The sequence below is a fragment of the Ctenopharyngodon idella genome, chromosome 5, assembly GCF_019924925.1.
Source record: "Ctenopharyngodon idella isolate HZGC_01 chromosome 5, HZGC01, whole genome shotgun sequence".
Classification (NCBI taxonomy): Eukaryota; Metazoa; Chordata; class Actinopteri; order Cypriniformes; family Xenocyprididae; genus Ctenopharyngodon; species Ctenopharyngodon idella.
The window spans coordinates 24,189,923-24,334,101 of NC_067224.1; the positions used below are offsets into that span (position 1 = coordinate 24,189,923).

General features: G+C 36.5%; 4 protein-coding genes across 5 annotated transcripts in view; 2 read left to right on the plus strand and 2 right to left on the minus strand.

Moving 5' to 3' along the window:
- The first annotated feature begins 5,300 nt into the window (after positions 1-5,300).
- On the plus strand, positions 5,301-12,488 carry LOC127512517 (chemerin-like receptor 1). Its single transcript, XM_051893491.1, has 2 exons — positions 5,301-10,096; positions 10,975-12,488. Exon 2 carries the CDS (start codon positions 11,009-11,011, stop codon positions 12,038-12,040), a length of 1,032 nt encoding a protein of 343 aa, XP_051749451.1. The 5' UTR covers positions 5,301-10,096; positions 10,975-11,008; the 3' UTR covers positions 12,041-12,488.
- Positions 12,489-15,265: 2,777 nt separating this feature from the next.
- On the minus strand, positions 15,266-69,977 carry wscd2 (WSC domain containing 2). 2 transcript variants are annotated; one of them, XM_051893480.1, is made up of 10 exons: positions 69,431-69,977; positions 44,840-44,954; positions 41,813-42,681; positions 33,328-33,442; positions 28,782-28,966; positions 26,477-26,598; positions 26,208-26,382; positions 20,231-20,395; positions 19,937-20,137; positions 15,266-18,600 (listed from the first exon to the last, which is right to left on the minus strand). In XM_051893480.1, exons 3-10 carry the CDS (start codon positions 42,237-42,239, stop codon positions 18,248-18,250), a joined length of 1,743 nt encoding a protein of 580 aa, XP_051749440.1. In that variant the 5' UTR covers positions 42,240-42,681; positions 44,840-44,954; positions 69,431-69,977; the 3' UTR covers positions 15,266-18,247. The 2 variants fall into 2 exon arrangements, with proteins under 2 accessions (XP_051749440.1, XP_051749441.1); XM_051893481.1 differs by lacking the exon at positions 69,431-69,977 and adding an exon at positions 61,161-61,179.
- Positions 69,978-92,315: 22,338 nt separating this feature from the next.
- Positions 92,316-117,497, minus strand: si:ch211-225b11.1 (uncharacterized protein LOC561694 homolog). Its single transcript, XM_051894923.1, has 13 exons — positions 116,806-117,497; positions 114,848-114,982; positions 105,088-105,298; positions 104,823-104,955; positions 104,369-104,503; positions 103,606-103,709; positions 103,186-103,310; positions 100,272-100,384; positions 98,781-98,921; positions 96,500-96,599; positions 96,234-96,334; positions 94,008-94,178; positions 92,316-93,914 (listed from the first exon to the last, which is right to left on the minus strand). The coding sequence occupies exons 1-13, from the start codon at positions 117,074-117,076 to the stop codon at positions 93,822-93,824; spliced, it is 1,833 nt and encodes a 610-aa protein (XP_051750883.1). The 5' UTR covers positions 117,077-117,497; the 3' UTR covers positions 92,316-93,821.
- An 8,455-nt stretch (positions 117,498-125,952) lies between these two features.
- The window catches only part of limk2 (LIM domain kinase 2), a 30,449-nt gene continuing 12,222 nt past the window's right edge, over positions 125,953-144,179 (plus strand). Inside the window, exons 1-5 of the mRNA XM_051894894.1 lie at positions 125,953-126,250; positions 126,932-127,028; positions 134,779-134,914; positions 142,531-142,640; positions 143,827-144,018. Coding sequence (XP_051750854.1) covers positions 126,235-126,250; positions 126,932-127,028; positions 134,779-134,914; positions 142,531-142,640; positions 143,827-144,018 — 551 coding nt within the window. The 5' untranslated portion in view covers positions 125,953-126,234. The remainder of the gene's footprint in view (positions 126,251-126,931; positions 127,029-134,778; positions 134,915-142,530; positions 142,641-143,826; positions 144,019-144,179) is intronic.

Genomic DNA, 144,179 nt, shown 5'->3' on the forward strand with positions numbered 1-144,179 from the left:
AGTCCAGGAACTGACAGGAACAGACAGTGATCGTGACATAACGCCCCCCTTCCGGAAGGCGCGTCCTTGCGGCGTAAATGGCACAGATAGGGAGGGGGGGTGGGTACATTGGAGACTGGTTGGCAGACGGGAACGGGGTCTCCAATGCAGGTCCAGGAACTCGGGCAGCCATGGTGGGTTAGGTTCCAAGGGCGCCCACGGTAGGTCAGGTGGCTTGGGCAACCACGGCAGGTCAGGTGGCTTGGGCAACCACGGCCGGTCAGGGTCCGTAGCCGGCCACAGCAGTTCACAGGCGGTTGAAGGCCGTGGGCGTGTAAGGTCCCCACCCGCAAGCTCAAGCAGTTCGGAGGCCGCTGATGATCACGGCCGTGCAGGGTCCCCACCCACAAGCTCCCCACCCTCAGGTATATGGCCCCCCCCCCAAAAAGTTCTTGGGGAATTCAACGGAGGCCGTGGCGGTTTCGTGGGTAAGGAGCTCGGGTGGCGGCGGCAGGGCGAGGAGCTCGGGTGGCGGCGGCAGGGCGAGGAGCTCGGGTGGCGGCGGCAGGGCGAGGAGCTCGGGTGGCGGCGGCAGGGCGAGGAGCTCGGGTGGCGCCGGCAGGGCGAGGAGCTCGGGTGGCGCCGGCAGGGCGAGGAGCTCGGGTGGCGCCGGCAGGGCGAGGAGCTCGGGTGGCGGCGGCAGGGCGAGGAGCTCGGCGCCGGCCTCCGTGGCCGTATCAGGAAGAGCGGATTGCTCTGGGACGGCAGTGGGCTGCTCTGGGACGGCAGCGGGCTGCTCTGGGACAACCTCCGGGCCTACAGCGGGCTCTGGGAAGGCCTTCGGGCCTTGAGGGATGGAGGAAGCCTTCTTCCTCTTCCTCCTCCTCCTCCGTTTGCATGGTTGAGGCGGTGGCTCTGTGCCTACCTCCTCGGTGGGCGCTGCAGCGGGCTCACGGGGTGGAGCGGACTCACTGGCTGGGACGACCCCTATGTTCCCAGACACTGGCGGGGCGGCCATCTTGCCCGTGGGCACTGGCAAAGCGGCCATCTTGTCCATAGCATCCAGAGAGCTTGAGGGCGTCGCAACCGGCGAGCTTGAGGGCGTCGCAACCGGCGAGCTTGAGGGCGTCGCAACCGGCGAGCTTGAGGGCGTCGCAACCGGCGAGCTTGAGGGCGTCGCAACCGGCGAGCTTGAGGGCGTAGCGGCCGGCGGGCTTGAGTGCGAAGCGGCCGGCGGAGGCTTAGGAATGCCAGCCGCTCGTGCTGAAGTCAGCGGTGGATCAGCCACACTGGAACGCAACCCACTCCGCTCCCAAACGGATCCAGAGACGTGATGTAGATCTAGAAGATCAGCGGAGATGGGACGTGACTCGGGAAGTTTAACTTGGACTTGACTTGGCATTGTAGTAGTGGTGGCCGCCATTTTGTGAGTGTCATCTGGCGCGGCAGCCATTACACGACCAGACGAGGTGTCGCATTCCTCCGCGACACCCACAGTAAAGGGAGAGCCAACATTCAATAAAGCATAATCCAGAAACTGACTTAGGGATGAACGGGGTCCCTCACGAATGAGTTGTTTTTTAAGTGGCTGATTGATGCCCTCACAGAAAAAGTCTATGAGCACGCAGTCCGGCAGATCTGACCAATAAGCAATGTTCAAATATTCAGTGATATAATCCTCTATCGATCGTGTGCCCTGCGTGAGTCCTAATAACAATTGTGCGATGTTCCTACCGGGCCATTGTTCTTCAGGAAAGCCGCTGGATCCATGTGTTGGCGAAGTCTTCTGTAATGATGGGTCGGCAGAGCGGGGATCCATTTGCAAGCTTTATTAAGAACAGTATTTACACAGGTAGACAGGGGCAAAGGCAGGAACATAAACAAGGACAGGCAATGGTCGAGGCAGGCGGCAGACAAACAGTATCGGGTCACAGGCAGAGATCAGGGCAGGCGGCAAACAAACACAGTCCAGTACACAGGCAAGGTTCAGGGCAGGCAGCAGAGAATCACAAAGAATAAACAATCCAAACGGAAACCAGGAAACAGTCCACAAGAAAACGCTTAGTAATGATCACCACGGCAAATCAAGACTTCGCAAAGGGTGTGTGTGTGTGTGTGTGTGTGTGTGTGTGTGTGTGTGTGTCTTAAATAGTCCAGGTAATGATCTGCAGGTGTGTGTGGCAATTGGTGATTGGTGCATGTGATTGGAAGGGAGGATTATGGGAAGTGGAGTCCAGGAACTGACAGGAACAGACAGTGATCGTGACACAGAGTAGGTTTAGAGTTGACAAATACAGATAAATCAAATTTGGTTTAGATCAGGTTCAGCGGTCTCACAGTGCTCTGTATAAACATTCTCTGTCAACTCAGGTTTGATCTAAAGTTGCGATTAACTGAAGGGTGTGCACTTGGAAGTGTAACACATGTGGCAAACAGCCAATTACAAGGAACATGCAGATCGTCCGTTTGATACATTTCTTGATAGAGAGACTACGCAATTCACTTCCCCTTTGAAGATTAAGAAATCATTATGAAAAATATCATGAAGTTAAACGCATTTACAAGGCAGGAAAAAACACTGCTGCTTCTCAGTTTGAGAAGGCAGTGGAAAGAAAATATCTGACTATATCAATGCATGTGAATCAAAGAAATTGGCCTAATAATTTATATAGGTTCACAAAGATCTCAAATGAATGTACAGGTGCTGGTCATATAATTAGAATATCATCAAAAAGTTGATTTATTTCACTAATTCCATTCACAAAGTGAAACTTGTATATTATATTCATTCATTACACACAGACTGATATATTTCAAATGTTTATTTCTTTTAATTTTGATGATTATAACTGACAACTAAGGAAAATCCCAAATTCAGTATCTCTGAAAATTAGAATATTACTTAAGACCAATACAAAGAAAGGATTTTTAGAAATCTTGGCCAACTGAAAAGTATGAACATGAAAAGTATGAGCATGTACAGCACTCAATACTTAGTTGGGGCTCCTTTTGCCTGAATTACTGCAGCAATGCGGCGTGGCATGGAGTCGATCAGTCTGTGGCACTGCTCAGGTGTTATAAGAGCCCAGGTTGCTCTGATAGTGGCCTTCAGCTCTTCTGCATTGTTGGGTCTGGCATATCGCATCTTCCTCTTCACAATACCCCATAGATTTTCTATGGGATTAAGGTCAGGCGAGTTTGCTGGCCAATTAAGAACAGGGATACCATGGTCCTTAAACCAGGTACTGGTAGCTTTGGCACTGTGTGCAAGTCTAAAACTTCCTGGTATACGGCTGCGTTGACCTTGGACCTCAGAAAACACAGTGGACCAACACCAGCAGATGACATGGCACCCCAAACCATCACTGACTGTGGAAACTTTACACTGGACCTCAAGCAACGTGGATTGTGTGCCTCTCCTCTCTTCCTCCAGACTCTGGGACCCTGATTTCCAAAGGAAATGCAAAATTTACTTTCATCAGAGAACATAACTTTGGACCACTCAGCAGCAGTCCAGTCCTTTTTGTCTTTAGCCCAGGCGAGACGCTTCTGACGCTGTCTGTTGTTCAAGAGTGGCTTGACACAAGGAATGCGACAGCTGAAACCCATGTCTTGCATACGTCTGTGCGTAGTGGTTCTTGAAGCACTGACTCCAGCTGCAGTCCACTCTTTGTGAATCTCCCCCACATTTTTGAATGGGTTTTGTTTCACAATCCTCTCCAGGGTGCGGTTATCCCTATTGCTTGTACACTTTTTTCTACCACATCTTTTCTTTCCCTTCGCCTCTCTATTAATGTGCTTGGACACAGAGCTCTGTGAACAGCCAGCCTCTTTTGCAATGACCTTTTGTGTCTTGCCCTCCTTGTGCAAGGTGTCAATGGTCGTCTTTTGGACAACTGTCAAGTCAACAGTCTTCCCCATGATTGTGTAGCCTACAGAACTAGACTGAGAGACCATTTAAAGGCCTTTGCAGGTGTTTTGAGTAAATTAGCTGATTAGAGTGTGGCACCAGGTGTCTTCAATATTGAACCTTTTCACAATATTCTAATTTTCTGAGATACTGAATTTGGGATTTTCCTTAGTTGTCAGTTATAATCATCAAAATTAAAAGAAATAAACATTTGAAATATATCAGTCTGTGTGTAATGAATGAATATAATATACAAGTTTCACTTTGTGAATGGAATTAGTGAAATAAATCAACTTTTTGATGATATTCTAATTATATGACCAGCACCTGTATACGTAAGCTTAATTTGTTTAAAAGCTTTATATATTAATGCATGTATTTTATTTATAAAGCAAAGTTTAATATTAATTGTCAACTAATATAATAATAATATGAATATATTATATGAATTCAACATAATTATAATTCATATAATATAAATATAATAAATAATTGGCAGCAAAAAAATTATTTCCTTTCCTTTAAATGCTGGTAAGTGCAGGCCAATAAATAATTCAATCCATACACAATACATTCAGAAAGACGCTTCAGCTTTATTCCATTTTTATATGGTAAGCATGATGTGATACTTCCTTATAAACTTTACAAAAATGTATTTGCATGAATCTGGTAAGATGTTTTTCTTGTAAACTCTTTAACATGTTGCTACATGTCATGTTGATACATTATTGTTACATTTTGTATTTATAGAGGTGATTTGCATGCAAGCTCTTCCTAACACCAAATTAGTCAGGGATGCAGGGCTGCACCCGGCAACTCAAATGGTTGCAATCTATACAATGTGACAAAATATAACAATCTAGGACAGTCATTTAAATTCAAGACATATCCATATGCTGTTTCATCATTATCATTAGTCAAAATAACCTGTCAAAAAGATTCATGCTTTGTTTCAGATCGCTCAATCGTTTAGTTGCAGTCTGCAGCCATGCACTTCTGACCATTTAGTATAGTAGTGGTTCATACAAACTGCTGAGCAAAACGACTGACTAGTGTCTAGTCCTACCACATATGAAAAATTAAATGAGAAAATGAGAAAAATGAGTGCATGTATGTTAGTGAGTCATATGCTGTGGAGCCAGATCTTATCATACAGTAACCTTTTCACAAAGAAACCTTGTTTTTTGAGTTGTCCATGCATTTATCTAATAAACCTGGTATAGTTTGAGGATTTATGTTGGTTTTAAGAAGCATCATAAGATCTGAAGACACTTCAGGTTCCTCCAAATTGTACTTCACTTTTCACAAGTACACTAGGGTGCACATACAGTGCGTGTGAAGCAGATCAGCACAGGAGTTGTGAGACATTCAATCACTCTTTGTGAAATTTGCCATAAAATGAATCCTAACTTGTCTGACATCTTTTATAAAACAGCATTTTTTCCCAGCATAAACTCTAAAAACAGATCAATCCGAAACAAAAGTTTCCTACTTCCCATTTCTGAAGTGGTAATTACGAGCTTGCCTATTTATTGGGAAATTTTTTATTAAAAACCAAAATGATATTTAATGTTCCATTTATTAACAACCATCTAAACGTTCACCGTTCTTGATCATCAGTCTGCTGACAATTCTGGAATTTCTCTCCAATATAGGCTATTTTCGCTGTGTATAAAACATACAATATGCTTCATATGGTTATTCATATATGTAAATATGCACTACTTTCACAAAAAGACAAGGCGACATAGCTGTTGTGGAAAAAACTAATAAAGAGTACCAGTCACAGTTGCAATCAGCAAGTTTATGGCCCGCCCAACTCAGGAAATTTCCAGTTTTATGGCAGGGTCCCTCTCTGACTGCAGCAGTGGAGAAAAGTTTGCTACATTTTGATTGTATCTTGGTGGACTAGCACAAACAAATATCCAAAAACACCATCAGATACGGATGTTAGGACAACTGACAGGCACCTCAAGCAAGGGAAGGACAGGACTTCTCATGGGCCCACAGGCAGTTTGTGCCCTGCACCCATCTTGAGACAAATCCAAAATGTTTATGCCCAAACCACCATAAACATTCCTGAAGGACCATTTGGATGCTGCAGCAGTGGCTGAAACAAAGAGACACTAACAGATACAAGTTCTGAGTCTCAGTCCTGTAAGGGGAGAGACAGAAACAGATCAACAAAGGTTTGAGCCTCCCATCTAGAGATATTGTAGATATGCTGTTCTGAGTCTCCAGCTTGCAAAGGTGAGACAGAAACAGGTTCCATGCTCTAATTCAACAACTTGTTAGGTAGCAACAGATACAACCATGTTCTGAGCCTCCAGTCTATGAGGAAAGAAACATTAATAAAACATAAGTTCAGAGTCTTTGTCTAGTGAGACAAATTACACATCCCTAGTCTCCATGCCAGAGAGATAAAAACGGATTGACCAAGTTCTGAGTGTCTGGCCCAGAGGCAGAAGACACACAAGCTAGTATTGCCTTGATACCCCAATTTTGGCTTCAGTACGGTACCACAATCTAATACTGTAGAATCAATATTAAATCGATACCATACGCAGTGGTTCTCAACCGGTGGGGCGCGCCCCCCCGGGGGGGGCAAATTTTTTTTATCACTAAACTACTGTCATAAAAAGTTACAGTTTTGTATATACATAACTCCTGAATAAAATTAAAATGTGTTTGGACTGATTTAAAAAAAAAAAGTTTTTAACAAATTTGATTGTTTTGTCGATAGTGAGCGCAAATGCAGGTGATAAGCGGTTTTATTAAGCGAGTCATTGAGTCGTTCATTCACGATTCGTTCAAACGGCCGATTCATCAAAAATGAGACAGATGTTTGTGAATGGGTCATTGAATCTTTGACTCAAACGATTTGTTCAAAACACTGAATCATTCAAAACACGATTGAGTGTTGCTGTGAGATTCGCTATGTTGTGATCTTTGTTTGGATTCATCGGATCTATTTTCGCTGCTAAAATAGACCAAAACAGTCATTATTTCGTCTAAAATGTAAGTGACTTAATATTTTTAACTTGTTTGTTGAACTGTCATATCAGTGTCACATTTTCAATCGCGAGGTGATGGTAAATTAAGTGATGGTCAATTGTCAGCTCTCTTGGTCGTCAGGTCGTGTGATGTATGTTGCTGAACTGTATTCAAATGTTATAAATATAAAAACACCACATTTTAAAATTTAACTGCAGTATGTCAATTTAGTTTATTTGTGTGTGCTGCGCTCATAGACTTTAGAAAACGGCGCTCATTTGTTTGATTTCTCCTCGAGAAGCTGCGCAAGTCTCAAAAGTTTAAGGTCCTTGCACCCTGACTGAGTCCGAAACTGTCGTATTCGTTTTTTCATATTCGTCATTTGGTGGCTCTCAATTGTCAAAAACACCCCTCAAAATATTTGCTACGGATGCGAAAAATGCAGAAAATCAAACCATCTGAATTAATTTTTATGACGGACGTAAGTTTTAGAGGCTGCAAATGTATAAAACGTGAGGTCGTATTTAGTTTTATATATATATGAATGAATAAACTAGTCAGAATATAGGCTACAGTTAAAGCTTTCCTTTACCTGCAAGCTTCTGTAAAAAATGCAGATGATGCCTACTATTAGGCCTAGTAATAATAACAATAATAAAGCATAAATTAATATCAGAGGTCTGGTGCCAATTCCCAATTATAGCAATAGCCTAGTAATGATAATAGGCCTACTGATGATGATAATAATAATAATAATAATAATAATGCCTGCAAGCTCACATTAGAAGTCTGGTGCTACTGCCAATTATAACAATAGCCTAGTAATGATAATAGGCCTACCTACCTCTACTGATGATAATAATAATAATAATAATAATAATAATAATGTGGGCCTAAAAATAATAGCCTAGGGCTATCTATCTATCTATCTATCTATCTATCTATCTATCTAGCCAGCCAGCACTGCCTTAACCCTCTTGGACATGGAGTTCACCAGAGCTTCACAGGTTGCCACTGGAGTCCTCTTCCACTCCATCACGGAGCTGGTGGATGTTAGAGACCTTGTGCTCCTCCACCCTCCGTTTGAGGATGCCCCACAGATGCTCAATAGGGTTTAGGTACCCTCAGCTTCTTTAGCAAGGCAGTGGTCGTCTTGGAGGTGTGTTTGGGGTCGTTATCATGTTGGAATACTCCGAAGGGAGGGGATCATGCTCTGCTTCAGTATGTCACAGTACATGTTGGAATTCATGGTTCCCTCAATGAACTGTAGCTCCCCAGTGCCGACAGCACTCATGCAGCCCCAGACCATGACACTCCCACCACCATGCTTGACTGTAGGCAAGACACACTTGTCTTTGTACTCCTCACCTGGTTGCCGCCACACACGTCTGACACCATCTGAACCAAATAAGTTTATCTTGGTCTCATCAGACCACAGGACATGGTTCCAGTAATCCATGTCCTTAGTCTGCTTGTCTTCAGCAAACTGTTTGCGGGCTTTCTTGTGCATCATCTTTAGAAGAGGCTTCCTTCTGGGACGACGGCCATGCAGACCAATTTGATGCAGTGTGCGGTGTGTGGTCTGAGCACTGACAGGCTGACCCCCCACCCCTTCAACCTCTGCAGCAATGCTGGCAGCACTCATACATCTATTTCCTAAACACAACCTCTGGATATGATGCTGAGCACGTGCACTCAACTTCTTTGGTCGATCATGGCGAGGCCTGCTCATATCACTCCAATTTTGAGGACCCTTCATTGGCTGCCTATTAAATTCAGAGTTGATTTTAAAATCATTTTATTTGTTTATAAATCCCTACGTGATTTAGCCCCCATTTATTTATCTGAACTGCTGCAACCTTATACTCCTTCCAGAAGTTTAAGATCCAGTGACCAGAACCTTCTTTTAGTCCCACATTCCAGACTCAAACGCAGAGGGGATAGAGCGTTTTCTGTGGTTGGGCCACGGTTGTGGAATAATCTGCCTCTAGAAATTAGGTTAGCCCCTTCCCTAACCACTTTTAAGTCTCTACTAAAAACACACTTGTTTTCCATGGCTTATAATTAATTTTCTTGTTTACCTTGTTTTCTTTGGTTTTATTTAACATATTTATTTAGTTTTGTATAAATTGGGGTCTGACTTTGTTTTATTGTGTTTTAGTTGTGTTTATCGTATATTTTTTTCCTTTATATCTTTTGTCTGATCCTTTGTACAGCACTTTGGTCAGTCGTGTGGCTGTTTTAAAAGTGCTATATAAATAAACAGAACTTGAACTCGGAACTTGAACTTGTTTTATTTACTGCAGTTTCTCATTCATTACCTACACTGTGGGCCCGCTAGTCTTAACTTCTCATAATAACATAAAATTATTTAATGTCGTGTTTTGCGCCATTGCTGTCAAAAGAACTAAAATTGAAAGCGCGATAATGCTTTAGTCTCTTTAGTCCAAAAGACTGCGATTTAATTATGTATATAGTCTGTTTGCTCTGACCGTATCAAAATGAAGTGCTCACTTTGCTCTCACGATCAGGTGTATTCTCGGTTCACAGTGAGTGGACTCCAGCAATCTCTGCATGTGCTGTGGGGACATAGCAGGCACTAGTTGCACATTATTTTCACATTTGCATAGTTTCCAATATTTTTGTGTGAAAATTACAGCATTTCATTCGATTTGTAATAAGAAGCGTTTGTAGACCTTTCACAGAAACGTTAGTTTACTGTCTAAATAAAAGCTCAAGGGTTTATTTCTTCCAAGTGTAAAAATTAGGACATTTTTCCCCCAATTTGCACACTGAACATGGAAAGTGCACCAGATTGATGAATTTAACTTTAAAATGTACAAAATTTTCTTACAGGTGGCATGCCCCCAGACCCCTCTAGAGGGACCAAAGTCCACCCAACACAGCCTCACAAAACGTGTGCCACCCTAAAATTTTTACTGACCCCATTTGCCCACCCCATAAAAAAATCCTGGAGGCGTCACTGTGACGTACCATCCTCTCACATAAAAGTACACGACCGTTTTCATTCGGTAGGTAGTCCATCGCACAATCCACCTCTCACAGTTAGCTAAGCAATGACACAAAATACACCTCATAGGCGCCCACGCCCCAAAATTTCAGAACTGCAGCTTAAAAGGCTATGCAGCTGTGTGTACACATAAAAAAAAGGAAGTATACTTTGGGCAACGGCATTGTGAGGCACTTTGTGAGGTAAGTTATTCTTTAGATGTCACTCAAAAGCCAGTACTAACTAGTACTATTTCAGTGTACTAATTTAAATAGTACATTGGTTTAATTTATCAACACAAGTCATGTTTAACGTGAGAGTTTCATCCTTACATCTACTATAATTCAATATATTGTTAGTCCTTGAGATTCTTCATGTATGTGAATTAGATTAGCATGGAATGTTCATGTGCCTTAATGTTCTGGTGGTAGAACTCTTGTTCATCGTGTCAGAGAGGTTCTGGGTTCTAATCCTCCCTCATATAGTTTTTTTTTTATTATTATTAAAAACAAAGGTGTTCATCAGTGATTGTGTATCAAGAGCATGGACATGTTTGTGTGCTTTTTGTTTTGTGATTTCACCGGAACGAATAGATTGTCTCCGCAACTGTGTTAAGCGATAGATTGAAGCGCTCGTCTGAGTGAAGTCTGTGCTCGAGCGCCAAGAGAACAGTTGCGCCACTGACAGTGGCAACGAGCACTCAGTGAGATTTCAAAAACGACACATTCCAGCGCCAGATTGCCTCTTATTTAACACAAACAAATGAATTGCTAATCATTGCTAGTCAAATGGAGATGTAAATTTTGTATTAGGTATATCCGTGCAGCGAGATGTTTCAAAAAGTGGCAGAGACAATTTTGACTCATTTCAGTAGGCCTATACCTAAAGTAACCTGATGAAATGATGGGAAAGGCAGTTGTAATTATTTGCAAATTATTATGTTTTTAATAGGAGACTTTTGCATCCCTTGTGTGGTACTAGTGTCATGATGTTTTTGCTCAGCCAATGCATTAATTTTTAGAAATATGCAAAATTACTACTTTAAATATATTTGGATATATTTTTGTTGTTTTCATTACAGAACTCTACTTCCTGTTTAGTTCTAACAAGACATAATGGATCCAGCTCTAGAAACAGATCACGACTACAGTGATATTGAAAATGAGCTTAAAAATCACGCAAAAAACATTCCTGTGGATTTACCTGTTGGATACTGCAAGGAAGCAGCATGTGTAATCACAGTTATTCTTAATGTGATCATATTCCTTCTTGGCATCGTTGGAAATGGTGCGGTGATCTGGATTACTGGTTTTAAGATGAAGAAGTCAGTGAACACCACCTGGTACCTGAGCCTGGCTTTGTCTGACTTCATTTTCTGCGCTACTCTCCCTTTCATCATTAGCAGAATAGTTACGGATGACTGGATCTTTGGGCTCTTCATGTGCAAGTTCACCTCTTTTGTTATGACCATCAATATGTACAGCAGCATTTTCATCCTGGTCATCATTAGTGTGGATCGCTGCATCATAGTCAAGTTTCCTGTCTGGGCCCAAAATCGACGCACTATAAAGAAAGCTTCTTTAGTTGTTATGATGGTTTGGTTTGTGTCTGCTTTGCTTAGCATTCCACCTGCCAAATTTAGAGATATTACAGATATTACACATGACTCACGTACGGTCAAATGTTATAACAACTATAAAGATCACCACAGTACCATTGTGTACACACGCTTTACTTTTGGGTTTTTAATTCCGTTCCTGACCATTTCCACCTGTTACTCCGTCCTGATCTGTAAACTTAGAGAAAACCAAGTTTCCAAACTCACCAAGCCGTACAAGATCATGACATTACTGATTACTACTTTTTTTGTCTGTTGGTTGCCATTTCACATTACTTCTATTCTAGAGGTGGGCAAAACTAAGCATGATCCTGTCTTTCACACGGCCCAACAAATATCTGCAGCCCTTGCCACTGCAAACAGCTTTATAAACCCATTCCTCTATGCATTCATGGCCAAGGATTTGAAGAAGAAATGCTATTCCTTCCTGTCAAAGATTGAGAGCGCCTTTGATGAGGAGACCCGGAGCGCTTTCCAAAGAACTACCAATACCAATTCTGTGGATAACAGACTTTCCACTGCTGTCTGAAATTTTAAAACAATTATTGGACAAAAGATATTTTTCTTCATTCTCTTCCACGTCGGACTGGAGAGTGCTGGCCTATAGAAAAGATGGAACATTAACAAGTTGTACAATTGTTTGTCTGTTGCATGAAATGTCTAGAATAAATCAATGTAAATAGGTTCAATAAAAGCTACTTTCTACAAAAGTTTTGTATATTAAAATGCCATTTTGCTCAATGATTTTGCAGAATTTACTGATTTTATCTTATCATTTTTGCATGTTACTGATCAACGCATCGCATATACATAAATATTTGGAGTGGGGCATCAAATAATTTGGGGTTTTGAATTTATTGACGATTGAATGCATTGAGCATCATTTGACCAAGATCAACAAATCTTGTTATGCTCCACATGTCTCTCACTCTGTTTTGCTAAAATATACATTAAAAATATACAAAATCTTGTTCTAACAGTTTCTCTTAAGTGTTGGTAATTTTCTTAATTATATGATAGGCCGATAAGTAATTCAATCCATACACAATATATTCAGAAAGACGCTTCAGCTTTATTCCATTTTTATATGGCAAGCATGATGTGATACTTCCTGTCTTTTAATACTTCCTGCTTATAAGCTTTACAAAAATGTATTTGCATGTATCTGGTAAGATGTTTTTTCATGGAATCTTTTTAACATGTTTTAACACGCATTTACCTTTATTATTTGCAGTTTTCATTCAAAAATGCTAATTAACACTCAATTAGTCAGGGATGCAGACGGCAATTCAGATGGCCATAATGTAACAAAATATACAAATCTATGACAATTAAAAATCAAGCCATCATGGTGTCATCATTAGTCAAAATGACCAGTCAAAAAGATTCACAAATTTACTTTTGAGTTAGAAGTTTGGTTTAGACCATTTAGTTGCAGTCTGCAGCACTGTACTTCTGATCATTTAGTATAGCAGTGGTTAATACAACTGCTGAGTAAAACGGACTGGCTATGCGTGTAGTCAGATCTCAGTTGTTATGCATGCAGTAACTTTATCAGACACTTCGTTTACCACTAAATGAGCTTTGAGCACTGGCCAATCAAGTGCGGTTCATATCAAACTTCCCCTGTGAAAAGAGTAGAAAACGTGAGACATTGTGGTACCTTGGCTGCCCTGAAACTGTTGAATATATTGTTTTTGAATATCTAAGATAAGATGCAATTTTTCAGAAAGTAAGTTTGTCCTTAGAAAGACATTGCAGCCTGTAAACGTTTTTTTGTCAATTTCCTGAAAGAATGATAAAACCTATGAATACTAACTTTAGGAAGTTGCATAACAACCAGCATTTAAAAATAAACAGAGCTGTAAAGAGAGATTTAAAGGTGAAGCGCACCATTTTTGAAGCATTAGCAATCAACAGAATTGCAGAAATAATGTTTTGAGGTTTGTTTTCCAGACACTTCACCCATCTGCCATTGGTTGGACAAACAGGTAGTCCTACCCAAAACTTAACTCATTTTCCATGAAAACAGCTTCATCAGAATTTTCACTAAATGCACACAGAAAATGATACAAACCCGATTCCAAAAAAGTTGGGACACTGTACAAATTGTGAATAAAAAAACGAATGCAATTATGTGGAAGTTTCAAATTTCAATATTTTATTCAGAATACAACATAGATGACATATCAAATGTTTAAACTGAGAAAATGTATAATTTTAAGGGAAAAATAAGTTGATTTTAAATTTCATGGCATCAACACATCTCAAAAAAGTTGGGACAAGGCCATGTTTACCACTGTGTAGCATCCCCTCTTCTTTTTATAACAGTCTGTAAACGTCTGGGGACTGAGGAGACAAGTTGCTCAAGTTTAGGAATAGGAATGTTGTCCCATTCTTGTCTAATACAGGCTTCTAGTTGCTCAACTGTCTTTGGTCTTTGTCGCATCTTCCTCTTTATGATGCGCCAAATGTTTTCTATGGGCGAAAGATCTGGACTGCAGGCTGGCCATTTCAGTACCCGGATCCTTCTTCTACGCAGCCATGATGTTGTAATTGATGCAGTATGTGGTCTGGCATTGTCATGTTGGAAAATGCAAGGTCTTCCCTGAAAGAGACGACGTCTGGATGGGAGCATATGTTGTTCTAGAACTTGGATATACCTTTCAGCATTGATGGTGCCTTTCCAGATGTGTAAGCTGCCCATGCCACACGCACTCATGCAACCCCATACAATCAGAGATGCAGGCTTCTGAACTGAGCGCTGATAACAACTTGGGTTGTCCTTGTCCTCTTTAGTCCGGATGACATCCGGACTAGTTTTCCAAAAAGAACTTCAAATTTTGATTCGTCTGACCACAGAACAGTTTTCCACTTTGCCACAGTCCATTTTAAATGAGCCTTGGCCCAGAGAAAACGCCTGCGCTTCTGGATCATGTTTAGATATGGCTTCTTTTTTGACCTATAGAGTTTTAGCCGGCAACGGCGAATGGCACGGTGGATTGTGTTCACCGACAATGTTTTCTGGAAGTATTCCTGAGCCCATGTTGTGATTTCCATTACAGTAGCATTCCTATATGTGATGCCGTCTAAGGGCCCGAAGATCACGGGCATCCAGTATGGTTTTCCGGCCTTGACCCTTACGCACAGAGATTGTTCCAAATTCTCTGAATCTTTGGATGATATTATGCACTGTAGATGATGATAACTTCAAATTCTTTGCAATTTTTCTCTGAGAAACTCCTTTCTGATATTGCTCCACTATTTTTCGCAGCAGCATTGGGGGAATTGGTGATCCTCTGCCCATCTTGACTTCTGAGAGACACTGCCACTCTGAGAGGCTCTTTTTATACCCAATCATGTTGCCAATTGACCTAATAAGTTGCAAATTGCTCCTCCAGCTGTTCCTTATATGTACATTTAACTTTTCCGGCCTCTTATTGCTACCTGTCCCAACTTTTTTGGAATGTGTAGCTCTCATGAAATCCAAAATGAGCCAATATTTGGCATGACATTTCAAAATGTCTCACTTTCAACATTTGATATGTTATCTATATTCTATTGTGAATAAAACATAAGTTTATGAGATTTGTAAATTATTGCATTCCTTTTTTATTCACAATTTCTACAGGGTCCCAACTTTTTTGGAATCGGGTTTGTAAATACTTAAAACCATACTTTAAATCCTGATAAGCCTTAAATAAATATATACAAAACTAACTAAATACATAAAAGAATGTTGGGCCTCTGAGAATTTGGGGCTTTACAATTTATTGACCAGGACATCCTATGCATCAAGCACCAAACAAGAGCAAAAGCTTTCCTCATTCACACAGTTCTCTCAGCTTACAATTTTAATAGAAATCATTAATTTCCTTTACACTGCTGGCAATCACTCTGATTTTCCTATTTGGTAGAAATTCCTTACATTCATTCCATACAAAATACATTCAGAAAGACACTTCAGGTTTGTTCCTTTTTGAAATGAAAAGCATGTAATGCTCAAATTTAAAAGCCTTTTCAAAAATAGAGGTGATACTTTTCCGTCTTTGAAAGTAATTCTCCATGTGAGCATTACAAAAATATATATGTGTATTTATTTACATATATTGAATTTTATTTGTTAGGTCTCTAGCTGAAAAGCAGAAATTTACCCGTGAGGTGCTCTTTTTTTTGTCTCTTTTTAGCACATTGCTTAATACTTGCTTTCACCCCTTAATTCTAGATTATTTTATAGATTATAATGTTGATTTTCTGTTTTGAATAAAAAAAAAGACTTCTGCAATTAAAACACTGAAAACAAAAAGAACAATTCTGAACATTTCTACAGGGAACAAGTTTATAATTGCATCCAAAACCTGACATAATTTGGGAGGAATTATTTGATTTTTGAATCTTTTCAGGTATGTCAATGGAAAAAGGGAAGTTATTCAATACTGTGCTGCAACTATACTAATAGTCTAAACCGAAACATAAATTGGTGAGGAAGGGTTTTTTTTTGCTTAAAGGGATAGGTAATCAAAAAATAAATGAAAATGTGTCATCTTTATGTCGTTCCAAATGTTTTAAGAATCAATACACAACTCTTCTCACATACAGTAGGAGCTGTGTCTATAGTGACCATGTCTATCAAAAACAAACAAAAAAATAACAGAATTTTCATCTTGTATCCCTTTAATAGATTACTATAAATATGATGGAGAAAAGGAGTAAAGTGTCAGTCAATGTGTTATTTTTAGCAATTTACAAGAAGCCCCAATTTCTTTTACTTTGTGAACACAAGATGAATTGTTTTTTTTTTTTTTTTGATTGCCCACTGCAAATATATCTTAAAACCTCAGTGAAAATAGAAAGGTAAATCATTTAACTTGAAGAAATGATCTTAAAGGGGGAGTATAATGCTATTTCATGAATTCTGACTTATTTACACTGTTAAAGAGTTGGATTCTCATGCTAAACATGACCAAAGTTTCAAAACACGAGTTGGACGTATTACGGAGTATTTCTGTGCCAAAAATACTCTTCCAAATCCTCATAAACTTTGCTGTCTTTTTTTCGAGTATGGCCCTGTGTGACGTCAACGGGGACGGAATTCCTTGTACGGGCACTTCTCCCGGAAGAGCGCGTGCGCACACGTCGACCAGAGTGAGAGAGCAAGAGCACGCCCATCAACGCGCGTTTGGCTTTACAGAAGTCGTCGGCAGTGCTGCACAGGTCACAGGACTTCACGAAATCAACAATGTCACCAAAGAAGGGTGTTTTGGGTTGTGAGGCAAAGATAACCTTGCTTCCCAAAGAACCCAGTGTTCAGTGGAGCTGAGAGTTTTGTGCTCACGCATTACATTGATGCGCTCTCGATATTTGTTATTAAAATAACCATAGAAACTGATAGTTGCAATCACTTTTTTATTGGTTAAAATGAATGGAGAATATCTCGTGTTTTTCTGTGGGTGCTCCAGCCCTCAGCATCGGCGCTTATGGTTTCATAAACAAGGCCCAGTTCAACGCTGGATTTACAGATCGTTTGAAACTGAAAGATGGAGCGGTCACAGCAGTAATGATCCCGGTCATGAGTCGGAACCGCAGGTGGTGAGTAAAACTGCTTCAAAAGTCTGTTTTGTTGGCAATAGGCGCCTAAGTGCATATAATGTAAACAACACAAACGTAGTGAATTCATAAATTCATCATTCATACGCTATATTCATTATAGTGATTCAAAAGTTATCCAGGGATAATGCGATGGTGTATTGTGTGTGTTTAAATACATTTGTTTAGCAGACCATTGACAGCTTGCAGACGATCGCTACGCAAAAGCTGCGCGTGCTCGTGACTCTTTAGCTCTGCTCACACGGCACGCCTCCAGGCGCTCGGCTGTTTTCGGAAAGACTCGGGACAGCGTATGTATCTTTTGTAAATATGATAAAACTAAAGACTTTTTGGAGATGAAGGATGCACTACTACTCTATATGTACCCGAGATTAACATGAGATTGGCAGAAACTGTGTGTGATACCCCCCCTTTAACATAGAAGTGCTCTAAACTAACTTGGTTATAATTCAACAGCCCTATAAAGGACTATATCTGCAATTTGCCTGCAAATCACTGAAGGCAGGTACCAGACAACATGTTTTTTGAGTTGTCCATGCATTTATCTAATACATGTGGTACAGCTTGAGGATTTTTGTTGTCCATATACCTATTTTACTGATCGGTTTTAAGAAGCATCATAATCGGAAGGCAATGTTCACATATTTTTCAGAAACAGGGAGCTGGGGTTCCAATGTTAAACATGAAATCATTATCCATATATTCCCAATTAGACTGAAGTGCCTAATGGATCATAGTCCAGTAGTGGCAGGAAAAGCAAACTCAATGAAACACAGATGTGATGTGTCCATCTAAATAGCTGACCCGGATGTCTTGGCGGCAACAGGCACTTTCATAAAAAAGCATCATTGCCCGTGATGACAAACCACTTAAATTGGCCTAATGAAGATGGATCCATGGTAGTTAAACTTAAAGCCAAATTAACAGGGGACAAATTGTTGCACAAGCCCATGTCTTACTATGTAGTGTATCTTTAGATTATTCGTGATAGGACAACCAGTTTTTCAGGAGTACTTTTGTGCAAACTGAAAGCAAACAAGGAGGATGACAATAAACAATTTTATATTCTAGGGAAAAAAGTTCAAGGAAAAAATGTGTGTGAAAAAAAGCAAAAGTCAAGAGATGAGTATCATCTGGGCCTGTACTCCCCAGGTACACCGGACATGTTTCTCTTTCTGAGTGCCGTGTCCACAGTCTTAATAAGCCCGTCAATGGTGGCACGCATTTCAGGCGTGTAAGGGTCATATTCCAGCTTTCTGAGCCCAGAGCGTTTAAAGTTCCCATCTTTCTGTCCTTCCACACACAGCAGGCGGTCCTCTGACACTTCCAGGCCCAGAAAGATGACCATGTCTTTTAACTGAGAGAAAAGGTCCCGTTTTAAATCCTCAAAGTGCACTACTTGAACTTTCTTCCCATATTTCAGCCAGTCTAGTGTGTGGGATGCCCACCATGGAGCGTAGTTCTTCACAAACTCTGGCCACTCTGATTGAGAGAGAGAGAGAGAGTTTAACTTTTTTTTTAAAAATAACATTTTACAGCAGGGGTGTTTAAACTCGGTCCTGGAGGGCCGCTGTCCTGCAGAGTTTAGCTCCAACTTGCCTGTATGTTTGTAGTATGCCTAGTAAGACCTTGATTAACTGTTCAGGTGTGTTTAATTGGGATTGGAGCTGAACTCTGCAGGACAGTGGCCCTCCAGGAGCAGGATTGGACACCCATGTCTTACAATATGTCCCAAAAATGTCCCATGGTGCCTAAGATTTAGTGCATTAGAACCTCTGTAGAAGCAAAAAATGCTGATTTTTTTAAATGCTTCTGTATTTTGGTTAGTGTGACGCATTAGAAAGAACCAATAAGCTTGTTGGCATGTCAACAAAAACATTGAAACAACAACTGAGGAACACATTTTAAGAAAAGAGTTAAAAAAAACACGTCATTAAAATTACAGAAACCTAATCAAAAATGAAACAAAAACAGAATGACAAAGTGCTCATTTCGAAGACACCAAAATGTCACAAGCATCTGCTTCTCTGTGGGAAAAAATGTATATAAAAAAAAGAAGAACAAGAAGCAAATGTTGCTTAAAAATGGTTTTGTTGGGGTTAAGACAACTTTGCACAATCTTTTTACTGACCACTGTTCACAAATTTGTCTTGGTTTAATAGTTATAACCATTAACCATTAAAGAAGTAAACACCAGTAACATGTATTTGGTGCCTATAAGAGACTTGTGTGCCTAAAAATAAGCACCAGCTTCTCTGCATATTAGTTTTCTGGAGGTTTCAGAGTTAAAAAGGGAAAAGATTCTCAACAAAACCACATTAAAGACAGTCATGGCTTCTTGTGTTTGATGAGTGCATGCTTCCTGACCACAGTACAGCAGATTTACCCTCAAACTGATGTCAACGTCAAGAAAAAAACAGAAGTTCTTTTGATCATGATTTGATCTATGCTAAACGTCCGAACTGGACTGAGATACAGATAATGCCAGCATATATAGCGATGAGCTCAGTGAAAATGAGTTGAGAAAAATTTTGACTAAAATATATTTGCATTTCAGTCAGTGCTGAAAAATATCTATGAAACAATTAAGATGATTAAAATATTCTATTTACCTCAATGGATGTATTTTGTATGCTTTTCACAGTATTGCACCATTAGCTCAGCATTATGTTTATGTCAAACCAGAGTTTTATTATGGAAGAGGACATGGACAGATCAATATGGCAGCAGTAGGAAAGAAAGTTAATAGAGCCAGTTAACATGGTTATGTGCTTCATGTGAGTAGCACTAGGTTTTAGATCAAGCTTTCATCTCTCACCTTTCCCCTTCCAGTGAGCTTGAGAGGCAAATCCAATATGGCCGCCATACTTTCGGTTAAATTCAGCCATGAGTGCTTTATAAGGGTTCCGGATCATAAGGATGCTAGCGTCAAAGGCATCAATCTCCTTCCTGCCACTCTCATGGGTCTTGATACATATGGTTCTACCGCTGCGCCAGTGATCTCTCTCCCCTTTGAATCCTGCACATTCAAAGAGTTCAACAAGAGAGGAAGACCATGAGCAAGCAAGAGAGAATACGATGGCTTAATGAAGAACTAAAAGTTAAAGTTAACCTTTGTTGTACAGTGAGCCGTCAAAGTAGTAGCTCCCTGTGTAGTAACCTGTGGCCAGTTCAATAAGGTGACGGGCCCAGGTATTCCCCGCTCCTGGGAAACTAGCAAGTGCCATTAGGTGCTTGGAACGAGTGGGTAAAAAGCGCCGGTCCATACAGCGATTATCTGTAGAGATAAAGAAGGACACACATCGGACCAAACATGAGATATCGAAGTGAAAAGAATCCTTACGCTCGTTTCACACCGCAAGCTTGAGCGGCACATGAGCAGCGTGTGAGCGTATCTACATCTTCGCTGCAGCTGCAGACACGCGCGAGTATTCACACTGGAAGCGTTTGTACAGTGTCACAGCAGCGGCTCCAAGCTATATATAAAGCGAGCATTTCTTTACAAAGACAGCTATAAATTTGTTTTTATAAGTTGGTCATTTATAAACTTGATAGTTTTGAAAGTTTGTTAACATGAAGAGGTGTACAACATTCGCATATAAATGTAAATAAATAAAAGCCTCGTGTCATCCATTGCTGCACACGAATGAGGTAAGCTTTGTGTTTTACATCATCTGCCGCGTGCACGTTTAGCAGCAAACTCAGCGAAAAAAAGAGCAAACTCGGGTTTGATTTGGGTAGTGCTAGAGCCTATATATCTGTCTGTGTAATAACTAAAAGAATGTTTATATATCATACAAACCTGATTCCAAAAAAGTCGGGACACTGTACAAATTGTGAATAAAAAAGGAATGCAATAATTTACAAATCTCATAAACTTATAAGAAGTCAAGATGGGCAGAGGATCACCAATTGCCCCAATGCTGCGGCAAAAAATAGTGGAGCAATATCAGAAAGGAGTTTGAAGTTATCATCATCTACAGTGCATAATATCATCCAAAGATTCAGAGAATTTGGAACAATCTCTGTGCGTAAGGGTCAAGGCCGGAAAACCATACTGGATGCCCGTGATATTCGGGCCTTTGGACAGCACTGCATCACATACAGGAATGCTACTGTAATGGAAATCTCAACATGGGCTCAGGGATACTTCCAGAAAACATTGTCGGTGAACACAATCCACCGTGCCATTCGCCGTTGCCGGCTAAAACTCTATAGGTCAAAAAAGAAGCCATATCTAAACATGATCTAGAAGCACAGGCGTTTTCTCTGGGCCAAGGCTCATTTAAAATAGACTGTGGCAAAGTGGAAAACTGTTCTGTTGTCAGACAAATCAAAATTTGAAGTTCTTTTTGGAAAACTGGGACGCCATGTCATCCGGACTAAAGAGGGTAAGGACAACCCAAGTTGTTATCAGCGCTCAGTTCAGAAGCCTGCATCTCTGATGGTATGGGGTTGCATGAGTGCGTGTTGCATGGGCAGCTTACACATCTGGAAAGGCACCATCAATGCTGAAAGGTATATCCAATAAGGTATATCTTCTTTCAGGGAAGACCTTGCATTTTCCAACATGACAATGCCAGACCACATATTGCATCAATTACAACATCATGGCTGCGTAGAAGAAGGATCCGGGTACTGAAATGGCCAGCCTGCAGTCCAGATCTTTCACCCATAGAAAACATTTGGTGCATCATAAAGAGGAAGATGTGACAAAGAAGACCAAAGACAGTTGAGCAACTAGAAGCCTGTATTAGACAAGAATGGGACAACATTCCTATTCTTAAACTTGAGCAACTTGTCTCCTCAGGCCCCAGACGTTTGCAGACTGTTATAAAAAGAAGAGGGGATGCTACACAGTGGTAAACATGGCCTTGTCCCAACTTTTTTGAGATGTGTTGATGCCATGAAATTTAAAATCAACTTATTTTTCCCTTAAAATGATACATTTTCTCAGTTTAAACATTTGATATGTCATCTATGTTGTATTCTGAATAAAATATTTAAATTCGAAACTTCCACATCATTGCATTCCTTTTTTATTCACAATTTGTAAAGTGTCCCAACTTTTTTGGAATCGGGTTTGTATTTTCTGGCTAGTTTACTTTAGTTTTTATAATACATCATACTTTAACCCAAACTAAATAATTAAAAACATGTTTAAATGGGTAAATCTTCTATAATATTTTTGATTCTTAATTTTCTTTTCTGACATAAATTCTTGTTAAAACACACAAGAAATGCTCATTCTGTGCATTTTCAACACTTTTTGTGTGAAATGATATTTATTTTGTCTATCAAAAGTGTGCTTTTACTTTAAGTGAGCGCCAGCAGCGCAGCAAAAACAGACTCGGCATCGAAACCCCCGCTTCACTGCTGCTCATGTCTCTATCAAATTTGAGCAGTTTGATAAACAGTGGGAAGGCTAATAATGCACACATCACATGTTTTCTTGCTTAGATTTCAAGTTTGGTTTGGACCAGTTCATGATGACCATTAAGAATTTGAACCACAGAGCTGATGACTATCAGACCGAGAATGAAATGAGATGAGTTTGTACTTTTATTGGGAAGCAGGGCCAGAGACAATGGGGTGAAAGGTGGGAATGATTCTAGGGGCCCACAATGATTGCAGTACAGTTCATTTAATGTAATTTAAGCCAAATTCCTCATTTAAAAATATTGTGCTTGTGTTGTTTAACATTATAAATAATTTTATATAATACTTAAAATTTAGTTTAATATTTCATATATTTTGTTTTAATTATAGAAAAGAAAAAATAAATAGTAATTTATAGTAAATATTTCAAGAAATTTCCTGTGGAAGTGAAAGGGGCCAGTCTATAAATGTCAAAATACACATGGTTTCAAAAGTATAGCTACAAAATGCAAATATTATGTGTGGTAACATAATTTTAGTGTGATAAAATAGCTTACTAACCTTATCTGTGTAAGTTATTATCTAATATTATAGTATACAGGTGCTGGTCATATAATTAGAATATCATCAAAAAGTTCATTTTTTTATTATAAATTATTTTTAAAAATGAAACTTTCATATATTCTAGATTCCCTACATGTAAAGTAAAACATTTCAAAAGTTTTTTTTTTTTAAATTTTGATGATTAGAGCGTACAGCTCATGAAAGTCCAAAATCCAGTATTTCAAAATATTAGAATATTTCCTAAGATCAATCAAAAAATGGATTTGCAAAACAGAAAAGTTCAAGTTATTTAAAGTATGTTCTTTTGTGCACTCAATACTTGATCGGCAGGACATACTACAGCAAATGACTTGCTCCTAGCACAAATTACTTCATCAGTGAAGTGTGGCATGGAAGTGATCAGCCTGTGGCACTGCTGAGGCACTATTGAGCCTTCAGATCATCTGTATATTGTTGGATCGACTGTTTCTCATCTTTCTCTTGAAAATATCCCATAGATTCAGGTCAGGCATATTGGCTGGCCAATAAAGCACAGTAATATCATGCTCAGCAAACCACTTGGAAGTGGTTTTTGCACTGTGTGCAGGTGCTAAAGTCCTGCTGGAAAAGGAAATCAGCATCTCCATAAAGCTTGTCAGCAGATGGAAACATAAAGTGCTCCAAAATCTCCTGGAAGATGGCTGCATTGACTTTGCACTTGATAAAACACAATGGACCAACACCAGCAGACGTCACGGCCCCCCCAAATCATTATTGACTTCAGAAACTTCACACTAGACTTCAAGCAGCTTGGATTCTGTGCCTCTCCAGTCTTCCTTCAGACTCTGGGACCATGATTTCAACATGAAATGCAAAATTTACTTTTATCTGAAAAGAGGACTTTTGACCACTGTTCACTGTCCAGTTCTTTTTCTCCTTAGCCCAGGTAAGATGCTTCTGACGTTGTCTCTGGTTCAGAAGTGGCTTGGTAGTCCTTTTCCTGAAGATGTCTGAGTGTGGTGACTCTTGATGCGCTGACTCCTGCTTCATTCTACTCATTGTGAAGCTCTCCCAAGTGTTTGAATTGGCTTTACTTGACAGTATTCTCAAGCTTGCGGTCATCCCTGTTGCTTGTGCACCTTTGCCTACCCAATTTCTTCCTTCCAGTCAACTTTGCATTTAATATGCTTTGATATACACTCTGTAAACAGCCACCCCATTCAGTAATGACCTTCTGTGACTTACTCTCTTTGTGGAGGGTGTCAATGATTGTCTCCTGGACCATTGCCAAGTCAGCAGTCTTCCCCATTAGTGTGGTTTCAAAGAACAAAAGATACCCGGAATTTATACTGTAGGGATGGTCATTTAATGAAACTCAAATGTAAATATTCTAATATTTTGAGATACTGGATTTTGGACTTTCATGAGCTGTACGCTCTAATCAACAAATTAAAAAAAAAAAAAAAACTTTTGAAATGTTTTACTTTACATGTAGGGAATCTAGAATATATGAAAGTTTCATTTTTTAAAATAATTTACAATAAAAAAATGAACTTTTTCACGATATTCTAATTATATGACCAGCACCTGTATAGTACTAATATAAAAGTATATTTGGTCTATACTTGTACTCAATCTTTTGATCGAGATATACTTAAAAGTATAATTAAGTGTTAAAAGTATACTTGACTTGTAGTTTTGTTTAATCTTTTGATTGAGTAGGCTAAATATACTTCTTTTTTTTTTAACAGTTTTACATACAGTCTTACAAACTTACATTGTTTGAATATATTGATTTATAAGGAAAACAGATATGTTTCTAATTCTGAGTACCTAATGTTACTGAAAGAAATTGTGAACTTTGGGGGTGTTGGACGTGATCTACTCCATCTGTGTTTCAATCATCATTCTGAATCTGATCCAGACATAGTCTTTGACAAAAAAATACATTTTCCCAAATTTTTGTTTGAAATGTTGCCTTTCTTCATGAAACTTACCCACATTCAAGTGTTGATTAAAAAAAGGATGCATGAAGCTATAATAAAATGTTAAAGTACAGTTAAAGGTATATTTCAAGTATAAAAATTAACAGCTTGCAGTATAAAACTACTAAACTAGTAGTTTACTTAGAGTACACTTCAAAGTGTACTTTCATAAACTAAAAATGTACTACTAGTATTAAAATAGTAAACTACTAATATAAGTTCACTTGTAGTACAGATGCAGTACAAATAAGAAACTTAGTTGTGAACTAGTTGTGCACTTAAAGTTTACTACTGTTACACTTGTAGTACACTTAAACATATACTTCAATTGGGCTAATAAATCCCAAGCAGCACAGAAATGGTACACTTACAAGTTTACTACTAGTACACATTGGTATTAGCATAATTACTACATAAAGTATACTTAAAAATATACTTGAACATTACATAAGTATACTTCAAAAAATTAACTTCAAGTACTTATTTTTCATAAGGGATTACAAGGACAGTATTTATTGTCACTGCGCCTTTGTGGTTACACAGATCAAGTTTTTCAACATTATGCTGCCCTCCCTCATAGTCAACAGAGCGTGTGTGTGAGTGTGTGTGGTTTTTTTTTTTTTTTTTGGTCAAATGCATGTTTATGTGTTTCAGAAGAAGGCTCTGCTCGCACAGCAGAACAGTTGCGTTATTTAAGTGTTGCAAGTGTGCATTTATTGAAATTATATCATGCAAATATATATGTGCATGAATATATATCATATATATCATGCATTCAGATATATCTACAATCGATTTAGTGTCAAATTTACATTTGGTAGAATGATCACCTTTGACCACTCTTGAAACCAAAACAAGGAGTCCGTTTTTTGCTAACTTTGACAGCGAACTTGGAGCAAGTGAAGAGGAAGTGTGAATTTTGCAAACATGAGGGTGGACATCTTTAGAAGTGATAAGCAGCCACAAAAGTTCATTTAGAGCTCATCACATATTTGAAACAACATGAAGAGAGAATGTGTTTAAGCAGTACAGACGGAGCTATCGTTGTGCTTCTGTGACCTGATGTGTTTGTTCTAGTCCCAAACATGCAAACCCATATGGCAATAAAATCTGTGTGTGCTGCAGCTGCTGCCTGTGAGTTGGCCTGAGCACACTGTTTTAAACCAAACAAGGTCATGTTACCTTGCACTTGGGTCTGGTACACTACAAAGAAGTCATTGTTTCCACAGCTCTCAAAGTCTTCCCCTACGCATCGCTGGAGACACAGTTCCTCATCCTCATGCTCATGCAGAGTGAAGAGAGGAGTGGGAAACCCACAGTGACATTTTTCACCAGCCAAGGCGGCCAGAGAGAATTCCTATGCCAGACAAAGGAAGAGATCATATAATACAGACTCGTATAAACACAGCAGTATGAGAGACACCAGATTCACGTCATGCATACATACTTACTTTCTCTGTGCACATGTCAACACACTTGTCCACAGACATGTTCTGAATAACAGCACTAGCAGGAAGCGCCAGCGTCACGTTGTCTGGCCTCTTGAAACAACCTTTGAAGATGGCACTCCCATCTTAAGAGCAAAATAAACAAGTACATGATTTTTTAAATGTAAAAACAACAACATTTTAGTATTTTCTCAAGGTAATATTTGTGTCGCTTGCTCGATAAAATCTCACCCGTATGATGCTAGAGTGTTCTGGGTGGTTTCTAGAGCGATGCTATGTGGTTGCTGATGAGGTTTTGAAACAACTTTAAACAGAGTCTAATTCAAAGCACGAATGAGCAAGCTCAAAAGTATTTTGTAAATATTTTTGATTGATTCAAAAAGAATCAAAAGAGTTCAAAAGAGTAATTAGTTCACAAATTGGACATCATGATTTGCATTGTGTTCAATCGACACACAAACGTATACATTTTCCCAAACGATCACCAATGATGACTAACTTTAATGAATGGAGTGTCTATTTAGACTAAGTGCAAATAGCCTATCTTGTTGGCAAAGGTTATTTACACTAACTTTGCCCACCTTTGCCTCGTTGACCCAATCAAAATTAAAAAAGAAACCAAAACGACAGTGGCATGGAGAGTAAAGGCCCTGATAAACTTCAAGCGAAATCGCAGAATGAACTGGTGTGATGTAATTTAAAACAAAATCAGGCCAAAATGAAGTTTGTTTTGTGTTTGTTTTGGGAGTTCGAAACAGCTGCAGAGCAAGTATGGAACGTGCTACTGCCAATACATACACAGCACACTGCTGTAAGAAAATAAGACATGCTGCTGCTGTACAATATAGCATACATTAATTACCTGTAGCAGATCTATACAGGTGGAGCTGGGGAAGGTGGAGGGTTTATGAAAGAGCGCTGCAAATGCTACAGCAAATGCTGACAAAGTTTTTGAAGGTTGCAGTCAGTGAGCTCAGTGGCTACTGATACAGCAGGAACCGATTAGCTGTGCCCTATAGAGAATGATGTGATTGCAGGCAGATTGAGTCAAAGACCTATCAGACTGCACCATCAAGAGTTTCATGACAGAACTTTGTATTTTTAATTCTAATTGAAAGAGACACTGACACTGTTTTTCATGTTTAATACTGTAAAGCTGCTTGCTTTCAAACAATCCAAGTGGTATAAATAATCGTGATGTGCCAAATTGATTTGATCAGCAATATGGTTATGGTTAGAGGTGGGATTTATAAGCAAGGTCCCAATAATGCATCATCCATTTAAGATTTTAAATAATGTAAGAAATACATTGAATATGTTGTTTTTATTGCATATGACTTTATAATGTACTTCAATACATTGAGGAACAAATACTTTCTGCCATTATAAATAGTATAAATAGCATCTAACACTATTTATACTTAGTAGAAATAGTTTTTGCCTTGATTTGGCAAAAACAAATTTGATTTGGCCCCAAGGACTTCTTAACTTATTAAATCAAAGTTGTTCCTGCTCAGCTATTGTATTCATGCTTTTTACTTAAACTCTCCCATGCACGCACATCCTGTCACATGGGGAAAGTGCTTAATCAGGACACACGGGATGTAATGTCACAAGTTTCTGCCAGCGCTATTTTTTGATCAAATATGACGCATAAGGAAAAGGGTGAGGATTATGCCTTATTATAAAAATGAATACTAGGTGAATTTAAAATAAATATGTTTTAAAACATTTACAAATAAGCATCAGAGAGATAGAATCTTAACTAAACCATGGAAGGAAATCATTTAAGATAATCACTCCCCCAAGAAATCAATGGTGGGGAGTCATTGTCCCTGTGCTACACTTTCTCTACCCTTCCAGGAACAGTAAGGTTTTATTTGCTAACATCAGATCAATATTTTTTAATTGAACCATTGTCATTATTAGTTATTACAAATATAATTGTTCATTGTTTGTTCATATAATTCATAGTGCAATAACCAATGTTAACAACTTGATTTTAAAAATGCATTAGTAAGTTTTGAAATTAACATTAAGATTAATGAATACTTTAGAAGTGTCGTTCATTGTTACTACATGTCAACTAATGTAGTAAATTAATGTTAACAAATAAAACCTTATTGTAAATTTTAGTCAAATTTCCTTTAAGAAATCAGTTGGTCTTATCGATAAAAGCAGTTATGTGTGCATTTCCGCTTTCCTAAGAGTGACCTCAAAGTGTTGAGTCATATCTGTGTGCCTGTCCAAATGTGTGAGTGTAAGTTTGCTGATGCACGTGTAAGTGTATCTGTGTCAGGGAGCTCACATCGGCGGGCCGACTCCTGGCTCAGCTCTAATCTGTATATGGACAGTCGATTAGGTCCTCCACAGAGGTTACTCTTCTCCCCTTTACACTCCATATTACATTCACTCTCTGAAACGTTGGGTGCCTGGATCTTATGGCCACAGTAGCACTCAGCTCCAAACTCCAGACCCGCGTAGAGATAACCCCTAATAACAGGATAAAGAAAAAAAACATCTTTATTATGCATTCAGTTCACTTCAGCCTCAGGACATTGGACTACCAGGTAATGATCCGACATGCTGAGTTGTGATGCTTGTGAAGCAATGTAATATCAAGTTCTGCTCGTGATCCCGTTTCCAGCACTGATTCTTATTTAAAATTGTGCAAAAAAATATGCAAAAAATGTTTTAAAAAATGCACGAATAGAAAATAGTTAATAGAAAATGTACAATAGGTTTTTCTGGGAGTGTACAACATAGAACACATACAGTTGCAAGAAAAAGTATGTGAACCACTTGCAGAATCTGTGAAAATGTGAATAATTTTAACAAAATAAGAGAGATATTACAAAATGTTATTTTTTATTTCGTACTGTCCTGAGTAAGATATTTTACATAAAAATGTTTATATATAGTCGACAAGAAAAAAATAAATAGCTGAATTGATTAAAATGGCCCTGTTCAAAAGTTTGTGAACCATTGATTTTTAATACTGTGTGTGGTTACCTGGATGACCCACGACTGTTTTTTGTTTTGTTTTGTGATGGTTGTTTTTGAGTTCCTTGTTTGTCCTGAGCAGTTAAACTGAGCTCTGTTCTTCAGAAAAATCCTCCAGGTCCTGCAGATTCTTCAGTTTTCCAGCAATCGATCTCAAAATCATACTGTCACTGCTGGAAAGGGTTCAAATATGCAAAAAATGCTGGAAAACTGAAGAATCTGCAGGACCTGGAGAATTTTTCTGAAGAATATTGGGCAGTTTAACTGCTCAGAACAAACAAGTGACTCATAAACAACCATCACAAAAAAAAAAAATAGTCGTAGATCATCCAGGTAACCACACATAGTATTAAAGGGTTAGTTCACCCAAAAATGAATGTAATTTATTACTCACCCTCATGTTGTTCTACACCCGTAAGGCCTTCATTCATCTTCGGAACACAAATTAAGATATTTTTGATTAAATCTGATGGCTCAGTGAGGCCATTCAAAGCAATGACATTTCCTCTCTCAAGATCCATAAAGGCACTAAAAACATCGGCCCATCACTATATTGTTGAAAAGTCATTATTTTGTTTTTTTGGCACACAAAAATATTCTCGTCACTTTATAATATTAAGGTAGAACTACTGAACTCACATGAACTGTTTTAAATATGTTTTTAGTACCTTTATGGATCTTGAAAGAGGAAATGTTATTGCTGTGAATGCAGGCCTCACTGAGTCATCGGATTTAATCAAAAATATCTTAATTTGTGTTCTGAAGATTAACGAAGGTCTTACGGGTGTGGAACAACATGAGGGTGAGAAATAAATGACATTATTTTCATTTTTGGGTGAACTAACCCTTTAAGAACCAGTGGTTCACAAACTTTTGAAAGGGGCCATTTTAATAAATTTAGCTATTTTTTTTTTCTTGTCGACTATATATAAACATCTTTTATGTAAAATAGCTTACTCAGCACAGTACTAAATAAAAAATAACATAAGAGGCAAATAAAATTGCACATTCAAGTTAACTGTCATCAATATCAACATCAAAAGCAACTTACTGTACAGACATGTGATTAAAGTCACGATGAAATTGAAGTCGCAACAGATCTTTTCTTCTGTATTGTGACGTACATCCAATTGAAATGGATTATCATAAAAAGAAAAAAAAAAATTTAGGGCGGGGACTTTATGATGTGGCCATTGCACTCAAAAGTGGAGGCAGATGAACGTGAGCATGAGTGCACGAAATGACTGAGAAGTCCTGCATATGTCACCAGAGAAAAGTCTGTTGTTTTCACCGGAAGATCCAGTTATGATATTGTGACTAAATATTACAAGTTCAAAAAAATAAATAAAATGAAACTTATGCTCAGATGAATTGTTAACAATAAGATCTATAACAAGCATTTAGAAAATGGATAGGGTGAATATTAATTTCATGCTGTCTGCAAGATTGCAAGATTTTTTAAAATAAATACTTATTGCAAGGACGCATTGACTTGAATGAAAAGGCAATATTTTATAATGTTACAAAAGATTTCTATTTCAAATAAATGCTGTTCTTTTGAATTTTCTAATCATCAAAGAATCCTGAAAAAAATGTAACATGGTTTCCGCAAAATAATTGAGCAGCAACACTGTTTTCAACTGTGATAATAATAAGAAATGTTTCTTGAGCACCAAATTGGCATATTAGAATGATTTTTGAAGGATCATGTGACACTGAAGACTGGAGTAATGGATGCTGAAAATATCCATTGCCATGCCATCAGAGGAATAAATTACATTTTTATATATTTATATATTATACATTTGTATTTTTTATATAAATTATTTAATATTTTATATATATATATATATATATATATTATAAATGAATAAACACTTAAAACACAGAGAGAAATGAAATTATTCTGAAATGAACAATCTGAATTGTTGCTATATTCACTGCTTCATGATTCAATAAGGCATGCTTCATGAACTATCACATTTTGTGCCTTTAAGCAGGTCACTTAATAACAGACTTTTCAAGGGGGAGTGTAATACGTGCACCACAATTTCCTTTGTACTGAGGCATTCAATTGTAAACATGGGTGTGTATGTTGAGGCAGCAGTTACAATCAGCAGAAAGAATGTGGTTATCGTTCTGACACTTGGACCAACTCTAAGCAATGTCCGTTTTTCATTAGAAATTGGTTTTGATAAAGCTGATGTAGAAAGTATAGCCTAATTTCAAAGCACTCTTGGAAAAACAGTTTTTGCCAGGCTGTTGGCAAGCAAAATGGTGTATAGTGGTTCTAGACCTGACTAATGCATCAGATGTACAAGGTTGAAAGATAAGTTAGCTGAACAGAGGCATTGATTGTGAATATGACTTATGTCTTATAAATACAAAGGAGATGCATGTTTTCCCCTGCAAATCTGACAGAGTGACAGACTCTCGTCAATGATTTGTGTGTAGTATTTTTCTAACATTTATGGGCAATTGGCTTCATCTCTCCTTACTCTCTTACTTCACATAAGTGAAATCTGACTTCTGCTGCAACTCTGGTTCTTTCTATAAAAAAAGCAAAATGACAGTGGGGGTGGGAAAGTAATGTAAACAGTGTATGGCTGAATACTGTTTAACCCCAGCTGCAGCAGCAAGCCTTAACATGCCCCTTTAGAGGCTCTGTAAAATGTGTTATTCATTTTCTGTGTCTTTACAATGTATTTGGCTTTAGGCCCATAGAGAGTTAATGTGCTCTCCACCCCTTATCATCTTCCTCTACGCAGCTGTTTTCAGACTTTTAAAAAAATGTGAGAACTGCCACAAGCTGAACCCCAGTTTAAAAGCTTTAAAGGATCAGTCCATGATACATAGCCAGTCCTTTTAAACGATGCATGATGTCAGTTTAATAGGCCCTATTTTGTTCAGAGGGGGTGTGAAAATAAAGGATTGTTTTTCTTCAGTATCTGGCCCATGCTAAAACAAGGAAGCATTGAGCACTGAAAACAGACTGATGTCCTGTTTAAAGTATGTTGACTCTCACTCCTTTTCTTTTGAAGCAGTCCTGGTGCCAAAATCCCTTAGACTTTTTCTCTCTTTCTCTGTTTTTGTGGCTTTTCCAAAGTGATTCAGTATATTGGTGTTAATGAATATGCAGTGTTAAGAAACATTGGAAAGCAGGCAGGGTAGAGGAACTACGGAAAGAGGAAGGAAGCAAGAGTGCTAACAGGATGTAAAATAAAAAGCAACATTAACAGTTCAACGAAAAATGAAAATTCATTTAATTTAATCATCATTAAATTGATGATTACTGAACAGTTCTGGGGCACCATTGACTTCCATAGTATTTTTTTCCCTACTATGGAAGTCAATGGTGCCCCAAAGTGGCCTGGTTACAAACTTTCTTCAAAATATCTTCCTTTGTGTTCAGCAGAACAAAGAAATTTATACAGATTTGTAACAACTTGAGGGTGAGTAAATGATGACAGAATTTTCATGTTTATGATGTTTATGAACTCATAATGTGTATGTATGTGTATTTATACATGATAACATGAGCATTTGTTTGGGTTTTGTTTGGGTATGTAAGAGAAGTTTTACCAACATTGTGGGAAGGAAATGTTATTAAAGAATGGTAAAGCTTGAAATTAGCTGCATTATGGGGGACAGATATCTGCTAATGGCCATCAAGAAAACTGCTTAATAAACATACTAAATAATGTCTTACTGAAAGGTTTCTCTCATTTATTTTGAGGTTAGTGTACTGAAAATCTGAGAATATAAACAATAGAAGTCCAAAATTTGTCATTGAGATGCAAATGTGTGTGCGTATTCTTGTATATGGAGATAAAAAGTTTCAGTCAACATACCTCTCAGCACAGTTGTCCTGGCAACGGAACACAGTCATTTTTTTGTAGTCAAAAAAGGACACACCTCTAAGAGCCCGTTTCTGTGTGTCATCAACATAGCAGCCAATGTACTTTGCTAAAAAGAGAAAGATATTGAAAAAAATCACTGTTAATTCCAGTACGACGAATTAGAAAAATAAATTAGTGCTGATTTGAATCCTCTTGATGAGTAAATCCTGTTGATTCATGAAATGAATTCAAGAAAAATTCAAGGTTGCAAAGCACGTTTCGTAATAACTAATGTTGAAACCTAACACCATCTAGTGGCCAAACAGTGAAATCACAGCCACATCTGCATGACTGCTCTGGATTAGGGAATTTCTAGTATTAATTTGTATTAATTCATATATTTAAAAAAAAAAATAAAAAAAAATGCATCAGATTAATTAAGGCATGTTTAAATTACATCATTTTTGTAAATGAGAATAATATTGGATAAGTTCCTTAATATAAACTTAAATATTATATATATATATATATATATATAAAATATTAAACATAGTGATTAAATATTATTATTCACACTAGTTAATACACGTATAATATTTAAGACTGTAATAATTAAATAGCAATAATTTGTATGTATTTTACTGCAACTAAATATTGCTTGTTTTTAAAAACTAAGGGACCAGTCAAAATGGGATAACATTCTTAACATTCCTTTATAAAGAGCTTAATTTGATTAGAAGATCCAATTATGGATCCTCTGAAGATCAAATGAAAAAATAAATTTTAACAAGTGCTAACAGTCTGGCTTCACATATTGTGATTAGCTACTATAGAGAATGCCATTCCAAATATTAACAGCTTGTGACACAAAACATTAAAAAACATCTACAGTTTGGATATGACCACATTGTTCTGGACATTTTGTTCTGAAAACATTTACAGTCCGATGCACTGATGCATCATCTGCTCCATCAATCTCATCATTTGTGACACACACACACACACACACACACACACACACACACACATACATACAAATGACCCAAAATGCCCTGCTGCATGACATCCGTTCTTTCTCTGTAATCTCATCTCTACCCATTAGGATTGAATGTATTTTCTAATAGCGGAGATGAGCTGGCGAAGAGGGGTTCTGTCATATACACATACTAACCAGTACAACATTAAAGTAATTGCAATTGTCTAAAATGCAGCGAGCAGGATGGCGGTCTGTGAGTTAATCGTATTGGCAGGCACAGAGGGCAAGCTCGGTAATCTGCTTTATCTACAAGTCAAGCTCCATTCACTCAACATTGTATTGCCATTCTGTGGAGCAGCTAAGTGCATAGATGAAACTCTCACTAGCAGCACAACTACAGAGTTAATGATGCTCTGCTGTTCTCACATGATGAGCTCTCTGCATGAACCGTTTGCTCTGGATATAAGAAAAATAATGAAGAGGGGAACAGGGATGAGTTATAATAGTTTCACATAATACATCTGAATAAATCTCAGAATCATGGCCTATAAAATTAAAACTGTTTTATGTTTTTACGCTTCTTTAAACTTGTACTTGCTTCTATATTTTATTTTCTTCACCATTTAATGTAAAAAGGACATGCCTTTTCTTTGCTTTTGCGTCTCTGGTATTTGTCTATTATAATAATATTTCATTTATTAGACATTATTATTGTATACATTTAACTTTTTATTTGTAAAGCTTTGAGCTACAAATAAAAGTGTTCTATGATTTAGATTATTATTATTAATAATAATAATAATACAGATACATTGTATAGGGAAGACTAGAGCTAGCTGTCACAAAATATTTACTGGATTAAAAGCATGACAGCTAGCTTCAGTCTCCCCCATATAACTATTATGAAAGCTTCTTTTAGTCACGAACAGTGTAAATAAAAGTGTCCTGAAGGAGGCAGACTTGAGACAGGGACAACATGGAAGAATAAAAAGAAACATGACATCAAAATTGACCCCCTCTGCTTAATAACACGTCCCTGGTCTTGATGATTCAACAGTGTATGTGATTAAAAAATATATATAATGACTATATTACATAAATATAAAATATAAATATATTATATTATAAAGCATAATCACTTCCTCTGAAATTTTTAAATCACTAGTTCCTTTAAATCAAGTTCTGTTTCACCCAAAAATACATTTGATTAAGAAAGTAAAGTGGGTTGTAAAAGTTAACTTCCACATGTCTTACATGTTAAACACTATTGGGTAAAAAATCTCACGCTTCCTTTTTCTTTCTTTTTCTCTCATTGTGGAAAAGTGTCTCTGTGAGACTCTGAAGAGGAAATCAATTGTTGATTTACTTTTTACAATGATGTAAGTGTTTTTATGTAGTTCAGACCGCAAGGCTGATGTACTAACTGAGCTAATATAAGACAGTGAGAGTCGTGTATTTCCACCTCTGTTTCGTACTGTCACCCCATCTGGTGCTGTTGATATCAAAGATATCGTAGACTACAGTGAAGGATGTTGGGGGGCTGAACTTCTGTTTCTGTCCTTGACATCCTTTGAGATTAAATGTGTGCCTTTACAACCACGAAGATACAATCTCCACAATTATAATACAGTGGCTTCCTTTTTATAAGAGGTTGATTGCTAAAGTCATGCCACAAATGACTGTCAAAAGTGAAACATGCAGTGTTTTACTAGAGGCCTTGAGTGTTACACTTGAGAACCATCTGCTCAAACCTCACTATAGATAAAGGTAATGACCCGAGACTTACACAATCCACTAATTGGCTTTCTTTTGCCTTTTTGTGGGTTTCTGTTTGAATAATAGTGAGTTACCACAGGGGGCTGTAGTGAGGCTTTTCTGGATGTAGTCCATCTTTTACAGAGAAGTATGGTTCAATTTTGAAGGGGCTCACATTGGCAATTCAATCAAGCTGTTTCTTGTATTGTAATGTTCACTATGATATAAGTAACTTGCAAAGGGCATCCTGTAAACTAAACCAATTATGAAGTCTTTCAGATTTTACTTTGGACTCAAGGAGGAAATGCAAAGTCTGTGCACACCATAAACTGTAACTATAACCATAAAATTTTACCTTTCAAGATAATAGCCGTTTCCATGCAACAACAATAAGGACACAAATGCACAATATTGTTGGAATCATTTTCAAAGTAATTTTTCCAGCTGATGAACAATAAACACATAGACAGCCAATCAAAATCCTCCCTACTTTAAAACACACGGAGCAATTATGATCACAGAACATAACCCAACATTTAAAATAAATGGATTAATTGTGCACTGATTAAGATTTTTTTTTTTTTTTTAAAGAAATTAATACTTATATTCAGCAAGGATACATTAAGTTGTTTCTAATAATTGCTGTTCTTTTGAACTTTCTATTCATCAAAGAATACTGAAATAAATGTATCATGACTTCCAAAAAAATATTAAGCACTGAGTCCAGCAGCAAATCAGCATATTAGAATGTTTTCTGAAGATCATGTGACACTGAAGACTGGATTAATGATGCTGATAAATCAGCTTTGCCATTGCAGGAATAAATTACATTTTAAAATATACTAACATAGAAAACAATTAATTATTTATTTATTGTAATAATATTTCCCAATACTTCTGTTTTTACTGTATTTGTATTGCATTTTAATGCAGCCTTAGTAAGGCTTCTTTCAAAAACATAAAAAAAATGTTACCAACCCCAAACTCTTGAACAGTAGTGTAGTTGTCGTACTAGAAATTGTTATAATTCACATAATGTTCATGTGAACGGACCTTTAGGGATGATAATATCGAATATTGATTCAAAAGTGATATTTGGTGTCTGTTGGTCAGCTGTTTGACAAGCAGTCAAAAAAAAAAAAAAATATATATATATATATATATATATATATATTTATTTATATAAAAAATAAATATACACTGAACAAAATTATAAATGCAACACTTTTGCTTTTGCCCCCATTTTTCATGAGCTGATGTACACAAAAGGCCTATTTCTCTCAAATATTGTTCACAAATCTGTCTAAATCTGTGTTAGTGAGCACTTCTCCTTTGCCGAGATAATCCATCCACCTCACAGGTGTGGCATATCAAGATGCTGATTAGACAGCATGATTATTGTACAGGTGTGCCTTAGGTTGGCCACAATAAAAGGCCACTCTAAAATATGCAGTTTTATCACACAGCACAATGCCACAGATGTCGCAAGTTTTGAGGGAGCGTGCAATTGGCATGCTGACTGCAGGAATGTCCACCAGAGCTGTTGCCCGTGAGTAGAATGTTCATTTCTACCATAAGCCGTCTCCAAAGGTGTTTCAGAGAATTTGGCAGTACATCCAACCGGCCTCACAACCGCAAACCACGTGTAACCACACCAGCCCAGGACCTCCACATCCAGCATCTTCACCTCCAAGATCGTTTGAGACCAGCCACCTGGACAGCTGCTGCAACAATCGGTTCTCACATTCGATGGTGTATGGCACTTTGGAGAGGTGTTCTCTTCACGGATGAATCCCTGTTTTCACTGTACAGGGCAGATGGCAGACAGCGTGTATGGCGTTGTGTGGGTGAGCGGATTGCTGATGTCAAAGTTGTGGATCGAGTGGCCCATGGTGGCGGTGGGGTTATGGTATGGGCAAGCGTATGTTATGGACAACGAACACAGGTGCATTTTATTGATGATGCATTTTGAATGCACTGAGATACTGTGACGAGATCCTGAGGCCCATTGTTGTGCCATTCATCCATGACCATCAGCACGATAATGCACGGCCCCATGTTGTAAGGATCTGTACACAATTCCTGAAAGCTGAAAACATCCCATTTCTTGTATGGCCAGCATACTCACCAGACATGTCACCCATTGAGCATGTTTGGGATGCTCTGGATCGGCGTATACAACAGCGTGTTCCGGTTCCTGCCAATATCCAGCAACTTCACGCAGCCATCGAAGAGGAGTGGACCAACATTCCACAGGCCACAATCAACAACCTGATCAACTCTATGCAAAGGAGATGTGTTGAACTGCGTGAGGCAAATGGTGGTCACACCAGATACTGACTGGTTTTCGGACCCCCCCGGACCCCCCCAATACAGTAAAACTGCACATTTTAGAGTGGCCTTTTATTGTGGCCAGTCTAAGGCACACCTGTGCAATAATCATGCTGTCTAATCAGCATCTTGATATGCCACACCTGTGAGGTGGATGGATTATCTCGGCAAAGGAGAAGTGCTCACTAACACAGATTTAGACAGATTTGTGAACAATATTTAATAGAAATAGGCCTTTTGTGTACACAGAGAAAGTCTTAGATCTTTGAGTTCAGCTCATGAAAAATGGGGGCAAAAACAAAAGTGTTGCGTTTATTTTTGTTCAGTGTATATAGAGAGAGAGCGATGTATAAATACCTGGCATGTTTCAGCTTTTTACATCTAAGTAAGACCTTCAGCAAACACCCTCAAACACACTTTGAGATTATCAGAACAAACAGTGCTTTAATAAATAAATCTAAATGGCACAGGAAAACTCAGGGGATGGGTATCACAACCAACCACGTAACAAAGAATACAGAAAAAAACAACTAAGGAAAACTCAGCATAAATAGACAGGTGTTGATTAACGTAACTTAGGAATATGTGCGAACTCAATGAATTACCATGGAAACAAACTAGGCAACTAAGCAAAACAGGAACAGAACACGGAGAAAACAAAACCAAAACAGAACTACACGTCACAACTGTTAGCAATACGATTTTTAGGAGAGATCAAGCATCTGTAATAGGCTATGAACTAACAACAGCTCTCAAATGTGCTAGCGTTAGAAAAAATATACACACATTCATTATTTACTTCAACAGTCACTAAAAGGGCACCTCAGTCCTCCAGCTTAACATTAAGACACAAGCGGTTTGCCATACTCCACTGAGCTTCAACTATGGCCTTCATACCATGACTGTCGTTGACAACTGACCACTGACACGCTAAATCACTCTCTTCTGATCTTGAAGGGCCAATCAGCTCGTTCTAATCAATAGCTGCGTTCTGCTTCACAGGGCACACAGTGTTCACTACACCCCGAGCACTTCATCTGACAAAAATAAGCTAATTTGGAATGCCCTGCAGCACTTGAGTCACACAGATTAAATTTGAATATGATGAAATATCATGTAAATAATTATAAATATATCATAATTAATATTTTATATAAGAGTGTATATATATATAAATACATATATATATATCAGTGGAGTGCAGTGGTGTTCTGAAATGAGGAGGCACATTTTTTATTTATGACTCAAATGTAAATTCATGTGCATTACTCTTAACGTTGACACATCTTCCTTGTTAAATGAACATTACTTTACATTACAGCAAAAAATAAAAAAGAAACCAAATACAATTCTATTTTGTAATTTTACATTAACAATGTATTGTAATAAATGTTCTATTTATCAAAACCAAGTCAATCTCATCAAGTTAGTGTTTTAAGCATTTCTACATTCATTCCAAAATAATAACTAAAGGCTGTAACAATTTAAACAATATATTTTATTTGTGTATTAATGTTTTTCTTTTTAATAGTCAACTTAGGCTATTTTGGATCATCAGTCATGCTCCGTAAACACTGTCTGTCACAGACACGAAGATGTATTTTTAATTTCACCAAGCTGATTGCACTAAAAACCCCCCACAGTCATCATGTTTTCAGTCCATTTCAAGTTTGACTTTGACGTGACATAAAGCGGTGATATCAAACTGGGTGATCTGTTTACTTACTTTTCAATTAGTCTTCCCATTGACGGCATCATTTATTCATTCAAACTGACGCGCGGAACGTGCACGTAAACAAGAGGCGGGATTTATCGCACAAACCAATCATGACCAATTACATCCAATCATAGCGCGATGGAGACATTGCCTCCTCTCAAGTGACTTTCCCCCATTTATTCTCAATTACCCCCCACAAAACCCACCGCACGCTATAGGGTGTCTAATGGTTTTCTATGAGTTGAAAGGGAGGCATGACTCCTGCTGTAACTGCCTCCCTTGCCTCCTCGGAGGAAACACCCCGATATATATATATACACACACACGCACTACTGTGCAAAAGTCTTAGGCATGTCAGTATTTTCACTCCCGCAAAATGGTTTTAAGCCAGTTATTTATATCTTTTGCTGTAGTTTGCAGTAGGAAATATCGGTTTACATTTCCAAACATTCATTTTGCCATTAATTATAATAATCCCAGTGAGATTTTTGTATGCACAAGGAGTCTGACAACAGCCAGTGCTCCACACGGAGATCTGATCTCACCATCATCGAATCTGTCTGTGATTACATGAAGAAACAGATGAAACTGAGACAAACTAAATCCAGAAGGACTGTGGCCGTGTCTCCAAGATGCTTGAAGAAACCGACCTGCAAAGATACAGTACTGTGAAGAGTTTTAGGCACTCTGTAAAGTGAGGATGCTTTCAAAAATACTGTCATAAATAAATTTTATTTATCAATTAACTTCTATTAACTAAATCAAATCAATATTTGGTGTGACCACCCTTTGTATTTAAAACAGCTTTTGTCCAGGTATACTTGCGCATTGTTTTTCAGGTAGCTTTGCAGGTCAGTTTCTTCAAGTGTCTTGGAGACACGGCCACAGTCCTTCTGGATTTAGTCTGTCTCAGTTTCATCAGTTTCTTCAAGTAATCACAGACAGACTTGATGATGGTGAGATCAGATCTCCGTGTGGAGCACCGGCTGTTGTCAGACTCCTTGTGTATTCAAAAATCTCACGGGATTATTAAAATTAATGGCAAAATGAATGTTTGGAAACTGATATTTCCTACTGACACACTACAACAAAATATATAAATAACTGGCTTAAAAACCTTTTTTGAGGGGTGAAAATACTGACGTGCCTAAGACTTTTGCGTCATTTTGCAGGGCAATCAATGCATACTCAGTGTTATTATATTACAAAGTTCCTCCCTTAAGATGCTCCTTTACTTCTCCACTGAGAGTGTCTGAGGTTGCTATCATCACAAGGAGAACTGTGCTTTGTGGTTTGCATCATTACAGAAGTGCAACATTAATCATTTCTTTTTTTAACACATAACCACATGTGTCATATGTGTGAGAATGTGGAAGGTATTCTGTTAAATAAAGAAAACTCTGTCTATAATGAGATGAAAAGACCAACATTGACAGCAGTGTGTTAAATGCTAAAGCAGAAAGTCATCCTTGGTCAGTCAGAGAGACTATGCTTGTCAACTAGCTTTACCAGCTACATTGTCTGGACAATTATTTTTTTGCAGTGTAGTATTAACCAGGTTGGACTAGTATGGAAATACATTGCTACTGGTTTGTCCAATAGCTTTGCTAAACATTCTTCTCTAAGTTTTGAATAACATCAGGTCAAGATGATTTGTCTATGACAGAAGTTAAAACAGATGTTAAATTTTGGTGCCATGGTGAGGGAAATGTTCCTACCTCTCCCGTCATCCATCTCTTTGGTGGTTCTTCCTTTGGCTCCATGGCTCCAACTGCTGGCATGATCGACTCCTCTTCCGGCCCACTCTGGTGCATCCTGTGCTCCATTTTCCTTCATCCATGGTGGTCCAAATCTCCGGGGGGATCTCCGTGTCTCCTTAAACACCCTCCCTAGGAGCCCCAGACCATCAGAGGTAGAGCTCCCACCACCTGTGCCGCCCCCACCTTCGGATATAAGTGGGTCACGACCGCTTCCAGAGGTGCCAGTGGTGGAAGTATCACTAGAGAAGCCAGAATGAAGGAAAACAAGGCTGCCAGCAGTGAGGTAGAGGAGGATGAAGGTGAAGAAGCGTACCGGTTTGCGCCGGAAATAGCGGTGGATCTTCAGCAGCGTTCTGGCCATGATGGGCTCTCGAGCCACACGCATTGGCCTTTGATGTTGCACAGAAACATATAAAATCAGAGACAGCACCTTCCTAAAACGTTCATTGTACTGAGAGTCCCAGGAAACAGTAGCTTAGCTGTAAAGGTGACGGTACTGATGTTTAACACAGTTTGTTCATCTGTTATGAACCTTTAAGTCTGAAGACACTTCCCAAGATTCCCTCTGTGGCAGTGTGCAGGAATGTGTCCGTGTGTCCGGTGCCTTTCTATGTCCTCAAAAAGGCAGCGACAGAAGAGAACGGTGCTACCGCAGGGGCCATGTTGTGAAAGACGAGTGGCAGCGAAGACTGAAAGATGATATTGCCGTGGCGACGCTTTCACTCCTGTTATCGGACTCTCGCTCTCCAGAGGCCTTGTTTCCCACCAAGCTGTCCGTCAATCAAAAGCAGCGCTGATTCATTCCTGACTCAGTCCTCACTCACAGACTGAAAAACATAAAATGACAGATACTGAACAAGAAGTAAATACTGATGAGGTCTCTGAGCAAAGAAAAGCACTATATCTGAAAGCGATTAAGGGCATAGAGCTAAAATTCAATAACATAATGCAGCAGTATTATTCATGAACACCCAAACCATCAAACACAGAGGCGAGACACTTTTAAGGGCCCGGCTCTGCAGAGAGCAGAAATGTGCCAATACGAGGCTATACAAGCGTTTGTCAAAAAGACAGAGGCTGGTCATGTCTTAGTTACATCCAAAAGTTGTTTGGCTTGAGGATGTTTGTCTTTTTACAGATATTTCCAAACAACAAGGCTGATTAATTAAAATGTTCATCTTGTGATTTAAAGAACAACTTTAGGACATTAAAAGAGTCTAACCCTAACCCTAACCCTAAGTCTTACTTCTCAGCATAGTATTAAGTAATAAGTAGCTTTCCTAACACTGCAGTTTTCCTAAATAATGTTTTTGTCTCATTTTCCAGTAAAATATCTGAACATCCTTAAAGGGTTAGTTCACCCAAAAATGAAAATTATGTCATTTATTACTCACCCTCATGCCGTTCCACACCCGTAAGACCTTCGTTAATCTTCGGAACGCAAATTGAGATATTTTTGTTGAAAAAAGGCCTACATAGGGAGCAATGACATTTCCTCTCTCAAGATCCATAAAGGTATTAAAAACATATTTAAATCAGTTCATGTGAGTACAGTGGTTCAATATTAATATTATAAAGCGACGAGAATATTTTTGGTGCGCCAAAAAAAACAAAATAACGACTTATATAGTGATGGCTGATTTCAAAACACTGCTTCAGGAAGCTTCGGAGCATAATGAATCAGCGTGTCGAATCAGCGGTTCGGAGCACAAAAATCACGTGATTTCAGCAGTTTGGCGGTTTGAAACACAATCCGAATCATGATTCAACACGCTGATTCATAATGCTCCGAAGCTTCCTGAAGCAGTGTTTTGAAATCGGCCATCACTATAATAAGTCGTTATTTTGTTTTTTTTGGCGCACCAAAAATATTCTTGTCGCTTTATAATATTAATATTGAACCACTGTACTCACATGATCTGATTTAAATATGTTTTTAGTACATTAATGGATCTTGAGAGAGGAAATGTCATTGCTGGCTATGGAGGCCTCACGGAGCCATCGGATTTCAACAAAAATATCTCAATTTGTGTTCCGAAGATTAACGAAGGTCTTACGGGTCTGGAACGGCATGAGGGTGAGTAATAAATGACATTATTTTCATTTTTGGGTGAACTAACCCTTTAAACCAAGATCATTCAAAAGACTTGTATTCAGTGAATATATCTTAATAAGTCAAGTCTATTTTTCATAACCAACTGGAAACCTGGAAACATCCCAACGTCTTTAAAACAATGGAAGGCAAATGACAACATGCGAGATTTTTAATGTTTATGCTAAAAAATAAGCAAAGGGAAAACAAATTGGTATTTTGTTTTAACCATAAACCTCACAAAAACTGTTAGATTTAAAAACAAGACTTAATGTGTACATTTGTGAATTTTGTAAAATATCTATCTTGTTTAAAGGATGTTTAGATATTTATACTTGAAAATTTACTTGAGAAACCAAACTGAACAAGTGTTTATGATTTAGATAATTTTGAATACATACAAGTTTATATTTCAAATCCATTTGGAAAATTTTTGGACCATAAATCTGAATGTAATCAAAACATAGTGAAGAAAGTGCTTAAAAATATAATAGAAATATCCAACTTAATTTAAGATATATTGTCAGAAAACAAGTCTTATTAACTGACACAATTTTGCTTCATTAGTAAATGAACTAGTTTAGATATTTTTTACTAGAAATCAAGACAATTTTTTTTTTTTTTTTTTGCAGTGAATACATTTTTGCAGTGAATAAATTGTAGAGCTAAACGGGATGGAAGTAGTCCATTCCCGTTCTCTCAAAGACCCCAGTGTCCACATTGGGCAAAAACATTCAGGCAAAGTGTTTAAACAAGCAGTCATAATCAGCCTCATTCCAAGAGTAACGGAAATTTCCATAGCTAACATCTCCTTACAGACTCTGCATGAATGTGCATGTGAGAGTGTGTGCGCGTGTGTGTTTGGGCATACAATGACCCAATGTCACCGTTACCTGACCCTTGGGCTCCCACCTGCCGCAGTCAGAGCGGAGTCAGGCTGATGTTATCGTGACAACATTCTAAACCAGCAGCACACAGACTTCATTCAGTGTAGATATAGCTCAGTTCCTATAGAGAGGGGAAAAGAAGAGGGAAAGACAGGGAAAATTCCTTTAAATTCATGTTGCACACCAGGGTGTCAAGGATTTCACTTAGTGTAAGCTCTTTATACTTAATTTTTTTTTTTTTTTTTTTTTTTACATTTGCCTTAAGCACATGTTTTTTAACTTTGTAGGCCCAGGCCTTTAAAAGTGCTTGTAAATGTGAGTGTGTGCAAATGTGTTTTCTTGTGGTAAAGCTTAGACAGCTTGGAGACATATGGGCGTCTGTTGGTGCGACAGTAAATAAGCAGTCAAGAGTGCAGATCAACTAAAATACAATAAAAAGCACTGAGGTCCCAGATATAAAGTACAGTGGCCCCAAAAAGTCACAGTTAAAATATATGAATGTCATTGCATTTGGAAACAAAATATAAAAAAATAAGGCCATTTATTTTATTTTATAGAAAGATAGGTCAGGGCAGGCACACCATACAAGAAAAATATTTCACAAAAACAAGTTTGTTAGGTTTTACTGTAAATTACAAAACAGAGAAAAATGAAGAAAAAAGAATTATTTTTGTCTTCATTTAAGAAAAATGAAGACAAAAATATTTGATTTTCTGGCTGTCAGAAAGTAACAGAACTAGGGCTGCCCCCTAATAGTCGACTAACTCTTAGTCAACTAGAACAGGCTTGGTCGATCAAGATTTTATTAGCTGGTTAGTCACAGAAAAAAAACTCCACAGGAAGTGAAGTCACGCAGTCAGTGAGGGAGAGATCATTAACGGACGGAAATCCAAACATTCGCCTATCATTCATCAACTTCAAATATGGCTTATCACTTGAAACATGTAAGTAGTAGCAACTTTACAAGTCTGCTCGCTCTAATGTTAGCCTAGTTCTAGATAAATGTGCGTTATTATTTGGTGCATATCTAAATGCTTGTGTGGAAAGCATGCTTACTGCATGACACAGAGGCGCCAGTGCGATCACTTGCATTTAACTTAAAATACTCTGTCATTTTGGTCATACATACAGATAAAAGTAATGCAAACTGTAATAATACAATAACAGCAAAACGTTGTGCTTTTGTAAAATAATGAAAACAATCAGGATGTGCGTTCTGCCGTCTCGGTCTCTGTGAACTTGAGTACGTAAAAAACATGAATCGAAACTCAGCGTATACTTGCCTCACAGACACGAGAAATATATCTATAGAAAGCTTGAAATGTCTACTTTTAACCGAACCCATTCAAATGGAAATTAAATATTCTCAGATTATGTAATCCATATGAAACATGTTCATAGTTAATAGGCTACTTTATATTTAATCCCTACACTGATATCTGACTACCTCGTTATTAATTTGGAGGACTTTCTCAGGGTTGCAGGATATTTAAAATTCGAAAAAAGTGGTTTGACCTCTACTTTGAGGTCTGACAGCATTGGTGTTCTTTGATGGATATTTTTCACATACACACCAAATAAGCTGAAAAAGGTTCAGTAAGAGAGACTCATGGGCAAACCATGTCAGAATTAATCTTGGCTGCTTGAGTTAAGGGCTATGACCTCAGGTCACAGTCCACAGGCTTTTCCATAAATACACACTCCATTACTGCTAGAGGGGGCAAGCCACTGTGCATCAGCACACAGAGCGCCACAGTGCCATTACAGGCCTTCCTGCACATTCTCCACTGTAAATAAAAAATACCACTACTCCTGTGGGACCACCCCTGCTGTCACTGTTGCATACAGACAGTAAACCTTCAACTTAACTTGGAGTCTTTAAACGAATGCAAAACTGCTACATCTCCCATTTTGAAAACCAATAAACTACTGAAAATGTAGTTAAGTTAGTGACATTAACTTTAGTTACTCAAAAACACTGATTTTAAACAAAGAAACATTCCTTCGCTTTTTCTGGATTCAAGCGCTGTAGCCTCTTTGTTTTCCCATTTGACTTATTGGGAAATAGAGTCTCTGAGGTGAGGTGGGGAAAGTCCATGGATGTCTTTTTACACTCTCCACCCAAGCAGTTCACACGATGAGGATTGTGTTTTGTGGTTTGTTTTCACATGCTAAACTGTCAGAAAATATCTGAATAAACCCTTTAGTCCATTCTGTGTAAAAAAAATCCACCTAAAATCACAAAGACAAACATTTACAGTAAATTAAAGAAACATTTTTTTTTGAGGGAAACAAAATTGATAATAAAGCAACAACAAATGTTTTCCATCAAAAATGATGTAAATGACTCTCTCCACATGTAATTGTGGTTTGGCCGCAGTTACATTTCTATAAAGAATACAGATGGATGTCAACAAGTTGCCAAGAGATGTGGTTCTCCACCAGTGTTACAGGACAGCGGGTGGGACATATTTTGGTTTGTATATTATTTTCCTTTAATTGGCCATTTTAATATGAAGTTTAATACTACTTGGACATAAATAGACATGTACTGAACTTAGTTTTTTCGTGGTGAATGATAAAACTGCCTCTTTTGGTGACCAATAAGTCACCAACTAGCAACCACCAAAAACACCTTATTAGTGGTCTACCAATATTGTTTTGGTTTTTTTGTTTGTTTTTTTGATGGACGATATAAAGCCAATATACAATTTATATTTATTTTTCTTGATATTTAATAAATTGAAAATAAATCATTTGAATTTATGCTGATGGCTTATCCTTCAGATGGCAACATCTTGATTCTTTAATCCTATTACAGTATTTTTCGCAAATAAAGAAACTGTTTTAAAAAAAAAAAATGAATAAAAATTAAGTAAACACTGTAACCAACCGGGCACTCATGACATGAATATGACAGAGTGGCCAACTGGATATAGTGCAGGGTAGTTTGAAATCAAGGGTTTAAAGTTTGTCAATCGCACGTCTCCTGTCCATATCAAATTCGCACTGACCAAACTAACACACATTCATGCAGTCTACAAATGCACACTTCAGAAGATCTCACAGCTTAATTCAACCAAGTCTGCAAGGTTTGTGAAATTAAATGTTAATTAGATATTCAAGATTTGTTTGAATGATATAAATGTGTATTTGCTGAATGCTGACAGTAAATGAGAAAGTATAGTGTTTGTCTTTCTATTACTAACAATATAAAAGCAAATGCTATAATACTTTTTCTTATGCCATTTACTTTCTTTGTTTAACAGTTTAATTATTATTCATATTAGAGAGAACTGGTAAACAGAGACAGTAAACTAATGAAAATGGAGAATTGGAGTGCTGTGCGTTCAGGCGCTGGCGTTCTCAGTTCTCAGCTGTCAAAATAAAAGTCCCTCTTCTGAAACATCTGCCAAACAAACAAACAAAACAAACTTATCGGCCAACATTTGGAATTTTTTAAACATCGCATATAGCCTTATCGTATATCAATATATTGGCATCATCATACATATTATTTTATCACTACACCTCATCAAGTCAACACTCTAGACTCATGAATGAGACTTTTGCAAAGCACCACTTACATTCACTAGAAAACATCAACATTTACTTTTATGTTGTTGCTGTCATAAATCTTTCATTTTTCCCCATCAAACCTTCAAATGACAATAGGAAATAACCATCATGACACACAACAGAAGTTTATTCTTCTGCCTGACAGAATGGTAATTTAGTTATTTAGGATTTTTTGTAGTAGAGGTTCAAATTATTCTGAGCACACACAAACATATCTCTCAATCCCCCAATCCCTGCCAATAGTTCAGAGCGGGACCTCATGTAGTGTGTTAAAAATGACAGCATCAGCATTCCCCCATTAAAGTGCCATGACCCCAGAACCACAGGAGCCCTTCTCTCAGCCTCTCTCTCTTGCTCTGCCTCCTCATGTTTTCTGTTCAGCAGCTTTCTCTTCAGATTAAAGGCTAATTTCCACAGCTACCATAACGATGTTTACATTAGAATCTACAGGCCCGCAGGCATCTTGCCATATATCAGCATGTGTCAAACTTTGACAGCCACTCACATTTGCGATGAATGCCCAAGTGATCTACTTAACATTGCCTTTGTGTATTTAAACTCTGGTTTACTGTCACATTTCGACATATATTAGACCATATTTTGCTTACTATATGTTATTATATTTGATGTACCACAGATGCACCGTGCCTTCGCCTACACAGGTGAAATTGTCAGCTCATCAGTAGAAAGAGTGTTTACATATGTATGTAGTTGTCCACTACATTTTGTGCACAGAATAAAAACATCCAAAAAATAAAATACGATTCTTGTACATCCAAATCCAGGTTCTGGTACAGCTTGTTTGTTTTACAATTTTTTTTTAATTCGCTTACTATTTTCACAAGTAAGGTGTACATTTTCAAAACTATTAGTACAAAAATCCAAACTGATCACACTTGCATTATTTCAAAACCAGATCTCATGCTTTCATTCTAGTTGTACAATGTTCATTCTTCATAATCACTGTTTCAAACCACAAGATCATTGTGATATGTAATGAGAACATTTGGTTTAATCACCGAAACACAACAGTATGTTCTTCTTTCAGTTTAGTACTTTTAACACTCAGTTCATTCAAAAGCAAACAATGCAAGATACATGTTTTAAATCACTCTTGTTGCTGAAATAATTACACAGGTGCCACATTAGAAAATACACTTACATTACCTAAATTACATAATTGGCATAAAATCCATAATGTTTGTAATAGTATCTATTCAGTGTGTTATCAAAAGGTGTGATGAAGTTATGAAACGGCCATGATGTTTGTGCTAGAACAGAGTTTGCTGCCAGTACAGTAAATGTTCTCACTGTACTATGACTGAATCTACTGTAGTTGACCTTTATACGGGTGAGTTATAGTAATGTGGCAGTCTCTACCATAGTAGATCTGTTTACAGCATCACATAGCATATAAACTGTAATGTAAAATACTGTATTTGATGGCATCTGTCTCTCTGCTTCTGATGTATCTCTGATCAATCTGATATTATACAGTCATCGACTGTTTCCCTGTTTTTCCTTGTACTCTATCCCGGTGGTTCCCAAACCTGTCCTGGAGGATCCCCAGCCCTACACATTTTGTATGTCTCCCTATTTCTGACACACCCATTTCAGGTCTTGCTGTCTCTACTAATGAGCACATGAGTTGAATCAGGTGTGATAGATGAGGGAGACATATAAAATGTGCAGGGCTGGGGGTCCTTCAGGACAGGTTTGGGAACCACTGCTCTATCCTGCTCTATGTTCACAAATTGCAAATCTCTCTGTCACACATACACACGCACATGTTGGGTTTCCATGTTTTATGGGGACATTCCATAGACGTAATGGTTTTTATACTGTACAAACTGTCTATTCTATCCCCCTACACTAACCCTACCCCTAAACCTACCCATCACAGAAAACTTTCTGCATTTTTACATTTTCAAAAAAGATCATTCTGTATGATTTGTATAAGCTTGTTTCCTCATAGAGACCAAAAAAAAAAAAAAAATGTCCCACAAGGTCAGAAATTACTGGTAGTACTATCCTACATTTTGTCCCTATAGGGAATACCATGACCACACACACACACACACACACACACACACACACACAGTATCGGAAATCGCAAACAAAGTAGAAAATATATCTATAGAATCTGTATCTATAGAAATCTATAGATGTACCAAATGATTCATTGAATAACCATTAAGATCATTTGGATTAAATAATAGACAAATGTATTAAACTGAACGAAAAGAGATGCAAATGAAAAGTTTGATAGTAATAGTATTATGAAAGGCAGTTACTGTGAATGAAACATTTATATAGATGAAAAACTTATTTTGTGTTGTGAAAAGGATACTTTGTGATTTTGTAATAAAATATGCTGAAATGTTTGAAAAAAGTGCACTTTTGATGATCTGTTGTGATATTAGTACTAAGAGTTTTGAAAATTTACCAACTGCTTGTGAAAATTGCACCAAAGCAATTCAAAAAAACTATATATAGCATAAAAATAAATGCATTTAATGTATAATGTGATTTCACAAAGTAATTTAAAATGTATTTTCATTTTTCATTCACATGACTTGAGGCTCTAAAGAATAAAGTCGTGGTTGAGCGTGGTTTATTCTCGATAATGGCTTTAGGCTTTTTTTGTTTGTTTGTTTACTTTATGCATATACTACTTTTATCGATTTTTCAGCTGATATTTCCCTTGTACTGTGGCCTTTAGTCATGGAAAACAGCGCACAGAAAATTAGTGCAGCATCTCGTTGTCAGCAGAATATGCAGATATGTCACATATAAATCATTGAGGCAGTTGTGTGCAAGACAGCTTCCCTGGTAACTGTTGTGTTAATTAATTAAAAATGGAAAAAGAAAATACATTTATTTTACCGGAAAGGACTTAACTAGTCTCTTAACTTTGTTAGGAACTTTCCCCACTGTTCATAACCCAATCTACACCCATGCACTGCACTTAATATCATACTGTATCTCTTGACTGGTTGAGTTATCTATGGCTATAGCCTGTTATAGGAACACAAAGACTGCCTCACCCTGCCGTTTTAATGCCAGCCATTTTAATTAGAGGGATGGCTGATCTTCTAGCATGTGCCTGTTACTGGCTCAATGCCCAACTGCAATTAATAACTGGTGTGCCAGCTCAAACGATCTGGCAGCCAGATAACGATTTCTCAGGGAGAATCCGTAGGGATCTCCTCTCCTCCGTTTGATCCTGCTACTGGGGTTTACATGCCACTTAAAGCCATTATCCTGGGTGTAGCAGGTGAGAGGAGAAGGGGGTTATCTAAGCACTGAAAACAACCTCTTTGAGATCAATAAAATAAAATAATAATTTATCTATAGATTTGAATGCACATCTGAGAAAGCAATTATAAATGTTTTAAAAATTTCTGAACAGTTTTTTTCTATTGCACTTAACAGCCTTCTGAAAATACTCAAAACAAAACCTAAAAGTAACGGTGAAATACAGTACATGTCATGAAAACACGGCATTAAAAATGCATGGTAGGAAATGAGATATAACTGATTAAACTCTAAAAATATCTAGACAAAAAGGGGAAATATGTATTTAGAATGTACCAGACTGCAAAGGTAAGGGAATATCTGCTGTGTGTCTAATTGTTGCTTTATCTCCATTGTGCTGACACTGAGAAGCTTTTTCAATCAAAAAGTCTAACATCAGCTAATAGTGACTGTAATGCTTCTATGGCCAGGACAATAAGAGCACTGGGTTTTACAGTGAAGCTTAAACTGAGGGATTGGAGAGAAGTGCCTCATTGTAATCTTTATAATATTACATAGTCCATTACCCTCAATCCTCATGCTTTTATTCATCTGGGGAAACAGAGGGAGGTATGGACAGAGGGAGAGGGAGCTAACAAAAATAGGTTGAAAGGTTGAATGGTAGCCCAGGCGCACATAGTCATAGGCCGCTAGTGTTAAGCCATTCGGAAAGATAGCCCAGGCATGCATAGATAGTAAAACATGCGGTCCCATTAAAAAAAACAAAACAAAAATAAACAGTACATATGTGTTGGTGGTAGATCTGCTTGTTTAGGGGGTTTGTCCTATTTTCATCCCATCTATGTCATTTGTGTGTATATATATGCATGTCTAACAATGCAGCAGCTTGTTTTCTTACACTCAGCAGCATGCTATATTGTCTTGTTTATTTCTTGTGTCTCCTGCTTTGTTGTGGGGTTATTCATGTATGTTATATGTGCAGCAGCAGCATGTATTACATGCTCACAGCAGCATGTTGTGAATGTATTGGCAGTAGCAAGTCTCTGTACTTGCTCTGCAGCAGCAGCAATAATCAACAGCAGCAGGATATATTTACAGTGAAAAAAGGTACTCACTGCAACTTCAAATAACAATTAAATGATGGCCACCAGCACAGCTTATTCCACAATCAATGATGTAATCACATTTGTATCTTAAAAATTTGTGATACATATCTATACGTTCAAATTTTTTAAATTATTATTATTATTTCAGAAAGGATGCATTAAAAGAAATTTATGTTACAAAAAATATACATTTTAAATAAATGCTGAAGTAAGAACTTTCTATCCTGAAAGAAAATATATTACAATTTCCAAATAAATATTTAAGAGTACAATTTAATGTTACTAATAAGAAGAACGTCTCTTTTTTTAATCAATGTTTCTTAATGTTTCCGTAACACCAAATCATTATATCAGAATGATTTCTAAAGGATCATGTGACACTGAAGACGAATAAAATTCAGCTTTGCCATCACAGGAATAAATTACATTTTAAAATATAATAACAGAGAAAAAAAGCTGTAATAATATTTCACAATATTACTGTTTTTACTGGATTTGATCAAACAACTGCGGCCTTGCTAAGTATAGGAGACCTTTCTTAAAAACATTAAGAAATTTTACCGATCCCAAATTTTTGAAAGGTAGTTTATGTGATACTGTATGCATCAGGTGAACTTTGTCAATCTATCTAAAAGGCCTAGCAAACTATATTTGATAGAAGATAGATCTTTTGATGCATTTCTTTGTAGGCATAATCTTAGACCTCTGCAGGCAGAAAAGTTAGTGAATAAATCTAAAAATATCCGACCCATGGCATGACTGCTATGCACCCAAGTAATAGCTGTATCTCAAAAATAACTGACCTAAAACTCTCCCATGCTATTCCAATCAAGATAATGAGCAGCACAGTGGTTTGGGTCATTGAACTGATTAGATGTTTTGCTGTTATTATCATTAACCCCATATATCCAATAAAGCATCACATAAGCATGGACTGGCCTTAAATATTAACACTTTACAATAAGGTCTCATTTAGTAACATTAGTTTATGCATTAGCTAACATATACTAATGTTGAGGTTAAAAAGTTGTATCTGTTAACATTAGTTAATGCACTGTGAATTAACAAGAACATGAACATTTTTCTTAACTAACATTAACAAAGGTTAATAAATGCTGTAAGAATATATTGCTCAGTGTTAGTTCATGTTAGTTAATGCATTCACTAATGTTAACAAATAATCTTATTTTAAAGTGTTACCAATGTATTATTAAATATTTAAATGAACATTAACAAATATTATTAAATACTGTAGAAGTATTGTTCATCGTTAGTTCACGTTAACTAATAACTAATCTTAACAAAATGAAAACTTATTGTAAAGTATTACTGCCTTAAACACGACTGTCCTGAGGGCTGTTTTTTTGTCATACTTATTACTGCTATTAATATCAGTCATACAAGCCATTTAACTCCTAGAGCAAACATTGTTTTCATTATGGAGATAGATGCAATCTGAATCGATGTTCAGATTGATGCAATCTGAATGTACTAAATATGGACCTCAAGAGATAAGCAGAATAAGTCAACTCAAGCAGTTACAGTCACACACTCACAGTAGAGTTCACTATGGCAGTGTTTCCTGTGTCACCGTCGGTCAACAGCATCATTAATTAACTTAGAGGAACAGTCTGTTTTTCCACACTATAGCCAAGCCGGAAAAAAATGCTTCACTGATCTTTCCTGAGGGGAGTGTGGCTCTCCCTTCCTGGACGTTGTTCCCGAACCCCGGTGATTTCCCTTTCTTTATAACTCGTACAAACCACATACAAAATTACTGTATTATTTTTTTAATGGGTAAACAAAAGCTCACTTGGGTGTAATTTGGACTTCATATTCTTATAATATTGGAATCATAAACCCTTGTGACACAGTAATATCATAAATTCAAAGCACCGACCAAATACAAACACACAAGCATGCCCATCTACTTCAATCTGCCACACGCTGACCTCTGCATATCCGAGCCAGAGAGGGAGAGGGAGCAATGGGCCAGTGATTATTTTTATTTTTGAGCCTGGCCAGAGGATGGATTTTGTTATCTGACTAATGTCAGTCAAACACCCACCCACACAGACCACCAGATCAGAGCCAAGAACCTTCTGCCGTGAACCAGATCAATTCACAGCATAGCGCCAGTGCAATCCTGCGCGTTTTCAGCTAAACAATAAGAAATCAATGTACTCAAGTCAGGTTCAACTTAGTACAACTAAGTTCTAAATTACTTCAAACCAGACCACTGGAAAAAAAATTATATTTATAATGTTATATAATATATTTTCAAATTCAATTTGTCCCACCCATACCTACTGCATAGGAAATTAATACAGAAAAAAAAAAAAAAAAAACTAGTAAATTATATTATTAGTAAAAACTAATAAAGTTAAAACATGATGGCCTGGTTTCACAGACAGAGCTTAGATTAAGACAGGATTAGGCCTTAGTTCAATTAGGACATTTAAGTAGCTTTTATAAATGTGCCATAGAAAAAAAAACATTACTGGTGTGCATCTTGAGACAAAACAATGGCACTGACTGACATATTTTAAATATGTCAGTGCAAATGCACATGTATTTTAGTCTGGGACTAGCTTAACCCTTGTCTGTGATACCATGGGTAAGTCTGATAACAACTAATAAGCAAAGATTTAAACAGTACTGTATTCTAAATGAGCATAAGACACAAAGAAGTCAAATGTGACATCTAAACTTTACAGTAAACTGACTGTGAGACACTATAATCCTGTCTGTCTTTTGCTCCTAAAGCCTCTTAGTCTAGACTGACTCCTCTCAACCGGGTGAGAGAAAACCAGACTCAACCCTGATAAATAACAAACTCTCCCCCTCAAGCAAATTATGAAGATGAATGTTTTCTTATAAAATATGTACGCAGCTACATTTTTCACAGAAAAACATTGCTATATTAGTCATTATTTTCTCACCTCCCACCCAAATGCTTTCCTTTCCCAAAGAGAAGAGAAGAGAAGAGAAGAGAAGAGAAGAGAAGAGAAGAGAAGAGAAGAGAAGAGAAGAGAAGAGAAGAGAAGAGAAGAGAAGATTGACCACAGCCTTGTTTTGGCTTGTTGAATGAGTACTGAAGTACTGAGCTAGAGCTCTAGTTAGAGCTGGGTTAGTCTCATTAGAGCAATGGAAGAGCAGGAAGAACACACAATTTGGCTCTTAATGTGTGTCAGGAGAGCACTGTGTCTCTCAAATCCCTCTAGAGCTGAGAGACTAGGAGAGAGAGGCAGAGAACCAAGAAACAAATTAAAAAGGGTTTTTATTACTGAGTCCTTTAATATTAAAGGGATAGTTAATACAAAAATGAAAACTCTGTCATCATTTACTCACCTTAATGTTTTTCCAAACCTGTACGAACTTTTCTTTTGTGTAATACAGAAGGAAAAGTTCTGAAAAGAATATACTTATCTTTTTTCCATGCAGTTACAATGAACAGGAACTGAAGCTGTCAAGCTTCAAAAGGAAACAAAAGCACTATAAAGATATAAAAGTGGTCTATATGAAAGCCATATAATAGTTAAGTCTCACTGTTTACTGAAAATCAGATGACATCGCTCTACCTCTCCTTGACAATTGAGAAAAGTAGCAATCTCCAATAGCAATCTCCAATTCATGAACAAATTATTCATTTGAGTCTGATCTTCAATGAACCTATTGATCTGATTCACAAATCAGACTGAACAAGGGCATTTCTAGTCTTTTATCGGTAGGCCTGTGTGTAGAGTAAAGAGTCATTCTCAAGCTGCACATGTAATAAAGAGCTGCTTCATCGCTGGCAAATGATAGACAACATTTGTTCTAAATACTGCATTCACCCTCTGCTCTTTTTATTTTCTGTATTATAAAATATCCTGGTAATATTATTGTGTGAGAAACCGCTCTGGTGTGCGTTTCCCAAAGCAAACTATGGTCGCAAGTTCCATCGTTACCAATAGAGTTCAATGGGACTTACGACCATGGTTGGCTAACGATGCTTTCGGGAAACGCACCCCTGAACGATTCAGTACAAGAGTGAACTGTTTGAATAAATAAAACTAACTTCTTTGTAAAACCGTTTGACCGATTGATTCATTCGTAATCTGGCATCATTAGTTCTAAACAGCTGATAGAAAACACATGACATGATTGTTGAAATATTATAAGGGGAAATTATTTTTACAGGATTTTTCAGCAATATTTTACCAAGGCATAGCGGTATATTCATAGTAAAAAGTTTCTAGTGATGCCCCTGGAATGATTGTGTTCCTAATTTCAACTCACAGATCTGGGCCTGTATTCTTAAAGCTTTTAAGAATCCTTTCCACAAACTTTTAATTTAGCTAAAAAATGTCTACGAAGGAGTCTTAGCTTAAGAGCGAGGAAAATATAAAATCTTTCATCTTAGTGAGGAGGCGGGGCTGACCCCGTTGCTAGGTATGACACAGTCTTTTGAAGACTGTGATTGGTTGGTTGGTCCAAGAAAGAAAAAAAAAAAAGGAGCGCTTTTTAGAAAGGTGTATAAGCCATCACTTTGAAATTACAGGCAAAATTTTTCCTGTTTTACCGTACTCACACACACACACACACATATATTCTTTATTTTTATTTACCATGCTGTTAATGTCATACTTTGATAGGAAATGAACAGCGACACAATAAGAGGTTCTGAAAGTGCTGTAATTGTGACCACATTGCTTATAGAAGGTTGTGACAGACCCAAATCATCACTGCTGCATAGTTGCATTTTTCCAGTTGCCAAAGAAGTTAATGTAGTTAATGAAGTGATTACTTCCATTTCTGGCGCTATGGCATTTCTGCGCTGTGTCTGAGATGTTAGCGTGTCTCTAATAAGATCAGTCACAAACATGATCCCTGCACGATTTAATGTGTAGCGTCTTACTAACTCACTGCCATGCATTGTGTGCAACACATTTCTTCTTCCACTTTGCGTTTCGTCCATTTTCCCCGCTGCTAAAGAAACTCTTAAGCCTCTTAAAAGTCCTCATCCGTACTCCTAACAATTTTGGACCTTAAGACTTCTTTTAAGGCTTGAGATGCTTTCAGAGTTACTTTTTTTCTTTTTTTCATTAATTTTAAGAGGAAACACCCACCTTTCTAAGAATTTTCTTAGAATTTTGTCACCAGGAGCAACTCTTTGCAGATTTTTCATGAATAATCATAATTATGCCCTTAATTATGCTCATTTCTGGTCTGAGTGGGAAAGATTGTCAATCAACTAATAATGTAATTTTTGATCCGTTTCTCACACAAGCTACTTAATGACTTCAGAAGTATTTGAATACATAGATTCCACTTCTATGGTACTTTTATGATGCTTCTGTTACCTATTTTGAAGCTTGAAAGCACGCAATTTTGCATAAAAACTGCATAAAAGAGTGACCAGCATATTCCTTAGAAATGTCCCTTTTTTCCACAGAAGAAAGGGCCTCAAACAGTGAAATGACTTGAAGGTGCTTGATATAACTCATTTTTATCAATTATCCCTGCAATTGATGAAGAGACAGACACAAAAAATAAAATGAAATCAGTGCTCGAAGGCTACATTGTTTGTGTACATGCACACAAAAAGATGCCTGTCACCGCCTGTGATATGCACTGCAAATGTCCTTGTTGCTGAGCGCCTGCAAGCAGCGCTGAAGTTTCCGTTCTTCCTTTCAGAAACCATTCTGAATATTAATAAAAAATGAGCTGAGAGAGCAAGAGGAAAAGAGACTACGAAAGAGAGCGAGAACAAGACAAAGAGCTGGTGAGTCTTGAGAGAGTGGGCGGAAGATAAATTGCAGAAATAGGGTGAACTACGAGACGAACGGAAGAACACAAACCAGAAGGGCGAACAAGAAGAAAGGTGCATGCATGAAAAAGAAATGACTGCGAGTTCCTTTGAGAGATGTGGCAGGAAGTCATATTCCACTGCAGAAATGTATTAATATATTAGCTGGGGGGAGGCAAACCTCTGATCATGTTCATTTTTGAATCTTACTGATTTAATATGTATATATATATATATATATAGAGAGAGAGAGAGAGAGAGAGAGAGAGATTAAATCATATATATATATATATATATATATATATGAAAAATGCCCTTTTTAAAAGACATTTTAAAAAAAGGCATTTGGTCCATATATTTATATACATTCTTTTAAATGACCTTTTATATATATTGTTTAAATGAGTGAGTTTTAAAATGAATATGATCAGATCAAAAGCTCAAATCTGATCTAATCACACAGACATTTAAGAAGCAGACTTCGGCCATTTTGACAAACATAGCTCAGGATAATATAGTATAATAAAGTGATTACATGGTCTCTATCCTGAGCTATGTTTATTCAGCAAGGTTATTCAACAATGGTGAAATGGTAAGATTCCTCTGTTGACAGAATAATTGCTCATCACAATTGTTCATACCCATTACGTCACTGAAAGCCAGACCCCCCACCTGACAAGTAGGAATAGCTGTTGACATTCCTAATGTGCCTGACTGCATTGTTTAAGCTCTCCTCTTTGGCAGAAGCAAAGTGCTTGATGATTTGTCCACAGTAAATGCATTCTACAGAGATATGAGAAATGCCTCATGCCAGTGTAAGCGAAGACTGACTCATTAGACCACAGACACACTGCCACCACAGAGGTTTATATTTTTTGTAGTCTCAATAGAGTAAATCTAAAATCCTGTTTATAAAACACTGAGTTAATGCTGTTAAACAGAGTGCTACTGACTGTTATTTGTACATGGTGACATGGGATGAAACAAGTCCCGACAGCAGGATGAGCCGTGCAGGATGAGTTTATTATATATCTTCATTCTTAATGTAGCCCATATTTATGAATAAGGACTGGAAATGGCAATGGCAAATTTGGGGGGCTTAATCCCTCAACCTAAGGAATAGATGACTTGTTGTGGCTTAGATACCATTCAAAATGATGCATTCAATTGATCAAAAGTGACAGTTCAGACATTTCAAATGTTACAAAAGTTCAATTAAATGCTGTTCTTTTGAACTTTCCTTCAAAGCATCCGAAATGTCACCATTTCCACAAAAATATTAAGCAGCCTAAGTTTTCAACACTGATAATAAGAATTGTTTCTTGAGCAGCAAATCAACATATTCGAATGATTTTTGAAGGATCATGTGACACTGAAGACTGAAGTGATGGCTGCTAAAAAAATTCAGCTGTCATTAATAAATTACATTTTAAAATATATACTTAAATAGAAGTAAATAAATAAATGCTTGTTGATTTCTGAGCAATCTTGTATTCAGTGTTCTTCGTTGTCATTTTCTTTTCCTTAATCAGTAATGGGTAGTGGATTTATTTATTAGTTCAAGTTTTGGTTATTTAGTAAGCATAGCGAGGGAAGCAGAGGCCTGGAAGACCTGTTTTTATTTTATTGGGAGACAGGTCTGATCCGCTTGTGAGAGCAGGTGTAGGTAGGCGTTCTCTGTTTTACTGCCGGTTTACTGTTATTTTTCTTTGTCTTTATTCATTAATATGTTTTTGTAAACATTCTGTGTGAACCATTATGTATTGTTTTCCGGTTGTTTAAGTTGTTTTTTTAGCTATGGAAGTAAACAAAGGCATGGATTGGCATCTTGAAAATAGCATCAAGTGTCTGTGAGTCATTCATATGTTCAGTACGTAACCATTATTTGTTTTATTCAATCTAAAGAACTATATTTTAGTTATGGTCATCGATGAGCTTAAGAGACTTTTTTTTTCTTTTCTTTTTTTTTTAATTATTCAAAAAATCTTACCGACGCCAAACTTTTAAGAGGTGTATGTTGACTGAAGTGTGTATATGTTGTTGACGTGCAAGAGGTTGCAAGTTCAAATCTTGAACAACTTTTTAAAATAAACCAATCAAAATGACAAGTGTCATATAGTGTCATTAACAGTGGTGTATTTGGTTGCCAGAACTCAAGAATAGACCCTTTTCACATTTCTGGGTTTCTCTGAACCGGAAGTCAGCATAGTTGGGTAAACTTTTATAGTGTTGAATGAGAGACTTCATTAAATATATTTTTTGTGTTTCCATTTGCGCAAATAGCAAAAGAAAAACTCAACAATAGTGTTTTCACAACTTTCAAAAAGAGGGGAAAAATAGAGATTGATAACGGCAGTCAGAAGAGAGAAAGATGTCCATTTTACCATCACTCCCTTAGCCGCTGAGTTAGAAACACCCTTACAGCAGCGTTAACTAGTTTTTTGTAATTTGATGAAATGGTAATATAATACTAAGTATAGTGTTATAAACGTACATACATTTTTTAAAAATGAAAATATAAAAAAAACTTTGCAGGATTTACTATATTGATGATCTGCAACCTCAATTCAAACATTCTAAATGGCACACAAACCTCTTGATTGCATTTTTTGATTTCACTGGAATGGAGAGCATTCAGATGAGAGATGTGAAACATTCATCTATGACAGATGTGAAATTTTGGCTCCACCAATGACTAAAAGGAAAGAAAAAAACTTGTTACAGACTTTAAAGTTTATTAACAATTTGTAAGGTGAGGATTCAGATATCTTACTACAGCCACTGCTTTCAGTGAACCTGAAGAGAGATCACATAATCACAGACCTTTAGGGAGGCAGTGATGAACGATATGCCCCCTAAATAGGTTTTTGCGACCTATTTTTGACAGTATTTCAAAACAAAAGTAAATCTGTACAAAATCATTATTCGTGTCAGGTCAGCAAAACAAGTAAAAGCATTATTGATTAAGTATGCAAATTACTGTAACATTTGTAAAAGCAAAAATGCCCTTAAGGACAGTTTACATTGTTCAAATCACTCAATGTTTTGTGCTGCCCCCCATTTAAAGCGACCCACAACCTCCTAATAATGCTCTTACTCACAGTCTAAATTACATTCAGTTAACAGGGTTGATTATTTTCAGTGTTTTTGGTTGTTTTTGGTTTGGACTGAATCCTGCTCCATTAGCAGGTGATTACTGGGTGTATAATGAATGCATTAATAAAACAAACACAGCATACGGGGAAAAAAGACAGAGGAAAGCCTAAAACAGCAGCAGTCTGTTTATCTTTCCTTTGCAGTCTCACTGATCATCTCCCTCAGAGTGCATTAATTACTCCAGAATAGGAATTAATTTCAAGGAATTAAGCACAATACGGCTAAATTCCATGGATCAGGAGTGCTGTGTGTGCATTACAGTGCAAGCGGATCTTACAGTCCTTCCTGTCTCTTTTATTTCCTTCTATTCCCTCCATTGCATTCTATTGTTACACGTAATGTGTTCCACACTATTCTATTTCATTCCATTATACAGAGTGCCATTCCTAGCCATTTACTTCCATTTATTTTCATTCTGTTCTATTCCATTCCATTGGTGAAAGTTGATCTCACATTGCCGCCATTGTGGCTGGTAATTTCATCCAACATCCTGATTGGATTGAAAGTGGGAGTGAACATTGGCAGGATCCCAGAGTGTGGTGGCCCTGTGCACGGCCACCCTCTCAAGTTCACAAACACCCACAAAGGCCGTCCTTTGAGCCGACTGAAGAGTTCACTGTCGAACAAGCACAGGTCGGCCATTCCCAGTGGGTAATTATTGCTTGCTGCAAGCCTACTGACATGGTGAATGTTATCTCAAGACCACTTTTAAGTCCCTATTATTCTCGTTCTCTCTCCCTTTCAGGAGCGTCTTTCTCAGGGTCCTCTGTGTCTCTCACACACAATCAGTTCTTCATTATCCCGGCTCCGGGTCACATTCAGTAACCATTCTACTCTTCAGTGAAGAGGCTGAAAAAGAGGGTGAAATGGCTTCCTTACTGCTGTGAAGAATATCTGATAAATCAATGATTTATAACTAACTGAATTCGTGAATGAATCTACAGGTTTCAATTGATCAAATTCATGAATTCACAATGATTCAGTCATTAATTAATATCAGCCACTAGTTTCTCAAATAAAAAAAACAGTATTTCTTCATCTGTTTATGCTGCTTCATATAGACTTCTTTATAAGTACTGTCTCTTTGGAAAAGTAAAGTACTTTATTTCCTTCCTATACAGTCCTTGAAAATCCTTGCTGGAAAAATGACACTTTCTCCTCCATTTGCTGAACCACATGAACCATTCAAGATCATTATCAAGTGTTCAAGGCCCCTTGAGACATAAGAAGACTGTGGAAGCTGTCTGCATTAGTCAGGTCTCCATCATGAAGAGCAGACCAACAGACTGACCTTGAATAATAGCCATGACACTATTAGTGCACCATTATAAATCTCTAACTGTCAGCAGCCAGCCTCTTTATCTTGGTTATGTGCGATAAAGTCAAAAAGCCTATAATTAGCCTGGCCAAGGTCCCATTAATTCACCTTTGAACTTTATGAACCACTATACAAAGCTTTTTTTGTTTTCTGCAATGAGAATGTGATGTTTTGGTCACACTGTCCACCCCTAGATCTTTACAGGGTCAAGTTAATTCCATTATTAACTTTATGAACCACTATACATACCTCATTTTGTTTTCTGCAAGTCCTTATATTATTGTGATGTACACTATTATATAAAATGACTAAAAATTAGATACTTTGCTCATTCTGTCCATTCCTGTGTCTTTATATGGCCTTCTACTTTTAGTCTCACTCCTAAACTACCACCTCCAGTGTGACAATCCATTCTCTATTAAGATTCTCAGTCCCCCACAGAGTGCTTTAACATGGTCATTAATCAAACTGACCTAAGATTCATCATCCATGCAGTGTAAAAAAAAATAGTCAAAACTCAGAGCTGTGAAAAGTTGACAAAACACAGACACAGAAGCATCTGGAGGACAGCTTTAAAACACCCCCTGCTCACACCTTCACAAGGTCACACACACAAACCTCTCCAGACTGCATCCCTGTAGTTCATTCCATGTGAAAGTTCTTATGTATCAGTCACAGAGGATTTAAAACATCTGGTCAGACTTTTTATTTTTTACATGTCATGTTTTGAAACTAAAGCTAATTAAGAAGCAAATCATTAGAAAAACTGGCCCGACTACCAACTGATTGATTCATAAAAAGCTATGCATGAGGTATGTGCAAATTATGAAAGCTATAATATTCAGCCCATCATTATTGCAAAAAAATAAATCTCGATAAGTGGTAAGTGATCAAGACCTGATGCACTTACCAAATGGACATTAAACATTAATTTATGTTGAAATTAATTCATATGTGACAAGAGACCAATAAGCGCAATTAAAGATTTGAAAGATAAAAGATTTCTATGCAAGAAATTGGTTAGCAGTGACAACTGTCAATTATATACTAATTGAATTAATTTTTATAATTTTACAAAGCTGCATAAGTATAGGAAACCAACATCAAAAGAAAAACTTCAGGGCATCAACACCAAAAAAAAAGAAAAAAGAAAATATTGCTCTGTTCTCTCATATCCCACCACCTGTCCAAACAGCGATTACTTGAGTATTATTTACTGAAAAAGCCCAGTGTTGCTGATAATCCGGGACTAAGCTGAAAATCTGGCTGAGATGTATACGGCTGCTCTGCAGTCAACCCATTCTTCAGGCTTTCCTTGTAACAGATCAAAAAAGACTCAATAGATTATCTTTTCTCTATGAATGAAGAGAGATATAGAGGAAATATCATCATAAAGTCTTATTTTCAGCCCTAATTCTTTGTCAATAATGCTGTCACAATGTCAGTACAGCATGTTTAGCACGTCGCCATCTATAGATAATGGTAAAGTGAGGCTTTTTTGCATCACTAGCATCAACTGCAAAAAAATGATTGTTTTTAAACAGGTTTCCCAAAAAACTCCCGCTGTCGTGCCATTGGTCGACCAAACCGATTGCCCTGCTCCAAACTCACACAATTTGCTGATCCTTTTTTGCTATGCTGGGATGGACGGGATTCTCAAACAAACAAAAAAATCTACGTAAATTTTGCACAGCGTTTTGCACAGCGTGTCACATCACGTTGCACAGCGTGTCTACGTGGCTTGCACAGCGTATACACTTCTTGAGTACATCAACCTACAAATGGTTTACGTAGATTTGTCTCTGCATATTAAGCTGGAATAGGAAAAAGTATTTTACCATTGGAAAAATTCTGGAGTTTCTCAGCCAGTAAACTCAATCAGTAAGGTAAAGCTGTTGAATTTTTAAATTAAAACCCATTTTCTGAGCTGAGCATTAACAACAGATTTATGCTTATGCTGGCATAACTGCACATCCTCTGACAGCCCAGGCATCTTAAATGCAAACATCACTTACTGCGACTCAAGAGTTCAACTCAAAGAGCTTAGTGTGATCTTCCTCAGATGATTTCATCTCGCACTGATGCTGTGCCTCAGCAATTGGTCAAGCAGAGGACAGGGATGATCAAAGAATGATAATACGCACAAACCTTTCATACAACTGGAAAAAACTACTCCACTACCTCTACCTTGAACTTTGATGATACAATAAATGCAATATCTAAAGTTAATATCCATGTAGCCAACAATTCAAGCTCTGTTCCAAAGAATAATAAAAAATAAATATAAAGCATTTTTAAAATCAACAGTACAAAGTGCTTTACAAGAATCAAATACAAGTTATAAAAAAATGGATTTAAACATAGTGAGCATCATATGCACAATCCCGAAGTGAAGGCTGTTCCAAAAAAGTATACAACGTACTTATGGTGCCACCTAAAATAACTCATTTTGGGGCACATTATAAGGCAGTATTCTTCATGGGTAAAGACAGTTCTAAAATGCATTGCAGCAAGCTTAGTGAAATGTCAATTATACAGTATATAAATGTATATTAAATACACTTGGTTGTAACTTGCTTCATGACCATTAAAATATTCTATATACATTCTATATAGCATGCATGTGTGTAGTATATATGAAATTTGGGCGTACTACATCCACCATGTTGTCATTGTCATGTGACCTACGCCGTCAGCTGCGTCGCTTTACTGCCTTTCACAAATCCTCTTCTATGTCCTCATGGGATGGTTAAGTGTTCATCGGACGCACACTTCAGAATCTCACTGGAAGTAGTAGGTCACCCTGTACGTTTCGCCTACTGTTTTATGAATACTGTAAATTTGGACATACGACTGTTTTTCTCCTATTATACGAAAGTATGCATATTTGGACACAGGGCATATGTTTTGCAATCTCAAGCAAGAAAATCTCATGATGAAACATCTTTAGGACATGCACATTTGTATGCAGGCCAAGAAACAAATCTGCAGCAATCCAATCAACTTCAACTCTGCCAAGGTCAAGAAGAGAGTTCAGCGACAGACAGTAAGTCTTCAATTCATACAGTACACTCAGCACACAGATAGCAGGAAATTAAAAGTAAAGTGATGAATACAGTACAACGAAAGCCATAATCAAGGGGAAACATTTGGAAGAATCGCAGAGCTCAGGGGACAATTGTCAAAAACAAGATATATGATCTTTTATTATCTGTCTCATTTTATCCAGATACTTGCTGTTGGAAAACAAACTCTGTTAGGAACTGAATGGCCGTATAGCCCTGTTTATATCTGCTATTAACATCAGTCTCGAGTGACATGATTACAAGTGGTCAGCGCTAAATACAGATGTAATCAGTCTCCAAAACCCTTTGTCAGTCCTGTAGATTTATTAAACCAATTACTTTTTTAACTAATGGCAATTAGTTGAAATTCCAATGTTAGATAAAACGTATTGAAAACTCAGATGTGACATGTCTACTCATAAAATATACCATTAAATATAATCTGTCCAATTGGTAAACAATGTGAAATGATGGTAAATAACCCAATTTAGAAAAACAGACCTTAAATTCAGTTTGTCTCAAATCTTGCAGAGACACAACATGATGGTGTAGCCCTGTCTGCTCCACATTTGGTTACAGACACATGGATAAAGTTCAATATGACATCCAATGTGCACTCAGCAATTACAACCCCCCAGGAAAAAAGTAGATTGATTTCCTCTACCGGACTGTTGAATTCTGGTTTAGTTCCTTACCTAACAGTGCAACAGCAGAGATTTGACACTTTCAGGCCAGATTTACCAGTTGATTTCTGAGTAGTAGAGCAGAACTGAATAATTCATTTTCTGAATAGCAGTTCAGTGCTGAATAGGCAAAGAGCTGCAATACGAGCAACAGCAGTTTATCACAAATAAAATAAAATGTCGCAGTGTCATATTTAACACACTGACTGGTGATTAAAGTCTGAATTCTAAATACATATTAGACTTTAATTGACTGGTTTAAATTAATTAAGCACCCTTGATTAAGTGAAAGTATCTGATGATGAGACAAAACCTGAAATATTAAAACATGACATGAGATTGCATGTCTACGTACCATACCAAGTATAAAATGAAGATAATAGACAAATCTTTAGAAGAAGTTGGAATGAAATACTGAAATCCTGAGGGGAAAAAACATCAAGTATGAAGTACTAATAATTTTGAACTGTTTTACATTCTTTTAAATGTGTAAGGAATCTTAGATAAAAATGTAGTGCTCTAGTTTGAAAATAGAGCACCCAGTTTATGACAGAAGTTCTTACAGTCTCACTGATCTGGTCATTGAAATGACATGTGCAAATATCAAACATGTCCTAAAGACTCTGGTAAATCTGGTGCTTTGTGTCCGATAACAAGTCACATGGAACACAGCCTCCGATCAGAGGAGTTTCATAACTCCCAGATACACAGACTAATTAATCTCACACACCACTGAACGCATAAAAATAACAGCCCAGAGCACAGAATCTATGACGAACACAACCGATTAACATGACGCAGCCTTGCAGTTGGTCATGTATAAAAAAAACAAAATAAAATAAAAAAACATACAAATTGTAATCTACTTATCTAATATGGAAATTCTAAAATTCCAGAACAGCATTAGCATTGAAATGCATAGAAAACAATCTCATACAGCACCAATGTGTTTGTTCTCTTATGCAAACTAAAATACCCCCCCAGCTGTTTGAAGGTTCATGTCGGCTTCATTACTTCTCTCTATTTCATCTTTGCTGGTTTGGTTTGGCACTCCTTTAGAGCATGAAAAAGTTCTCTTTAACAGTCTGAATAGAGGATTCTTTTCAGAAATGACATATTAACAGGGAGAGACTGATTAAATTATAGATGTGTTTCAGCACTTAAAGGGCACTAGTAAGACGGTAGGCAGAGAGGCTGAAAGAGAGGAGAACCAGCTTACATTTCAGTAAAAGATAAAAAATAAATCAATGTTCTAGCAGAATCTGGGAAAATGTGGATGGTTAGACACTATGAAGAGGGCAATTCACTATAGCAACTGCATCTCAGTGACTGAGAATGAACAGAGTCATAAAACACACACTGTGCTGCTAATTTGCAGAGAAGCATTTCAGACAGTAGTGAGTTATTAAACCTTGTTACAAGTCAAGCTCCACACAACTGTTCTCAAATTAGTTACAGACACACGCAAGACATCCAGATGCTTATAAATGTGAAAGGGCCCAGTTGCTTTTGTAGCTGAGAACTCTCTATGATATGTATTCAGTTTGTAAGTTCTGTTTGATGTGCAAAACTGGCTGTTTAACACAAAGAGTTCAACTTCTTCTGAACATGTAGCTTTAGAGTACCTGATGATAAAGGAATTTCTTCAACATTCATGAGCACCAGAGGTCATTCAAAGCAGCACTGCTGTCAAAACACTGATCCTATTACAACTGATCCAACAAAGACTTATGAATTATGTCATTATGAATAAACACATTTATATCACCACAATAGAGCATCTGCATTATGGGTAGAGTATCAGTTCAAAGGATGTGTAAAATTTTTCCTTTGAAACATAAGTTAGCATACAAGCAACAGTGGAATCTATGTCTAAGCTCACATATATGCTGATAGAAGTGAAAATTATCACATTAACCCGGCCTATGCCATATTTTAAAGTTAAATAATCGAATATGCCAGATCTACAGTATATTGAGACCTTGTTTTTTTACATCATCAGAAAACTTTTTAAATTATTTTTGTATTATATGCAATAGTGGGGCTGTGTTAGCGATTATATTCAGATGTTTTGGCAATGTTCTTATATATTCCGGTTCTTTGGAACAGATAAAAAAATAAATAAAAAAAAAATAAAATAAATTTCCAGTAAAAAGGTTTTAACGGCTTGACAATGCTTTAAAAATAGTTTAATGCACTGTATAATGCATCTATAAAAATATATGGAGTTCTATTCTATCGAGTATTTTATGCCATTTGCGTTGTAAAAAAAAAAAAGATCAAAGCAATAAAAATCTAACATGTTAGATGAATATAACACGCATCTGTCACAGCGGTGTCCTGCAGTGTGACTTGATATACTTCATCTAAAACAATTTTATACAACATTTTCTAAAATCATTGTATCATTATTAAGCATACAGTTTTAATTCCCCCGAAGGGCAGTTAAAATGAAGAAAATTAAGCTTTTCTTTACTAATCAAAAAACAGAAGACTAAGTTGACGGTGCATCATAGCTGACATATGAACTATAGATGCGGACTCCAATTCACTTTGCTCCTGAAACGTCAGCCTCATTCAGTACTTTACACTCTTGTCGTCTGACGAAATGATAAACTTGTAGCCTATATTGACGACTTACCTGACTATAAGGTCTTCCCAGCAGCTTTGAACTGAGCAGGACAGAAACTACGGAATCTCTCACACCGAACCCCTTGAGTGTAAATTCGCATTCAAATGCTCTGTGTGTCTCTTCCACTGTGGTAATCGATCGAAGAACGGGGCGCCTGGAGGCGCACACAATGAATACGTCTGCAAATGATTGTCTGGTTGATTATTTGCTCAGTGATCAGCGTGGTTTTCCATGCCCCGCTGAGTTTTCCAATCCCAGTTATTCCCGATCACAGCTGCCGCAGAATCCGTACGCGTAGCCTTTTACATCGTCGCGAGCTCAGAGCCGTACGCACGCATCCACAACGCGGCCACATAGTACCTGCTACTCGCCTCCTCTTTTACACAGACGGTCAGAATCAGGTCAGAAAGGTGTCCCGTCCTTTTGATGTTGTCAGGAGACCTGTCCTGTCTGTCTCTTCTCGCGTACACAGCGCGTGTCTCACATCCCTGCGGTTCACAGCAACAGCAGCAGCGCGCGTCCGCTCGCGCTCCGCACCGCCCGACAGCACTGCCTAGAGTTCTCACACAGACACAGCATGACACAAATTATTAAATAAATAAATCGAGATGATATGAATAAAACGCGACTGCTCGAACAGTACATTCTGCTCTTTTGTAAAAACACTGACAGGAAATCAAAAATACTTTTGGCTGCTTATATTCACAAGGCAGTAATCTAGAATGTGGACTCGGAGAGGCAATCTTTTTTTCTGATATAGAAACAACTTACATTTTATTAACTCAATGTTAAAGTTACGCCGCAGTGCTGTGTTTTATTATGTGTGCGTACCGTTTTATAACTTTTTTATTTTCTACTCGCTATATGCAAATCTTCTAAAAGATTTTAGCAACCACAGCTGTAGTGAATTTAAAATGTTAGTCCAGTATAAGTCCACCCCAAAATGAAAATTCTGTCATTACTCACCATGTCGTTCCAAACCCGTAAGACTTTCGTTCATCTTCAGAACACAAATTAAGATCTTTTTGATGACAGGATGCTGTCAGATTTCCTTCCATAGATTGCCTTTGCAACTGAAACTTTGACGCTTCAAAAAGTTCATAAAGAGATCGTAAAACTAATCCATATGAATCGAGTGGTTTAGACCAAATTTTCTGAGGATACTCGAATGCTTTATATGATGAACAGATTAATTTAGGCTTTTACTCGCACATAAACATTGATCAGAGAACATAAGCAGAAACTCAACCAGCGGCGCGGGAAGATGTTTTAGGTTGGGGGTGCTGTGCGTGTGTGCTTATATACTTTATAAAAAGAATCATTTATTAAGTATATAAAATGGGGGGGGGGTTGGCGACTCCGGGAAACAACAAGCATCGCTGAGAAAAAAATAAAATAAAAAATAGCTAAGAACACTGCATAGCCTATACACCAGGACATTTGACTGCACACGGGAAATACATTAAGCATTTAAACAAATAAAAAGTATAAAACGTTTTTTTTTTTTTTTTTGGTTTTTTTTTTTTGGTTCAGTACATCCATGAGATTTCCATATTCCACTTTTAAGTTACGTGTCGCCTAACCACAACCCACAGATCCCAGCATAAACGGTGATACATTATAATATTTGTTATTAAAGTATCAACAACATTCAGAAACATAAAAGCAAGCAGGCAGTGGGCGTGTATGATTTGGCATGGCAGAATGCGCGCAACGAGCGATCTCACAACGATCAATAACTGCACAATGATTCTTTAATAATGTCTACACTTTTTTAATCAGGATTTACCAGCATTGAAAGCATTCAGCGCTGAACAAAAACTCCGGCGTTTTGAGCGGTGAGTGGATCCAGAAATCAACAGATTTGTCTTTGATTGGCTACATTGCTAAACGCTGCAAATCACGTTATTGGAAATTCTGCTTATGCTTGAGCCTGTAAAGCGTTTTTATTTGATCTTAGTTGTTCTTAAAAAAAACATTTTATAGCCCATTTAAAGTGTTTATTACAAATAAATTATTAAATGATAAAAATGAATTAATGTAACTGAACAAAAATTTGCGTTGCATTTACTGTCCTGTGAAAACAGGGGGTGCTGCAGCACCCTCAGCAGCCCCACCAGAGATTGTATATAATAAGGAGATAAGAGGGTCTTTATCTCTTACCATTGGAGAAAGCGTAACGGCTAACTTAATCACGTGCGGCACCTCTCAGCCTATCTTGTAATGGCAGTGACATTAGTCGCAACATTCCCTAGTTTGCCTTCTCTTAAAAAAATACATTTTTATCAAGCTAAAATCAACATATAGTTCCCAACGAAAGTATTGTTTAGTGTAAAACATGCTGAAGATTAGCAAACAGGCTGTCGATTAATTAAATGATTAGCTATTTCACCACAAAAGCTGTTTAATCAGTGAAGCCTCTCATCCATTGACATCCATTCAAAAAACAGCCTCTGGTCTCCTTCCCTGCGTACCGCCAGAGGCAGAGCATTAGCATTAGCCGTTACGCTTTTTTGGCTAAAGGTTGCAGGCTTGCCTTCCAGTGGCTTTGCCCCCACTTCCCGCGCCTATGAACTCAACCTAACCTGAATGATGCACAAGAACAAACCTCTTTCGGAAGCTCAAACGTGCTGTATAACACACGAGAATGAACCTCATTGGTTACGCAGCACGTTTGAGCTTCCGGAAGAGGTTTGCTCTTGTGCGTCATTCAGGTTCGGTTGAGCTTCTGCTTATGTTAGCTGATCAATGTTAATACAGACACACACTCGCACAGAAACGGTTTGTCAGCGCTGCTCTGACGAATTAATCAGTAAAATAGTTTAGCAACTTAAAAGATACATGACATTTCTCAGTAGAAAGGTAATAACTGTGTGGTTCTTGAGGTAGATAAACTTATAGTTTTGCTATTAGTAGAGACACTGCTGCCATGAGAGATGCACAGACTCAGGTAGGCTAATTCACATATGCTTATTCTCTTTCTCTCTCAAGTGCATTAATAACTGTATCAACTGTTATTCTGCTATCAAGGCTCAAGCATCCGTTACTAGTTCTGAAATGACGTTTTGGAATTAGCAACGGAGGCTTGGGATGAGATGCGTAAGAAATTAGTCCTACACGCAAGAGTGTTTTAAGGACAAATCCCTGACAAATGTCATGAAAGACAATATCGGAACAGCGTCTTGAGGTGTGGTAACCGTAGTATAAGCGTAATAATTGACTCCGGGCCGTTGGATTCTTAGAAAATAATGCACACCCGAGTTGTAACCTCCACTTTGCGTCGTGGCTGCATTAACACCTCTGGTGTGCATTATTTTCTAAGAATTCAACGGCCTGTAGTCAGTTATTCCTTACTTACTTGTTTATGCTGTGCGGCCTCTCAATTTTCCAAATAATTATCATTGCTTGACTAGTGGCCAGTCCAGACCATCCAGTCCAGAATTAAGGAGATCAATAAATTCTTAATAATTTACTGCCATTTTGTGAATATATCATGTAATCAATAAAAAGTAGCCTAACTATATTCTGATTGAGTATTTTAAAACATAATATAATCTAATTACAAGTATTTTATTTTTGAAATCTGATTACATATAATCAGTAACTACCCAGCATTGTGTAGCTGTGGCTATTTGCCTATACATACAGTACTTGATTTCAGACATAAGCTTTTTTTTTAATACTGAGAGACAGACACACCGAGATATATTCTATAAATCGGGAAATCATTCGCTGTCTTGATCACGATTACAATAGCTGATCAGAAAAATACTACATGCTCATCATTGTCTTCGACTAACAAATGTGGCAGGCATCATCAACTCCCAGTGACACTGAACAGTTTGTTTGTTTATCTCCACACACAATTATTTATGTGTGAATGTGTGGAATTATTTAATTACAGGTTTGCTCTTCCAGAACCGAGAACCGTCTATTTTTGACGTGTCTGATTCGTAATGAGTTGAGAACCAATAAGTCAGCTGAAAGTACTTTGAGTGAACCGAATTTTGAATGATGAGACGACAAAGTATGTTACCATGTACCTCCTGCTTTTATCCATTCTGTCTTAGTCAATATCTACCTTTATTTAAAGATAAAGATATTTTTCAAAGCATCTTTACAGTGATCAACAGGAAAATAATGATTCAATGATTCAAAGATGTTCAGCTGAAGTCAGTTCAGTGTTGATTCAGTTCAATTGTAAGAACATCAATTATTAAATTAGTTCAATTCGGCTATAAATCAGCTCTGAGCTGGGCGATGATGATGTCATCATTCAGTTCTCATACAACAGAGTCAGTGCAGTCAGATTGTCAGTGAAATTGTTGAATATTAAGTGTCCCCAACTAAGCAAGCCAGAGGTGACAGTGGCAAGGAATCCAAATTCCATCAGGTGACAGAATGGAGAAAAAAAAAAACCTTGGGAGAAACCAGGCTCAGTCGGGGACCAGTTGTCCTCTGGCCAAATGAAGCAACATGGTGTGGTTTAATTCCAGCCTGCATCACAAGTCTGAAGTCAGAATGCGGCCTTCTGTATATCATCATCTGATTGAGGATTCTTTAGCTCTCTGATAACAATTCACATGCTAACTGTTCCCCTGCCAGCTCATTGGAATAAATGAAACTTTATCCCTTCTGATCCAAGGCTGATCTCATCCTTCTGAATACATTTCTTACCCACAGACCCCTGACTCAAAGGGGAATACAGAGAGTTCATGCAATACTCCATGTGTATCCTCTATTCATGCCCTGCACTGAATAAAGCTTCTGTCTGGTTTATCCATTTGTATGTTGTGCTGTATGACTAAGTTGGTGGGTATCCAGTTCTGACAATGATCAGACAATAATGGATTTCAAATGCCAACAAACACAGATTGTCATTTTTGATATGTAGATTAGCCTACATGTAAAGCTTCCTGAAATGCATGCATACAAATATGTCTTCCAGTGATATCAGATCTGGAATATTAATAACATTTTACTTTTATACCAGTTGTGTTTGTGTAGGACCTAACAAGTGCTGAACAGCTATTTCTTCTGTAATGTGATGATTCATGCTGATCAGACATTTTTGCTAAAAGCATCTTGCTGCCAGCTGACCCTCTGTACTGCTTCAGGGCAGTAAAATGCAGTATAGGGTACAGGGCTATTTTGGAGGGTGAATAATTCTACTGGTAAGTGTAGAAGCAAAGCAAATTCAATTCATCACAATCTAGGAGGAAGAGGCTGTAGAGAAGGTTAGAGATTTGTTTTCTCCTGGCTGTTGGGCCCCAAGTGACTGTCAGGTCTAATCACTGTCCTGCACTTTTAATGGTTAGAAAAAAAGTGAACCCAACCTGCAGGCCAGAGATGGGGCCTCTCTACTCTTCTTCAGTCGAAAATTTCATGCTGGCCAGACAGAGACCTTTCGCTCCCTCAAACCATGCTGAATACAGTCTTATTGTGGAGTCACTGGCTTGCCGATCAAACATCTAAAATTGCATTACTTATAAACACAGGTTCCCACTCTTTCATGAACACCAGATTCAAAGACTTTCAAGGACTTTTTAAAGCATGTTTTATTTTATATCAAGCACAATAAAGGTGGGTTTGTTACTGCCAATTTGGACAGTAAAGACCTGTAGCCGTGTCTATCATTACTGCCAGTAGCGTGTTTACCCACCACGCAAAGCATGCAATTGTGTGGGGCCCCGCGGGCCTGGGGGGCCCCCGCGATTTCTCCCTAGGGGGATCCCCCAGTGGTGTAGTCTACATGATACGCAGGTATATGCCTTATACCCATAGACATTATAATAAACACTAGACGCCCTATTGGCCTCTGGACCGTACGTCAACGGCGCCGCCATATTGTGTGGGCCAACGTTCCCATAACGCTCATAACTGGAATTGAGAATAAATGCTTCGTGTGCTGCTTGGGGCTGTACAAATCGCTGCACACTTGAAAACAGGTCTCGGGGAATTACCTTTCACAGGTAAGACTGAAAATTTGTTTGGTTGTATTTGGTCATTATATAATTATATTGATAGTTGCCACCGGAGTCAGCCAGACTAAAATATCGATGTCGCTAGTTAGTTGTGAAAGTTGAGACATGAGTTTACATGATTTCTAATATAGTTTTAGGTTATATCTTATTTTATCAACTAAATTTCCTGAAGTTTAAATATGCATCTTTATTTTCTTAGTGGTATAAAAATACAGAAAGCAACCTGTGTGATTTGATGATTTGTTTCATTTTCTCAATGGTGGTCAATTCAAAGCTCAAGAAAAGCTAAAATTGGGTTAAAGACAGAAAATGCCTTTTCCATAATAAGAAAACTTTATTTTATTTAATGTGAAAATGTAATTATATCTCAGTATGGGCGTTTTCACAATTCTTATGCAAGAATAAAGCAGCCAAATACATGACAAGCCTGAGCTTTGACTATTTCTTATTAAAATAAATATCTTATATGTCTAACTATGGAGATTTTAAGTAACTAGAACTTTTTGTACACCACGTACATTATAAACCACTGAAATCGGTTGATGAATGTAAACGTTATTTTTGTTTTTATCCAGAAAAACCGCAGCTTGCACGTTTACTTGCATTTGTTAACAGCGCAGTCTTGCCCCGCACAATATGGCGGACTCGTTGACGTATCGCAGCAACAGTCCAAAGAGGCCAATAGAGCGTCTAGTGTTTATTATAATGTCTATGCTTATACCCATTAGGAAAGGTCAAGGATTTACTTTACCACTTAAAAAAGCGCGAGAATACGGATTGGGTGCTCTTTAATGTGACGCGACAGATCGCAGTGCTTCAGTTCAAAAGAAGCGGCAGCCTGACGCGCACGTGAACTGATCCTCTCCTCCGCTGTAATACCAGTTACAGCGCGAAATAAACATGAATGAACACCTAAAGGTATGGTAAAGGATACAGAACAACTTACCGACATCCATATCATGTCTCATGTAATCGTTTAATCAGTGTTTCAACCGCAAAAAGACGGTAACAGCTTGTAAACAAACAAACGTAACGTCACATTTACCTCAGAACAAACATATTCACTGACCATAAACTCGTTAGTCAGCTAGAAAAATTCACTCTAGAGATGAGCATTTAGCTAAATATATGCACCATATTGCATATTAATTATAATTTTTAATGTTCTTCAGTAGCCTATATAATGCATGTTTGAATAAATCCATCAAGTTGACAGCCACTATTTAAATGTTTATATTAAAATAATAATAATAATAATTACAGTAGAAATAATTTTAAAGTTAGTAGGCCTATTATTATAAAAAATTCCTTAAGTGTAATTTAAGTTTGTATACAAATTGGTTCATTTAACCTTCAATATTAATGTACCAACTGATTCCCATGTGTAGCCTATTATACAGCATTAGTTGAGAGATTTTTTTCCTTGAGAAAATTTGCCATGTACTGTAGCCTACCTGATATACAGTAAAGTGACCTATTGACTCAATGCAAGCTTGTGAATCCAAATGCATAACTATGATGACAGACTGGCAGGAAATGGTGCAAACAGGGTGATATTGTGACATACTGATAAGCCTAATTTTTCTACTAATGTTAATAATAGTTGCAACTTTCCCCTCCCGGAGATTTGCTTAGGGCCCCCAATAACCTAAACACGCCACTGATTACTGCAGTAATGTTAAGGCTTATACTGACATTATTTTAGGGGCATATGAATTTTTTTAAATCCAATGAGGAGAGGGCTGGTACAGTGTGTGTGTGTGTGTGAGAGAGAGAGAGAGAGAGAGAGAGAGAGAGAGCTTTCTTATTCCTGCTTTTAACGTTTATTTCATACTGGTTTTAATTTTTTTTTATGAATCATTACTTGATTAAAAACATTAAACTATAGACAGAATATTATATACATGAATTTTGCAATTAAATGAAATATGGATAAGGTAATTGTTAGGCATTAAGAATATTCAAAATATTAAAATAATTATTTGTTAACCACCTATACAGAGTATCTGTAGGGTTTTAAAAATTAATGTTAAGGCTTTTAAGACCTTTTTTAACACCTGCACAAAGATTAGTGTTTATGGTAGGGCCTAAACAATAAAATTACTGTAAAAACTGTTTTCAACAACAGTTCAAATAAATACAAGTTTTGACAAAAAATATATATATAAAAATATGATAAAAAACAGATTTTAGCCATTGAAACGTAAGAAAATGGATGAAAGTGAAAATTATTGATTATAAACATTAATTTACTGTACAATATGATTATATAACATTCAAGATACCTTAATATTCAAAACTTTTTGGAAAGCACATTAGCTTCTTAACAATCCACCGGTTAACATTTACAACGCTGCTTGTAAGCTGTGTGGAAATACGGGTCTATTTTCGCATTGGTCCGAATAAAATGTAAGATGAGCTAAATGTAAATGCAGTTTCAATCTCTGACAGAAGATGACGCTTATGGAATAGCAGAAATATAGTGGTTTCCCCAGTTCCCCAGCTTACGTACACACTAAAAGTTTCAGGAGTGACAGCTGCATTTAAATACGGGAGTGAATCCCCTAAATTATCGTTACATAGGCTATGTATGGAGCATGACTCATTCTCGAAACTCCGATTATTGACAGCTTGGAAACCATAGCAACGTTTTGGTACCTTTGGGGTGAGTTATTGTCATAAAAGTAATATAACAGCAACAAAATAATCATTATTTTTCAGCAATTTTAACCAAAGCAGAGTGGACAGAGGCGTCGTGTTTAGTTTATACTTGTAAAGGCTGCTTCACAGAGCATGCTCTGGCGGTGTTGCCATGTTCACCTTATTTCAAGAGTTTTTGATCGTGATGTTTAAGCTCGGCTTACAGCGATCGAGTTTACAGAGTTATTAAAGAAAACAGATGCGGGTCGCAATATTTTGATCTTTTTTTAAGCATAAAGCATTTGGATTTATTTCAGTTTATCATAGGCTTGTTCTTGTTTGCTGTTTTTCTAGAAAGATCTGGCAACACTCTAGTCACAGCTAGTGCTGCTTTACCTGTGGTTTCTTCAACACACATACAGAAGAGATCTGATGCACGTTTAAAAACGTCATTAACAACTAGTTCGGTTCCGTACATACTGAATTTCTGTAAATGCGGTTGTCACTACCTGTATTTTCCAGGAGTTAATTTGGTTGTAGAATGCAGTTGTCACTCCCATATTTTACTGAACTGTGTGTGTACACAACGAGATTAGGCTGCACTAAAAGGTTAACTGACAAGCAAATTTAGTGTACACTGCAAACTGCAGTGTACATGGCTATGATTAACCAATTTTATGTAGGTCAATACTGAGCCAAGCATCATTGAATTTGCACTTACCTGGCACTGAGTTAGTTAAACAGCTCCACACTTCTCACACGTTCATCACGCAGGGCTGCCTGCTCATGATCACGACCCATGTGATCATGACCCATCTGCCCACACCGTTTTTTGTTTTAATTTTAGTTTTTGACTTTTTTCAAGTTTTTTCTGATTTCCCCTCAATCAGCAGCGCTGTTGTAACAGCACCATACTACTCTTATAAATTTAGTTCAAGTTTAATTTAAGCTCTTTCAAAGGCCAATGTTTGTTTTCACAGGCTTTCCAGGCCTTACATCCACATGTCTGAAATTAGGGTTGCAAAGCGGCAGAAAATTTTCAGAAACTTTCCATGGAAAGTTAAGCTACCGTAAAAAACAAAAAAAACGGATAATGTACTGGCAGAAAATTACCATGACATTATCCAGTAATTTTACGGACATTTCCGTCAAGCCTAAAACACAACACAATGAAGTTCAAAAATCAAAATACAAAATATAGGTTAAACAACTGTAAAAAAAAAAATAATAAATACGGACAATTCTGTCAAATTAATACAGTACATTCATTGTGCCCCATTTTTACAGATATTTTTTTAGAGTGAAGGGAATTTTGGGAATATTCCAAGTTGGATACTTAACAAGAATTTACAGGAATTAAAGGGGATTCATTTGAAATTTGGGTAGTTTATACAAACTTTATCAGAATTCAAATGGGTCCAATACATTTTCTGTTATGCGCCGACTCACATATGATCCGCTCTGTTCTATCGAGTCTCTGGACAGGAGCAGACTGTGTGTGCGCTGCGGTGGTTCGCATGACATAACGTGAAACCAGACTTCATTCGCCCCAGTGGAATTTACACTGAGTCGTTCCCAATCCCTTATATAGTGCACTATGTGCCATTCACCATGTGGTAAATAGTAAACGTGTGAACAAGTGACTGATTTCAGCTGCAGCTTCAGCATCTATTTATAGTGTAGGGGGCAGGACAATTCAGATTCTAGAGAGCATTTGATTGGACAGAAAATCCAAATAATCCAGCTGAAATGAGAATGCTTTATGCTGGTGTCGTAAAATACACTATAAACGTAATATTTTAAAGTAGCCTTTTATTAAGCAAATAAAGAAGTGAAAAATTACTCACCCTCTATTTTAAAACAGACGTCTATTGAGCTGTTGTCCGCCAAAATGCAGATTCGTCATGTGATGAAAAAAAATAATAGGAAGAAAGATCCTACACTTGTCCTGAATATCTTCGGTTACAAACTACAGACTACTGAAAGATTTACAAATCTTGGCTGAAATGTCTTTTGCTTTAACAGGTGATATTTGATTGTTTCATGCCACATTGGATAATTTAAGGTCAGCTTTTATTTAATAAAATAACCCTCTTTTTACCACTTAGCAAAATATTAAGCTTTCTAAAAAATATTAAGATTTCCTTTCTTAAAAAAAAGTAAGTCATGCACATATTACATGCACAGAATAAAAGCCCTATTATGCTTGCTAGTTAAAAAATATTATGTTTCAGTATCACAGATTTCTATAGGTACACAGATATTATAAGGAAAAATAAGAATATTTTGGACATAACAATCAACATTTATTACAGTAAGAAAAGTCTGTTGGGATAAATTATTTAACTTGGCTCTTGCAGAAAATGACAGAAAAAAATAGGGTGTGAATTATTAAAGGCACATGAAGAATTAATTAGCAGTCAGATGAATAAATAACAAGATTATCTTAAACTCTCGCCTTTAATCCACAAAGCCAACAACAGAAATAAAAATATCCAGTATGTGATGTCTATCAGGCAGGAGCACAGAGTTGTTTGAGTTTTAGTTCTGGAATGTAGATCTCATTCTTAAAATTCAGGAAATGCTCATTGTTTGGCCCACAGAACCAGATCAGCTTTTATTAGGCAAATCATTCAGTGATGGCTATGGATTCATTCCACGAGGGATTGGAACCCGGAGTGTCAAGATTCCAGTCAGCACTTTCCCCTTACCTCTCTTCAGATATCGCTAAACTCTCTTGAGATTAAAGACTTCAGTTGTGCATGTGAACACTGCAGTGACCTAAATGGTTTAGAAAAGTATAATAATTACACTTTCTAAAATTTTTCCACATGCCGACAACATTTCTATTTTCCTCTATAGGTTTAAAAAAGACTTTAAACATTAAGCCTCGTTCATGTTCACGTACAACTCATTTCTGTGTAAATTACTTGTAAAATCATTCTAACAACTTGCTGCCTTCAATTCAGTGTGATGATTTACATAATATTTGGTTTGCAAATGTTTTATTCACAAATTTGTTCTGCTTGTGTTTCATGAATAAGGCACACTGACAGCCAGTCACACTTTTTTATACCTCTTTATTTCAACACATATGTGCCTTTGTTTGCCATTGTAATGCTTCAAGTAGTTCAAGTTCATTTATAAAAACAGTCATTGCAATTATTATTGACTGACTACGAGGTATTAAGGATGACTTAATAACTGCTGTAATTTCAGGCTTTGACCCTCAAGGGCACCAGTCATTTAAAATGAGGGCTATTATGGAAGAACAAAGGCCGATAGATTGGTTCAAAGACTCAAAAAGGATTATTTTAATAAAAGACATCCTACACCACTAAACTATTAATTGTCCCTTTATCTGTGAATAGACAATAGGATCCATAGTAAGAGAGAGAGAGAGAGAGAGAGTATGATCGTGTAAATGTCCTAAATCAATAAAAGGTTGTCAGGTAAAATCTATAAAGTCATATGCAAACCCATAGCTATCGTCTAGCTTCATAAGGCGAGTTACTAGACGTATACTTACATTACACTTCTGAAATTAATACTTTTATTCAGCAAGGACACATTAAGTTGATCAAAGTGACCATAAAGACATTTAAAATGTTACAAAAGATTTCAAATAAATGCTGTTCTTTTGAACTTTGTTCATCAAAGAATCCTGAAAAAATGTATCACTGTCTCCACCAAAAAGGGGTGATGACACGAGAAATCAAATTTGCCTTGATCTTTTGAAATAGAGGTCTTTGTACCCTTAAAACATCCTGTAAGCTTTATAGCTTAAAACGTCCTCCTCTTTATAAACAAAGCATTTATTTAATCAAGCTCCAAAAACAGCTCGTTCTGATATTGGGTGACCTGTGACGTCACACAGGTAAATACATTTGCATATGACTGCCTCCAGACCTCCTGCCACCATTGACAAATAGTTGTGCATCAGTGCACCATAGGCCCCACCCTCTGGCATTCAGTCGCTTAACAGCTGACTATTTCCTACACTGGATGTGGGCGTTGCTTTGCGTCAAAAGCAAAAAGAATTTATTATAATCACTGACGCTCTCTACACTGGATACAGTATACACATGACCCAAGGTTTCCCAGCAGAACATTGCCCAAAGCATCACACTGCCTCCGCCGGCTTGCCTTCTTCCCATAGTGCATCCTGGTGCCATGTGTTCCCCAGGTAAGTGACACACACATACCCGGCCATCCACGTGATGTAAAAGAAAACGTGATTCATCAGACCAGGCCACATTCTTCCATTGCTTCATGGTCCAGTTCTGATGCTCACATCCTCATCCATATGGATGTTACTTTGACACATACCATCTATCTAAGCATTGTTGCAGACCATGTACACCCTTTCATGGAAACGGTATTCCCTGGTGGCTGTGGCCTCTTTCAGCAAGATAATGCACCCAGAAATGGTTCAGGAATGGTTTGAGGAGCACAACAGTGAGTTTGAAGTGTTGACTTGGCCTCCTTGGCCTCTAGATCTTGAGATAATCCTCAGTGGCATTACATGCTGCTTTGCTAAAGCTATACGACATCCAAGATCTGATGGAGTCTTGATGATGCAGTGTTTTCTAATGTCATTTTAACTTTTGTAAGGTCACTAAATATAAAGTGTGGATCTCAGCTATGGTGGGTGGGTGGGTATAGAGGGAAGGGACAATGAGTAAAGACCAATCGGGGACTGTTTTACAGCAGGAGCATGCTTGGATTGGACTGATCACTCAGATTGACTTTCCCATTTACCAGAACAGGAAGATCAGCGCTCATCCAGCAAGATCTTCATATTCTTACTCATTGTTTACAAGTATGTTCATGTATTTGAGCAATTATTGTCATTTATGTTTTTTTGTTTGTTTGTTTTTTATTTGAAAAAATAGCTGTGTAAGGGTTTTTGTAATTCTCCTTTCTTTTTTGAATATGAAGAATCACTGCATACAGGTTTTGAACGACATGAGAGTATGAATGAAGGACAGAATTTTGACTTTTTTGTGAACTGTTCCTTTAAATACTAGACTTCATATTGTTGTGACAGATATGACATGCAGCACGTATGGCGATAGAGTTAACAAAATCCAAGTAATAAACATGCAGGAGATATCCAGGGAAACACAGGAAAAAACACAAACCACATAAATTGAAATGAGAAGTGACAAGAGACTGAACAAAACAGGGAGTTTAATAAATACGAGATGAAAATAATGACTGACAGGTGTTAATTATACGTAACCATAGAAGCAAACTAGGGATATACAGGAACCAAGAAAACCAAAACTGAACGGAGCTGAGAACAGGAACTAACAAAACAGAATAAAAGTCCATAACCGTGACAACTGTCTGATAATAAGACAAGCTTTTCTGAATTTACTGCAGGGAATCATGGGAGCGTTGATAGGGTGCAGTGACAGCTCATATATTCACTGCACATACGCTCCATATCACAGCCCATTTTCAGGAATATAAAAACATGATGAATCAAGGCTGACAAATGCTAATCGATGCACTGATTTGTGGACATGCAGTCATGTGTGAAATGTGTCTGACATTTTCATGTTAGCTCAGCTTTGACAAACAAACATCTCATTTGTGTTAATTTGGTATAAAACCTTCATGAGCATTGCATAATAAATTCCCTGTGAAGATTCAGACTTTCTCTGTATCTTCAAAACTTCATCTGACCTTCAGTTGACAATCTCAAGAGAACTACAGTGAACTCATAGTCACCAAGTCGCTTACAGTTTGAAACCACAAATTAAAGCCTGCATCGGTGTCATATAACATGTTACCATTGAGCCACTGATATACTGTATATTAGTACAAGTACAGTGCAAAATGCAGTTTTTTTTTCTTTTTGCATTTAAACCTGGACAGTTTTAGGATTTGGTGGGAAGAAAACAAGCTTTTACATAAAATGAATAATAAAAATATTTTAGATTCAGATCTCTAGATCAATAATATAATGTAACATTTGACTATTTACTATGTTTAATTATAAACAGTCAGATGTTTCTGCTTCAATTAAAGCACAAAATCCTCTGTGGATCATTATCGAATGCTGAAGAATGTGATCATCAGGTTTTACACACACTTTTCATGTTAAATAAATAAAGGAAATAAAATCTTACTTTTAAAATCCTCCACCATAGCAGACAGTAAAATATGTCTTGTTTAAAGGGAGCTGAAACTCAATACGCGTAAGTTAAGTGATCTCATTTCCTGCCAGCACATCTTGATATATGACTCCTTATGTTGTACAAGTACATCACATTTCACTTGGACCCTGACACTGGATCAGATGGAGACATTTTATCTGAGGCCAGTCCAATAAAAGGAACTCATGGCATTTTATATTGCACATTGAAGTATGAGAGATATTGCACAAATATGTTGTAATTCAGAGCAAAAATGGAGACCTATGCCCCAAGAGAATACAAGATTATTCCACATATTGTAAAGGCTTTAAATTGTCCAAATATTAAAGCAGCAAATGAAAGACAAATGTTATGAAGTTAAATATTTTGCTATAATTGAAAACATGCAACATGGAATTAATCCCAGAAATAATTTACTGTGAACTTGCAGATAGTACTGTATAAATATGGCTGCACGGTCAACCGGTTTAATCACTTGACTATCTTATATTTCAACAGTCTAATCTATGTTTACATAAATCATTCATCACTTTTTGGCAGGCATACTAAATAAACTGTCCCTCTCTGTGTGAAATTTCTGTGTGAAATTCCTGTGATGGGTAGGGTTAGGGATAGGGATAGTTTGTACAGTATAAAAACCATTACGTCTATGGAGAGTCCCCGTAAACCATATATACAAGTGTGTGTGTGTGTGTGTGTGTGTGTGTGTGTGAGAGAAGGGAGAAATGAACCATGCACTCATTACTACTCACCATTAAATTGATTTCTTTACAAGATGCTTTATTCGAAAGCAGATTCAAAATCATCCATTTAATATGTTCATTGGGCTTGTACAACCACCTAGAAACGCCCTAGCAACCACCTAAAACATCCTAGTAACACCCTAGTAACCATCAAGAATGTCAAAGCAACCAATTAGTAACACCTTATCATCTGCATAGCAACACCCCAGCAATCATCCACAACAGCCTTGCAAAATGGGTTTTGAATGGGCAAGTACCACTCACATTTAAGTACAAATCTATTTTAAAATTTAAACGTGAAATCTGTAATCTCTCCGAATTCAAGTTTCATAAGAGCTTGTTATTTTAATGCCACCAGTTATAAAACAAAGGGTAACACTTTAGTATAGGGAACACATATAAACTATTAACTACAACTAATTTACTGCTTAATAATAGTTAGTAAGGTAGTTGTTAAGTTTAGGTATTGGGTAGGATTAAGAATGTAGAATAAGGCATTAATATGTGCTTACTAAGCACTAATAAATAGCCAATATTCTAGTAATATGCAAGCTAATAAGCAACTACTTAAAATACCCTAAAATAAAGTGTTACCAAACAAGGATATAAATAGCTTTAACCTCACACTATATTTGTTACCATCACGCCAGACTCTCTCTTATTCACTCAGCCTTCACAGTCACCAGAGTACTAACCACACACGGCTGCCACTCATCAGCACTCATCACCAGCACTATAAGCGCACACACACAATGTCACAACTTACAAGTTTTCTGGCCTCATCTAGAGAAGACATACTCTCTCTCTGTCTACCGTAAGCTCCAGTTACCTTGTTCTACAACAGTGGTTTCCAACCTTTTCCAACTTGTGGCCCACGCAAACAAATACATACATTTCCGTGAACCACTCCAAGAATTTTAACGGACCCAACTATTTGTGTTGTTGGTTAATGAGGACTTAGAAACGGAGATTGTTAACACAGTCTTTATAGAATAAACTGGCAATGAACCTAAAATGCAGATAATGTGTTAGAGCACAAACAAATACGCCATGAATCACCAATATACTATTACAGCTTTATCTAAGGGGGCTCTTGCTTTCATTTTAGGCTTTGCCTCTAGGACCACTGCTGTCAATCGAATCGTTCATTAAATATTGGAGATTATTTGAAAAACCTACTTTCATGAACTAGTCAGAGGGTTTTTACTCAACCTCAATAAAACCTCTGCAGCACAATTCTATGGATTCTCTAGGTCAATAATTATATATATATATATATATATATATATATATATATATATATATATATATATATATATATATTATACATTTAGATAGCTACAACAGGGTAATTTAGAAAAAGGGGTGTGGCTAAGTGTACCCAAAAGCCTATCATTCCCAAACAAAAACTCAGAACTTCATGACATTAGGTAAGCACATGTAACAAATGATTCTAAACAAGCATGCAAACTTTTATTAAGATCGAGCCATGGGTGGGGCTATAACTGTTAAAAAGGTGTAAAATACCATATTTCTGGTAAATCACATGAAATGACTGAAAATGGCCTTTTTCCTGTCTGATTTATGTAGAACTTAGGTGAGCACATGCAACACTTGATTCTAAAGAAGCATGCTAACTTTTATGGAGATCAGGCTATGGGTGACACTTTAACTGTTATAAAGTTGAAAAATGCAATAATTTCCTTATAAATTACCTGTCTCGGCTGTAAATGGTCTAATCCATCTCTGAACTAAAAAGTTACAGGCATACTAAATAAAACATAATACCTTTTGATGAAGCAGCTCACAGGGACTGTGCTGGGATGTGTGATTGGCTCATGGCTCATAGGGATGATCAGGTCAGTCCACTATCTGCATTGCAGACAGGAAATAGGGGCTTAAATCTCATTCAGCTAGCTATATGGGAAGCCCATGGAAAAAAAGCAGCCGAGTGGAGAAAAAACCCCTCATAGGGAATGAGAATAAACTGTTTGGGCTGTTGAATAAATGCAAAAACCTAGACTTCCATTATTATTTCTTCTCTGAATTCAAGGCTGAGAAAAAGGATTATTAGCAGATACTTTCAGGATCATTGCATTGTGAAGATTCACAAAATAAACTTCAGAAATCAAAATGAGTTGACCTGCTATCTGACATGGACAAATGGGCAGTTAAATGAATGAAGACGATGGCATCAAAAACTCATTAAAAGCAACAACATATTTCATGATCATATAAAAAGCAAAATACACACAACTGAAATGGGCGACCTCAGAATTGACATGCCCATTCAATTAAGTGACTTATGCCAGGAAACAGTAATGATTTTGAAAGCATTGCGAAGTCACAATGTTTACAATAATTAAATCAGCTTATGAATAGTGAACTTTCACACCATCTTGACCATCTTAATGCTGAAACTTTTAGCAGGAGAAAAATTACTACTATTTAAATTGAAATATGGCTGTGAAAACCAAAGATATTATATCGATTTATATTAAGGGTGTGAATAAAGTAAATATTTTTAACTAATCATAAATATATTCAGACACTAAATCCCAAATTAATTTATCTGAAAAAGAAAGTATATATAAAATATAATTTTTATGGCATTTTTCAAGGCTATTGCCAATACAAGTACTTATGTGGATTTTATGTATTTATTTTTCAAATTTTGATACAAGTAAATCATATAACACAAAGACTAGTTAAAACCTTTAGTATCAATACTGTTAAGTGAAGTGTAATCTTCTCTATATAGCATCAATATCGCAAGTATCGATTAGTTTCATCTTTGGCATTCAATCCAAACACAAAGCTCATGGCATAGAAGTGTTATTCACAGGAGTACTTTTAACCTTATTATCTCATTGAAAACTGATGAGCAAGATGCTATTATTGAAATGGAAATTAAAGAGAAAATGCTTTGCTCTACTGTTGCTGACTTAAGGCTATGATAAATAAAGGATTGCATTCATTTGCTGATTTCCTGTAAGCAGAAAAGGTCAAACCTGAGGTCAGCATGATGTATTGTTGTTGCTTCCTACACAGAGGCAAATAACACACAATTCATTCTCTCATAAGACTGTGGCAAACAATAAACTCACAAATATTGTTATGCAGAGTGGGAGGAAAAACCTATCCAAAAAATTACACAGATACAATTCAGGCTAAAATTCAAAGATCTGCACTCAGCTAAAATCCTGTGAACAGTGGAGTCACACAAATATGCACACTTTAGGCAAGCTCTATTTTAGGAGCACAGAGCATGGTTTATAGTCGGTACACACACAAACAAAACTCAACACAAATGTTCTTAACAGATTCATCACCATAGTAAGCAGTCACATCATAACACCCTTTAATCCAAAGGTCAAATCTGCATGCTTACTGTTCACAAACTCACCAACATTTCAACTGCCAACAAATATAAATAGGCAAGTATATATACACTTGTGCACTGGGTTCTGTAATGCAGCATGTGGAGTACAAAGGCAAAATAAAACTCTCAACCACCAGCAATGCCGTTGGTACCAGATCAAGCCCTTGACCTCTAATCCACATCCAGTCAGATGTGGATCTGACTGGATGTGGGTGTTCCTACAGTACAGGACATGTATTTCCCAGGGGTTGATTTTTTTTTTTTTTTTTTTTACATTTGAAGGTCACATTTTATTATTATTATTATTTTTTTTTTTTACCATTTTTATATATTTTATTTTTATATATTATATTTTTATTTTATATTGTTTGTTTTTATTAGTTTTTGGGGTTTTTTTTATAATATGTTTAAAACTTTTATTTCACTCATATTTATTTTTAGTTATTTTAGATTAAATGATTTTTTACACAAATGATGATTATCATTATTTTCACCATGGTCAACAATAATGCCCCAAATAAAGTTTTATGAAAAGCTACCAAAGAGACAAGTGTCAATAAAAGGACCTTAAAATGAAGAATGTGTGAAGAAAAAGAAGGATAATTTCAATTGTGAACATAATATCAAGCTGTAATTTTGTCAAAATTATACAACAATTATTTAAGTGCGTATTTAGGATACATGCTAGCTATGAAACTAGCCTTAGTAAAACAAAACAAAATCAACCATGTTATTTCAAACATTTTTAAAAGGTCATTTCCACCACAGAATGATATCACACACAACACACAATACAATATGTGGTGGAAATGACACTGTGGTCAATGAAAAATAAATAAATATTCCATGTATTGTTGGCTGTACTGTTAGTAGACACATTAAAGAAACTAGTGAGAAATGTGTGTTGTAAGAGAGTTTAAAATGTGCCCATAGATCTATTGGCGTCACAGTCTTTCAGAGAGATTGAAGAGAGTAAATCTAGAATGTCCTCCAGTGACAGATCTGAGAAGGACAGACAAACACTCTGGCACCAGACTGAAAGGTAAGACCAAAGGTGACTGAGAGAGTGTGTATTTTCAGCTTTATTTCTCTGTGTCCTTTGAGGTGCTCTGATTTATCCTTATCATCTTTTTCAGACACACAGCTTCACTATACAAACATACAAACCGTCTCCTTCAACAAACTCTAAGGCAGGCACAAATACACAGATTGGCAGACTCTGTACACTCAGCTGTTAACACTAACACAGCTGCCCCTTCATTCCCTAATGGGAATCCACAGTAGCAAGAGCCTTGTTTGTTCATTCATTCATTCATTTGCTTGCAGTTTACATAACTGATCTTAGCCATTGCTGTCTTTCTTGATTAGCATCACAAAGGAAATATTTATTGTTCAAAGGTTGTTCTTTCATAAAATAGGCCCAATTCTCAGTATCAACTTTGCCTCATTTTCCAAAAAATTACTTACTGTACTAAAAATACACAAGAATTGTTGACATACAGTAAGAATATAAATGATTGTGGATTGCATAGCTCAGATAATTTTGTGTACACTGTAAAATCATTTGTAATTTTTTTACAGAAAACAACTATAAATTTGGTTGTTACCTTACCATGTACTGGGAACAATTGTAAATGGTTGAACAATGCATTATATGTAATATTACAAATTGTTTTTTCCAAGTAAAAACTATGAATTACCATATAATTTACAAAGACATTTCCTTGCATGACACGTCACATATGAATATATTTTCTTGAAATAGTTTTGCTTATTTTTGTTTTTGTTATCAGTATGTACAGAAGGGTGTTTTGTGTTGTTTCATGTTATTTAGTTGTTTATTACATTATTTTAGTGTAATGTATGTTTCCCTGACTGTTTTTTTCTCCATGTATATAAGTAGTTTTATATAAACTCTGATTCTCTTTTACCATTATTCTGTATTATTATGGTGGTCATCAGTCTATTTTATTGTTATATTAAGACTATTGCTTAATGAAATAAATATATTGTTGTAAGTTGTAGGCTACAGGCACCAATATGCCATTCATAATACCTGAAACATTGTCACCATATTTTTTTTACTGTGAGTAACCAGCTGTCATTTTTTTACCATAACAGGATATATTTACAGTGTAGAAGGAATATGATGATAATTTTTATCTTGAAATAGTAGCTGTCTTACTTTTGATAGCAAACTGGCAAATATGAGCACAATGTGAGACATATTTGAGATATCTTCCAAAACTCTATATGCAAAACCAATGAAAATAGCCTAATGGGATCATTTGCTTGGCAAAAAATTAAGAGAACTGTGTGTAATTTTTAGACTGTTAAAATACCTTCTATCAACATTTTCTCAACCAATGGCGTGAATTTGTGGCGGAACTATCTATTTGTCCAACCAGTGGAAGAAAAGTCATTATTTTTACACTTTACCCCTCATCAAACATCTGTATTTGCTAATCGAATAGCTGTCTAGATTTGTGATTACATTTTCATTTTCAGCAAATTTCCAGGGTGAAATGCCCTCATTTCAATATTCAATAGGAATCCACAGGCTTGGGCTGAAGTTGGTCACACAAAGTGGCCACGTTGACCGGGAAGCTGATTGGTTGATGGACCTTTTTTGCATACAAAATTTCACTAATGTTACCAAGAGAAACAGTTGAGATATTAGGCCTACAACAATATCACAGGATCAGCTCTTGAGCTAAAACTGGACAACTGTGAAAGTAGTTACAGTTGCAATTTCACTGGAAGCTGCTGAAAACTGCCTGTGTGTGTGTGTAAGGGAAAAAAAGGACATGTGTCTTCATTTCCCTTTATGCCTGATTTCCTCTTTCACTGGATGTGAACCCTCCCCTGCAGCGACACTGAGTGTGATATAGCGCACCTGCGCTCTCCCACCTCAGGGAAGAGAAAGAGAAGGCAGCTTTGGCTGGAGTTCATTTGAAAAGGTATCCCACGGATCAGCTATGGGTCAGCCAGAGGTCACAGAAAGGTCGGCCAAGACCTAGGGCGGCTCTCCAAAGACCTGCGCTCCTCCCAGAGATCCTCTCTCATTGCATTCGGTCCTGTCAGGTCACAAAGATATCACTTCCCAATGCCACACAGATCCAAAGCCTACACACTCTCTGTTATACACTCATGTATTGGAGCCTTTCCAGTCCCTAAATAACTACCATGCTTCTGTTGTAGATACACACATCCAAATGTCCCTGTCCTCTGCTTGCACACAATATTTGAGCCAAGCTAACAGCAGTGTGGCACATCTCTCCCACTGAGGCACTGCTCCATCGCAGGCTGCAGAGTATTGATCTGCTGCTAGCTATAAATGAGCCGCTGTGGTGGCATCCAGCCTGCTTTTGCACTGAGCGAGGGTATTGATCTGCCATCCGAACTGCAGTCTCAACTGACTTCTATTAGTGCTTCCGCTTTTCAGTTACACAGTGCACAGACAGATGAAGCAATCACTCTTTATTCATACAACCCCCAGCCCGCATCGCAATGTGACAAATAATATGCACATTCAAATCTTTTGCTAAACTTGTGAATTATCAACAGCATTGATCTTTAATTGGTTTGCACTTTTACACTTTTTTTTTTTAAATGAGGTCACTTTAGGTCAAATTAGGCCATTGATACATTATAGAATAAATTAGATATTTCTATGCCAATTTAATAAGAAAAAAAAAAATTTTTATTTACAAATATTTAAAATATAAATTAGTTATATAAATATTTATAAAAAAATAACCAAAATGTAACAATAAAATTTAATATTATATAACTAGAAATAATATTATATAAAGTATATAAATAATAAAAGTTACTGCCTATGAATGGCGTGTTTGTGCCAAATGAATGACTGACGTCAGTAGTTAATTGAGCTGGGGTGACATCTTGTGGTGAAACGGCAGTACTACAGGTCATAATATGGCACTCTGCCCAATACAATGAAAAAGAATCTGAAACTGATAACGCAAAGTCTTTTATTTTGATAAGACAACTTGCATATGAAACTACCAGTCATGACATAAAATGGCATTTTAAATATATAAAAAGGTTTTATTATTATAGTCAGTCAATAATGACACAATAGAACGATTATCCTTCTGTGCTATCTATATTTTGAGAACAAAAAAAGATGACAGGACAATAATATACATACATTAAACAATAACAGCAGTGCTATGGTTTGGTACAATTAATAAAGACCGTTTTCACAGATTATTACTAATTATTACTGATTACTAATTATATGACACCTGTATTGTGTTGTATTGTCTTGTCAATCCTTCAGTAGACACTATTATCTCTTTATAAATCACTAGTTTGAACATTGCACATTTTAAACAAACTATTTTGTTTCTAAATATGTCTCTCATTTTAGTGTCATGACATTTTGATATAAACTTTGGCTTACTTTTGAAAAAAAGAAAAAAAAAGAAAAAAAAAAAAGTACTGTTCCAAAAGGTACTGTTTACTCTAAATTACAAAATAGTGAATACTAAAATTAAAAATAGTAAACATGATTTTTTTCTCGATCTACATCTAAATGCATAGGCCTTAAAGGTGACATCAGAAAGTGCGTATTAAAAAGGGCACACACATTTTTACTTACAACCTTTCCTCTTTTCCCCCATTTTATCCGTAAACTACTCAACCATCTATGTATGTTTTAGAATATGTGCCACAGTTCAAGTAACAAAGTAGAGGGCAAAACCTGCATGCGTCATAAAAAAAAAGTTAATAAATAAATTGCTCAGTTAATTTAACCTCTGTTAACACAAAGGCATCTGAAAGCTCTTTTTCTGATCTGTGCTAAAGCCTATGAGAGTGAATGTTGTTGTACCACAGTAAACTGATGCTGACATTTAAGAACTTCATGGAATTAAAGAGTTTCATGGAAACATTTTGTGCAAGAGTTTGTTAGGTTCAGTTTTTGAATTTTGAAATGAAGTTTTGTAAAATCAAGTATGTTGAGCCTAATATTCTAAACATCGGTTCGTCAACCCTGCAAATCAGTGTATCCAAATATATAATACAACAAGGCTTACAGGTCAATGTTTAATCATTTTAAAGCTTAAATAACGGAGAAAACCAACAAAAATCTTGCCATTTACCTCTCACTAGAATGTCATATTTTACATTTCTTTATTTGAAGAAAAATGTGCATGAAATTTCTAATATCTGACATTAAGGTTTTTTTTTTTTAACATTACAAAGCTGTCAAATAATCAAATAAATATATGTAAAAAAAGTAATTCAATAAGTAAAAAAAAAAATTGATTTTCATCAATATTAATTGCATTTTGTAAATCTGGGACCATTTTGATGTTTGTACTTTTCAGCATTCATTTTAAATGCAATAAACACAATATAAATAGTAGCAAAAACATAAAATGATATTTTTTAGTTTAAGCAGAACTACTTTGCACTTCTAATGAGTAAACATATTAAGAACACACACGCAGGTGTCTAAGTAGCAGTAAACAGCGCAATGGACTCGGAAGATGGTTTCTCTGAAAGAGACTCCAGATCTACAGTTGGAGTTATGGACTTTTTCAACCTCTGCAAAAGAGATAGAGAGAGGCACTGGGTTCATTCTGACATGGAGAAACAAAACAAATATTGATATAGGGAGTGTTTGTGCACTGTACATACCTGCAGCAGAGACCCTTCGGTGGTCCAAAGCTCATGTAGAGCCCCAAGTGGAATCCAGACGATGGAGGCAAGAGAGATGAACCAGCCGACCACCTCTGCCCAGAGCGGGTAAGTGTAAGACTTGCCGTATCGAGCTGGAGTATACTGAAAAATACTGGAGATCAGAATACCCTGCAGAGAGAGACAGGAAAGAGGTCATTATTATTAAAGGGGATAGTTCACGCAAAAATAAAAATTCTGCCATCATTTACTCACCCTCAAGTTGTTCTAAACCTGTATGAGTGTCTTGAACACTAAAGGAGATATTTTGAAGAATGTGGGTAACCAAACAATTTATAGTCTCCATTGACTTCCATATTTTTTCATACTATTGAAGTCAAAAATGGGCACCAGCAACTGTTTGGTTACTGATATTCTTCAAAATATCTCTTTTTGTGTTCAAAACCTACAAAGCTCTACATGGTTTAGCTTCTCAGTACTTGAGCGAGCTCCTATTGCATTATAGTCCTTCACGTTTATTGCGGTCTCAAAATTCTGGCCAGTTGATAACACAGAATATCAAAATTAATTGTGGGCGGTAGATCCTTTTCCTGTTTATCTACAAATCCAGATTAAAATCCATCTTTTTAACCTAGCACTCACGTAACACACGATCACATTTCTATAATTCAAATGTGTTAAAGATTAGGCTGCATAAATTAGGTCAACTGGAACAGGGAACTCTTCCCATAATGTCTGAAGTTCTTGTTACATCGTAAGTAAAATGGCATCTACACTTGTATTAGTCTTTGTTTCATCCTTATCCCGAGGTCACCGTGGTCAGCCTGATCTGGTCCGTATCCAGATCAGATGGCAGACTCGCATCTAGACGACCACAACAGCCTTGTCAGCAGAGACCATGATAAGACAAGCCCAAGAGACAGATCCCCTGTGAAGACCTCGTTGATACAACACAGATCCTCAGTGAAAACCATGAGAAAAAGACAAGTTCTCCCCTTGACCCCTCCACACTAAATTCTAGCATAATGTATCCCAATTTTGAAGCAGTAGGAACTGGATGAAATTCTATGAATGACCAATCCACAATCTGACTTGTGATGCAGCCTGGAATTAAACCACACCATGTTCGTTCGTCTGGCCTCCCGACTGAGCCTAGTTTCTCCCAAGGTTTCTTTTCTCCATTTCTGCTACCTGATAGAGTTTGGGTTTCTTTTTTGGGTGCCACTGTCACCTTTTGGCTTGCTTAGTTGGGGACACTTCATATTCTGCAATATTATTGATTTGACTATTGGAATGAAAACTGAACTGAGCTGGAAGATGACGAGCTGCTTTACAACTAAATTGAACTAATTTCATTTGTGATGATCTTTACACAGTTTTTGTACGAAACTGAATCAACACTGAACTGACCTCAGCTGAACAATCACACTATTTATGTTTAGAGTTGCTTTACAGCAGAACTGAATTCTGTTTGCTTCATTGAATCATTAATTTTCTCGTTTATCACTGTAAAGCTGCTTTGAAACATCTCTATTCTATAAAGCGCTATATAAATAAAGGTGACTTGACTTAACTTCAACAGAACAAAGAAACTTTGGTAACAATAAGGTCTCATTTGTTGACATTAGTTAATGTATTAACTAACATGAACTAACAATGAGCAACGCATTTGTTACAGTATTTATTAATCTGTGTTAATGTTTGTAATTAAAAAACTGTTGTTCATTGTTTGTCCATGTTAGTTCACAGTGCATTAATTAATGTTAACAAATACAACTTGTTTTTAATAATGTATTAGTAAATGTTGAAATTAACATTAACCAGGATTATGCTGAGACTATTAGGAAATGCTGTAGAAGTATTGTTCATTCTTAGTTCATGTTAACTAAAGTAGTTAACTAATGTGAACTAATAAAACCTTATTGTAAAGTGTTACCGAAACTTTTTTAGAACAACCTGAGGATGAGTAATGTCCTTAAATTTTGAAAAGTGAATTATAGGAAGGCAAGGGCATTTAGGATGTCCGGATTCCTTGTAAAAGGATGTGTGCACAATACAATCTGACAACAAGTTAGTTTTGTTATTGATTTTTATGTCACTTCACTGCTACTTAATGGAAAAAAAGGCTTGTTGGCAAAAAGTGTACTCTGAAGCTATTTACTCTGGAACACAGATCGATGTAGTTGTCAATATCAAATACAGAGCATCACAATGTTTTTTCCTCACCAGCACAAGCATGGGTGACAGGAACTGCCAGCAGACACGGAAGAAGATGTTTGGTTTCTTTCCCAGCATTTTCTCCACCATTACACTGAGCCGTCTCACTCCTGCATGTGTGTGAGAGAGTGAGATGTGGAAGAGAGCAAGAAAGAAGTGAGAAAGAAAAGCATGAACCTTCATATTTCAATAGGAGCAGCAGTACACTGGCCACATCTGATCTGAGTTTCTAGTTTCTATTGTCTAAAGTGCACACTGAAGGAAGTGACATTCACCAAATATGAGAGTGACGGCGAGCACCTCGAAGAAGGCCAGAAACATTAGAGACACCACAGCTGTGTAGTGATCCATCAGCTGAAACACATATATCCCACCCTGCACGCATAAAATATTATTTCATTAGTACTGAAATAAGGGTTAGGTTTCATGTCTATAATCAAAACAAGGGCTACACACACACACACACACACACACACACACACACACACACACACACACACACACACACACACACACACACAAAGTTGGTAGGAATGATTCATTTCAGTGAATCTGTTCAGATTGCCCATTTCAATGAATTCATTCAAAACTGATTTTTTTTATACATTTGCTTCACTACTCAAATGCTTAGTGAAGTCCACACACAGCATTTTTCACATTAAAATGTTTTAGAAAAAATATATGTAGATAGATACAGGTGCTGGTCATATAATTAGAATATCGTGAAAAAGTTCATTTTTTTATTGTAAATTATTTTAAAAAATGAAACTTTCATATATTCTAGATTCCCTACATGTAAAGTAAAACATTTCAAAAGTTTTTTTTTTTTAATTTGTTGATTAGAGCGTACAGCTCATGAAAGTCCAAAATCCAGTATCTCAAAATATTAGAATATTTACATTTGAGTTTCATTAAATGACCATCCCTACAGTATAAATTCCGGGTATCTTTTGTTCTTTGAAACCACACTAATGGGGAAGACTGCTGACTTGGCAATGGTCCAGGAGACAATCATTGACACCCTCCACAAAGAGAGTAAGTCACAGAAGGTCATTACTGAATGGGGTGGCTGTTTACAGAGTGTATATCAAAGCATATTAAATGCAAAGTTGACTGGAAGGAAGAAATTGGGTAGGCAAAGGTGCACAAGCAACAGGGATGACCGCAAGCTTGAGAATACTGTCAAGTAAAGCCAATTCAAACACTTGGGAGAGCTTCACAATGAGTAGAATGAAGCCGGAGTCAGCGCATCAAGAGTCACCACACTCAGACATCTTCAGGAAAAGGACTACCAAGCCACTTCTGAACCAGAGACAACGTCAGAAGCATCTTACCTGGGCTAAGGAGAGAAAGAACTGGACAGTGAACAGTGGTCGAAAGTCCTCTTTTCAGATAAAAGTAAATTTTGCATTTCATGTTGAAATCATGGTCCCAGAGTCTGAAGGAAGACTGGAGAGGCACAGAATCCAAGCTACTTGAAGTCTAGTGTGAAGTTTCTGAAGTCAATAATGATTTGGGGGGGCCGTGACGTCTGCTGGTGTTGGTCCATTGTGTTTTATCAAGTGCAAAGTCAATGCAGCCATCTTCCAGGAGATTATGGAGCACTTTATGCTTCCATCTGCTGACAAGCTTTATGGAGATGCTGATTTCCTTTTCCAGCAGGACTTTAGCACCTGCCCACAGTGCAAAAACCACTTCCAAGTGGTTTGCTGAGCATGATATTACTGTGCTTTATTGGCCAGCCAATATGCCTGACCTGAATCTATGGGATATTTTCAAGAGAAAGATGAGAAACAGTCGATCCAACAATATACAGATGATCTGAAGGCTCAATAGTGCCTCAGCAGTGCCACAGGCTGATCACTTCCATGCCACACTTCACTGATGCTGTAATTTGTGCTAGGAGCAAGTCATTTGCTGTAATATGTCCTGCCGATCAAGTATTGAGTGCACAAAAGAACATACTTTAAAGAACTTGAACTTTTCTGTTTTGCAAATCCATTTTTTGATTGATCTTAGGAAATATTCTAATATTTTGAAATACTGGATTTTGGACTTTCATGAGCTGTACGCTCTAATCATCAAAATTTAAAAAAAAAACTTTTGAAATGTTTTACTTTACATGTAGGGAATCTAGAATATATGAAAGTTTCATTTTTAAAAATAATTTATAATAAAAAAATGAACTTTTTGATGATATTCTAATTATATGACCAGCACCTGTATATCCTTTTGTTATTTGTATCGTTAAATTGGTGCACATAAATAAAAATGTAAAATTTAATATCATTCCCTTCAAATACTTTAGTTCCATTCATTTTCACATGACTTTATTTATACTTAATGCATTTTACTTTTTGAATTAAAAAAAAATATATTGAATATAGTACTTGAATATATACTGAGATATAATATATCTAAATTAAATCTTTCTTATGTTTAGGCCAGGAACAGTTTTAGGAACAGTTGTATAAAACCCAACTGATCCAAGTATAACAAAATCTCAAAAGTAAAAATATAATACTTGTTTATAATGTGAAACTAGAGCATATTTACCCTGGTAATGTGAGGAATCCCCAGCAGAAAGCCAATGCTGCACACTGCCAGAACAATCAGCTCCTTCCTCTTAAAAACTCGCAAAGCTTTCTTGCCAAAGCCATCCATGATGAATGTTACAGCCACTTCCACCATGGCAAACTGCACAGATACACATATGTACTTGTACACAAACAATAGTCCAAAATGATAGTCCAATATCACATATGAATGTACAAACTGCACAAACACATGCATTCAGCTCTGTTGCAGAACCTGGTGAACTGGGCACTTCCTGATCACCTTTCCATACACAAGAATGAGATCATCTAAACACATGGGTATGGATTTTGCAACTTCACTGATTTTTCTCATCTTGCTTGCAATTGACTCACTTACAGTTGTGCCCTTTCCTGTGTGTGCAATGAGGAAACAGCTTTTCACAGCTCAAAGAGAAAATAAGAATCCTGTGTGATTTTGGTCCTGTGAATTGTGATCTTTGGCCATACAGAAACATAGCAATAAAATCAGATGATAAATATACTCCTTTTTTACTCCATGAGATTCAATGAATTTCCTGCTTGTCAACAAACCTTGAGAACACACAAGGACATGGGAAGACTGGGCCTACAGCTGCATAAACTTATGATACGGATGAAAGAACATAAAATGAGCAAATTTGCCATCTGTGGCCTACCAAACTTTACCAAGCATCATGTTTATACTTTATAAGGAAGACAATTGCAGAATGCACTGTGACAAAACTGATCCAATATGTTGGACAGAATGCAGAGTATTGCTGATTATAAAAATATTTACATATGTATTTAAGTATAAGATGCTGAAAAAGCAGTGAGATCCATTGCAAAAGTCAAGTTTAGTGCATGTTTACAGAGAAAACAATTAAAAAACTAGATTTAAAAAAAAGTTCATCAAAACAAACTTTGAAGTTGGCCTGAGAAAGGCTGACCGGAAAGTTTGACAAAGTTTTAGGTGCTTGACCTACATGAAGTTGGCCACCCACCAACATCTGCAAAATAGTCTCAATCATTTGTGCACCATTTTTGCTGTAAAATTTTTCATTTGTGCTGCTTCGGTTTTTGAAATATTAGACATTGAATTATATACTGTATATTATAACAATTTTCGTATGTGCTGCTTCAGTTTTTTTTTAGATATTAAAAGAATATTTTAATATCTAGTTCTGATCAGTTAGAAAAGATATAGCACACTAAGTCAGAACAGCCTGAAGGTCTGAGCCGAGTTTGGTGCTTGTAGAGTTAAAGCTCTAGGAAGAGATAGAGTCAGAAATCTTAGTCTCAGAAGAAGAAAGAGAAGAAGCAGAATAATAAGTTTAAATAGCATTTCAGTAAGTTGGTTTTTTCTGTCCTATACGAATGGCTTTTTAGAAGGTAGCTGCCTGCTGTATGTAGGTATTAGACAAAAAGTCAGCTTTTTCGGGTTTAGAACATAGCTAGTTTGTGCATGCTTGTGCTATGAGGCCTCTTCTACCTGACTGTCCAGTCCGAGGCAGAGTAACATGATGAAAAACAGAGGAGCCCAGAGCTGAGAAATCGGCATGGTGGAGAACACCTCAGGATATACCACAAACACCAGACCAGGCCCTGCAGAAAAACACATACACTCAAATATCACGCTGATCAAGAGAAAGATGACACTAGTTATTATGCCAACGTAAACAATAACAAAGGTCTTGGCCAAGAAGGAGAACCAAATCTTTCACATAGTACTTTGAATCTGATTAATGTTTAGCATTTTACCTTGTCTTTGAATTTTCTCCAAAAATAAGTGCAAAAATGAAAAAATTGTAGGAAGGAAGAGAAAGAGACTAAACAAAATGTAAAAAATTGGAAAAACTGGCTTGGAAAAGGCTGTGCAGCTATCTTATTTTTGATAAGGAGAGAGAACAAAGAGTGGAAGAATGAAAGTGACATTAAACCATTTATTATGATGAGAAAACTCTCAGCAAAGCTGCTGAACAGCACAACTATAATTTCATTTCTCAGAAAAAAGACCTGCCTGCTGTTCTGAGAAATGAAAAATGACTGTTGGGTGAAATCGTTCTCTGATAAGGTGAGCGTGGTTGAGGCAGTGCTCTTTCTTCCGAGGAAGCAAAGGAGAAAATGACTCCTCAAAAAATAAATAAATAACATAAAAAATAAAACAAAACAAATCTTACAAAATAGGATATCAAATATTGTGCAAACAAATCATTTTTCTGAAGTATAACACTGCCAAAGAGCTATCCAGGTTTCATTGGGCGGCAGCATCTCTGTGTTGGGTATAAACAGATGTACTTGAATGACAACATCTTATAGTAAACTGTAATGTAATATAAACACAAAAATATTTTGATATTGTAAACTGCTGTGAAGTTTTCCAGAGGGAAGCTCAAAACTCAAGGACATTCTTTTATCATTGTTTTTTGTATTCACACTGATCTACTCTGCCCACTTTGCTCATTTCTTCCTGATTCTGTTTCTTCCATGAATGGTCTCTTTTATTCTCTTTCACTGGCATAATCCTATCCTCCCTTCACCTCCTCTCACACTTATCCTCTCTCTGAGAACTTTTCATTTATCATCCCGCTTCATTTTAACTTGTGAAGCTGGAATTTCCCCACTGCATTCTCATTTCCTTAGCTTACAAGGTGTTGATATTGACTTCCTTAGGCCTGTTTCACACACAAAAGCAGTGCAACACCTACAACAATAGGTTACATTTTTCACAAATTTCCCAAATTTTTGCCTAATCTCGCCTGATACAAGAAATCTGTCAAAAGTCCATGGTCGTCGCTGTCTGATTCTTTTTTTCATGATGTGCAATACATATTCAATAGGAGAAAGAAACGGACTGCAGGCAGGTCAGTCAAGCACATCCACACTACGGTGTAGAAACCACCATGTGTCCAATGTGAACAGCCTCAAATAGTTGTGGGGCATCATGTCAAATAATGTGAGCAGTGCACATCCCTTGGACGGATTTATTATAAGTGAGATGCTTGTTTTCGCTCTAGAGAGAGTGTTAGCCTACATTGCTTCATGACATATAGCAACACAGCTAAAAGTATTCCTCATATGTTGGACCTTTTATTGGACCTATTATTTTTGTTGGACCTTTTTTTAAAACACAGCAAGAGAGAGAGAAAGATCAAACCCGAGTCCTGATAACAACTGTATCATGATGAGAAATCACAATTCTGTATTGACAACCTACCATTGCTAATACATTACATACATGACATATGTAAAGTTCAAAAAACTCCTCGCTCACAAATATTAAATGCAAATATTACATAACCATGCCAGACTAAAAACCTACCCGATTAGACATATGGAAAATAAGGCAGGGGCATCACGCAAATATTTTTTCTCCAATAAGACAAGCAATGAATTCACAAACATCTTTTTAGCCATGGCCTATACAGTGTACACCCCTTCAACAATGACTCAAAAAAGACTATCCGCAATTTCTTTGTTGGCCTTAGAGTCTGAAGTGATTAAGTGATTTTCAGGATGTCAATAACCATGTTAAAATCTAGAAAGAAACCTCTATAGACTGATTTTAGTGAGCTGTCGGTTGTGATTGGCTTAGTGCCGGACATGTTTTTAGTCATTTTTTAATTGTCCAGATTAAAAAAAAAAACAAAAAAAAAAAAACATTTCTTTATGATATCTTGCAGCATGCTTTGTTCAAATTGATATCTTATCTTGAAAGTGAAACAGATTGTTATTATATTATAGCTGTAAGAGTAGGGTTCACTAGTTTTAAAATGTTTCATTTTGCTGCATTCTTGTTTAGATTTATCTTGTATCTTAGAACAGATAGTGTATATGTATAACAGTTGGGTTCACAAGTTATAAATAATTTATCCGATTACACTGTAAAAAGTGGTAACCTGATTTTGTAAGTGTTTTATTACTTGATCTAACCCTTAAAAAAATAACTGTCTAGATGTGTCATGGATAGCTGTTTAGTCATTTTTGTAATAACATAAAAAGGACAATGCTAGTTGGAATCCAGATATTGGCATGAAGAAGAGCATAGTGTAACTGAAGAGATGAACTGGAATATTCTTATTAATATTACGAGTTCTAATGCATGACAAATCACATTTAAAATAATTATTGAAGAATTGTTAAAGATTAAGAAAACTGTATTATTAATGTATTAATGCAGCTCCGCCCCTGCCTGTGTGATCCTGGTCCTTAAAACTGAGTTGTGATTCTTGGCTGAATGGAGACACAGCAATAAATAAGACAGAAAATGTGGTCTTTTCAGTTCAAGTGATTCATTGTATTTACTGCTTGTGAACAAACCTTGAAAAACACAAGGACATGGGAGGACTAGTTTCACAGCTGCAGAAACTGATAATAAAAAAAAAAAAAAAAAAAAAAAAACTTACCATCTGTGGCAATGTCATCTACAGGTAGGTTGTGAATGTGGGCCATGTACCCAATAGCAGAGAAAATAACAAAGCCGGCTATGATACTAGTGGCTGAATTAGCCAGAGAGACGATAAATGTGTCCCTGTAAAATAGAAGATAATAGTGATGAGGAGAATCATGCATTTCTTGAAGATAGAAATGTCCCTTTTGCTCTGATCAGTGCAATTAACTCAAAAGCAAATAAAAAGCTTTTTCAAGTTGGATAGTTACATCAGCTCATTTGTTTTACTTTTTTAAAATTTAGTTTTACATTTACTTAGATACATCTATTTTATTTAAATGTAAAATATGTTTTTAACTATAAAATCAGCTGCTGGGACAAAGCCATCCCATACCCCTAACTTGTTTTATTAACACTTCATTGCCATATTGCTTACCTAAGGATGTTGTTGTTGTACTTGTTGTAACTGGCCATAGAGATCATAGAACCAAAGGAGATGCCAATGGAGTTAAATATCTGAGCAGCAGCATTGACCCACACCTATAACAAGAGATTAACAAAGACACACAAAGTGCAGGGTTCTATTTTTGTCCATATATATATATATATATATATATATAAATAATCATATACAGACATCTAAAATGTTATGTTTTAATAAAGCATTAACAGGAATTATATTTAATGTTTGCTTTATTTTATGGGCTTTATAGTACTGTCAATCAATCTAAATAGCGCAATTTAATCACAACATTTTATAGTTAACACATTCAGACTCAATTGGATCCTTTTTATGAAAAGAAAACAATGTGTGTAATTACTGGGTTCGGCAATGTATATAAGCATTAATACAAGCAACACAAATAGAAATAGGAGAAATATAAATATAAAAGTAAAAAAACCCGCCATTCATTCAGTGACCTGGTTTTTACATGATACATGCTTTTTTTTTTTTTTTTTTAAGATTTAGCAGTGTTAAAGTTATTTAAAATCTGCTCCAGACCCATTGATTAACTTCACCAAGTGCCAATTACATGTCAAGTGGTAAACAGCCACAATTCCCACAACAATGTTGTTGTTTATCAGTGGTGCTGCAGTAATGATACGGTAGCATGCAAGCTATAATATAATGTTGACTGTTAAGGTTCTAGTTTGTTTTTAACACTACTTGACTCGTATGTTTATTCAAATAATCTCACCTGGACTTCCAAGAGTTTACTCCAATTTGGCATGAGGAAGAAGAGGATACCATCTTTTGCTCCAGGCAACTGGACATTATTGATCAGCAATGCAAATAGTATGAAATAAGGGAACGTGGCAGTGAAGTACACAACCTATGGACAGAGTCAACAGAGGGATATTTATTGGTGATAACAAGGACAATAGTACAAAAAAAAAAGTATAGTTTATTTTATTCCTATCACTTTCTTTAACAACTAGATTAAAATTCATAGAGGTTTATTCACTTGAACAAATATAGTTACTATTACAGTTAACATACTAAGCCTTATTGTATACACACAAACACATTATTTATATTTTTATAAAGACGAAAACCCTATCAATTTGTAGATTAAATATTCTATTGTGCGTTAATTTAGATAATTAAAACACATTGCATCTATTCAGAAATGACGTGAGCTCTGAACTGACCTTTCCAGTGGATTTGACCCCTTTAAAGATACAGAAATAAACAATGGCCCAGGCCAGGACTAGGAGGCCAAAGAGTTCCCAGCGAATCCCTCCAGCATGCTCAATCCCTGTGGTCATTTCTAGGACCTTATGACTGAAAAAACAAAAAACAGAACACATTGCGGATGGATGGACAATTATAATCTATCTCTGACAAAAGTCAAGAGTTCTCACCAAATATGGCGTGAACATTAAAGACGGTAAACAATTTAAATCTGTCACTTACTCAAAAAACTGTTGACTGGCTGATTGCAGATGTGTGGCATTGCCAGGAAAACCAGTGGAACAGTTGCCAACTGCATTCCACGTGTTGTTGCAGGATTGCCATGGTAACGAGGGGCTGAACGAGTGAAGCAGGTAGTAGAGAGCCCAGGTCATGAGCACGTTGTAGTAGGTGCAGAGCACGTAAGAAATCACCACTGTGGCAAGCCCCACACCTGAGGACAGACAAAGAAAGAGTGAGACACCAGAAAATGCCACTGTTTCCTGCCACCTTGTCCGAGTCTTTCACTGCTGAACATGCTCATATTGGAACAGCACTTAGGGCTCTTCAGAGGCTCTGAAATGTTTAGTTTAAAAAAAAAAAAGAATAAAACCGTTGACCTGCAGATTTTTAGGTTGACGTACAAGTTTCAAAAGAACAGACAAAGCAAATCTTTGTGACAGATGTTTTCATTTTACTTTAGGTCAAGTTATATTAAGAGAACTCTATTTGACAATATTTCTAAACATACGCTAAGAAAAGAAAACTCAGTTTCTCATGATTCTTCCGTTTTCCTTTCTTAGAGAAAAGTTTGGTGGTTGGCCAAGACACCAGGGGCTTCTTATGGCTCAAGAGACCTTATGCAAGAGGTTCTTTTTTATTATTGAGGACTGCATGGATAAATCCATTAAGGCTGTTCAATGTTATGCCGTAGCTTAGATTTCAAAAGACCTCAGGCACACACAATATTGAAGAGCTAAAAAAATATTTGTTTCTTACATGTGTTTCTGATTAGATTGATATTGTGGGGTATTAAATGTGTTGTTGGAACAAGTAGTCTCATAATCTTGATCTTATGAAAACTTAAACTTTGAATGGCTTTTACCACTTATCTGTAGCTTACACCAATGGTTCTTAACTGGTTTTACAGATATCAAATGGTGACCCAAAACAGTACCAAACTGTACGAAATTGTAGGGTGAATTCAGGTTGATTGAGACACTTTTACACTTTTTCCAAGTCATCTCAATGGCAAAAACTATCCCCATCACCCTGAATTCACCCCTATATATATATATATATATATATATATATATATAAACGTATTAAAAATCAAACTTCTGCATAGGCCCAAATATATTGTGCCAAACAACTTGTGTTTGGCACAAGCAGAACTGTATTTATTGCAGTCTTTTATGCTGCCAAGTTGGATGAGGGGATGTCACGCAACCTGTCCATGTTGGTATCTGACTTTCATCAAGTGACTGAATAAATATCGTAGTGTTAAATTTGGATGCACAGCCTTAACATCAACAGAAAAAGCTGAGAACCACTGGCTTACATACTAGTATTTCTGTTTCTGAATGATTTCATGTATTAATTGCATCCTGAGAAAACAGAGAAACAGGACTCTTAGCACACCACACAATATGCTTTTCTTTATAAAGGGATTCAATGGCCAGGGGCAAACTTAATATGCTTCTTTTGTGCTGGCACATCACTGAAATTCTGATATACAGAACAGACTTGCTTCCAGTGATTTTGATTCATTACTGCCAAACTGTAATCAGGATTGAAATCTCATATAAGCCTGAAATGAAACAGAATTAGATTTAGAAACTAATTGTGAACATCAGGAAGATGTTTAAGAATTAAGTGTCGGATAATAACAAAAACATTCTTCAAAGACCCATCCAGTCATCACCAGAGTTCTTAAAATAAGCTTTTGCCATTAAAAAAATCCATATAGAGACAGCAAAAATGTGCTATTTTTAGTGGTCTGTTTATGATTTACTTGCCAAACGAAACAGTACTGAATCCAATATAGACATGTCTACTCAGCATGACCTAGTTACCTTGTAACTCAAATCAGCATGGTAGGAGGAGGACAATGCAAAGATCAATGATTTTATTTTTTACCATGACTTGATGTCAGCTTTAAGACCATGGATTAGCTACCATCACTCTCTGTGGATCTTAGCATTGTTTTGTGTCCCATTCCCACCACCTAAATGGAATGTTCATAGTCGTTTCAGGCCTGAATAGTAGAAAGCTCTGAAAACAGGAATGTTGTTGTTGTTGGCACATTCTGTGGTGCCCTCTGAGGTCATGTAGACTCCCCCAGAGCATTTTGGTCTCCTGAGCCTAAATGATTCCACTGCTTTAACAATACTATAGACCAGAGGCATCATTGGATTATTGGATTCTCTACTGGAAATCCAGAATTAACAGTCAATCTAACTGACTATGCTAAAATCCACTGCATGCAACATTATCGTAAACCTTGTGTTAAACTTGAAGTTATTAAAAGGTTTGTATGCAAGTTTGTTTGAGATCGAATTTGAACCTAAAATACCATCACATATCATTAAAGGGGAAAACACTACCTGACATGTAAATATGTATTATCTTTCAAATAGTAAATAAACCCCCTAAATCCATATTGTTATTATCTTATGGAGAGCTGGGCCCCAAATATTATAAATGCACAATACAAAATTTAAATTGTGTAAACAAGGCTTTAAAATCTAATCTAGATGAAAGAAAATTCTTAAATATTCAGCTCAGTTTAATAAAAACTTATGTAAGAATTTTGTTTCTTTGACAAATATTATCACCTGTCGGTATTAGGCAGGTATAGAAAGCCATTATAGCTTTCTGTCATACAACTTTATCATAAATTTGTTTGGATAAAATCTCATCTACTGTATTTTCCATTTTCTTGTGCAGAAACGAACCCGTAGAATTCATCATCTCCCAGGTACTACATGAAATCGTAGCACCAGTTCCGCATTTTTTGTATCACATTAGTGCTGTATGACTGAACATAAATGCCTGCACAGACACACTCTGTTTTTCCTGTTTAGTGCACAATAAGACATTCCAATGTTTTGTGTAAATGTTGCCATTTTGACCTTGGGCACCTTGTTGTTAAGTCATGCAACCCTGATGTCAACAACTGCTGAAAGACTAACTAAGCCATTAGGAAAAGATTACTCCAGAGACAGAAAAAAGAGCTATTATAGAGGAGAGCCACTGAATAGCCCATTACTCACTTTTTCTGGTGGATCATCAGAAACATCAAAAAGAATGTGACATAAGAGTGCATTTCAGTCAAAAGAATGTACAGAAAGAACTACCTACTTCAGTCCCTCTTCTAGCAAGGAGCCGTAATCGGCTGAAATGAGCGCTATATCAAGGGATGGACCCAAAAGATTTGACCGGGTAGACTATCTCTGTCTTTGAGGAGAGAAGTCTTTAGTTAGCAGGTGAAAGAATGTCAAAAGAAAAAAAAGAAAAAAAAAAAAAGAAAGAAAAAAAGGACAAGAAAATAAACCCAAACGATGAACAGTGATGGCTGAGCTTGATGTTGACACTCACTTTAGTCACAAATAGGTTGTCTCCATTTACATAAAATGGATTTTTTTCAAAACCTTTATTGTTATTTTATTAAAAGTGTATTATTACAAGAAGAAAAAGAAGAAGAAATATTGTTGTTTTCACAACAAAGTAAGAGTTCAAATATGAAGAGGATTGATTTAGGTACAGAACAGAGGACGAACACAAGAGATCAGCCATCACCAGATCATCAGAGATGAAGTGGCATAGTTACAGGTCCACACATTTTACAGGGAAAATCCAACACAAGGGTGAGAACATAAGCTTTGCACTTGGTATCCATGCTTGAACTGCTATGTCAATACAGAGAGACGGGTTCATTAAAACATACAAAACATAAAACACTAAAACATAGTCCAGCAAAATGATAATAGGTCATTGACATGACGTGCATATTTTTGTGCCCAAGTGCATTATTTCCTTTTAAAATAATTTGATAAATTCATGACATGCATCACTTTATTCTATAAAACCCATTTCGTCTGAAAACATTTTCAGTGCATTCAAATAATAAACATTATTTTATGTTTTGGTATCTTAAACCTTCAAAATGTCAGGTGACAGTAAGATTAAGGACAGGTTTGCTGCAGTGGCGTAGCCAGAATTTTATTCTTGGGGGGGCCTCATCTAAAAATGAGGGGTCCTCTCTCTCTCTCTCTCTCTCTATATATAAAATTTTATATATATATATATAACATTTTTATCTGTATTTTTATGTGAAAGTAAACTTTATATAGATGCTGCGGTAGCCGCGATCAAAATGAGTAGACGACCTTTAAAACTAAGCTTTAAATAAACATTGTATCTGTTATATTGTTATGCCAGTAGGTGGCGACCAGTGACTGTTTAAAATGTATTTCATTCTTTTTTTTTTTTTTTTTTTTTTTTTTACATGATGAATTCTTTAATAATAAAAAATTTATTAGACTCATCTATAACAGTTTAGATATTTATAAATTCATTTTGAACATTAAATAAAACATTTTGTCAGAACCTCAAGTAAATTAGCTCTACATATTATTTTGTTTGATTGTGTAATTTGCTTTTTGAATCGTGGAAAAACCGTGATCTCTATTCTAAAAAAATATAGATTATCCAGAGTCATAAATTCCCCGAGCCATTTTGATTACTCTCATGCTGATATAGTCCTATTTAATGATCAGTAGTGGTTCACTAAATATAATAATTCAATAAGCATCTATTTAGGCTACAATAAGCACTTAACTTTAAAAAATATATATTAATAAGTAATAAAAATATCTAGAGAGCTGGCTGACTAAAGTAGGCTAAGTTTAAAAATGATATAATTTGTACATGGAGTTATTATATAAAAAGATACTTAATTTCTTTACAATTTATAGGTGTTATTTTAACAGTCAGTTATGTAAGTTTGATGGTTGATAGCTTCTAGCAACATTAAATCCAGGAGAGAATACAATTCTAGAGAAAAAGCATGTTTGATTTACATGGAACAAAGTTTGAGCGCACAGCCGCACACGCAATATCTGAGTGAGAGTAAATAACGCCACGGAAACTGCCTCAAATGAACTATAACGACAAGAAGAAAGCTGTGTGCGCTGCAGTCAGAGGTTCTTGATTCTCTAACGACTTTTTATTGGTTAAAATAAATGGAGAGTATCTGAGTCCATTGAGATGCGCGTCCTGGAAACGGGAAGCCTCGGGTGCCGCTTCACATTGCCACTCACTGCATAATAATAAACTCTCATAACAGAGTTTATTATTTTGCAGTGATTATTATGCACTCTGATAACAGCAGAGGCTACGCGCAACAAGTGAAATAATCAAACCAATAAGTCTAAAAACAGCTGTTGCATTTTACCGCGCAGCATGCGTCAGTGTAACAAATCAATGTGAGAATAGCAAATCGATCAGAAATCTGGGCCCCCTCAGGCCCCCCCGTGGCTACGCCACTGGTTTGCTGGTATGGGTAGGTTTAAGGGTGGGTTAAGGGGTAAGTAAGAGGTAAGAGCATTGTATCAAATGGTTCATTTAAATGTTAGTACATAGTGGTTAAAGACACTTAATATAAAGTGAGACAGAAAACTCCGGTTGCAAAAAAAAAAAAAAAAAAAAGAGAGGCGATGAATCTTATTTAGTAGTTATTATACAGTGTTCCATTCCAGTTTCTATGCATTTAACATTTTAAACATTTGAATAATGGACTTTTGATATTTTAATTTAAAATTCTCAACTAACTTAATTTGATGATTCTTTTTGTATCAACATAAAACATGACTGTTATTAAATCACAGTCAAATTACAGTGTATCTAACCAATCTATTGCACCGTAGCCTATTCCAGTTTCTATGTTTCAAATGTGATGTCATGATTTATTCTGTTTTTGATAAATTTACTACTTTTACTTTACCTTTGTTGAGGTAAAAAAAAGAACAGTAGAAACAAAGCAGTGGCCTGTTCCATGAAGTGCGCTAAGAAAATTAGGGATTACAGACCAAAACCTGACTTGAATTAACAAATCAGTTGGGGCAATTCTATAAAGAAAAATTTAAGTTCATGCAATCCCACTAATTTGATCCAGGTTTAAGGTCAAGATCATTTGATTTGTACACTATTCTTAAGCAGCCCTAAAGGTTGATCATGGATCAAATCGATCCACCATGGCAAACAGAACCTGAGCCCATCACTGAGACAGAACCTGAGCCCACCTCAGACCCGGTGCCTGGGCTGATACCCGCCATGGACAAAGAGCCAGAGCCTGGGACAAAGCCCACTACAGAGCCAGAGCCTGCTGGCATACCGGCAACAACAAAACAGTACCATCTCACGCACTGAAAATGTCAGAAACTGTCAGTAGCGGTGTTCAGCCTTATATGTTCGAACCGGAGTCATGTAGAATGCAACAGGATGTTTCTGAAAGGTTTCTTGATGAATTTATGTAGTTGATGTGGCATTAACTATCGCCAAGTCATTGATTAAAATGTTCCGTCATGATAATCTATAAATCGAAGATGCCTACAGAGCCAGAGAATATATGCTGCATGGAGACAGAACAGGTATAGTTTAGTTTAATTACGGTTACAACTTATGTTGTAATCTTGCTTTCATGACATGCTATTGCATTTGTGTTACATACTGTATTGCAATAAAGGTGAAAAGACGGGTGCAACAACTTGAGCAGACCCTCATTTGTGAAGCAATCCGGCGCAAAATGATTGGCGCAAATGTATAAGACTTCACTGGTTGTATTCGAGACATTTCCTTCGAAAATTAAATTTAACCACGATGTCCTCAGTGACTCAGATGGCGGGAGTCTATGGAGACTCTTATAACACTTGCAATGGCTCTTTGGCACAGACAGTGTACCACTCCAGCTGCTACAGCGAGGATACAGAAATGGCGGACTCTGTGCTTCTCACTCAGGGCTGTGTCTATGCTAATAGCGCAGATCGTCACCGACTGTGGGCGGGGAATCTAAATAAGCTCGTTTTAAGAGACTGCTTTTGATTTATGGGAATTATAAAAAAAATGAGGGAGTGGATTTTTACCATTATTGTTCTCACACACTGCGGGCACACAGAGGTGTTCAAGCACCTTATAATAGTGAATTTTGCATAATAGGTCCCCTTGATTTTGAAGTTGATTTTCTGTATACTGTATATTTATTTTTGGACTAATAGTGGTTAATAGTAGAGATGCACCGATACCAGTATCGGTATCGGGCCCGATACCAAGCTCACATGTACTCATACTCGTAAAAATAACCCCGATACCAAAGACCGATACCTCATGTGACGTAACTGACAGAATTTTCCGTGCACAGAGACACGGGCGGCAGCAGCAGAAACAATGTCAGCCTCAGAGGTGTGGAAATACTTCAAAATTAATGATGACAACCCACACATTGCGAACTGCATGCTTTCAATCACAATTCGTTATCGATTAGTAAAGGCAGGATAGGCAGAATCACGCTGAATGACACAGACCAGAAGCGCTCTCTCACTTGCATGCGCTCTCTCTCTTTCTTGCACGCGATCCCAGAAGTCCGTTCTTCATACCTTGCTTAATACATCTGAGATTATTTGACAGATGCTGGATCTTCTAATCGTGATAACTGAGCTCTGGCTAATTTGTTAATCATTTATGGCTAATGATTTATCAATATTACTTTTGATTTCATATATTCATGTACTCCTTTATGGTTATTCTTCTTGTTGTCCATGGTGTATGCTTGCTATATTCAATTGTTCCTCAAAGTGTTCCAATGTAACAGGTCAAGTTGACACGTTTGTGGTTAGATATTGGACGTCTGCCAAGTACTTCAGAAGCGATGATGTTTTTGGAATTAGTTGCTCATTTGAACTCGATGTACCTTTGTATCAAAATATGTCCATTTCTATTTCTGCTGACATGTGATAATGTATGATAATGTCAAAACAACCCCTATATCTATTTTCATCTATTTTCGACACTTGACCAGTCTATGACATAATGGGTAAATCCATTTGACCTTTTCTGATTAGAAATTCTGATTCCCTATGATTATGGTATAAAATGGACTGTGTCGTTGATAGTTTAGCTTTTTCCTTTGCTTTCCTTTGCTTTTCTTTGTTCTTCTGCTTCTTCTTTCTATCTCTCATTTCATTCTGCAAATGTCTTAATTTTGTTCCTTCTTTCTGTATATTCTGATCTTCATCTATTAGATACAATACTCTGGATTTTACAATACTCTAGATTTTGTTATTAACTATTAATTACTCAATTAATCTGTTTGTCTCTGTAATTTTTAATTAATAAATTTGTTATTCCTTATTCAAATTTAATCTCTGACATAATCATTGCTGGACTGCCTGGATCTCATTTTCTCAAGTTTTTGCATCAAAACGAATTTGCGGATTGGATTAAAATATCTGGATTAAGTTATCTAAGATTACTGTGCGTTCTCGTGTTCCCTGAAAAGGTCAGATGTATTGATACTCGAAACCACGATCAGCAATGCAGCGATTGGCTGGAGTCAAGACGGCAATGTAATGACATCATATATTTAAAAAAGACACCTGATGAAAAACTTGATGAATTTCTAGAGATTTATAAGAAAACAGCCAAGCGAATAAAATGACAGAAGAACGACATAAATGTTATAATAGATAAATGAAATTTTTACATGATTACCAAATTATTTAGGCTATATTCACGATTTCGGGCCCCAGTTCTCTCAGACAGCGCGCAATCAGTTCTCATTGCACCTGAATGGTCAAATGCACACATAGTTGTCAAAATGTCCATCGTGTGGAGTATCTCACTTAAAATACAGTCGGGTATGGCTTAAGTGGACGTAAACATTGGGTGAAAACAGGATAAGTGTCAGTATCCATGGATTCAGTCTTAAAGGGACCGTAGCCTATATTTGTCATTAATGTTAATAAAACAACAAAATGTGTTAAATAAATGTATACACGGTAAATAAACCTACTGTATCTGAAAAACAAGTTTATTTAATTTGTATCTCTACGGTATAGTATTTGTTGTATCGTTTGTAATATGTTTGTAAATTTCTTTTTATATAACAACAATTATATATATTGGTAATTATGCGCTTTGAAGGTTATTGGACACTGAAATTTGTGTTCTTTAAGTTTGTGACAAGCACATAAAAATTATTACTTTTTTCATTAGAGTAATAATAAAGAAGCTGTCCTACATTCATTAGTCTCACTGTGTTGTGCTTGGAAAACTGCAACATCACCAAAAAAAAAAAAAAAGAGAGAGAGAGAAAGAGAGAGAGAAATTAATAAATGTATAGGCATCGGTATTGGTATCGGTATCGACAAGTACTAGAAAAAAAAGTATCGGTACTCATACTCGGTCCTTAAAAAATGGTCTCGGCGCATCCCTAGTTAATAGTGTCAAATAATGGTATGCAAGAGTCAGTGGTAATATCATTTTGTTCCTGTCGGTCAGTGTTAGAGGAACTGAGGAGCCTGAGCTATGTAATTTGCTTTATGGAACCAAATCAACTGAAAATGAGTCAGACTCACTAAAAAAAGCCTGGCTTATTTGGTAAACTTATTTTATGGAACAAGCCTCTGGACATAAATAAATCACTGATAAAGCAAACAATGCGACAAGGTGCACAGCAGGCAAAGCTGTCCAGAGATTTTACAAGGAATATATCTTTATATAATTTATTTCTAAAACATATTCCTTAAACTCATTTGACGCCAAATCATGATTCAACAGACTTGAACACAGTTGAGAGTTGAACAGCAGGCAATTAGGTTGACTGAAATGCTAGAATGTCCCATACAACATAGAAATCAATAAGACTTCCCATTTGCTGGACTATGTGTGGATGGTAGAATTAAACCCAGGAGATATGAGTGATTGGGACACATGGTCCACTCACCTTTGAAGAGGGGACATATTTTAGCCAGAGCGTGGACCGGCCCTAGACGAGTGTACTGCCCAACGGTGAACTCCATGAACAGCAGTGGGATACCACAGAGAAACAACATGATAAAGTAGGGAATCAAGAAAGCACCTGGAACATGTGAAAGATTGGAAAACAAAACATGAGACAAGATAAAATAATTATTAAATAAATAATGAAAATAAATGAATGATTAAATGATATTCTTTAAATAAAACACTTTTTTTAATAAATATATTGTTTTGCTTCAATGGTAACAAATGTATTCTTTTTGTCTTCATAAATTTGACAGGGATACATCAATGGTATATTAATAAAAGGACAAATAGTCCTGTAATTCAATTTGACACCCCTTTATTTATCTTTTTTTTTCCTTCTTTTTTTTCCGCAAACTCATTCTGTGAGGTTAAAACTATTTTCTTGCAACTCATATTAACGCAAATTTACCATGAAAAGAGGAAATGTTTTTCAGAAGGGCAAGATGATGTATTGACATGCTCTGTATAGGTCATAAATCTATTGCCTCTAATTAAAAAAAAAAAAAAAGTCTGGAAATTTAAGATGATTTTTTAGAAAAAAAAAAAAAAAAAATCAAGAATCTGAGGTTGTGAATGGTTTTACTGTCTATGAAAGCAAACATTCATCTGGACAATATGGATATGCACTGAACGCACTAAAATAACTATATGGTTCTATACAAACATTAAACAACGGGAGGCAGGATTATCTGCTGTGAACTTTGTGCTTTGTGACAGTTGTCCTATGAAACATGTTTATCCTAAATATCACAGGTCACTGCTTACAGAAATTAAATTTTATTGATTGTCACTCTTGGGACAGTATAAATATTGTGTGTTTTTTAACAATTCAAATGCCTTTAGTATATATTTTTTTAAGATTTTTATTTTTTTTTTTTTTTTTTTTTTTTTGGCATGTTGTCAACGCAGAAAGGATACGTTATGGTTGATAAATATTTATGGAAACAACAATCCATTCTAAATCAACGAATATGATTTAAGTCAACGATTAACAATGGGAAACAGCATAGATTGGCAGAAACAACGCAAAGATTAAACAAAGTCTGGCGTGCGAAAACAAGAGACATATCCAATGGCACAAACTCCTGGATCTACTGTTACATCTTATAGTTACACAACTGCCACAAAAAAAGCTTTCAACAAATAACCTAATTATAGATACAATTAACATAATATAATGTTCTTAAAAATATTGATTGCAATGCAAAATTCTTAGAAATGTAATCTCTGTATTTATGTAAATCATGAAAATTATTTATACAATTTTGGATTGTTTTTACTTTTAAAAAAAAAATGTGGTAGAACCCTAAGTAAAACGTATTAAAAGACTTTTATTACAACATAAAAAAGTTATTTTCAGATATCATTTTGAGTCATGCCTATCAAGAAATTTCCTAAGCTTTACTCTATTTGACCTGAAAACAAAAGTGCCTTTCCATTAAAGATCTGTTATATGATTTAGATATATATAATTATATATATAATCAATGACCTTGACATACAGTCAATTACAAAAAGGGTCCTCTCGGCGTTATGGTTTTTACGTCACATGACAACAATATGGCTCCCTACATGTTGACTTTTTTGGATAAATAAAAAAGTTTTTCAGATATTAATATTAAATAAAATAGCCACATAAAATAGTCAAAATAACTTTTTTTTATATATATATATTTTAATATCTGTAATATAATGTGTAATCTCTGGAGACTCAAAATGCCCGTAACTATTGTTAATAACTGTAAATCATAATTAATATTCTGATGAAAACTGTTATGTTTACCATGGCAAATTTTCTATGGGGTAGTAATAACATTAAGATGAGCAAGACATCTGAGTGGCTAAACACTCTATGGTGATTCATGAGAGAGAAGCAGCAGGAGTCTCGTCACTCACCTCCTCCACTCCTGTAGCACAGGTACGGAAAGCGCCACACGTTCCCCAGACCCACCGCATAACCGATAGAGGCGAGCACGAACTCCATACGTCGACCCCATGTTTCTCTCGGTTCCGTTGCCGGGTGTTCAGCCATTGCTAGCCTCATGGCTTCAGCATTGCCGGGTGTCATCATGGCGAGATCTACCTCCTCTTTTCCCTCTCCAAGCTGCTGCAATGCAAACTTAGTAGATAAGGTCGTAGTCTTGTTCTCAGCTCCGACTCCCATCATTACAAACGTTTAAGCGCATAAAATATATAGGCTATATATTATTGTTATCGCTTATAATATAAATATTAGCACATTAAAAATGGAGATTTTTAATATGGGCAAAAAAAGGATGTAACAGTCTTTTAAAACGAATTAGCCTGCCACTGTTAGAATTTGCCGGTATATTGTTACCAATGTCACTATCACCGCTCTGTATTACAAAAAAAAAATGATGGTGCAGAGTATATTAGGCTAACTAAATCTACCCTTATAAAAAAACCGAGATACGCATCCTCTTTTAACTGTTCCAAATACATAATATGCACAAGTTGTTAGCTGCTTATATAGCTCAGGTTACACTTTTTTTTTTTTAAGACCAGCCCCCTAAAGTATAGTTTCCTATGTTACATAGCCATCTCGATTCTGGCTTCCGTCGGCTCCGCCCATTGAGTGACGTCAGTCGACTGCGAACGCGCGCCTCTCTGTCATCACGCTATATATAATATTCATTGCTCACAGGCGAATTTAAAATCGAGTCAAATAACAAGCATGCACGTGTAGTGGTTTGTTTACTTAATCCACAATTTATGTAACCTGCATTACCGAATTGAAACATTATACACTGATTGTGATAAAAGGTTTTAAACGTGATAACGTTTGATTGATGTTAATAATGGATTGTTTGGCTATGCTGTACTACAAAATTGAGGATTTAGATTGGCCATATTGTAGACCAGTATGTCAGTAATTTAATTCAAATTAAGCACCCTAAAGGTTTAAGTTTACACGTAACATCTTTCCTTTCACGTATCGAGTAAAAGAACCTATAGGATTGTATTGCCGACTCATCATGAGTTGCAGAAATGGGAAGGAGGGAGGGGCGGTACCATTAGGCAAATGATAGGGGGAAAGCGGGATTTTAAAATGAAGTAAATCTGCCCTCAATTGCTTTTGTTAATTCATTCATTACTAAAAGAAAAACAAAAAACTCTGTGCGTATAATCATCTTGCCCATTCAAACACACAACATAAACCTAACAACAAAATAAACCTCTGATGGTAATTACTACAAGAACTTAAGGAAAGGCTCAAAAAAAAAAAAAATCCTGGTTTTGAATATAGCCCTACTAAATCAAACTGGGCTGCATTTCCCAAAAGCATCATAAGTGTATCGTAGAACCATTGCCACCAATGATCTCTATGATCAGCGTAGCTCATGATTTTGAGAAATGAAGCCCAGGCTGTGTTTTCAGGCCTTTTAAACAGTGTGTAAGCAAAGCAACAGCATGATTGTAATAGCAGGCTCACTATGGATCTGCAATTACACTCTTTGACAGAGCTGTAGCTTTACTGAAAATAAAGTGATATGAGCTACTGCATTGAGTGTTTTGTTTATTAACAGCCATTATAAGTAATCATCATAAGTCGACTTGGTTGGTAAGTGTTCAGAACATGGCAAAAAATAGGGTCAGTTCTGAAACTCTTCTGGCATGCTCCCGCTATGCAGCACAGCTCTGCTTATGTGCCTGCTTTAATCTATAGGCGGAAACATTAATATACGCAGCTTATACACGTGTATACATGTGAATACATATATGTGCAACAGGCCTCAGCGTGTAGATTAGCAAACCGGATAGACTCTTGTGACATGAACAATCCATTTTGTCAGTTCCTTTGTGATGGTCTTAAAGGGCAGTGGAAACACAAGCAATCTGTATTCTGTCCTATTCTGATCCTACAGTGCCAGACCTCTGAGAAAGCATCCTTTGACCATCCTTTGTTTCCACACTCGTCAATGGACAGTCTATGGAAAATGGATATTATCATCCCCATTTTAGCAATCTCATTCTGACATTCAATTTGAGAGCAAATAGTGGCAAACCAGAAAAGCCTCTTGACCTTTCAGACACATTGTTTGGATTTACTGTTTTTACATTTAGTCAAATACACTGGGAGGGGTTTGGTGTGCTACATGAAACATGTGGAATGTGCTGCAGATTCTTAGTTTAACAATGAGAGAGGGCTTCATCATTAATGCTGTTCAGCCAATGACTACTTCACCTTTAGGAATGATATTAATGCCCTCTGTTCTTTCTGTTTAGAGAAACCTGAAACTACTTTACCTTTATTTTGGAATTGCTCTCACACACTGACATTTTGGTGTGACATTTGTTGACTTTATTAAATGTTATGTGAATTCAACTTTTAAATTTACATACTGAAATGTAATTTTTGGTTTTCATGAATGTGAAAAGAAATTTAGGTAACACTTTACATTAAGGTTCCCTTTGTAAAGGGTTTATAAAGGTGTTTGTTAATGAGTAATAAGTCATTTACAAATGCATTATAAATAATTAATAATGCAGTTATAAATGCATGCATAAAAAGGGCGACTTTAATGCAATACCTGCCAAATAGTGAGCCGTTTTTAACTCACATGTTATAAATGCTTAATAAATGTATTTATTAACACTTATTTAACTCAAAACCAGATTCCTGGTTTATTTCATGATGCAGCAAAAATTGACTATCATAATTAGACTGAAGGGTGTTGTATTTGTGCTTTTCTTATTAATATCTCATGACTGCCACTTTTCTTACTATGTTGCTTACCAGAAGTTTCTGTCTTACCCATGATACTCTCCAAAAAGGTCCTGATGCCTATCCACAGCAGTGTATAAAAACTGATTTCTTGTTTTTTAAATATGAAATTCCAACTTTATATTGAAAATAAAACAAAAGATAATAACCATAACTTGATTAGATATTAATAATAAAAAATTTAATTCCAGTATTAGTTACCTGTGAACCTTAATGTAGGGTGGACACTTGTGAACCATTTATTCATGAGTTATAAACATTAATAACCTGTGAAAGTGAACCTTAATGTAAAGTGAAAACCTGTGAACCATTTATTAATGAGTTATAAACATTAATAACCTGTGAAAGTGAACCTTAATGTAAAGTGGAAACTTGTGAACCATTTATTAATGAGTTATAAACATTAATAACCTGTGAAAGTGAACCTTAATGTAAAGTGAACACATGTGAACCATTTATTAATGAATTATAAACATTAATAACCTGTGAAAGTGAACCTTAATGTAAAGTGGAAACCTGTGAACCATTTATTAATGAGTTATAAACATTAATAACCTGTGAAAGTGAACCTTAATGTAAAGTGGAAACCTGTGAACCATTTATTCATGAGTTATGAACATTAATAACCTGTGAAAGTGAACCTTAATGTAAAGTGAACACATGTGAACCATTTATTAATGAGTTATAAACATTAATAACCTGTGAAAGTGAACCTTAATGTAAAGTGGAAACATGTGAACCATTTATTAATAAGTTTCAAAAATTAATAACCTGTGAAAGTGAATCTTAATGTAAAGTGAACACATGTGAATCATGCATTTATTAATTATTAATGTACACACAGAAGATAGTATTTTTTTCTGATGAAATATTTTATTTTTGATGCATGTATTAGTAAACAATTTTAAACTTGAAACAAAAAAGTTTAAACTTTTCTTTTACAGCACAAAATTACAGAGCATGACTTCTCATGAAAAGTGGCTTATGCAAGTAAACTCAAATTAAAACATTTAGAGAAGCAATCAAGTATTCCAAAAAAGATAATAAGCATCACATCTATAAGCCAAACATATTTGATACAAGCTGAATAAAGGCACCTAAATATGTATTATTTTATTTAACAGTTGTGTAAATCATTAAATCAATGACCAAATGCACCGTTAACAGAACATTAGCATATTTGATGATGATATCATGATAAAGGCCACCATAACTTGAGGATATTTGGCTTTGGCCATCCGCACTTGCAGTAACGTACCTGCGCGGGAGCTCGGGAGCGCCGGAGCGGTTATAACACAGCGATTACACAAATAACATAAACACTAGAAAAACATAGTCTGCGATTTCACCTCAGTTAGCTTACCCATCAAATCAGTAAACACACATTTTCACTTCAAAGCATGTTGGAACAGTACTGTGTGGCTTCTTCTCGTGGTAACTGCGCCACTTCTTCTCATGAAAGTGGCAAGGCTTTATTGGATGCTCACTAGCGCCAACTCCTGTCACGCCAGAATTAACACGCATAGTGATGAGAACCTGAAAGAGTATAATAAAGTATATAGCCTACTACTACAACTACTACTACTACTACTTATTATTATTATTATTATTATTATTATTATTATTATTAGAAGAAGAAGAAGAAGAAGACATTGCTTATTATACATTATTGTCACACTTGGTTGTAAAGAGAAGTGAGGAAGCAGGAATTAGATGCAGCATTTTTTTTATCATGAAGATAACTGAACTAAAAAATGTAGGAGAACAAACTATAGTAAGCTATAGTACACTGTAAAAAATATTCCGTAGTTTTTACAAAATAATTTTGGCAGCTGTGGTTGCCAGAATAATTTTGTAAAAAATACAGAAAAACTGTAAACACATTTACAGAACTGTCAACTGTCAATTTTACAGTATAAAACTGTAATTTACAAACAAGAAAATTTGAATGTAAACAAGTAAATTCAACAATGCACACTACTACTAAAATCTGTTTTGTACCTTTAACATATACTGACGACCACTATAATTATGCAAGCGGTAAAAGAGAAAGCCACATGAAGAATCAGAGTTCATCACAAATAGCTTTTCCACTGGCTGAAGTATATACTAATGTAAAGAGGGTGCAAAGAGTCATTCACGCAAACGCAAAACACCATCATGGTAACCCACAACACTTACACAATGCAATAAACATTCATTAAACAACAGAAGATGTAACATGAAACGCTAATGTACATAACTGATAACAAAAACTATTAAGAAACATGATTTTTTAAACAAAATACTTTCAAATGTGGAGTGTCACACAGGGAATTGTGGGAATATCAGTTTACAGTTTTTGACTGTAAATTATACATTAATTTCTTCTTTTTTACTTCTACAAATTGTAAAATTTACAGCATTTTACTGTGAAAATTACATAAAATGTCTGGTAAGAGCTTTTACAGTTTTTCCCTGTATACTTACTGTTAACCTATTTACAATTTTTTTCCGTAGTGTTTTTACAATATTTCACTGTTAAAATCACATTCATTTTTTACAGTGTAATAGAAAACTAGACGTGACAATAATATATTAGGCTATACTTTATATACTCTTTCAGGTCACATCACTCTTTCAGGGTTACATCACTAAGCATGCGTGTTCTGGCATGTGACAGGAGTTGGCGCTAGTGAGCATCCAATAAAGCCTTGCCACTTTCATGAGAAGAAGTGGCGCAGTTACCAGTATTGTTCCGACATGCTCTGAAGTGAAATTTTGTGTTTTACGTTACTGATTTGATGGGTAAGCTAACTGAAGTGACATTGCAGACTATGTTTTTCAAGTGTTTATATTATAATCGCTGTGTTAGTTTGTATATTATATGTGTAATCGCTGTGTTGGTTTGTAGTTATATTAAACAAATAACCGCTCCGGCGCTCCCGCTTCTGTCGTGCGCAGGTACTGTATGAATGGCCAAATACTAAAGTTACAGTATCCTTTATCATAATATCAAGAATAATTATGAATTGCTTATTAATATTTCAACAATAAAATATGTCACCAGGAAAAAAAATTATCTTCTGTGTGTGCTTTAATAAATACATGATTCACGTGTTCACTTTTTACATTAAGGGTTCACTTTCACAGGTTATTAATGTTTATAACTCATTAATAAATGGTTCACATGTGTTCACTTTACATCAAGGTTCACTTTCACTGGTTATTAATGTTTATAAGTCATTAATAAATGGTTCACAGGTTTCCACTTTACATTAAGGTTCACTTTCACAGGTTATTAATGTTCATAACTCATTAATAAATGGTTCATAGGTTTCCACTTTACATTAAGGTTCACTTTCACAAGTTATTAATGTTAATAACTCATTAATAAATGGTTCACAGGTTTCCACTTTACATTAAGGTTCACTTTTACAGGTTATTAATGTTTATAACTCATGAATAAATGGTTCACAGGTTTCCACTTTACATTAAGGTTCACTTTCACAGGTTATTAATGTTTATAACTCATTAATAAATGGTTCACATGTGTTCACTTTACATTAAGGTTCACTTTCACAGGTTATTAATGTTTATAACTCATTAATAAATGGTTCACATCTGTTCACTTTACATTAAGGTTCACTTTCACAGGTTATTAATGTTTATAACTCAATAATAAATGGTTCACATGTGTTCACTTTACATTAAGGTTCACTTTCACAGGTTATTAATGTTTATAACTCATTAATAAATGGTTCACAGGTTTCCACTTTACATTAAGGTTCACTTTCACAGGTTATTAATGTTTATAACTCATTAATAAATGGTTCACATGTGTTCACTTTACATTAAGGTTCACTTTCACAGGTTATTAATGTTCATAACTCATTAATAAATGGTTCACAATTTTCCACTTTACATTAAGGTTCACTTTCACAGGTTATTAATGTTTATAACTCATGAATAAATGGTTCACAAGTGTCCACCCTACATTAAGGTTCACAGGTAACTAATACTGGAATTAAATTTTTCATTATTAATATCTAATCAAGTTATGGTTATTATTTTTTGTTTTATTTTCAAAATAAAGTTGGAATTTCATCTTTAAAAAACAAGAAATCAGTTTTTATACACTGCTGTGGATAGGCATCATGACCTTTTTGGAGAGTATCATGGGTAAGACAGAAACTTCTGGTAAGCAACATAGTAAGAAAAGTGGCAGTCATGAGATATTAATAAGAAAAGCACAAATACAACACCCTTCAGTCTAATTATGATAGTCAATTTTTGCTGCATCATGAAATAAACCAGGAATCTGGTTTTGAGTTAAATAAGTGTTAATAAATACATTTATTAAGCATTTATAACATGTGAGTTAAAAACGGCTCACTATTTGGCAGGTATTGCATCAAAGTCGCCCTTTTTATTCATGCAGTTATAACTGCATTATTAATGATTTATAATGCATTTGTAAATGACTTATTACTCATTAACAAACACCTTTATTAACCCTTTACAAAGAGAACCTTAATGTGAAGTGTTACCTAAATTTATTTTATAAACCTCATTTTGTTGTTAGCCAAATACCACATTCATAAATGTAAATTTTCTAAATGCAAACCTCTTTTTTTAAAGATCTTCTAAAAGTCTTCTAAAGGTCTTTCTCTCTGTCTCGCTCTCTGTCTCTCTCTCTCTCCCTCTCTCTCTCTCTCTCTCTCTCTCTCTCTCTCTTCTTCTCTCCTCTCTTCATTGTTTATTGTGTGTCGGGTGTGTATGATTGTGTATTACTGCAGCTTTGAGTCCAAAACAAATTTCCTGAAAAGGACAATAAAGTATACTCTAACTCTAACTCTCTAAAAACTTGAAAGCTATGAGAACAGTGACTGTGTTTAAGGACTTGCCACTTAATCTGGACTGAAAGACTGTTGGACTTTGGCGTACTGTGTTATCGTTATGATATGACATTGATGACAATTGTTATTGTTCTTTCAAGCATTTAATAATAAAAAAAGACTACTTCACCTCATATCCAGTTCTAAGTTATCACAAGTTATTGTTATTTTATATTTTTTATTTTATTCTTAGCTTTTATTATGTCTTGTTGTTATATTTATATGTGTGCACTGGAAGCTTAATACCAAGGTAAATTCCTTGTGTGTGTAAGTACACTTGGCAATAAAGCTCTTTCTGATTCTGAGCGCCCTCTACTGCTCAACTGACTGCTTCTCTGAAATAGAAAAACTTCCCTGACTAGAATCCAATTAAATCAGTAAATACAAAAACTTAAATGAGTTACCACTATAAACTTCATGTACTGTACATTAAAATGTATAAATTAGCAGACCTTACATCACTTGGTTCTGTTAATTGAAATTTTAATTGCTTCAAAGTGGTTGGAATATGAGATGTTATAGTTTCATTAGAAAAGAAACAACATGCTTGAAGATTGTGGGGTGATTTGAGAAAATGGGCATTAGAGATTAAAAAAGAGAGCAGTGTCAAAAGGATGAACAAATGTAGGCTAAATATACATTTGCATAACTTTGAACATTAATTATCAGTGGTTTGAGAATTTGAATTTGAGTAGTCCACACTTCAATCAAATCAAATCACAATCAAAAGATACTCAAGGCACCATTGGAGGATACTCAGAATGCTATCTAGCCGGACCCTTCTGGCTGCCTCAAATATTCTATTGTGTACTTACAGTAAGTGGCAATATATAGGCTATTTAAAGTGTTTTCAGAGTCCACAGAATCATCCTTTTCGTCTTTCGTTGAAAAAAAGATTCTCTGTGTCATCTGAGAAACAGCAAATGGTGCTTTTTACCCAGTTAAATACACTATGGCAAAAGTATGTGGACACCCCTTTCTAACTTCAGGTTTGGGTATTACAGTAATTCAAGTGAAAATAAATCTTAATAAAAAAGATGGTATGGAAGAACTTGACTGGCCTGCACAAGTCCACACCAGGCCCAGTTCATTTCTGTAGCCTAACTTTCTTAAGGATTATCACTTTTGCACAGGGACATTGTCATGCTGGAACAAAACATTTGAAATAGAAAATCAATCTTAAAATGTTGCAACAAAGTCAAAAAAGAGAAGTGATAGTGTACATTCTAATAGATAAAATTGTCGGCGAATACACGCTCTTTTTGAAGTAGTAGGTGAACAGTGCACTGAAAAAAAAACATAGCAAGGATTGTGAAACAAAGGAAAACACTGCATAGGCCTACTGTACGCTTCGTTCCGTTAGCGATAGATGTCGCTGCGGTATCACTGGACGTGGTCCGGCTTTGTCGCGCAGTCTGTTGCAAACGCTCCTGTTTCAGGTGATTCTGTTTGATCCCTTCCGGTCTCCGTACATTTCTGTGTTATGACGTCATCTGGTTGGACGAGAGAGAAACTCTGAACTTGCTACGAAACTTCATGAAACTGTGTTTCTCCCTCAACTTTCAGCTGGATTTACTCTGTGGGTTTTACACATGGATCAGAAATTGAGCATCGCTGATATGCGGCGTGTGAACTTCAGACTTTTCTGGATCAGCATGTGAGCTTGAACAAATAATATCATTAAATCAGAGCAGAGAGGACATGGACGAACGAGAAGGTAAGGATTACGCGAACGATATTTACTTTTGTACCAGAAAATGTTTGTTTGAGCTTCTTTAATACGTACTAATTAATTTTTTGTGTTGACTTTGATGTAGTTCATAGACTTGTTACTCAAAAAGTTTTCAGACCAGATACAGCAAAAACTAGGAAATTGGCTCGTTTGATCGCTTGTGTGTGTGTAGTTGACGTTTGCCGAGAAACAACTCTCTGCCGTTTGTCAGAATTAATGTAAATATGTATTGCATAATTTCTAAATATTCAAATGTTTTCTTTAATAAACGTTCGGAACTGTTTTGTATAAGGTTTTGATCACACAACAAGCAAATAAACAGCTAAAATGGGTCCCACTCTGTAACCTGTTTTTCATTTAAAAATAATTCGAGACCGATATTAAAGCGGTGTTAGTTAGAGAAGATTTATTACATTTAGATTCATTAGACATTTAGTTTTAATGGTAAAATGCTAATAATTGGTTTAAATATAACTACACCAGTCGCTATAGATCTGCAGCGCGAGATTACATAATGTGAAATTTCAGCTCGTGCTCACAAGTTTTAAAACACAAAATGTCCCACGTCGAGCTGAAAGTTAAATGCGTGGGATTTCCCCATGTAAACAAACATAATCTGTGTATGAGGTGCAAGTCCTGAAAGTTCTTCTGATGTTTGATTGACAGATCTGACGGAGCGCGCGTGCACGGGCTGTGGCGGGATGATTCAGGATGCGTTTCATGTGAAGGTTCTTCAAGATGCCTGGCACAACTCATGCTTTCAGTGAGTCTTAACTTGATTTCTCTTTAAACTGAGCCAGACTTGCTAGGAATTGAGAGAAATAAACAAAAATGTGTTTGATTGCTTTTCTTGGATTTGACTACTTCTTTTAAAATTCTTACACTGCTGAAAAATAGCGTTTTAAACCAGCCTAACATGGTTCGCTGGTGTTAACTGGTTTTCCAGTCTTGTCTGTTGGGTGGTTTTAGAAGGATGTCCAGCTGAGCATAAGCCTTGCTAGGCTGTAGACCAACTAGTCCAGTATAAACCAGATAAGCTTTAAACTTTTGATTTTCAGCCTGATAATTGTTTTTTGTCTTTTTTTTTTTTTTTTTGGAGGAAAATATCCAGACTATTGCACTGTTTTCTTTCACACCTACACACCTTTTATGGTCTGCTTAGTTCACTGAAGCTTTTCAGTGACTACTGGGAACTCCTAGAACCTTTACCTTAGATGTTTTGTTTATGTAAATATGTGAGAGAAAAGTTTGTGTTAAACAGTGAAATGATGAAAAGTGGAAATGAGACAATGAAATGATTAAAGTTGTCCTCCCTTTTCTAGCTGTCTTAAGGCTGCTTAAGGTTAACGGTGTAAAGGTCCCTTTTTAAGAAAAAGCTAATGATCTAAAAACTAGAAGGTCTAAATTCAGCACTTCTTGGCTAGATTAATATGTCATCAAAATAGTTGCATCCCTAGTTAAAAATCTGCTTGCCAGAGTCCATGCTGTTCATATTTCTAAGGTCAGCTCTTAATTGTACCGGTGACCATTGTTGCATAAAGGACATCAGTTAACATAACTGACCTCAGGAAACATTTTATTTGAAGACTATTCTTAGTTGTTGTTTGTCATAAGCTATTTTGTGTGCTATTAAACCTTACAGTGAATTAAAGCAGAAGCTGATTTGTACTCAATCAGACCTTTAGACTCATTGAAACTAATTTGAGAATGACGTCCATGGATGTAAACCCAGTGTTCTTAATGCTGCCTGAGAGGTTGGAAAAAACCCTTATGTCAAGTCATTCCAAAAGGTTTATGGAACAGTTTTGTCATCATCATGATCGAATCAGTCTTATGCTGGGAGATTTAGGACCAAATGGAGGCTCTGGGGGTTCTCAGACACCGGGTTTCTTGAAGGGCAGAAATTACTCCAGGGTCTACAACATTTTATGCAATCTGGAACAAGGGTACAGCCTAGGCCTTTTTTCATCGGTTGCATTTTTTCTTGGTTGGATAAATTTGAGTTTCCCAATTAAATCATAAAAGCTTGTTGTCACTGGCTTAATTCCATCACAAGGTTTATATAGTTTGGTGCTTGATTACACATAGAGTGATTAACTTCTTTCTACTGTTTAATTTATTATTAGCTTAATTGATTATGACTCTTTGTTCCTCTATGGAATCCCTCTTGTTGTGGCAAGCATTCCCTGTTTTCCTAGTATTTAGCAAGCATTTAGTTGCAGTGCAGGTAGGATCTCCTCTCTGGTTAGTTGTCACATTCCCAGACATCGGCTCATAGCTTCGCAAGACAAATACAAGACTCTTTTTCCCCCCTTTCTACCCCTTTTGTGATTTGAGGGACAGACTGAACTCTTATGCTTTAATGACTGTTTAAACAATAATTATAGGAGGGGCTGGAATGTCTTCTGAAAGAATGCGTCCTGGATCTGAATTTCCCTTTTTACTTAGATTTACTAGTGATTAAAAAGTGATTTATGTTGTGTGTAGTTTTATAGTTTTTTAATACCTTCTTAACTTTGTTGCTACATTTAGTTATTTATTGTTGTTATCTGTCAGCTTTCATAAGTCATATTTATGTGGAAGTACCTGCAGAAAGATAGCACTGTTTTTTATGATATTGACTGAATCCAAGCATAGCTGTTTTGACCATGACCAAATCCAGATTTAAAATGATAATCTCTTGCATCTTTAAACACAGGTTTTTGTAGGATTTGAAGATTTGTTTTAAGGTGATTATTTTGATGGGACTTTATATGTCTTCTCCCTTTATATCTTTTGATCGTAATCATTTAGTTCTGCGAATGAGATAGAACAGAGCTAATAGATGTCATGGGGTACCTGCAAGGATCAGGAGGTCGGAATGCCAGTTGCAGCAGCAGAATGTTTCTTTGTGAATGCTAGTAGAAAGGAAGTGAAGGACTGTTTGTTCTCTATCTGTACAGAGTGTATGTCAAGGTTTGAATAATTTCTTTTGTTTAATGTGAAGCCTGTTATTTTTCCTCTGGGTGTAAACTGGAAGAGGAAAGAGAACTGAAAGAGATTTCTTGATATACCTGGTCATGTAAAAGGGTGTTAAAGAGGTTCTGTGTGAGCGTTGTTTGCAATGGCAGTATTTTAGGTCATTGTGATAATTATTTAAATGTCCCAATAGAAGTCAGTTGTTATTGTCTATGTCTTTCAGAGGCTTTTTTTTTTTGAGAGAGAGAGCTTAAATGGTGAAGGGGTCAAAAATAACTAGGAAATTCACAAAATATGGTTATTGGTCAATATTACGATTTTTTTCATTGTTATTGGTTGATATTGAATATACACTCAAAAGTAGAGATGTACCGATCGATCGGCCAGGGATCGGAATCGGCCGATTTCCCTCATGATCGGCCAATCAGTCTCACTTCTTACCGATTCCGAGCCGATCCGTTTTGTTACCAGCGGCACAGGCAATAACGTCAGCTGCACATTCTCGCTCTCTTCTCTGTCACGGTGAAGTGACACACACCCATGCGGGCGCCTCCTCTCTCTCACTCGTCTCATTCGCTCTGGTTAAAAAGTGCTTGTATAGAGTACCTCAGGGATGACGTGTTTATGTAGGCCAACCCATAAGTTAGCGGCGCACGGGTTCCCTCGATCCAAAGCCTATGTATTTTTCACATAGACTTTTGGAAAATCGCAAAAAATAAGCTCTGTGTTTAACAAAGGGTTATGACACTTACACGTTTTGTCTATCAAGATAATCTTTACAAGTTAACACAACATTTATACATTTTGAAGCCTAAATAAAGTCGTCAGATATAAAAAGCTAACAGTAGGCTATAAACGGACTACAGCACACCATGGTCGCGAATCAACGCCACCACCACCAAGCTTCCTCAAACTTTATTTAGAAAACAACTTTATTTAAAAACATGCTCGCTGATTATGATCTGTGCTGTGTATGAATATTTATCCACCTTTTCATGAGAAATGCTGTCTAAATGTCCTGTTTGTCATGATGATGTCTAAAGTCCCTGCCAAAGGAAGTAGTCACTTTTAGCAATTTGTTAGCAACCACCGTTTTTAAGACACAATAAAGGTTTAAAAAATCACAAGCGGGTTAACTGATGTGTTTTATGTCATCGATCAAAACGTGAAAATATTTAGAGGCTTTGTTAACCACAGACCTTATTACAGGCGATTTAGCAAAAACCCATTCAAAAAATCCATTGACTTCGGGGCGATGGAACCGGAAGTCCTAAAATGCTAACTCGCTTCCGGGTTTTGCCTACAAAAACACGTCATCCCTGAGGTACTCTATTGTACATAATTTTAGTCATTCCCGCAGGTTTCGCGCCATTCCCAAAAGCGCGCGCACCACTGATCTATACAGGTGGAGTGAACAAGCCACGCTCGGTCTCAAACAGAGTCACAAGTACCAAAATGATTGGCTTACTGCACTTAAACTGTCAAATACATACAAAAGTATGTCAAAACCAGCGGCACAGGCAATCTTGGCGAGTATTCAGATAAACACAGTCAGTTTTGAATCGTTAAATAGCTAAGAAAATGAACCCATGTTGTGTGTAACAGTATTGGGTCCGTTGAACACCGTTCATAAACTCTTAAAGGGACAGCAGTCCAATATTCCTGCTGCTGTCTGTCATGTTAATCAAAGAACAAAAGACAAAGAAAATCACTTTCTGCTCTTGACTGAATACGTTTTATAACTTTATAGCTCTCTTTATTCTGTTGCATTTATTTGAGCTATTTATATTTTATTACTGACTTTTCACTTGTTTTTTTTTTTTTATGAAAATAAAACTTTGCATTGAAGAAAAGTGGATTTTTGTTTGTATATGTTGTCAATTATAGTTCTCAGAAAGAAAATCGGAATCAGCAAAAATCGGTATTGGCAGATCACACTAACAAAAAATCGGAAATCGGAATCGGCCAAGAAAATAGCAATCGGTGCATCTCTACTCAAAAGTTTGGATTTTTTTTAATATATATTTTTGAAAGAAGTCTGTTATCCTCACCAAGACTGCATTAATTTGATCAAAAAATGCTGCAAAACGTAATTAAACATTACAAGATAAAATAACTAAAGATTTTAAAACATAATTTATTCCTCTTATGGCAAAGCTGAATTTTCAGTGGCCATTTGTCCAATCTTTAGTGTCGCATATGATCCATTAGATGCTCACCTGATGCTCACCTAATGCTCACTTTAAGTTGATCTTTAAGAACATGAATAATTTAATAACACTAAATGTAATCTCTAACAAATATCAGAATGCAAATGCATTTTTCATACCGTTAATTTATTTATATTACAATGCCGCAATGCCTAAATTCCCTTGAAGTGTTTAAATTATGAAGTTATTATTATGAGCTTATCTAAGTTCTGTGCATTGGTATTCTCCATTTGAAACATGACAGACATGTTTTGAAATTAGAGACCAAAATGTACCAGTCGCATCTGGTACACAGGTGAAAGTTTGTCATATGTGCACACCTGCTCTGCCTTTGCAATGTCCTCACAGATGTTAGTTCACCATGTTTGCCAGAGGGTGATTCACAAACATTTTCATCTGTTATGATGTCACTGTCAGAACACAGGTTGCCCAACTTATGAGAAGGTTTCATCCCACAGGCACACAAATGGACTGGATGACAAGGTTCTACCCACTCTGTCTGGGTGACTGACTTATTGTGTCTGCCTCTAGAAGCAGAGCATGTCAACATTCCTCCAAACAAAGGCAACAATCGGGCACATGGCCAAAATCTAGCCATTCCGTCGACAGGCTTGAGGGTTTGGTGGCCTTCTCGCACTAATGTGATCATTATCAGAACGTCTCAGCACTATGTTGCTTTTCCACATCCTCCCTACATTCATTCCATTGAGTGGATTTTTTTTTTCAGTTTTCCCCATTTCTTTCCCTCTATTTCCCTTTTTCTGGCACATGGTGTACCAGAGAAAACAGCATTCAGCAGAACATTGCATGCCAGACGCTTCCCTTTGGCACTTTGTCTAGTTGGGTTTGTCAGAAAGTTGGTTTCGAGTGATAGTTGGCCTTCAGTATGCAGAGCTTGATTTAGATGCTAAAAAATCTGCAACATATAGCTCTAAGTGTGAACTCAGAATTCTAAAATTGAGGGGGAAATTACTATAACTTTTATTTAAGTTAGTACATTTCCATTCATACCACACACCAAGCCATTCATGCTGTGTGCCAAATCAATTTTAATAGGGTATTTAAAAAGATTAATTGTTAATACCTTCAGCATTGGAGAGTATCCGTGTTTTCCTCATTGTGGAAATAAAGCTCATTGAACTTCTGGAATATGGCCTGGGGATGATTTCCTGCCTGGATGCTTGGACTTTGCTTTGGTTCAGACTTGGTGGCTGTCTACCTCCTTTCCTGACCAGAGTCTCTTAAAAAATAAGTAACCATTGTCTGAGAGTTTAATCTTGCTCTTTTATCCTGGTGGCAAGATGCTTTACTTTCTTACCTGCAGGTGTTACATTTAATTTGTGCCTTTTGGAGCATTACGGATCTAGAATTCTGTGTTTTACTCACAGTGGGAAAATTTGGCCAGATTCGCTCCTTACAAAATTGTTTTAGCTTTGAGATTTTTTCGAGTGGCTGCTTCAGTTCTGTCCTAATAGACTTATGATCGATAATGATTCAGGAATAGTGTTGTAATAACTACCTAAAAATAGCATGAATAATAACTACACAGTTCACAGCTGTAATAAATCATAGTATATTGATTACCCATTAGCGATTCATTTATAAAATTAAAATTTATGCAAGACAAAACAGTCCAACTATTTGGTAAGAAAAGAACAAACATTTTGGAGTGGGTTTTGCCTACATAAAGTTACCTCCTTAATCCTAGGGTGTTGTGGGTAGTTGCCAGGGTATTGTTATGTAGTTGCTAGGTTCTGCTGTTGAGCTTTTATTCATATCTGTACAAGGACAAGTAACACAGGAAAATCTAATACTATTGACTCATTATGTTTGTATGTATGTATGCATGCATTTTATTTTATTTTTGTGTCCAATAACAAACTTGCAGCACTCTTTATAAAAAATTACTAAATGATCATACTACACTTAACATAAATATGATTATCGTTGTCATTATTTTTATGCAGAGTTGTTTTATGATCACTAATACAACAGCACACATACTTTACAGTGACTGTATGAGCGGGTCTTGGTGTATATTTAGCGGAAGTATTTTGGGCATTCATCATGGTACTGCCATTTGCCTCTAAGGCTTTACTTTAAAGTTACGCACCCATTAGGTGTTTCACATCTGATGTAGGTCCCAGTTGCCCCCCTCCTCACCTCACCTAGTCTGGCAAAACAAGCTGTGGCATGTAAAGAGGAACTTTTTGCTTTTCAAGCATCCTTCCCCGTCTCCTCTGGACAAGTGATCCTTTATTGTTTCAAAAGGCCTCAAGGCGCAAGTGATCTGCTATTCAAATTCTTTAATTAGGTTCATTTTTTTCCTCATAGGAAGTTAATAATAGCTTAAAGTGGCATAGCTTGTATCCCAACATCAGGTTTCAATTGTAGGTAGGGTGGCTGAAAGAAGAGTGTATGAGAAAATTTCATGACTTGTTTTGGCTCATGTCCCAAATTCCTTAACTATAGTGTTTGTGTGTGTCGCCCGGTTGGACTTTGTCTCGGCCACGATTGAAAGAATGTTTTTGTACGTACTGTATGTGTCTCCTTTGACATCATTGACCACTGCTTTAGCTTTACTTCAGATACTAAGAAAATATGTCTTAGAAGTAGAATGTACTTTGTGAGTTATGTTATTTTCAGATGTATGGCTGAAACACTGTAAACATTCAATAACTTATGTTTTTACTATCCTTTGGTGGACCATCTGTTGTACCCAAATGTTTGGTAAATGTTAAAGTTCAACTAACAATGAAATAATTTACCTCATGTCGTTCCAAACCTGTATGACATTCTTTTGGCTGTGAAACTCAAAAGAAGAAATATTGAATAATATACTCTTTTGCATGTAACAGAAGTATTTTGGACTGTCAAGCTCCAAAAAGACAACAAACAACCAAACAAATAAAAAATAAAACTTTAATTAAAGTAGTCAACCTGTGCACTAGGCTAAATGTTCCAAGTCTTCTGAAAACATTTGATATATTTTTTTGTGAGGAACAGAAGAGTGACTATTCTTCAATATTCAATCTCCTTGTATTCTACTGAATAAGGAAGGTCCTGTGGGTTTGGAACAGAATGACGGAGAGTAAATGATTGTTAGGTAAAATATATCTTTAAAAAAATATGTGTAAAATTCCCATTGACATGGTGAACATGTCAAATACCTAAAAGAGTCACATGCTTTGGTACTGAGCAAAGCAATCCTCCTCACTTGCTCAACATTTCAGTCAATCAGGTTTCTATTCTCTCCTGGAGAGCTGAATTCAGATCAGTTGCTTAAGGGAAAGTCTGCAAGCAGAATGTTTCACTTACAGACTTTTCCTTTCTTTTTTCCCCCAGGTGTTCTGTGTGCTTTGATCTCCTGACAAACTGGTACTTTGAGAAAGAGGGGAGGCTGTACTGTCACAAACACTACTGCGAGAAGTTTGGAGAGTTGTGCCATGGTTGCTCGCTGCTTATGACAGGACCTGCTATGGTAAGAAAAGCCATGTGAACTTTTCTGAATTTCATTGCAGTGTATTTGTTTTTTTAGAAAGTTTCAGAAAAAAACAGAGAGTAAAGAAACTCACTATCAGCCGCAAGATCGTAAGAAGATAATGTCAGAAGGTTCTGCTAACCTGTGCAAGAACCACTTAGATAACATGCCATTGTCTCATTCAGTAAATATTTACATGGCTAAAACAAGAAGTCGAATGAAGGCAGGCAAAGTCAATAAATGCAGATGTTTTTCATAGTCCTGAAGAGGTCACTGATAAGGTAAAGGGTGGTGGACAGGACTTAATCTCTCTTTTCCACTCCTAAAGGCCCAGATATACTTCAAACAAAATCGAAGAACAAACTGATGTGTCGTCACTTTGACCAAAATCAGGCCAAAACAAAGTTGTTTGGAGTTTGTTTTGGGAGTTCGAAATGGCTTGCCAAAGCGAACTCTCAGTAAAAGTTTGCTCCAGCTACAAAACACCTTCGTACTACCATTGGTTCGTGACGATAAAGTAATAGGTGTGCGCTGAGGCTCTGCCTTCTTTCACGTGGAGCTCTTCTGACTCATTTAATCTGTTGAGTCCGTCATGGTAAGATCTCTGTGGGTGAAAACATGAACACACTGGAGAGCCACTTTGTAGTAGAAAATGAAGTATTTTGATGAAATGAGACACTGACACTGTTTTCATGTTTGATACTGTAAAGTTGCTTGCTTTTAAGCAACCTATTGAATAAAATGCCATATAAATAAACAGGACGTGACTTTACTGGAGTGCTCATTTTTAGAGCTCGTGCTAACATGTTATGATCAGATGCTTTTCTTATGCTTTCTATAAAAAAATGCTTGCTGTTTTCTCATTTGTGTTGTTTATTTTGTTATTGAGAGGAAAGGATGCAGCACTTATTTACATATTCATCTAAACGCCACTTTCAGCAGTGTGGGCGGAGTCAGATATTTGATAACAGTGTATCGCTGCTCACGTATTTCGAACTTCTTTTACTCCTAAACGAAGAACGAAAAAGAACTTCGCTGTGAGTATATTGGGGCCTTAATGTGAGTGGTGAATCCCATTTGAGTGATGAGTGAGGAAAGCATATGAAACACAAAACGCTTTGGTCTCTCTTTATGAAGTCCTCTATGTTTTTAATTCCCATGACATTTGAATGTCCCTCAAAAACTCTCTTTCCCACTGTCACCCTCACACTGAAGACACCTGCAGAAGTGCTCCAGAAATTGCTCTATTAACCTCATTTCTGAACATCTCTTCTCAAGGGGTATTTTTTTGCAGCATCTTTGATAAGTAAATTAGACAGTTTTATTCACAAATCAACTTTGTCTAACATAGTTTTACTGTAAATTGAGAAAATATCAACGTTGCCATATGGCAACTCTTTACCACAGTGGAATTGCAGTAATGTATTTCCCCATTGGGATTTTTTATAGATAGTACCATCAACAATATGATTGTGGTTATTTTTTTATTTTGAAGTGTTTTTTGAAGTATAGTTGTATTTATGTATAAATAACAAAGTTATTTCTTCTTTTCAGAAAATGAATATAGCAATATTTTACGGAAAGGGCAATAGGAAGAGTACAGAGTTAGCTCTTCCATATGATGAGTGTGAGGATGAGTTAGCCAAATGATAGGGAATAATAAAGTTTAAATGATAGGAATCTACTTATTTTTGGTTTGCTTGAGTTCAAAGTATATAAATCTATCTTTTTTGACCATTTTCCATTGTGGTACAGAGTTGCCATATGGCAACGTTTCCCTAAGTACCCCCCCCAAAAATTTTTTTTCAAAAATCTTTTTTGATATGCATAATTGAAGCTATTTCATAAAAACTTATTTGAAAAAATATTTCATGGTTAGAACATAATGCGTACCATAGTGGGTTAAGTTCAAAAGATTACCTGGTACTCATTAGATGAACAAAAGTATTTAAGTTGATTGTAACTGGAGTGGATTAGTTGAGTTAACTTAAAGTTGAATGCAATAAGTTGCCTTATTATTTTAAGTTAGCTCAACTATTTTTTTTTTTTTTTTTTTTTTTTTTACAGTGTGGATTAAGATGAATTGAAGAATGTTTCTATTGACTTTATGGTAACACTTTACAATTAGTTTCCATTAGTTAAGGTTAACTAATATTAACTAACAATGAGCAATACATTTGTTACAGTACTTATTAGTCTTTGTTAACATTAATTAATAAAAAATACAGCTGTTTGTTAGGTCATGTTAGTTCAGGTTCATTAATTAATGAAATCAAAAACTTTTGATTTTAATTATCTATTAGTAAATAGATAAATTAATAAAAAGATTAACATTAACTAAGATTAAAGTAAGATCTGTTCCTCATACAAAGTAATAGTATTGTAAGAATACCAATTACGTCGTTTAGAACAGGGGTTCCCAAACTTTTCCATTCAAGGACCCACCTAGAGAAGTATAGGCCTAATCTATCTCAAGACCCACCAAAATCTTTGAGATTAGAAAACAATTGACATTACTGTAAGCTTAATCTTAATCAAAAGTTTGATTATGAGTATTTAATAAAAATAATTTAATTTTATAGTAAAACTGTAAAACTTCAATACTAATATTTATGTTTTAAAGAGTATATGAAATATGTCCATTAAAAACTTGAAACACACTCACTCTGGTGCAGATATGAACTGTAACTGCGAGTGTTGTTAAACTCATCGCGCGTTCAGCACAGAGAACGCCCTAATGCTCATTCCATTTATGTACATGTGATATGCTTTTTACAGCCAGTTTCCTTATGTGTTGGTAGATAGCCAAATGCACACGAAGGAACGAAAACAACGCACTCTTTATGTCTATGAAAGACAACAGTGCTGAGTTGAGCAGACGACAGAGATTAATGAACAGACCTGAAACAGCCTTTTGTGACATTTGAATTGTCTGGTGTAATGCAAACTCTTGCAGAATTCAGTGCAGTGATTGGAGTGAACCAGGGGCACTTCTAGGATTTGATCTTCAGGGGGGCTTAGCCCTCAGTGAGAATCTGTAGCAAGAGACCATCGCCTAAATGGTGCCCCTTTAAATCGGCACCACTATTACTATATAGTAAGTCAAAAAATATCCTACCGGTACTTAAATTGGTACAATACAAGACAATACAAACGTTTTTAAATGATATATTGATGATACCAGTCTTTCTGCAGTACACTTCAAATCAGTACACATGTAGGAAAATTGTCATCATATCATTATTATTAACAACTATCACTATTAACTAGCTTAAAAAAAAAAGGACTCTGCTAAACATTCAATTTTTTTTAGAGTAGATATTTATTTGCCCTGCCAAAACATTCACTAAATAAAATAAAATAAATAAATTCACTAAATAAATAAAGTTATTGCTTTCATTGTTTTTGACCGTAACCTCATGATACCAACATTTTAAATACCACTGAAATTTCTCAATTCTCAAATTACAAGCAATAGCCCAATGCACGGATCCGTTATAATGACACACATATGATATAACTGTTTACGTTCAGCGGGTATTTTGGCATAATTTTGTGTGTATTTGCTCAAGAAGACACAAAAGATAACTCGAGTACTCCAGTGCCATCTCAGCCTGTCTGAGAGGCGTCTTTCAATCACAAGACGCTATGAAAGAGAACTTGTGCACTGTGATAGTCAGATCGTTTCCACGCTCACAGCGCACAAGTTTTCTTCTACAGTGTCTTTTTATTGAATGGCTTAAAATCACTTGAATGTTTAAACTGACAAGACTTAAAAAAACACATGAAAAAGATCAACTTTCTTGAGGAAGCAGCACTAGCCTGATCATTCTGTGTGTGTGTGTGTGTCATTCACTGAAACGCAAATTTAGCTTTGTGCAACCCACCTTTTCCCGCTCTGCGACCAACAGTTTGAAAACCCCTGGTTTAGAGTAATTTCATGTGACTTTTTGGAGCTTAAAAGTATTGGGTCCCATTGACTTTTATAAAATGGACAAAACCAGCTTATTATATCTTATTTTGTGTTTCTTTGTTCTTCTTCTATGATATATAACTTATTAGTTTTCTCATGTCTCAAAAAAACTTGAATCATAGCGGTCTTTGTTAATCTCTGTCTTGATTTCAGCCTAACTGTTATTGCTGACTGTTATAAATGATCTCATTCCTTTGAACAGAATGACTGATCTGAAGGCTGGAATGGCCACAGTGTTGTGTGCTGTTTCATCATGCGTCTGGAATGCCTTTGCATGGGCTTCAATGAGGAGCTTTGTAATCATAATGCTAATGGAAGCTGTATCAATGTGAGAGAGTCTTACAAATTCATCTCTACAATGTAAACAAATCACTGCTCACTAAAACAGGTAGTTTTTAAATGGGTTAAGAGAGAAAGGGGGAGAAAGAGGAGAATTTGCCAGTGAGCAAAAAGCATAATAGGCCTTTTCTGTTTGGGCTTGGATTAACTGATGCCAAGTATTTCTGGTTGGAGAGACTCAGGGTGCATTGCCAGTTGGGCTCAGAAGCACAAGCAGCGGGGTGTCAAAACCTTTGAAAGACAGGCAGGGAGAAATCACATCCTTACAGCTGATGTGCTTGTTTAAATGTGTTTGTGTATTTGTTCATAGACCATCCATGATAATGAAAGTTCTTTTCTTTGGCTGCCTGAAAGTTCCTCATTGTTGTTCAGTTTAGTTCAGTTTCTGTCCTATTTGTGTTCTGCCTTTCTTCATCTTGGTATGAACTTTTTATGTCTAAAGCTGCTGTACTGGTTCTGCCACCACTTTTTAGCACATCAAATGTTGAGAAATAAATGGTGAGAAATAAACTTGGTAAATGAGATGTGTAGGGTTTTTTTTTTTCTGTTCTTTGTTCAGTTAGACGTGGTGATGTGAGTCCTAAGGAAGGGGCGGCTCTCTTTTACAATGTACTGCTGGGAAACAGCCTTTCTCAAATGCACATTCACACTGTACTGTAACACACAGGAAGGTATGACATTTATGAGTCGTGTAAGCGAGCACAAAAAAGATTTGAGACATCATGCTTAATCACAAGTTGAACCAAGCAGTCAAGCAGTTCAACTAACCGCCCTTGAGCAAAGCACTGTAAATGTAGTCAGTGAAAATTTAATTGCATCACTCCCATTGTCATCACTCCCATCCCATGTCTGCTCCCCACACACACACACAAACACACATATGTATATATATATAGTAATTTGTAATGGTGATATGCATTTTCATTTTACGCTAAAATGAGTGAGACCAAAACCAAGTAGGCATAAAATCCTCTAATTGCCAGTCTGCATGTTCTACACTGTGATTGTTGAATAGTTTAGTCTGCATGAGGAGGTGTGGCTTACCCAGCTGAAAAATTACTCAAGAATTTGGTTAGTCAAACTCTGGGACCGTTGATTCACAGCTCGGTAAACATAACTGCTAATCTGTCTTTTGTGGTACACATTAAATGAAACCTCAGCGTGACCTCATACTTTCTCCATTCAGCCAGAATGAAAGGAAGAGCCAGAGGATTATTGGTTAAATAATTTTCCATTCACAATAAGAGAATAAAAGTCTTTTTCTGTTCCATAACCCTTGTTGATTGGCAGTTCTTTTTATTTTGAATTTATGAGTTTGTGTGCCTTCATAATACAGTTCAAATGAAGAGCTGCAAAGTGTGTGTAATATCTTTCTAAGGAGTGAAATGGAAAGCTACTAAGATTTTGGCTCTGAGACTTTGTTTTATTTGCAAAATCGAGGTAATGAATGTGAATGTGGGTTTTATTTGGCTTTTCTTTTGAGATAAATGTGTCCTTAGAAGTTGAATAAATCCCACAAAACTTCCCTTTGGAGACATCCTCAAATGTAAGAAAATCATTAATAAACACTTTTTTAATGTTAAAAGTGCAAGATGTTTTCTTAGGGAAGTAGTGTTGGTCTGAAGTTAATAGAATATGCTATATATCAAAACACTACTTTAAAATATCCCAAATCCCTTTCTTTAAAGGGATTTGGGATATTTAATTGCTTACAAGGTTAAAAAAAAAAGTGATTTATGCAAATGAATTCTGTGGAATTGTATTCGCTAGTGGTTAGTAAATGGATGTTTATGGTTAATGTATTTCCAGTAAATTGTTATGAATAAAATGTTATGTGTAGTTCTTTCCGGTTTATTCATTTCTCAGGGTAAAGTGTCAGTGAAAGTGTTCTTGTAAATGTGTATTTTCTAGGGATATGACGGTAGGCATGACAACCGCGCCACCGCGGTCGTGTCACCGGCGGTAATGTGACATATATATATATATATCAGAGGTCGCGTTAACCGAAAATTTTCCGTCATTGATGGATTTTTTTTTTTTTTGTAATTCCCACCCCTGTCCAGTAGGTGGTGAGTGCGCTCCAGTGTGGCAGCAGAGCGCGAGTTCAGTTTCCAGAATAAAATGAAAATGATGCGCTTGATTACACACAGACGAGCACCCAGTTTAAGTCAATTTTATAATAATTAAGTTACTTATGCTTACTTACATAATTAAGTTTCGTTATTTTTCTCGCTGACTATAAGTTTATGGTCAACGAATGGCTTTTCTGAGGTATAATGTTACGTGACATTGTTTGCAACACTGATTGACGTGATACAGATTTCGGTAAGCTACTGTATCTTTCAGCATTTTTTTTTTTTATTTTCATTAATGTTTATTTCGTTCTGTATAGTAGTAAAGAGGAAAGGATGATCGCGTTCACTTACGATCCGTGACAAGTGTTCAAGATGAAAACTGAAAAGTGACGCAGTCTTTAACTTTCTTTTCATAATATAAATAAATGCATAGCCTAGGCCTATTTGCTTATCCTGTAAGTTCGTGAATAAAAATGAAAATGTGGACGAAATCAGAAGCTATTAAATGTCTTATCATTAAAATATAAAAATTAAAATGACGGGTAATTATTGATTATGATGGATTTTTTTTTACGATCCTGTCCATCAAAATGACGGCGAAACGCAAGTCTAACGCAACCTCTGATAGATAGATATATAACAACCCCGCCCCCCCTTCGGACCCCTACCACCGCAACACCGGCGGTTGTTGGTGATTTACCACCGCGGTAGTAAAAATTGCCACCGTCACAGCCCTAGTATTTTCTAAGATTTATGAGAGGGAGGTCAAAGCGAGAGCCTGCATTAGATAGAGGTAGGAGGTGTTTAACAGAGATTGACACAAATTATGTTGTGTAAGAGCATGGGATCATGGTTATAGAAAGGGTCTGGCAGCCTTATGTCACTTCTGATAACAGACTGGCCCAGACACTTGCAGGTGTTACAGAAAAAGATAGCACATATGCTCACGTCACTGCCAAAGAACGCAGACTGAACGAAGACAGTACACTGACACAAAGCAGATGAAGCACAATGAAAGCATGATCCACCATGCCTGGGCTTGGCAGAGAGAGCGGTGAGCATACACTGAGCGTACAGGAGTATTCCATAAAGATTGTATCTGGACCACTGTCAGGGCTGGTGTTGCTGGCACTGAGGATTTTCTTTTCCGATGTCCAGTGTGGGCTTTAGGAGTGAAAACATGAGGCATCTTATGTTCTGACCTGCGCTGGGCATTTTGTGTGTTTCAGGTGGCAGGAGACTATAAATACCACCCTGAATGCTTTGTGTGTTTGAGCTGCAGGGTAGTGATTGAGGATCAGGATACCTATGCCTTAGTGGAACGTACCAAACTTTACTGGTGAGTAACTTCACACTTTTCAACTCTAAACTTTACATGCATTAATTTACACACACCAGCTCCAGACTGTCCTAATGATTCCTCTGCGTTGATATTATAGCTAGGATGACCACATGTCCTGGTTTTACAAAAAAAAAAAAAAATGTAATGAATAAATATGTCCCAGTTTCAGTATTAGGCTTACTGTATTTTAATTTTAATTAAATTAATTTTATTTTAATTAATTTTATTTTAATTTTAATTTAGTGTCATTTTATCTACGGTCTCTGGTACCATTTGTGGTGCTCAATAGGATGACATTGCAGAGATGCAAAGCTGTTTTTAAAAGACAAACTGAACAAAATCTAAGAATTTCTTTGTGTAACACGTGGAATTATGTGGTGTTTTATGAGGGTTACTGCTCTCAGCTTACATTTTTACACTTATGAAGGTAAATGAAATTGGTATTGCAGGTAACCAGGTAAATTTGCATTTCTATTATTATTTTATATAATGATAGGTGGACACCTCCCATTAAAAAAAACAGTAGGCACTCTCACTCCCTGTTTATCCTGGTTTTAGATTTAAAAAAATCTGGTCACCCTTATTTTAGTTACAAACCGTACTGGTGAGAAATTTAACCAAATTAACTTAAAATTAACTGGTGAGGAAACTTTATGCAATTTTATTCTTTTGTAAAATGTATTCTTTAATAAACTGACCCACTGATTTTAATGCATCAATTTGTATTTATGTACAATAGTTTTATGTACAATTAACACATTTTTTTTTTCCATGTGCCTATTATTTCCAAATTTTACTGAGAAAACATCACATAAATTAACTGTCCGTGGGGAGACTTTTCACATTAAATTCAAACTGTGGGAACTTAAATGTATATTATATCCAAACAGTACTGGTAAAAAGAATCTAATATTGAATATGATAATAATCATTATCTCCTAATTCTATATGTAAAAGTCTTTTTAATGGACTTCTTAACTTGCATTTTGTGTGTATTCAGTTTGCTATTTTGTTGTTTCTCTTCATTTGTTGTTTTCAGTAAAGCACAGGCAGGTTGACACACATCTGAGTGTTTCATAACATGTCTGGAGGTGACTTGCTCTTGTCAGGTCTTGCCTTAAAAGTTCAGGTCCTCAAGTGTTCGAACTCTAGTAAGGCTCATCAGCTTGTCTCTCTCACACAGTGGTAAATGCTACAAGCAGGTGGTCCTGACACCGATGTTGGAGAAGCGTGGTTTGGCCGACTCTCCAACAGACCTGCTCCCTCACACAGTGACTCTGGTATCCATGCCTTCTGCCACCAATGGTAAAAGGGGCTTCTCTGTCAGCGTGACTAGAGACTGCACCAGTGCCACAGCCAGTGTCCAAGTCAAAGAGTAAGTGAAGACATGCAGAATTTAATTAACATGTATAAAAAAATTTTTTTTAAAACTTTATGCATCCCCTACTTTCCTTACTTAAGATCTTCGTTTGAGTTCTGGTTAAGCAAGCAGTCAGATTACAATGAATATGCTGAGAAATATTTTGAATAATAGAA

Bases quoted from the DNA above. Each gene is read 5' to 3' on its own strand.
- si:ch211-225b11.1 (XM_051894923.1), bottom strand. From the start codon at position 117,076: ATGATGGGAGTCGGAGCTGAGAACAAGACTACGACCTTATCTACTAAG. The intron at 103,710-104,368 runs GTGAGATTATTT...CTCTTGTTATAG, and splicing joins GTAAACTCTTGGAAGTCCAG to GTGTGGGTCAATGCTGCTGC. The intron at 100,385-103,185 runs GTAAGTTTTTTT...GTTTTTCTGCAG, and splicing joins AGATGACATTGCCACAGATG to GGCCTGGTCTGGTGTTTGTG.
- wscd2 (XM_051893480.1), bottom strand. From the start codon at position 42,239: ATGCGTGTGGCTCGAGAGCCCATCATGGCCAGAACGCTGCTGAAGATC. The intron at 33,443-41,812 runs GTAGGAACATTT...TTCTCTTTTTAG, and splicing joins AGAGATGGATGACGGGAGAG to CAAAGTACATTGGCTGCTAT. The intron at 20,138-20,230 runs GTTAACTTTAAC...TTGAATGTGCAG, and splicing joins CGGCTCACTGTACAACAAAG to GATTCAAAGGGGAGAGAGAT.
- LOC127512517 (XM_051893491.1), top strand. From the start codon at position 11,009: ATGGATCCAGCTCTAGAAACAGATCACGACTACAGTGATATTGAAAAT.